Here is a 141,416-nt window from a genome sequence, read left to right as displayed (position 1 = left end):
CTGGAGATCAGGGATGTGGAGTGTGTAAAGATATTCCCTCCAAGGTGAAAGATAGGTTGTGCCTTGTACAACCTACTCCCCTCAAGAGAGGCACAATGCTTGGTAGGCCTATTTGGAGGCACCATATCTCATGAAGAGAGAGAGTCATCTGTGTGGTGCCAGTTATGAACAGGGACCGGAGCAAGAGAAGGCTCTGCAGCAAGTTCAGGCCGCAATACATGCTGCCCCACCACTTGGTACTTATGATCCAGCACAGCCAGTGATACCCAAAGTGCCCATGACAAATGGATGCCATATGGAACCTCTAGTAAGCACTGACAGCAGAATCAAAGCACAGACTCACAGAGTTTTTGATAAATGTAGTCCCTTTGTCTACAGTCAACCATTCTACTTTTTAGAAACAGTTGTGGCTTGCTATTGGAACTTGGTAGGGACTGAACAGCTAAACAAATGACATTGGGTGACCATGCAACCTGAGCTTGTCCTTATACATGGGATGTTGTCTGAGCAACCCAACCATAAGATTGGGCATGCACAGCAGCAGTCTACCATCACTTGATGTAAAGAGATCAGGCTTGGGAAGGTCCAGGGGTACAAGCCATTTACATAAGAAGATGACTCCTGTTGCATTGTTTTTTTCTCAGTCAATGCCTATGACTTCCTGGGGTGTCCCTTATGCCCAGCTGACTGAGGAAGAAAAAACGGAAGTCTGTTCATAGATGAGTCTATCTGAAGTGCTGGTATGACATGACAGTGGACAGCTGGAGCACCAAAACCCCATTTGAGTGAATCTGAAGGACAGTAGTGAAGAAAAATCCTCACAGTGGATAAACTGAGCAGTGGGTGTTCACTATGTTACACAGGCAGTTGCTAATGGTTTGGCTAGATGGTTAAGGACTTGGAAGGAAGAGTTGGAAGATTGAGGATAAGGGAGTTTGAGCTCTTACAACCTTTTTTTAAACAGCCCTCAAGCAATTTTACTTTGGTTGGAACCATTACACTCAGGGGCCTGGCTTGGTCTTCTCTCCTCTGGTTTCTGAGTCCCCTTAGATGGGCTGCTAGTTTTTCTTTAACTATTCACTATTTTATTTAGCCTTAAGAATCAGAACAGAATATTATGTTCTCTCAAATAGAGGCAAATGGTTTAAGAACTGCAGTTTCCTCATGAGTGGGTCAGAGTATTAATTTGCGAGGGCCACCATAACAAAGTGCCACAGACTGGGTGGCTGAAACAACACATATTTATTTTCTCAGTTCTGGAGGTTAGAAATCCAAGATCGAGGTGTCAGCAAGCTTGGTTTCTTCTGGGACCTCTCTTCTTGGCTCATAGATACCCATGTTCTCCCTGTGTCTTCCGTGTGTGTGTGTGTGTGTGTGTGTGTGTGTGTGTGTGTGTGTGTGAATCTCTCTCTCTCTTTTTTTAATGAATCTCTTCTCATAAGGACTGTAGTCCTATTGGATTAGGGTCCACTATAATGACCTTACTTAAACTTAATTGCCTCTTTAAAGACCCTCTTCTTTGAAATACAGTCACTCTCTGAGATTCTAAGGGTTAGGACTTCAGCATATGAATTTTAGGGGAGTAGGTGAGGGGATACAATTCAGCCAATAACAGCCATTACTGAACAAAGTTAAAGAACAATATCCTTCTGCTAAGGCTTAGAGGAAGCCTCACTTATAGGGCTCCTCAAGTGCCGGTAGCAGTTTTTTCAAGTCATTCTACCTGTACAGATTGCTTCTAAGTCCTCAGAGGTGAGCAGATGAGGTAGGCTTTGCTAGAGCCGCACGTCAGGGGAGGAGGAGGAAGCCCTCTACTTGAGTTCTCAGCCATGTTTCTTAATTTCAGAATTAATGATCCTTCCATGGTCATTGGCAGCACTGAACCATGACAGTCCTCCCCTTGTAAAATTTGGAATGTGGAGGAGTAGAGCAGAACCCAAGTTCTAGCCAGCAGGCACATTCTCAAAGGGGGACAATGTCTTTCCTAAGTATGTCAGGAGGTGGAGAAAGAAGGGAGTGTATACCAGTGGTCCTCCCTCCACATAAAAGGAAACATTAAGAGTGGAGAAATGTGTTCTTCCCATCAACATTGTGCAAGAGGGCTGGCATAGCCCTTTCTTGAAATAATTTTCATGTTCTCTCCAGTTGAGCTCTTTCATGAAACCAAGTGTGTTTGTTTTTTTCTGCTGTATAACAAGTGATCACAAGCTTAGCAGCTTAAAAAAAAAACACTCATTATCTTCAAGTTGTATTGGTCACATCCTATGGGCTTGGTTGGGTTCTCAGCTTAGGGTCTCATAGGGCCAAAGTCAAGGTGTTGGTTGGGCTGGACTCCTATCTAGAAGCTCTGGGGAAGAATCCACTTCCACTTGAGTTCAGGTTGTTGGCCAAATTCAGTTCCTTGCAGTATATTACAGTGTTGGGTGTTTTCTTGCAGACTGTCATCAGGGGGCAACTCTTTAGAGGCCTCTCTATTTCTCATCATGTGGGTCCCTTCATCTTCAAGCCAACAAAGGCTTGAGTACCCCTCATGCTTCACATCTCTAACTTCTACTACCAGCTGGAGAAAACTCTGCCTTTAAATGGCTACCTATCTTAATATTAATATCTCCCTATCTTAATATTAACTGACTTGGAATTTACATCTGCAAAATTCCTTCACAGCAGTACATAGATTAGTGTTTGACTGAATAACCAAAAGGTGGGAATTTTAGGAAGTTGTCTTTGGAATTCTGCTTACTGCACAAAGAATTCCTGTCTTTGCTCCAGACCTTGAGAGAAAGCAGGCCCTCTCTGCCACGGGGTTCTTAGATCCTATCCTGGCACAAAAGGCAAGAAAGTGTGGTGCATGCTCTCTCCTCTAGAGAGACCATGGTCAGCTCCTCAGCTGGTTCATAAATTCTTAGCAATTTTGTGTGAATTAGAAAAAGGGGCTCTTTTCTTGAAACAATTTACTGCCATCTGTTGGAAATTTGTTGTAATAACTATACAGATCTCTACCAGCAATTGAATGGTACCTCCAAGAGTTGTGAGTGCATAACTTGCACAGCTATGAGCAGTAGCCCTGACCCCAGTAGGATCAGATACACCCTCTGCATTCCAACCACTTGCCCACACTAATTGTTGTCTATGGAGGGATTTCCCCCCATCTATTGATGATTTGGGAAAAATGTGAAATAAAATTGCCATCAGTTGGCCTGAATCAGGTGACAGATTAGTACTCAGGAAAAAAAAAAAAAACTTTTGTCACTGGTCTAATCTAATCTGTTTAGTTATATCCATAAGCAAATATCCAAGTCCTTCCCAAGGAGCAAACCCCAAAGAAACAGCAATATTAATAAGTTCAATTTACAAGCAGAGACCACAGCAACAGTAGAGGTAGCAGCAGACCAGGACACCTGTACCCTAATATGAGACAAAGACAAAAGAATAACTTTTGTGATTCCCCCCTAGGACATGAACTATGATGATAACCACCATGATTATCATTGGGGAGAAAGAAAGTTTGGGGTTTAACAGTTACTTCCTGATGATCAGGGACTTAGATCAGGGTTTGAAGAATGAAACTGCTTTGCTCCTAGCTGTAAGAGTTCCCTAACATTAGGATTATGTTTTAAAAGAAGTTGTTTCAATCTCATGCTGGGAAAAAGGCATTTTGAACAGCAGAGCATAAACATTATCCCTACAATGCACATTAGAAAAAGGATGAGCAGAAAAATTTGTAATCTGAACTGGAAGAAGAACCTTGGGGAAGCCAACTGAAAGGATCATGGAGTAGGTCAAACTTTAGTTCTTTGTCAAAGACTTGTTGGAGCCTAATTTTATCTAAGTGAGTTTCGATTTCTGAAGAAGTGTTTATATAAACTCAACTGATGAGTGGACCACTGCATAAGCACCTCCTTGTTCAGCTAACAAGCAATCTAAAGCAATCCTATTGTTTAAGGCAATGGTCCCCGACCTTTTTGGCACCAGGGACTGATTTCGTGGAAGAGTTTTCCCACAGACTGGAGTGTGTGTGTGGGGGGGGGTGGGTTATTTTGGGATGATTCAAGCACATTACATTTGTTATGTACTTTATTTCCATTATTATTACATTGTACTATATAATAAAATAATTATACAACTCACTATAATTCAGTATCAGTAGAAGCTTTAAGCTTGTTTTCCTGCAACTAGACAGTCTTATCTGGGTGCGATGGGAGACAGCGACACCTGAAGTGTGTTGCTTATGTCCAGTCTACTCCATAATCTCGTTTTGGTTGCTATCACTGCAGAGAACCCTGCTTCATAAAGATAGGATGCTAGAAATGGAAGCAGGCTTTTCAGTGCTTTTGTGGCAATGTCAGGATAGTCCACCTTGACTTTAATCCAGAACACGTGGAGGTGCGAAGTTGTCTCAAACATATTTCTAAGGCCACCATCATTATCTCAAGCAGTTGATACTTTTATAGCATGGACAGAGTTGATCCACCTGGCTTATTCACAAATGAGTGGCAGATCCATTCCTTCCCAGGCAGGCATCTTTTGTGGTTAGGAAGTAATGCTCAGACTCTTGAAAGCTGAGATAGGTGATCATGCACCAGCTGGAAGAAAGAAGGTTCTGGCTCAGTCTCTTTCAAAATCTCCGCTAATGTTTGAAACATGTCAAAAATTCCAATGTTCACTCATCACTTCCATAATTCCAGTTTGGCCTTCAGTGCACCCACTTTATCTGCTGACTTGAACACAGTTGTCATTCTCCCCTGAAATGACAGGTTGAGTTGGTTAAGCAGGTTGAATACATCACATAATAAGCAAGTTTTGCAACCCATTCTGTGTCACTGAAATGTGCTAACAGTGGTGACTGTTCTCGAAAAGAAGCCTCTGGAGCAGCTTGTAACTCAAAAACTCTGGCCAGTGATCTGCCTTTAGAAAGCCACCTCACTTCTGTGTGTGGGAGAGGACATGTGTGCTCTGTGTCCATCTCACAGAGCTGTGCGAACAGACACGAGTTAAGGGCATGTTCTTTAATGCGGTTTATTTTAATCACATCCTGCAAAACGTTAAGTTCTGGTGACATTTTTCGGCCAGCTAGCATTTCTTTGTAGATGACACAGTGTGTAGATTCACATTCAGAAGTGACCTCTTTGACCCGAGAAGTAAAATCAGAAAGCTGTCCAGTCACGGTAGCCGCTCGGTCCATGCATATACTAACACAAAATGACCAATGCAAGTTTTCCTGATATGTGATCATTGAGAGACTTGGATAGTGCTACCACTATGGCTGGTAACAAAAGTACACATAACATATCCTCATGCATATCCTCCTGAAAAGTGTATCACATAAAAACAAGCATTGTTGCCTTGTCAACTTCGGTAGACTTTTAAACCTGGATTGCATACTGCAGCGACTCATTAATCTTCTCTAATAATTGTGCCTCAATTGCCTCTGCTATTTCATCATTTCATATAGTTATGGTGCTAGCCAAAAGAGGAACACATGCCACCTTTGGAACTGCAGCCTCTCCTAAAAGTTCACGACAAATGTCCTTAGCAGCAGGCAGGATCAACTTATCACCAATAGTAAAGGGCTTCCTAGCTTTAGCAATGTGGTCAGCCACTAAGAATGATGCTTTCAGTGCAGACACATTTAGTGAAGTGCTGGTCTTCAATAATTGCTTCTGTTCTTCATGTTCATGTTTTTTTTCTTTTGAAAAACTCCAAAGATTTGTCTTTTAATGCAGGGTGCTTGGTCTCCATGTGGTGAAGCAGTTTTGAAGGTTTCATGGCTTCATTAGATAGCCAGCCGCCACATATTATACAAAGTGGGCTTGGAGAATCTGAATCACCTATTGCAGTGAATTCATAACTTAAGTAGGATCTTTCTTTTTTGTTAACAGTCTTAGAGTCTTCTGCTGTCTCACCATTGGGTCTTTTCCCCTTTTCAAAGAAGCTCTCCAGTGACATTTGTTTTTACTCATTTTGGCTAGGGGTAGCTTGCAGGCTTACCAAAACTGTGACTGAGACAAGTACACAGTGTGGGAAAGAGGCACGGATGGAAGTGGTAAATAAAATAATGGGCGGGCCACACGTGGACTAAAATAAGTGTTGGATTCTGACTTAAACCCTACCACTAGATGCAGCTTAACTGTCATTTGCCACTCACTGATAAGGTTTTGATGTGAGTGTGCAAGCAATTGATTTATTTTGGTCTCTGTGCAGTCAAACCTCTCTGCTAGCGTTAATCTGTATTTGCAGCTGCTTCCCAGCGCTAGCATCACTGCCTCAGCTCCATCTCAGATCATCATGCATTAGATTCTCATAAGGAGCACTGAAACTAGATTCCTCCATGTGCAGCTCACAATAGGGTTCGTGCTTCTATGAGAATCTAATGATGAGGCAGTGATGCTAGCACTGGGGAGCAGCTGCTTTGTTCGCTTGCCCGCCACTCACTTCCTGCGGTGTGGCCCAGTTCCTAACAGGCCACGGACCAATAGAGGTTGGGATCCACATGCCAAAGACTCTAAGGTGGTCTGGTGGAGTCTTAGGACTTGATGAGTAGAATGGCCAAACATCTGACTCTATGGGTTAAATTCTCTAACATCAGGTATTTAATAAGAGGTATGTCTATGAAAACAAAAAAGTTAATAATCAGAGCAAATTATAAACCAGTTCCTAAGTTTGTAAGAGCTCTTTTATAAAGTAATACTACCATCCAGAGGTAGAAAATACCATATTATACATAAAACATACAAACACAAACATTTCACAAACAGATCAAAACACAAACAGAATTACTAATAATTGTAGAGAAGACACAATATTTTTTATTTGTTCTTGATAATTTTTAAGGAGGCTGGGGAAAAGAGTAGGGTGTCAGGCATGAAATTTTGAAGAATACATCCCAAGGAATTTCAATTGGAGCTATTACTTATATTTCCCATGATTGAAAGAGAATTTTTATTTAACGTGACAAAATCAGTGAATTTCCACTTTATTCTTTTTTAAGAAAAAATATTTTTTGTTACACAAAAAATCAGGTTTTCTTGCTTAAAACCTTTCAACAGTTTTCGGTTGCATTTTGAATTAAATCTAAACTCATGTCCCACAATTCAAGCTAGTTAGGGAGAGGAAACATATTTTTAGCATCTAGTTCCATGAAAAATTCTCTAGAAGTAGTAATAATTCTCTAGAAATAATTTCATTATTAACTTAATTTTTATCTCAGTGTAATTTCCATACCCCAAAGAGGAGTCAGTTAACCCAAATGAGTGTCCCCCAGTAAAAACTCCTTTATCTCCACTTAAACTTTGCTGTAGTCTTTCAGAAAAAAACACTCCATTACCTAGCCACATAGAATTTTTGTTGGAGAATATGACCTCTTGGATCTGTGATCAATACTCTTACATTTGTCTTGTGTTCTTAGCAAGGTGGTGTGAAAATGTAGAGATTTTCTGCTAGTTACTTGCTCTTGTTTTTTCATTTTTTACCATTTTATTTTTAAAATGTATTTTAAAACCTTTTCAATTAAAGTTGACATACAAAATTAGATTAACTTCATGGCGTACGACATAGTGATTAGACATTTGTATAACTTATGAAATGATCACCCTGATAAATCAAGTACTCATATGACAGCATACATAGTTATTACATATAATTGACTATATTCCCTATATTGTACTTTACGTCCCTGTGACTGCTTTTATATTTCACAATTTGCACACCTTAATCCCTTCCTCTTTTTCACCCATTCCCCCAACCTGGCAGTCATCAATATGTTTTCTGTATCTATGAGTTTTTTCTGTTTTGTTTATTTATTTTGTTTTTTAGGTTCCACATATAAACGATATCATATAGTATTTATCTTTCTCTGTCTAATTAATTTTATTTAGCATAATACCCTCTAGGTCCATCCTTGTTATGACTTTCTATTGTATATATGTATCACTTCTTTATTTGTCTATCGATGGACACTTAGGTTGCTTCCATAGCTTGGCTATTGTAAATAATGCTGCAGTGAACATAGGGGTGCATGTATCTTCTTAAGTTAGTGTTTTGGATTTCTTTGGCTAAATACCCGGGAGTAAAATTTCTGGGTCATATGGTAGTTCTATTCTTAATAGTGGCTGAGTCAGTTTGGAATCCTACCAAAAGTGCACAAAGTTTCTTTTTCTCTACATCCTCACCAACACTTGTTGTTTGTTATTGATGATAGCCATTCTGACAGGTGTGAGGTGATATCTCATTGTGGTGTTAATTTTCATTTCTCTGATGATTAGTGCTGTGGATAATCTTTTTCATATGTCTGCTGGCCTCTGGAGAAATGTCTATTCAGGTCCTCTGTCCATTTTTAAATCATAAACTTTTTCTGGTGTTAAGGTGTATGAGCTACTTATATAGTTTGAATATTAACCCCCTACTGGATGTATCATTGGCAAATATCTTCTCCCATTCAGTACGTTGTCTTTTCATTTTGTTGATGAATTCCTTCACTATGCAAAAACTATTTAGTTTGATGTAGTCCCATATGTTTTTTGTTGTCTCCCTTGTCCAAGGATACATATCCCAAAAAAATATATTACTAAGAGCAATGTCAGAGAGTTTAGTGCCTATGTTTTTTTCTAGGAGTTTTATGGTTCCAGGTCTTACATTTAATCCATTTGAGTTTATCCTTGTATGTGGTGTAAGAAAGTTATCCAATACTTTGTTGAATAAAAGTAATGACAGTGGACATCCTTATCTTGTTCCTGATCTTAAAGGAAAATCCTTATCTTATTCCTGATCTTAAAGGAAAAGCTTTTAGCTTTTCACTGTTGAATATGATGTTAGCTTTGAGCTTGTCATATATGGCCTTTATTATGTTGAGATATATTCCCTCAGTCTTCACTTCTGACAGTTTTTATTATCCATGGATATTGAATTTTGTCAAATGCTTTTTCTGCATCTATTGAGATGATCATATGATTTTTACCCTTCATTTTATGTTCTGTGTCATGTTAATAGATTTGCAGATATTGAACCAGCTTTGGATTCTAGGAATAAATCCTGCTTGATCATGATGTAGGATCTTTTTAATGTATTGCTAAATTCAGTTTGCTAATATTTCACTGAGGATTCTTTCATTCATGTTCTTTAGAGATATGATGTATAATTTTCTTCGTTTGTAGTGTCTTTGTCTCGTTTTAGTACCAGGGTAATGCTGGCCTTGTAAAATGAGTTTGGAAAATTTCCCTCCTCTTCAATTTTTAAAATAGTTTGAGAAGGATAGGTATTAATTCTTTGAATGTTTGGCAAAATTTACCTGTGAAGCCATCTGGTCCAGGGCTTTTGTTTGTTGTGAGTGTTTTTTTAAGTACTTATTTGATTTTGTTAGCAGTTATTGGTCTGTTCAGATTTACTGTTTCTTCCTGATTCAGCCTTGGAAGATTGTCTGTTTCTAGGAATTTGTTCATTTCTTCCAGGTTGTCTTATCTGTTGGCATATAATGGTTCATAGTACTTTCTTATACTTCTTCGTATTTCTGTGGTGTTGGTTGTCACTTCTTTCTTTTCATTTCTGATTATTTATTTGGGCCCTCTCTCTTTTCTTCTTGATGAGTCTGGCTAAAGGTTTATCAATTTTGTTTATCTTTACAAAGAATCAGCTCTTGTTTTCATGGATTTTTTTCTATTGTGTTTTCATTTTCATTCATCTCATGGTATCTTTTGATTTCTTCCTTGATCTTATTGTTAATACTTTCATGGTATTTAGCCTCCATGTGTTTGTGTGTTTTTCAGTTTTCTTCTTGTGAATAATTTCTAGTTTCATACTATTATGGTCAGAGAAGATGCTTGATAAGATTTCAGTCTTCTTAAATTTACTGAGACTTGTTTTATGGCATAACATGTGGTCCATCCTGCAAAATGGTCCATGCAGTTGAGGAAAATGTATATTCTGTTGCTTTTGGGTGAAATGTCTCAAAAATATCAATCCATCTGGTATAATGTGTCATTTCAGGCCCCTGTTTCCTTGTTGATTTTCTGTCTGGATAATCTATCCGTTGATGTAAATGTGGTGTTAAAGTCCCTTACAGTGAGTGTATTTTGTTTATCTTTCCCTTTATATCCGTCAATATTTGCTTTTTATATTTAGGTGCTCCTCCGTTGGATGTGTAGATGTTTATGAGAGTTATGTCTCTTGTTGGATTGATCCTTTTATCATTATGAAATGCCTTTCTTTGTCTCTTGTTATGGCCGTTGTTTTAAAGTCTACTCTGTCTGCTATAAGTATTGCTACCTCAGTTTTCTTTTTGTTTCCATTTGCAAAAACTATATTTTTCTGTCTCTTTACTTTCAGTGTATGTCTTTTGATCTGAAGTGGGTCTCTTGTAAGCAGCATGTTTGGGTCTTTTTTTAAAATCCATTCAGCCACTCTATGTCTTTTGATTGGAGCATTTAATCCATTTACATTTAAAGTAACTATTGATAGATTTGAGTTATTGGCATTTTATTGTTTACTGATTGTTTTTATAGTTTTTCTGTGTTCCTTTCTTATTCTCTCTTCTCGTGTGTTGATGACTTCCTACAGTGTTGTGTTTGGATTTTTTTCTATTTCTTGTACATCTCATGTAGATTTTGGCTTGTGGTTACCATCTACTTTTTAAATACCAAGCTATGTTTTATAGAAGTTTATTTTAAGCTGATGGTTGCTTAAGTTTGAATACATTCTAAAGTCACTACAATTTTTACTCAGCTCCTCCACATTTATGTTTTTGAATGACTTTCCACTTTCAAGCTAATTATTGTGGAACTTCGGTATCTAAACTTGAAAAACTCTCAGGCCCTGAGTTTGATCCCAGTGGGGACGAGCTGACAACCCAGGCTCATCCTTGCTAGCGCCAGACACCTTTTACCCACTCAAGGTGGGGAGGGCTGACCTCTGGTCTGTAATCAAGCAAGCATTTGCTCAGTACAGTCGAAATGAAATGAACAGCTACCCTGAGTCAGGCCTGCTTGACTGCTGCAAGTAACTCCTTCAGGGTTTGCTGAAGAATGGCAAATTATAGAGCCTTTAATTTAAAAAAAAACTCATGCAAAATAAGATTGACATACATAAATACAGTAGATTGCTCTTCCACATAAAGAAATCCAAGACCCTGGGACTTGAATCTGACCTTTGAGGACCTTAGTGGTTTTAACCTTTCTTCCAATTGTCTCCCTGGGATGGGACCAAACCCACAATCCTAGCCTTGGGACTCTAATTCAAGTCTCTGAGGTTGAGGGGTCAGGGGGACTCAAACACACAGTCCCCAAAAGATTTTTAGACAATTTAAGTTGTCTAAATACAAGCTTGTATTAGCAAGGTCAGCCACCTGAAAGATGTGTGATCCAGGGGCTGTTTCATCTCTGAAAAGCAAAAGTGACACTGAGGAGCCTGGAGTGCCGGAACCCAGCAGTTGAGCCTCTAGACAATGTGGTCTAGGTGTCTGTTCAGGGTTGATTTCGAGTACCCTTTCCCTGACCCCACCGGGGGCTGCACTGCCTTGGGCAGGCGGTCACAAGAGAACACTAAAGTCCCTTTGTGTTGCCAAAATTGTTACCAAGCAAGGACCTGCTTCCTGATACACACATAGGAGCCAGTACTATGGCACCTGCTTTCTTTTTTTTTTTTTCAGGAGGACTCAGAACAGTTTTTATTTTTGTTTTTATATTTTCTTTCTTAATCACAAACATTTTTGTTTTATTGTTGTAAATGTTTTTTAGCTTTCTCTTCTATCTAAAATGTTTCTCCTGTGTGACTTAGTTGTAGAGTTCTGTCCTCCTTTTTTTCCTACTGTATCGACATATAATAGACAGTTAGTTGCTTATATTTACATTGTACAATTCAGTGAGTTTTTTTTTCAATTATAGTTGGCATACAATAATATATTAGTTTCAGTTGTACAACATGCTGATTATATATATATATAACTCACAAAGTGATCATGCCACTAAATCTAGTACCCCTCTTCCCCTTGAATATTTATTACATTATTAACTCTTTTCCTTATGTTACACTTTATATCTCCATGTCTATTTTGTAACTATCTACTTGTACTTCTTAATCCCTTTGCCATTTTTCACTGTCCCCCGAACCTCCCTCCCATCTAGTAGCCCTTAAAATATTCTTCGTACCTATGAGTTTGTTTACATTTTTGTTTTTTTTGTTCTTTAGATTTCTTATATACATGATATCATATGATATTTGTCTTTCTCTATCTGACTAACTTCATTCAGCTTAATACCCTCTAGGTCCATCAAGGCAATATATTTCTCCATCTCCTTCCTTTTGTTCTGTTTGTGTCTTTTAATCTGAAGTGAGACTCTTATAGGCAACATATGTAGGAGTCTTATTTTCTTATCCATTGACCTACTCTATCTTTTGGTTGGAGCACTTAATTCTTTTCCATCTGAGGTACATATTGATAGGAATGTCATTATTACCATTCCTTATTCATGCTTTTGATACGTGTTTTTTTCTTTTTAAAGAAGTTCCTCCAATATTTCCTGTAATACTGGCTTGGTGTTGATAAATTCCTATAGCTTATTTTTGTCTGGGAAGCTCTTTATCTGCCTGTCCTTTGACTCTAAATGATAGCTTTGCTGAATAAAGAATTCTTGGTTGTAGATTCTGGGTTTTTATCACTTTGAATATTTTGTGCCAAGGCTTCTCTCCTGCCTGGTTTGTTTTTTTTTTTTTTTTTTGAGAAATCAGCTGCCAGTCTTATGGGTGTTCCCTTGTAGATAACTGTTTTTCTCTTACTGCTTTTAAGATTCTCTCTTTGTATTTAAGCTTTAGCATTTTAATTATAGTGTGTTTTGATGTGGGCCTCTTTGAATTCATCTTTTTTGGGACTCTCTGAGCTTCCTTCATTAAGTTTTCTATCGTTTCTTCAAATAGCTCTTCAACTTTTTGTTCCCCTTCAGGTACCCTTATGATCCAGATGTTTTTACATTTACTTTTGTCTCATAGGCTCCTTAAATTATTATTTAAGTCTTGGCTTCTTTTTTCTTGCCATTCTGATTGAGTGTCCTTGGCTTCCCCATCCTCTATATCAGTGGCTCGACCCTCTTCTTTATCCACTCTGTTGATTCCCTCTAATATATTCTTCATCTCAGATAATGTCTCCTTCATTTCTGACTGGTTCCCTTTTATAATTTCCATTTCCATTTTTATGTTTTTTTCCTCTCTTTGTTAAAATTCTCAGTGAATTCATCTACACTTCCCATAAGTTCATCGAGCATCATTATAACCAGTGTTTTGAACTCTGTATATTACATTGCTTGACCCCATTATTCCTGGATCTCTGTTCTGTTCTCTCATATGGTTTCTGCTTCTTTTTCTTCCCATTTGGTTGCCTTTCTGTGTCTGTTTCTATGTACTAAGCAAAGCTTCTAAGTCTCCCTGTCTTATTAGTGCGGCTTTGTGTAGTAAGTGTCCAGTAGCACAGTCCTGAGAGGGGTTCAGCTACAGATCAAGTTTAGTCCTAGCCTGTGCCCTTCCGGGGCCACCCGTTAAGAATCAGCAAGCAACCCACAGATGCTGTGCTTATAGTTGCCTCAAAAGGCCATACCAGAAACTAAGGCCAGCTGCCACCAGTGTGAGTCTAGGCGCTGCTCAGCAAGGAGAACCTGACTCGTGGAGGGTACACCTGGATGTGACAGGGGGTGCAGTCGTGAATTGGGAGAGGTGGATTTTCAGGGAATCCTCTGAGCAGAATGATCTCTATTATCCAGTCTGACCATGTCTCAGCTATGGCAGTGTTGTATCTGCTGCACACTGGGAAGGGGGAGGGCTCAACAGAGGAACAATGGATACCACAGGAACTTTTGTCCAAGAGGGTCTTCGGAGTCTTGGATAGGGTAAGGAGGAGAGAAAACATTGCCTAGATTCTTTTCTCTCTGCAGGATTCGGGAGTGAGAGTGACAAGGAGAACCCTCCATGAGAAAGGTCTGAAGACAGAGCCTCTCAGGAGGCTCCTTCCCAGGAGAGGCCTGCGAACAAATGCTCGACCCAGCACCGCGCTGCCGCCGGACACCAAGGCTCCTGGGGCAGGAGGCAAGGCCCCTAGGGCGCCCAGAACTATCCCGCAGGGGAAGGGGAGGTGAGCCAGCTCCCCCGGCAAGGTGAGGCCCCCAGGTCTCCCTTGACCATCCCAAGATCTAGCCACCCACTGGCGCCCTGAGGGTGGTGAGAGCTTCCTTGCTAGACGGCCACCGGCCACTGCAGGAACATTGGAAGCCAGTGGCCCTAGCTTGCCCCAAATCTAGGATCACAGCACCAATCTTGCTCACCACTGCTCGTGCACTGTGAGCAGCACCACCTGCACTCCATGTGTTCGGGAAGGGCTTCGGACATAACTCGGGACCACACCCAGCGCCTGAGGACGCAGCACGGCCAGAGGCCCTGGCAGTGCTGGAGTGCAGAGAGGGCTCTGGGCTGCTACGCCCACCTCCTCCAGCCCCAGCGCTCCCACTCGGGCTCTGGTAGGGCCCAGCACCTCTTCCACGGGAGAGGGTAGCACCCATGCGGCCTCCCAGGCTCCTGCTGGCCTCCCACAACCCTGGGCCTCGCCTGACAGCCTGGTCACGCAGAGGCCCCCGCTTGCGTGGAGACCCTATGGGGTGCTGTCCTATTCCGCATCCTACCCCACCTCAACCCCCACCCACTACCTAAGCCCTTTCCAGAAAACCCATGGATGCCAGGCCTGCGGGCAGGGTTACCGCCGTTGCCAGAGGAGGATCAGCAAGAGCTTCCACCGGTGCCAACCTCACCAGTCCCCTGGGAATACATATGGGCAAGAGGCTTTTCGTCCAGGGCACCTGCCTGGCTGCCCTGTGCTGTGGGACCCGCGTGGAGACAGGGAAGATGGCCTGGGCTAGCCAGGAGGCCCAGAGGCTTCAGGCATAGTAAAATCCCCACGTGGAAAAGCTCTTGAGTGATTCCAAGAGCTTTCCCCAAGTCCTCCTAACTGACTTTAGTGCTGGGCCTGTCATACTAGGAAATAATAACACCTCCCATTTTTTCAGGGCTTACTCTGTGCCAGGCTTTGTAATTTATGGGATCATCTCATTTGATCCTCACAATATCTCTGTGATGTTGGTATTCTTATAAGCATTTTACAGATGCCAAAACTAAGTCTTGAGGGACTTGCCTAAGGTCACACATCCAGTATATGGCAGAACCAGCCTCATTCAGACCCAGGTCTGCCTGCCTGACTCCACAGCCTGCCCTATTACATGGCTTCTCCTGCTGGTACCTTCTGGTTTGACGGGGCATCCATTTACAAAGCATCCATTTTTCTCATGGTAATTATATAACACACTTTTTTATACTGGGGTGAGCAGATACTCCCTACAATGAAAGTTATCTTTTGTACCAGTGACTGAGATGCCACCTGAGAGGTCATAGAAGTTTCATGCTAAGGCCAATGCTTTTCAGGCTCAGCCCATGGAACCCTGCAGTGACTGAACTCTTCCCAGACTTTTCCCTTTAGAGGGATGTTGGCAGAAGAAGCTGCATCCCAGGACCAGCTCCTCTGTGGAACTCTCCCGGGGGCCAGGGAAGGTTAAGATTGCCTCTCCGCAGTGCCGCCCCACGCGGTTGCTTGGGGAGTTCATCCGGTTCCTCTGGGCTAAGGTTTCTAAATTCCCAAGCTTCAAGATTTGGGAATGAAAAAGTGGAATTCTTGGGAATTCCTGAAGTCATCTTATTCTGTATTTTTCATAACTTTATGTATTTTTTCATAAGTAAGAAATACACATTTAGTAGTAGTTACGAAGAACTGTAGGCTATAACAAATATTCTAAAACCAGAAAACACTGTAGAACATTATTGGATAGTATTTGACTAACAAAATCTTTAAATTTTCAACAAGATTACCTGCACTACACAGAATCATGTATTGAAATTGCCAATTTAAGGACTTAATTGTTTACAAAACTTGTAATTTCTTAGAACATTCGTAGGATTTTCAGAAGATACATGATGTATGTAAACTGATTTTTATTTGTGAGAATGACTCACTGTTATCAGCAGACTGAGCCACAAATACACTTTTAATATGGCAACGGCTAAAAAAAAAAAGGCCAGATTATGAATGCTTCTCTCTTATATGCTCACATCCCAAGTTCCAGAAATGTCTACCTTCACCTTAGACTCTGTGTGTGTTTCTTTCTCTTGGTTTCTACTTGATGTCAGCAGATTCCTTCAAACCATGAATGCCTCTTTGTTTTTTGTTAAGCATTAATTCTCACAGGAGAATTATAATGTATTTTTCCATTTTCTCAATTTCTTTTTTTTTCTTTCTTTTTTTTTTTTTAGAGTCAAAGAAAAAGTTTTTTAAAAACAGGGGTGAGTTTCCACAGAGTGCAGTCGGTCTCCTTTCAGAGGCAGAGAGAGGCCCAATTTCTTGACTGATTGTTCTTGGGGCTCCAAAAATGTATTTCTGGAAAACATCAGGAAGGACTTCCTGTGTATAAATATTCTGCACTGAGCAGGATTGGCAAGGCAAGTCTGCTGCAGAAATAATTACCTATCATTGTTGTCAAGCCCAGTCACTGAAGCTTCATGGTTTCGGGGGCTCAGAGCCACAAGATCCAGTTATGGATCCTAGCCACACCATTTCCTGGTTGTGAGACCTTGAGCAAGTCACTTTACTTCTCTGAGCTTCAACTTAATGGGTAGAATGATGTTTTGGAAATAGTATACTTGCTTTGTGAAGCAATAGTATAAAAGGTTAAAAGCATGGTTTTGGAGTCAGAAAGTCTGAGGTTTGAATCCGTTATTTACCACTTCTTTGATTTGGGGCAAGTTTTAACCACTCAGAGCCCCATTTTTCTCTTCTATAAAATGGAAAAAAGTCCATTTCATAGGACTTAAGTGAGTTTAAATGAGATGACATATGAAAATGCTTAACATAGAGCACAGTACATTGTAAATACTTGATAAATGGACCAGTGTAGTTATCTGCTGTATCTACCTCACTGGGCAGTTGTGAGGATGAAAGAGAGGTTAAGTTGTGGAAGTGCTTTCTAAGCTATGAAATGGTATTCACACACTTCTCTTTTCTTCAGAGATGTGACTGTCAGAAGCTACTGGCAGACATTAGTACTATCTCCAAGTAAGGGATCTGAGAATGCGTACTCATATCTGTAGCAGGTAGCTGTGTTGAGGAGGCAGTGTCACCATAATTACCTGGAAAACAGGATTTAGTTGCATTCGAGTAGGCAAACTGGCATTGTCTGACTTGGGAGACAAGGGAAAGCCAATTTTCAGGAACAGGCTTTGGAGAAAGGACAATGTTATATGGAACCTGCTTATTGTAGATTTGTTTAATAGGGATTGAACAGAGGAAGGGAGCATGTAATAGAAGGTGGTAAAGGAGCTCTGACTGTTGGCTGAAGCCTATTACTGGCTGAACTTAGGAAACAATCCTATTAGCTAGAGCCAGTGCATCTTGGTTCTGTGCATGCATCTCTGATGCTCATTCATTCCTAGACTATAGACCACACATGGATCACAGGGCTTCCTAAGATGATCTCTGTAATCCTGACAGCAGCGTCAAAAAGTAACTATTAGCATTAGTCCTGTTTTGCAAATGGGGGCTTGGAGTTGGGAAAGTTAAGTCCATTTCCCAGGGTCACCCAGCCTATATATTATGGAGTCAGGATTCAGATAGAGTCCAAGCCCTTAAACACCCCCACAGGCTGCCTCAACTCACCAGGAACCAGATGCTGAGCTTGACCAGGAAGAAGGAAACACCAGCTTATGAGATTTAGAGCCTCGGTGGCCTCTTCTCTTGCCTTTGGTGACAGCTCTCTCTTTCAATATCTCCTACTTTTCTGGACACTTTCTTTGCTTCCAGGAATGTTTTTCTCTGCTTATCTCTTAAGTCCAGGTCCTCTGGGCCCCATTCTTGGACTCTCTTCTCTTTCTTTTGCATTGGTTTGTGAGGGATCTTCATGCCCACAGCTACAGCTACTCATTCTAATCCAGACTGTTCTTCTGAGCACCAGTCTGGTCCAGTCAACTGCCTCCTGACATCCCCTCTTAATCCAGCCTCCCGATTGAATTTATCATCTTTCCTTTAACATCACTCTCCACCCCCCCAAATTCCCCTTCCTCTTTACCATGGCCTCATCATTTCAAATACTGGCATAGTGGTGGGGATCCAAACAGCCTTCTTAGGTGAAGGCTCTGGCATCAGTTCTTGGAGCTAGTGATGGACTATTGGGTGTGTGCTCTGAGAGCTGCCAGCAGTTTCGGGGTGAATTGGAGGGTGGCATTCACCATTTAATCAGCTGTCCACTAAGTGCCTGGTAGTGTACCAGGTCTAGGAGCAGGGGTGGAGGACACATTCATGGATGAAACAGATGGGATCTCTGGCTTCAGGGACCTTTCAGGCTACTAGAGAAAAATGGACATTAAGCAATCCTCCCAAAATATAGACTCTTACATCTGTGATAAGATTCATGAAGAAAAAGTTCAAGGTGCTATGAAAAAATATACTAGATCTATATCAGGTTTGGGGTCAAAGGCCATTTTGAGAAAGTGCCAACTACTATAGTCCTGAGAACTGAGTTGAGTGAGAATAGAATTTTGTATAGAGGCAACAATAGGTACATGCAAAAAGCCTCAGAAGTGGAAAAGAACTTGGTATGTTGGGAAAACTGAAAGCCAACCTGTGTCAACAGAGCCATGTGTGCTAGGGCATGTGGTCAAGGTAAGATTGGGCAGGCTGGCTGGGGATAGTGGCAGGTGCCTCGTGGGCCATGGTAAGAAGCCTGGATTTCTTGGTTTAACTTTTAATTTAGAAATAATATCAAAGTTACAGAAAAGTGAAATAATAGAAAGGATATCTCTAGAGTACAATACAGTTCTCCACTGCACTAAATTTGACACTGATGCAATACGATATCTAATTAACCACCCATTTTGTCAATTGTCTAAACAATATCCTTTATATAGCATTTTTATCTTTAGTATACAGTCTAGAAATGGTGTATTGCATTAAATTGTCTTTTCCTTTTAGTCTCCTTTAATCTGGAATGGTTAGCCTTTCTTTGTCTTTTATGACATTGACCTTATGGAAGAATGCAATCTTCCCCTTTAATAGAATGCTCCTCATTTTGGGTTTGTCTGCTGTTTCCTCATTATTAGATATGGGTTTTGTATTCCTGGCTGGAAGACTGCATAAATGTTCTTGTGTCCTTCTCAGTGTGACACAAGAGGCAAACAATGTACATCTGCTCCTCCTTGCTGATTTTGTCTGATTTCTCCAATCTATAGTTATTACTTTTCTCTTGTAACTGATGAGCATTCAGGAAGATGTGTTAGAACTACGCCTATATCCTATTCCACAGATTAGTAAATAGGTAAAATTAACATCTCTTGATGATCCTTGCCTAAATGAAATTAATCTTTTTCATGATGGTTACAAAATGATGACTTCAACTCTAGTACTCCCACCACTTGACATTATTCTGCCCATTTATTTATATATTATTAATAGGGACTTCGGATTTCTATGATTTTATAGCTATCAACCTTAATTATTTTGGAGCTCAAGTTTTCTCAAATTTGCCCAGTGGGAGCCGCTTAATACTAGAAGCCTGTATCGTGTCTCATCTTTGATGGAGTGGCATGATTAATTTACATATAAGACCACCCTGACTGCTGTGTGAGAACGCATTGTAGGGGTACAGACAAGGAAGCAAGAAGACACATTAGAAGGCTCTTATACAGTCTAGGTGGGAGATGTGGCTTAGACTAAGGCAATGTCATATAGGATAGAAGGAAAATAGATGATGTTCGAGAAACTTTGGCAGGAAATTTGCCTGGACTTGGTGGTAGAGTGACTGTGTGAGCAGTCAGAGAGGGAGGAGTCAAAAATGACTGGAGAGGCTGGGTGGATGGTGGGAGTGATTGCTGCCCTGGGGAAGATAAGCAACATAAGGCGGTCAGTGGGATGGGTTTCTGTTTTAGACAGTTGAGTTTGAGATATCTTTGACGTCCAAGTGAAGATATCATGTGTCTAGATAATTGGAGATGTTGTTTTGGAGCTGGAGATAGAAGTCCAGACCAGAAAAAAAGAGTTCTCACATATAGATGATTTTTGAATCCATGGTCCTGGATAAAATGCTCTAAGTGGAGAATTCTTCGAGGAGAGAGAGGGGCGAGACTGGGAATCCTGAGGGAGTTCACTGTTTGGGGACATGGGAGTGCATGGCAGAAGATGCCAATGGAGAAGTCTGTGAGGGCCAGACCATGTGGAGCCTGGAAAGTAGGACCAAATCCTAATGGCTGTGAGGAACCATTGAAGGGCTCTGAGTATGGGAGTGACAGTATGATTTGAATTTTAGAAAGATTGTTCTGACAACCAAGTAAAGATGATTGGGGGGTCATAGAAGTAGCTAATGCTATGGTTCTTTCTAAAGTAAGTTCACTTGCCTCTTGCTCCTGGAAATTGCTTAGAGGATTCCCTGTGCTGGAAATACCCTCTCCTTGTTCATCTGGGTACAAAAGAGGTGATCAAAACATCTACCTCAATCGCATTTATCAGCCCCAGATAATGTGAGAGCAGACCCCCATCTCCTTGCCTCTTTTTGGCTGAAGCCACACAATTTGCATCTGGGAACTTTTCCCAGCCAGGAAGTAATGTAGATGTATGTTGGTCCCTGAGGATTTTAGGGGTCTTTTTGGGGACTGTGATCTTCTTCCCTGTGCGCTTTGAGTTCCATGTGATATCTGTCACTCAGGCAACTATATATTGAAATCAGTTTGTTGTCCCCTCCCGACCCCTGTACGTACAGAGGAAGATGGGTTCAAGTCTGGATGAACAAACATCCTAGTGCATCTTCCACTTATCAGGAGTGGCACTGTGCAGGACATCTGCAATCTGCCTAGAGGGTGTCCACAGCCCATTTGGAGACACAAATAACCAAAGGCAGAAATTTTAAGATACCAGAGGGAGGGACAGATGCTCTGGAAGCCCAGGAAAGGGACAATTATTTCCAGTTGGAGAAATCAGGGAAGATACACAGAGAAGGTGGCATTTGAACCAGCCTTGAAGGTAGGGATGGCTATTTTCTATTTCACAAGAGAAATATTTGATTATTCAGTGGAAAAGGAGAAATAAGAAAGAAATCAAAGCCCTACTACCTCATATTTTATTGACATTGTCAATACAATCATTACCAGTTGCATAATAAATATCCCTTTTGACAGATACTCTGTAGTTAGTCTTCTTACTGTTGGAATAATTAATTCCAGGCTTGGATGCTATAGCTGGGCAGTGAGGACAGAAGCAACTAGGGACCAAATGCAACTTAGGATCAGTGCTTGAGCCCATATAACTCATTCTTTCATTCAGCAAATGTTTATTAAGGACCCACCACATCCCAGACCCTGAGGATACGGTGATGATCAGGACATGCTTCCTGTCATGAAGACCTTAAGTCTAATAGAGAGAGTGTCACAGGTGGAAAGAATTTATTGCAGAGCACATGTGCCACCATAGAGGCACAGTATGTATATGATGCTGACATAGAGAAAGGAGCTGAAGGTAGCTAAAACCTGAGTAGATGAGCACACTAGGCAGAGCACGAGCAGTGAGAAAGGGGAGGACTAAGGATACATGTGAGAGGCCAATTTCACATGGAGCATGGCTACATACCTCCATAGGCTGGAAGGTACACCTTTCCTACTCTTAGGCTTCTAGGTGTTTGTTCTTTTCTATTTCAAATTTTTTCTTTCTCTCATTTTTTTTTTTGGGGGGGCGACTGTATACTTTTCTAAAATCTCATCTTGCATGCTTAATTTGTTTTATTTTTCTCTTTTTGACACTAAAAGCATTGAATGCTATTAATTTTACTTCTACAGATAGCTTTGACTGTATCCTATTTTTAAATTATTTTCTTAGTAGTTTTTTAATTCTTGATTTACTTCTTGTCCTAAGGGTAATTTGAGATGCTATTTATGTGTTTCAATTTCTAAGTGTGTGTTTTATATTATTGTTAGTTGAATTGTGTTTTGATCAGAGACTGACTTCTAGAATTTCCACTTTTGAAAATTTACCAAAAATTCTCTGTAGCTTAGTATTTGTTGAATTTTGTCACTGTCCATGAAACTTGAAAGGAAGGTATACTATTTGTTTTCAGGGTAAAATTGTATATGTTTATATCTTCTATGTCCCTATTTATTTTTGATTATTTGTTCAGAAAATGTATTAGAATATTTCCAATAAACCTGTTTCATGTTTCTCCTTGTGTTACTAAATATTTTATTTCCTGGATCTTTGGTGTTATTTAACAAATAAGAGATTTAAATCCCTTCATTATCAATTACACCTTTTTTGAAAATGTGGTTAAGTGCTCACATTCTATAGTCAAAAAAAAAAAAAAAAAAGGCCTGGATTCAAACCCTAGCTACACCACTTATTAGCTTAGATTCTTTATCCATAAAATGGAGACGATAATGGTATTTCCCTTGTACAATTGTTGGATTAAATGAGATAGTTAATGTAAAGCATTTAAAATGCTACTTGGTACATGATAAGTGTTCAGTAAAGACAGAATCTGCTATTATGACCATTATGTTGCCTGGCTGACCATTACCGGCATTTGAGTACTCAGTTGTGGAAGGAGAAAAGGTCTTTAGGAACCTCTTGCTTTTTCTCTATCCAGTACACATTTGGTAAACAGGATGCTTCATGTAGAAAATTAGAAGTTATTGTGAAAAATAGGAAGGGAAAAAAAGCTGACAGCTCTGCAGAATGCACACAAGTGACATACTTTAGTTTTGATGGTGGGATCATTGAGTCAGCCCATTGGCATGTAGTGGCATGCTCCAACTTTGCCTGGGGAGTAGGGCAAATGGGATGGAAGGAAGAGAGAGGCCTAAGCTTTCCATAGATGTTGTATCAAATCCTGTGGCCACTGCCACCCTCCCCGATCCTCAGATTGCTTTTACTAGTGCTGGATTCTGTATGTTTTCCTGTGAATACCTACACCCACAACCTTCAGAGGTTTGCCCATGGATACTGGAGCCACTCATCTTATGGGAACCTTTATGTCCCCATGTTCCCCCTTCCCCAGAGGGACTTATAGCCGTAATTGGTATGTAAGTACAAAGGCCCAGCTCCTTCTCCTGAAGTGGGATAAACTCCAGAGCTGCTCACACATTTGCTAGGCTTCTTTGCACTCTTGCTAAACTACCTACCTCATTCCCTTATTGGTTTTTTTCTGGGGACACTTTTTTCATCAATAACTTGCACCTTAATCCTTGGCCCAAGTTAAGTTTCTGAGAGAATGTGACCTAAGACAAACTGCTGTATTCCTTCCTGACAGGAGGAATTCTGATATGGTTGCAAGGGACATAAACCCAAATGGTAGTAGCTGAGACAAAAAAAGGGGGAGTGGTTAGAGTGGTGGGGCATCTCAAGTAGTGACAAGAAGGAAAGGAGTACGCCTGGACCACAGAGGTAGCTGGAAGCAGGGCATTCTCTCCCTGACTTTCTCTTTGGCCTACTCATATCTGTTTTATTCCCTGACAGTGGTATTTCCAAATACCACTGGAAACAGGATGAAAATAGTGTCCATATCTCACTTTCTTCAGCTCTGCCCTGGTTTGTCCAGGTGGGGACCAAATAGCCACAACTAGGGCAAAGGAGAATGATTAATCATTTGAAAGTGACCCAGAACTGAGAGAGAATTTAGAATTAACAGAGAATGACATTAAAATAGTAATTATGACTGAATTACATATGTTCTAAAAGTCAAGTAAAGACATGAAAAATTAAAAAACATCAAACTTCTGAGGAAAACTACAAAATCTGAGATGAAAAATAACTGCATGGTTTTAATACCAGAAGAAAATATTCGTGAATTTGAAGGCATAGCAATAGAAACTACTCAAAATTAAACGCACAGAGAGGAAAAAAAATCAAAACAAAAATGTCAAGAGCATCAGGGAGCTATGGGACAACTTCAAGTGGTTTAATATATGGGTAATTAAAGTCCCTGAAGGACGGTTGGAAACAGAAAAAATATATATAAAAATATAGTGACTGAAAACTTTCCAACTTCATTAAAACTACAAGCCCTTAGATTCAAGAAACTCGAGAACCCTAAGCACAAGAAACATGAACAAAACTACACCCAGACATATAACTAAATTGCTCAAAACAAAAAAGACAAAATCTTAAAAGCAGCCAGAAAGGGGTGGGGAGACATATTATATAAAAAGAAACAAAGATGAGAATGACAGTAGAATTCTCATCAGAAACGTTCAAGTGAGAAGATAGTGGAGTGACATCTTGAAAGTACTAAAAGAAAGAAATTATCAACCTAGAATTCTATACCAGGCAAAAATGACTTTCAAATGAATATGAGAGACAAAAATTGATAGATCTGAAAGAGGAAATATATGAATCCCCTATTATAGTGGGAAACTTTAACACCCCTCTATCAGTAACGAATAGATTTAGAAGGCAGAAAACTAGTAAGTACACAGTTGAACTTAACAACATTATCAATAAATCAGATATAATGGACATCTATTAATACTTCATTTACAGCAAAATACACATTTTTCTAAAACTCACATGAAACAGTCATCAATATAGAAATATTCTGAGCTAAAATACATACCATAACAAATTTAAAAGAATAGAAATTATATAATGTATGCTCTCAGATCACAGTGAATTAAACTAGAAATAACAAAGATAGCTGGAAAATCCCCAAATACTTAGAGACTAAATGGTATATATCTAAATAACACATAAGTCAAAGGAGAAATGTGAAAAAAATAGAAATTTACAAAATTTGAATCCAATGAAAAAGAAAATACAATATCAAAATTTGTGGGATGCAGCAAGAGCAGTGCTTAGAGGAAAATTTATAGCATTTAATGCGTATAATAGAACAAAAGAAAGTTCTTAAATCAATAATTTAAACTTTCACATTACAAAACTAAAAGAAGCAGAGTAAATTAAACTTAAGGTAAGCAGAAGAAAAAAATAATAAAAATTAGAGCAGAAATCAATGAAATTGGAAACAAGAAATCAATAGAGAAAATCAACAAATGTAAAAGCTCTTTCTTTTAAAAGATCTATAAAAGCTATAGACTTCTAACTGGGCTACCTAAGAAAAAAGAGAGAAGATACACATTATTAATATCAGAAATGAAAAAAGAAGATATCACTGTAGATCCTGTGGACATTAAAAGGATAATAAAGAATATTATAAACAACTCTATGCCCACAAATTTGATAACCAAATGTAATAGACCATCTACACAAGAATAAACAATGTGAATAGGCCTATATCTATTAAAGAAATTTATTAATAATTACTAACTACCCGAAAAAGAAAGCACCAGTTCCAGATAGGTTCTCTGATGAATTCTACCAAACATTTAAAGAGGAATTTGTATAAATTCTAGAAGATAGAAGTAGTGGAACTACTTTCTAACTCATTCTATGTATGCTCTTTAAGCTAAGTTAGTGTCCTTTCTAACTAGATTGCTATTAATTTAGGATGTTAATTGTAACCAGCAAGGTAACCACTAAGAAAATAACTAAAAGTATATACAGAAGAGAAACAGGAATAAAAGTGGTACACTAGAAAAAAATCAAACACAAAAGAAGGCAGTATTGGAAGAATTTAGGAACAAAAACTATATGGAAATTACAGAAAACAAACAAATGGCAGAATGCTTGCTTATCAACAATCACTTTAAATATAAATGAATTAAATTTACCAATTAAAAGAGATTGGAAGAATAGATTAAAAACATGATTCATCTACATGCCGTCTACAAGAGACTATTTTGTATTCAATGATGCAAATAGGTTAAAAGGAAAAGGAAAACTATTCCATGCTGACAAGGAATCAAAAGAGATCTGAGATAGCTATACCAATACCAGATAAAACAGACTAAATAAAATTTTTTTTAAATAATTTTTTTCCTCTAAAGGATATTATATATTGATAAAAGAGATTATTCAAGAAAATATAACAATTGTAAACATATATGCACCAAACAGCAGAGCCCCAAAATATGTGAAGCAAACATTGACAGAATTGAAGGGAAAAATAGATAGTCCTACAATAATAGTTGGAGACTTCAACACCCCACTTTCAATAATGGATAGAACATCTAGACAAAAGATCAATAAGGAAATAGAAGTCTTGAAAAACACTATAAATTAACACTCTATAGAACACTCCATCCCAAAACAACAGAATATACATTCTGAAGAACACATGGAATATTCTCTAGGATAGATCATATGTTGGGTCACGAAATAAGTCTCAGCAAACTTTGAAAGATTGAAATCATACACAATATCCTCTCCAACCCAATAGAATAAAACTAAGAACTCAATAACAGAAGGAAAAACTGGAAAGTTCACAAATAATTTTGAAATTAAACAACACAGTCTTAAAAAACCAATGGGTCGAAGAATAAATCAAAGAGAAATTAGAAAATACATCAAGGCTACTGAAAGCGAAAATATAACATACCAAAATAGATGGGATGCAGTGAAAGAAGTGCTCAGAGGGAAATTTATAGCTATAAATGCCTACATGTTAAAAGAATGATCTCAAGTCAGTAACACAACTCTATCCTTTAAGGAACTAGGAGAAAAAAAAAAAAAAGAGCAAATCAAGCCAAAGGCTAGTAGAAGGAAGGAAATAAAGATTAGAGCAGAGATATATGCAATAAAGAACAGTAAAATAATAGAATCAACAAAACCAAAAGTTGATTCCTTGTAAAGATTTAAAAAATTGACAATTCTTTAGCTCCAATGGCTAAGAAAAAAGAAACAAGTCATAAATAACTAAAATCAGAAATAAAAGTGGAGGTATTACTATCAACTTTACAGAAATGAAAAGCACTATATGGTAACACTATGAACAACCATATACCAATAAGCTATTTAATCAAGATGAGATGGACAATTTGCTAAAAATATACAAACTAACAAAACTGACTCAATAAGTGATAGAAAATTTGAACAGATCTATAACAAGCAAAGAGATTAATTTGTAACAAAAATCCTCATGACAAGGAAAATTTCAAACCCAGATGTCTTCACTGGTTAATTCTACCAAACATTTAAAGAAGAATTAACACCAATCCTTTACAAACTCTTTCAAAATATAGAAGAGGAGGAAATACTTCTTAACTTATTCTATGAGGCCAGGATTACTCGAAAACTAAAGTCAGACCAGGACATGACAAGAAAAGAAAACTACAGACCAATATTTCTTATAAACATAGATACAAAAGTCCTCAACAAAATGTAAATCCCAAGTCCTCTGGGATTTACTCCAGAAATACAAGGGTGCTTCAACATACAAAAATCAATCAATGTACTACGTCCCATTAACAGAATGAAGGGAAAAAACATATGATCCTCCCAATTGATTCTGTAAGACATTTGACAAAATTCAACACCCTTTCATGACAAACATTCAGTACATTAGGAATAGAAGGGATCCTTCCTAACACGATAAAGCTAACATTAAACTCGATGGTGAAACTCTGAAAGCTTTCACTCTAAGATTAAGAGCAAGACAAAGATTCCCATTTTGCCACTGCTCTTCAAAAATTTTATGGGAAATTCTAGCTAGAGAAATTAGGCAAGGAAAAAAAGTAAAGGCACCTAAATTGGAGAAGAAGAAGTAAAACTATCCCTATCCATAGGTGACATGATCTTATATATAGGAAACTTCAAAGATTCCACATAAAAACTAACAGAGCTAATAAACAAATTCAGCAAAATGGCAGGATATAATGCAATATTAACACATAAAGTATATAGCTAGAAATAGACCCATTTTATTATTTTAAAAAATGTTTTAGCTATTCTAGTTCTTTTGACTTTTGATATAAGTTTTAGAGTGATCTGTCTATATCTATAAATAAAAAAAAAACTTGCTGGGATTTTGATAGGAATGCCATTAAACCTGTACATCGATTTAGGGAGAAGTGATATTTTTGTTATATTGAGCCTTCCAATCCATAAACACAGTACATCTCTCCATTTATTTTCATCTTCATTGATCTCCTTAATCAGTATTGTATTGTTTTCAGCATATAAGTCTGATATTTTATTAGATTTACACCTAAGTATTTCTTTTTTGTTGTTTTGAGAGATTATAAATGGTATTATATTTTTAATTTCAGTGTCCACATGTTCATTGCTAGTATATGGAGATACGAGATACAATTGACTTTTTAAATGTTAACCTTGTATACTGAGACCTTGCTGAACTGACTTATTAGTTCTAGGAATTTTTTGGTAGATTCCTTGGTATTTTTTCCACAGTCAATTATGTTCTCTGCAAGGAATAACTGTTTATTTCTTCCTTTACAATCTGCCTGCCTTTTATTTTCTGTTTCTGCCCTATTGCACGAGTTAGAACTTCCAACATTTTGTTGAATAAGAGTTAATAAGAATGGACATCCTTTAACTTTTATTTTCCAATTGTTGCTAATGATATACAAAAATTACAACTTAAAAAACTGATTTTTGTAATTTTGACCTGGTATCCTAGACAAAGCTAAATTTATTTATCAGTTCTGACTATTTTGCAGGTTCCTAGTAAATAATGTCACCTGCAAATAAAGACAGGTTTACTTCTTTTTTACTACTAATGCCTTTCTTTTTCCTTGCCTTATTGCACCGGCTAGGGCTTATAGTACAATATTGAATAGATGTGATGAAAGTAGACATCTTTGGCTTGTTCACAATCTTAGAATGAAAGTATGCAGTATTCACCTTTATGATCATGGCTGTATATTTTTTGTATTTATCATTTATGAGATGAGGAAGTTCCCTACTTTTGAGTTAATTTCAGTTATTGTGTTTTTAATTTCTAAAAGTTCTTTTTGGCTTTTTTTTCAAATCTGCTAGGTCATTTGGTAATGGTGGTGTTTCCTGCTCCTTGCAAATATTTTTCAAATTTATGTTTTATTTCTTTATAATAATCAGATGTTTTCTAATTTTGTTGTGATAATTCCAATCTATGAAATGTTTACAGGTTGGTTTCTGCTTTCTGCTGTTTCTCTGTGCGCTTTGATATTCCAGACTATATTCTCCTTGAAAATTTGTTTGAGGATATTTGTCATTGCTTCCACCAGTTGCCTAAACACTGTCAATCTGCAGCCACTTTGAACTAAATTTACAGCTTGAGGATTTTTTTTTTTTCCAACCATACAAGTGATGTGATTTGGAGGTACATATCCAACCCAAGGCTGACTTGTAGTCACAACTTCTTAGAAGCAGTTTCTTCTTTCTGCTCTGCTGAGCACCGAACAATCCCCTGGGGCAAGGAGCCTGGGCCAGTTTATCCGCAGTTTACTCTTTTTCTATCCCAGCAGGGGGCATCTGTCCTTAATCACTGGTCAGATCCAGGGCTTGGATTTCTGTTCTTGGAAGCCTGCTCAAGTTCACCTGGTTCGGCAAATGCTTTTAGGTAGAGGCAGTTTCAGTGCTCGGGTTCCACTCTGGGTTCACAGTTTCACCTAGATTTTAGCCTGGTAATTCCCTCATTGTTCTTCAGCACTGTTAAGGAGCTTTAAAATTATTATATATTTTATCTCACATTTTTATTGTTTTTAGTGAGCAGACTGGTCTGAATAACCTGCATACTTATCATAAAGAGTTCTCTGCTTTCAAGCTTCAAAAAATGTTATTTATCTCTTATCTGCTTTCATCTCCTCCCTAGTTCTTTGTCTTTGTGTACTTAAACCTGTTAAAAATTCCTTTACTCTCATTTAAAAAGAGTTTCAGGAAAAGTCAGAGAAAAGTTACTGCAGACCACCATATTTAAGCAGAAGTATCCCTTTAATGTCACTGTTATATCATTTTTACAAGTAAAAATGTGATTAAAAGAATAAAAGTCTAGAGGCTGTACACGAGGATTCTCTCTGATTCTGTCAATTGATAACTAATTTCCAACTTGGGGGAAACAGCTGTTCCATGAGATGAGCCCTTTACTAGAGAGTAGACACCCTTCCCTCCTTGCTCTTCATCATCCTCAGTCTTTATTGCTACACTGATGGCACACACTGTGGCAGCCACTGCTCTTGCCGCCACTTCTCCCACCAGCTACCATAATCAAGATTTGGGGGAGTAAAGGTTGCCTTGGTGGTAAAGATTGAAAAAATTTCCCAAGTGATTCTGATATGACCCCACATCACTCATGAGAGAATAACTGGGGTAGCTCTTCACCTTCATGGAGGTGAGAAGAAGCCTCTTGACCCCTGACTAAGTTGCCAAACGCTGTTTATGTGCTCTCTTCACATCTGTGTTTCTCTAAGTGAAATGCCCCACTTAGGACTACTGGTTTTCCTAGGACTTCATGCCTGCTCCACCCCCCATCTTTTCTACCTCAATTGATGGCAATTCCTCCTTCAGTTGCTCAGGTCAAAAACTAGAGTGATTCTTAACTCTTGCTTTTAAATCATACCCAATTTCCAATCTTTTGAGTAATTCTGTAAGCTCTATCTTCAAAACATATCCAGAATCTGACCACTTTTCACCATTTCCATCACTACCACCCTAGTACAAACCACCATCAATTTCTACACACTGTAGTAGGCATTACTGCAATTAACCCAGCAGGCCTCCCTACTTCTATCCTTGACAACTCTGCTGTGGTTCTCAACAAAGCAGCCAGCATGGTTATTTTAAAATATTGGTCAGATGATGTCACTCTTCTACTGAAAACTCTGCAATGGCTCCTTATCTTAGAATAAACAACCAAACATACAAGACCTTACAAGACCTGCACTCCCTCTCCCTGTACTTGTTTCCTACGACTCTCCCCTCTCCCACGATGCTCCAGCCCTGCTCTTCCCTTCTTGCTGTTGTTCTTCAGCAACACCAGTCAGTTGTTCCCTCTGCCTGAAACGCTCTGCTTCCAGGTAGCTCATTGGCTAGCCATCTTGCCTCCTTCAATCTTTTGTTCAGATCTCACTTTCTCACTGGTGTCTAACCTAGCCACCTATTTAATGATGTACTCTGCACCCTCTGACCTTGCTCTACTTCCCTGCCCCATACCCTTGTCCCATCTTCTAATCCACCGCGTAATATATTGTCCCCTCTCTTGTTAGAATACAAGCTTCCAAGAAGGCCGAAATCTTTGTTCAAGCACTTAGAACCATGTTTGGCACAGAGCAGGTGCTCAAAAAATGTTAAATGTAAACATTAAACATCTATATTCCCTGCAATACTACTATCGACAAAGTATAACTCACGAGATCAGGTGGTAGGACCCAGGGGTTCTTGGATTCCCACTACCTTCACCCACACCTAGGAGAGCTGTTAGTCTGAATTGGAAACACCGACTTTTCAGTCTACGAAAGCCCTTTCTCTGCTCAGCTTCTCCAAAGTGTGCGTCCCAACCTCATGGTGTCCAACCTGGGAGAGGTCGCATTTTCCTCAGCGTCAGGGTCACTACTTCAGTGATTGTTCTGACTCATCCAGCCAACCAATCGAAACCTCCGTCCTTTTTGCCCCTTAAAGGACTTCGCTTTCTGTCTGGTTGTGCCAAGAGGGGCGGGACGTAGCAAATTTAGCAAGTGGACTTTACTAGGCCGGTTGCCTAGGTCACCGCACAGCTTTTTTGCAGCCGAGAGGAAAATGGGCAGGGTGAGGAAGAGGACATCCCGCCCCCATCACGGCGCGGCCTAGGATTGGCTCGCTGCTGTCGGGCCACGCCCCCAAGCCGCGCCCAAGCGCTTCGCTGCTACCTCCAGGTTTCCAGGAGGACCTGGAGCCCCCTTTCTGCGCAGGGGCCCTCAAAGGCCGGGACCCCTGAGCCCTGTCCCCAGTAATTGCTCTGGTCAGGCGCAGGGAGAGATACCTCTGACCCCGGGAATCCTTGAGACCACGGATAGCCCAGGTATTCATGCAGGCTGCGGTGCGAGCCTGGAAATCTAGAAGCAGGTCCAGTAAATTCCGAGAAACTTGAGCCCAGGGCCGGCACTCGTCTAAGCCCTTGCTATAAGAGGATTGGACTCCATAGATGACCTCCAAGAAGCCTGCTGTCTCTGACCGGCCGTACTCTTCATGAAAGTCCCTGGGCGTCTATGGGCTTTGGCTTCCTCAAGTGTAAATGATTACTTATGGGGAAGACCAGAACAGGCTCCGGCTCTGGCACTCACTTGCTGTGTGGGCCTGGGCAAGTCACATCGTATTTTTAGGCTTGGTTCCTCATCTCAGTGTGAAGGGATTGGACTAGAAGTCCTCCAAGGTCCCTTCTAGTTCTTTCTAGCTATGAAACAGCCTTGATAACATGCGTAAAGGTTCTTTGTAAATGTTTGACATGGTATATAAATTGTAAGCAATTCACGGTGCTTTCTTCTCATCCTCACTTTCTGTACCCAGAAGATCCAGGAATGGCAGGAAAAGTTTAGAATGACACCTAAAAATAAAATAGGGACTGTCAACAGATACTGAAAAGGCTGACTGCCTGCAACTCAGGAGATGATGCTGGAGAGGAGAGCAGACTAATTCTCTATCCTTTGACCCCCTCATTTTACAGAAAATTTTGAAGGCAGCTAAGGCAAGCTGCTTATATGAGGAAAAACCCAGGTTTTCTGATGTGACTCCATGATCAGTCCTTTTACACATAGTGTTGGCAAACAGAAGGCATAAATATGTAAACACAGGTAAAGAAATTGTCCACAGAGATAAAAATCAGACAATTTAATTTGCAGCACTTCCTACTTACATTTACTTAAGATTTCTATCCTACTGACATTTGGTGTAACTTACAAAGAGAAACAAACTGAAGCACTTCAGTTTTTAGTTATTTCCCCCTTCCCCTTTACCTGTCACCCTTCTCTCTCCAGAAGGGCTTCTCAACTTTTCATGTTCCGAACCATCTTTTGTAATATTCTTCAGTGGACACCCGCCCACCTTCCAAAAAAAAGTCAAGCAAAGACAAAAACAAAATGCTGTTTATATGAAATGTCCAGACTAGGCAATTCTACAGGGACAGAAAGTACATTAAATGGTTACATAGAATTAGGGCGGGAGTGTGTGTGGAGTGTGGAGATAGGAAACCAGAAGTGACTCCTAATGGATATGAAGTTTATTCTGGGGTGATTAAAATGTTCTAAATTATAGTGATAATCGTACAACTGTGAATAGACTAATAATCATTGAATTGTACACTTTAAGTCTGTGAAAGTGTATAGTATGTGAATTTTATCTCAACGAGGCTTTTGTTATCACAAAAGCCTGGAAATCTAGGCCCCAAACTAAAACAAATTCTATGTGTTTACATCTCACTTTTAGGAGATCTGGGTGGAGATCTGAGCTATGTGCCCTGTAGACACTTACTAAATCTCCAAGTGTTTCACCCTAAGGTTGCCCACCTCCTTCTCCAGCCATGACTTTACATTCTGGCTGGATCCATGTAATTGAAGGAAGCATGCTAGTTCCCCTGCTAACCTGCTCCCTTGCTTCAGTTGCCACCTCATTTCTTGGCTACCCTGGATGGAATTGGGATACAGATAGGAAGGATAGACATGGTAGAATAAAATGAGTCTTGCAAGTGATTGGAGAAGTGAGAAAATTACTGGTGCAAAATCAGAAAGAACAAAAAGGACTGTTGAGAAGGAAAAGAACTGACTTCAATCTTTTGTGACTTGTTTCTCTCCTGCACTACCTCCAGGATGACAGGCAGTGTTTGAGTAGCTTTCCTCACGACCTATGTTGTCTTCTTTCTGGAGGGGTTCTTGGAGGGAGTAGCCCACAGTTAGCTGTTATATATCTACTTCAAGTATTTAGTAAAAGTTCACCTTCTCAGAGTCTCCCCTGGCCTTCTTGTTCAAAACTTGTTCAAAACTTCAGCACCCTCTCTGACTCCAACACGTCCTAGCCCCCTTGCCACTTTTGCCTTATTATGCCTTTCCTAGAATTTAACTTCTGTAAAGGCAGGAATTTTGTTTGTTTTAATTTTTATCTGCCTTGTTCACAACCATATCTTCAGTGCATAGAAGAGTCCAGAGTAAGCACTCATATAAATTTATCGAAGGAAGGAAGGGAGGGAGGGAGGGAGGGAAGGAAGAAGGAACCTACTACGTGTGGGGCATTTTGTGATAAAAAGGGAAAGTCTTAAAAGAGTAGTTCGTAAACCTGATAGATTCATAGCTAGGAGGCAAGGAGGATAAAGAGGCTTTTTTTTTTTTTTAATTCATTTAGACCTACCTAAAAATTCTAGAATACCTAGAATATAGAGAAAGAGAAGTCTAGAATGACATCTGGATAGTGAGTGATTAAGTTAACATAAGTTAACAGTTTCTTTGGACCATTCTGTACAGAGACACAGCAGAGGAGATGAATGTCAGACATTTCTGACTGCCAGAACTGGCTTCTGATCCAAGCTCTAGAGCCCTCGGTATAACTTTTGCAAAATTACATAACATTTTAAAGTTTCACTTTCCTCTTCGGCACAACAGAATATTTATAAGGATAAAGTGAGATAAAATATGAAAGCATCTGTCATTTTCCAGCAAGTAGGTGTTCAACTCACTATTACTTTTGCTCTCTGCCCTTTTTTTGGGAAGCTACTTCTTGTGATTTCCTCCTGTGAACACAGTCTTGTTACTCCAGAGTTTGAAGCTACATTTTCAGTCTGACTTTTTTAAATCTGAAGTTTTCTCTTTGGACTTTTAAAGAGTTCTGAAGATACATATTTTAATTCCTTAGGTTAAAGAAGAATATGAGAAAAAATAAGTGAAAAAGAATTGAGGGTTGGCATTTACATTAGATTTACTACTTGGCACATAACCCAGAACCCAAATTAGCTGACAGCCGAGTCTCTGGGTCCTGCCTAACGTTCCTCTTCAGCCTCCAGTGTTTGGAAGGAGCACAGTACTAAGCACAGGGGACCTGGAATTAGTCCCCATGGACTTGAACTCCTGGTTCAGCCTGATAACTATGTGGCCTTAGGCAAGTTACTCAGGTATCAGAGCCTCAGCCTTCTAATTTGCAAAGAGATACAATATTGATTCTAAGGCAGTTGTAAGACTGGAAGGAGGCCATAGATAGGAAGCACTTGGCAGTGCTTGGCTGAGTGCCTCAGTACATGGGAACTATTGTTATTCTAGAGCTTGGAATTCAGAATCAGAATTAGGTTGGGTTTCACTTACAAGGTCACATGGATACAGCTAGGTTCTAGACATAGCTTCGGCTGAATCCTGAACAGAGCCTCCAGGTCAAGAGGTCTGTGAAGTACTCCCACTTCTAGGACTAAGTAAGGCCTCTTTTGTTTTCTGGGGCTGCCTCTCCCTTTCCCTGCACCACTAAGGCTTAGGGGACAGGGTGGTGTGGGGTGGGGGTGTATGTGATGCTTCCGGCGGTGGGATGGGACCGCAACTCAGTATCTATTGCTTGTCTGAGGCACCTCTTGATGACACTTATTTCCTCAGACATTACCAAATGTCAGCTGTGTGCCAGGTACTGTGCTAGTTGCCAGGGCAGTGCATAGGTACAATTTGGACCTCGCCCTCAAAGATCTTAAAATCTAACCAGGTTAAGGCATGGGTGACTGTGCCATTTACCTAGCTGATAATTAGTTATTGGTCTACCGTGTGTAAGACACTGATTCAGGCACAGCCATAGAAATGCAGGAGGGAGAGATGGTGGTGGTTTGGTCATACTCATCTAACCCAGTGCCTGGCCTCCAGAAATGCTGAGATGGATGGATAGAGTAGGTTGGATGCTTGGTTGTCAGGGAAGGTTTCACAGAGTAGAACTAGCTGTGGACCTTGTTGAATAGAATTTACTCTATTGGTGCAAAGATATAGTCCTCGGGTTCATTTGAGAGGCTGTGAGGCAATTAACCTACTGTGAGGTTTTCAGTAGGGCCTGAGTGGAAAATTCAAATGCCTATGTGGTCCAGAAAGGAAAGCAAATGTCACAGAGGCTGGCTACTTACTCTGTTTTCTTCACACATGCATCCCTCTTGGTCTACTTTCCACTTGTGCACTTTTAATAGAGATACCCCAAATCTATTTCTCTATTTTATGAGAAACATCAATGCAAACACAACAGCTGATCCTCAGGCTTAGAGACAAGAACTACCTGGGAGGAGAGGGGACCAAGGTGAACTGGGGGACACAGCCCTAATTAAGGAGGCAGTCATTTCTCAGTTCAAACCAGTTGCTGAATGCAAGAAAATGGGCCAACTGTTTCCATTTTTACTGATGTTTCAAACGAAGCTGGAAATTTAGGCTTTTTAAATGAAATCTCCCAATTTAAAAATAAATACCAACTCTAATTTTAAGAAGACACTCTGAACCAGTTGAAACATTTTCTGGTTGTAGCTACCAACTCTACTTAGGGAACAAAAGAGAACTCAGGTTGGGAAGATGGGTTGAAGCCCCATGTTTCAAATAGTCTTAAATTTCATGCTATGGTTTTGACATGAGCTTACAGTGTGTTTTAAAGAATTGAGGGTTTTTTGATCAGCAGAGTGGCTTGTTGTAAGGGTAGTGGAGTGGCATATGAAATAAAGGAGGCAGTCAGGATTGTAGGTACTGCAATAACAGGTTTGTAAAGTGAGGTTGAAAGATGGTGGCAGTGGACTGTAAAAATGGGTTGGACCAAAAAAGATGAAGACTAAAAATATGGTAAGGAGAGGGTGAGGGAAGGGAAAGGCAGAAGAAAAGAGGTTCTAATTTGATTATGAACGAAGTCTGTTGCCAAAGAGAATGGCCAGCCAGGTTGGTGTTAGGCCTGCTGAGTTTAGAGCTGTCAGCCCGACAACCACGTAAGTCATCACCGCAATACCCGCGATACCCGCAGTACGGAAGAGGTATGAGCCCGAGAGTCTAACCAGCGCCGCGCAGCTCTGGGACAGGCGTCTCGAACAAGCCCGTTTATTAAATAGACTTTATAAGCAAGTAGCCTATAAAATGCCACCAACTTCTCAAGGCAGCTGTGGAAAATGAGTAAGCGGACGCGCCAGCACTGGGGAGGAGGTGATCAGCGCGTGCCTTCTTACCCGGGGCTCTGGAAGGCTCGAGGTCTCAGGGAGGGGCCGGCAGAGGGCCTTGCTAGGCAAGGATTAAGCTGCCGGCCCTCCCCAGAGAACCGCCCGCCACCTTGAGCCTCCTGGGACTGGCCTGGCCGAGAGAGGACCAGAGGGCACTGCGACGTCCAAGTTCAGAGACGTCCTCTCCCGCACCCCAGCGCGCCCCTCGTCCGAGCCGGCCGGCCGGGCCTCCCCTCAGGGTCCTCCCTTTCTGGAACTCAGGGGAGGCAGGGATACCTTTACGCGAAACCCTGGCCCTCCCCTCTTCCCCTGCATAGGACGAGGACCGGAGCCGGGAGCGAGCGCGTCGAATTCCCGGAGTCCCCACACAGGCCGGAAGTGCACTTGCCTCCCGCCCACAGCTGCGCCTCTCTAGGAGCGGTCGGTGCTGGCATCTCAGTGGGAATAACCCCTTCGGCCCCAGTAAACCAAATCTACGGCTGGAGGAATTCTTTCATTTTTCTCCTTGAGCGGGGCTGAGTTATCTTTCACTCTGAGGAACGTTTTGATCAGTGTGGTGCCTATATCCTGTGGGCAGAGTCCTGCCGCCTGGGTTTACGTCCTAGCTCAGCTAACATGCTGAGCAGCCTCAGACAGGTTATTTAACCTCTCTGAGCCTCTGTTTTCATATCTGTAAACTAACTTTACCTACCTCAAAGGCTTGTTCTAAGGGTTTAATGAATTAATCTATGTGAAGTGCTCAATAAATGCTAGTTGTTATTATTTTTATTGCTACCTTTTAAAAAAGGACTGTTGGTAGAGGTTCGGTTTTTTTATATGAAAACAAGGAACGTGACAGAAATGACAGTACAAGCTGCTATCTGTTGAGGTCCTTCTTTGTGCTAAGTTCCTTACATGCCTTATCTTTATGGCCTTAGGGCAATTCTCTGACAGGAATATTGTTATTCCCATTTTATGAAAAAAATGGAGGTTAATAACTGAGTACATGTGAGAGTCTGATTTGAACACAAGGCCCTCTGATTCTAGGGCATGTGTCTTTTGCTCTCCTCTACACTGCATCTCTGCTTTTGGAAACTTTTCCTGGGAATTCCAAACTAAAGCTTCAAAACCCATGGCGATGTCACAGATATGGCCATCCAGTTAGTCCAGAGCTGAGGAGGCTGTGCAAAATCACCTAATTCCTACAACAAGATAAAAATCAATAATGAATAGTGCTGCCCCAGAATGAACACCAGATTTCCTTAAAGAATAGGATCTTGTAACCTTAAAAAGAAGTAAGTTGCAGACATCTAAAGAGAGAAAGGCACTGAGTATGTTTTAAGGATAAAAAGAAAACCAGGTTTTTATGTGCAGAAACAATTACCACCCAACCCACCCTTTCACACAACCTGCGGAAACCTTGGAGGCCAGTCCTACCTGTAGCCATTTCTTCCTGCTTCCATCCTCAGGGTCCCTCCAGGAAATTTCCACATGGCTCCTACTAAAAATCTTTGATTAGAGTTTGTGGAGGTCTGGAGAACATGGCCAGGCTGTCCTTTCTTCCTTTCATACCCACACTCTCCTTGGGCTGACCTCTTCATAACTAGACAGTCATGAAGAGGTCAGCCCAAGGAGAGTGTGGGTATGGGAGCATGAGCGAAAGGGGTGAGATGATGAGAGATGGGGAACTGGAGATGGTGGGCACAGACTTTCTCACCTCTGTGCCTTTAGCCACACAGCTCCCTCTGCCAACTCTTAGCTTTGAGAGGGCAAGAATGTTGTCTATCTTGTCATTTCTGCACCCTAATGCCAGGAAAGGTAGGCTTTCCCAGGATCGCTCCATAAGTTTGTGGTTTAGTCAGGACCGTTTGGTCAGAAAGGGTTATTGAGTGTCTCAATAATGTTCCCAACGCAGGAAGAAGACCACACACACTTTCTCCAGGAAGGAAATCATGCCTATATAACACAGGGTATATGTTTTCTAATAAGATTTGCTTTACATTTTTCTTTTTCACTTCTTTTTATATTTTGAAAAAATATTCAAACTGTATAAAAAGATAAAAGTGAAAGGCAAGCCGTCCTCCTGCCTCCACCTGCCTCTGTGCACTATCGTCATCTCCTGAGGCGAGCACCATTGCTGGTTTCCTATGTATCTTTCTAGAGATAGTCTGTGAATGCGCAAGCATCACCTTTTAGAAAAAATGATAGCACACTGTAGTTACTTGCTTTCCTCTTTGCTTTTTTCACATAACATCATATTTCGGAGAATGTCTCATGTCAGTTTGTACATGTCTGCTTTATTTGTTTTCACAGCTGCTGAGTGTTCCATTATATGGATATGCCGTAATTTAATAATTTATTTAAATCTATAGGTGGATATAGAGAACATTTAATGCAATCACTATGCACACATCTTTGTGTGCGTGTTCTTTTATGCCTGTAGGATCTAGAAGTGGACTCGTGGGTCAAAGGGTGTAAGTATTTTGAATTTTGAACAGTGTAGCCCAATTCTCCTTTCTCCACAGAGGCAGTGTAGATATACACTCTTACTAATGATGTTTGAGAGTGCTTGTTTCTCCATGTAGTATATAACCAAATCTTTATATTTGATAACCTCAGGTTAAAAAATAATATTTCATGGTTGTTTTTATTTGCATTATGAGATTAGTTTTATAACAAACACTGGTAAGAGGAACTTGAAACCTAACATTGGAGGTGTGAAATTTTAAGAAAGCATTGTGCTGTTCTTTAATTAGTCCACATCTCCTGATCTGACTTGGACAAATAAAATGAGAAAATTAACCAATGAGCCCTGTGAGCCACCTGACTTCTTGGAGAAGAGATATACAGACTGGAGACAGACAAATGATACCCCAATTTTTTTTTTTAAAAAAAGGGGGGAGAGATATTAATAATACAGGAAACTTAATGCTTAACTCAATTGAAGTTCTAAATCAGACCATCAAATGAATGGTTTGTGAGTAGGGTGGTACAATGTAGGAAAGAGTAAGGGCCTTGAGCCCCGCAGGACTGCATTAAATTGCAGCTCTTATTATCAGGGTGACCTTGTCAAGACACATTCTACATCTCTGAACTGCTATTTGGTACAAAAGAAGTTAGTTAAAATGGAAGGAAGATCCAAGTCCTCTGGGGCTACGGCCCTAAAAAGGGAAGGAGGCTGAACCAATGACCTGGAGAGAGAACAGCTGGAAGCCAGTACAGCTTGATTGCCGCTGTAAAAGCAGGCTTGCTCCAGATCTAGTGGTCAGATCTCAAGGGTGAAAAACCAGAGAAATGACCCAACCTCCAAATAATATTCCCCTTTATGTGTGAAACAAAGCTATCTTCTTACCAGTTGGGTATTGCTAAGGCCAGTAAGTTTCATTCTTTGTGAATGGCCTCTGGTGCTGGCAAGGAGAAGATAGCAGAAAGATACATGCTGTATTGTAGTTCATCCCCTTATTGGGATTGTAGATGGCTGGCATGTGTGATTTGTAACAGTGGCTTTAAAAGCATGACTGGTAGAATTTTTCTAGCCATGATCCATATCATACACCACTGGGGCTTTGTCTGCCCATCTGTCTCTGTGTTGGATTGGATCCAGAACTAGGGGATGGAGTTGAAAACAGGGACCTCTGCATCACAAAATGTCATCATCTTGATGAGGACTCTCAGGAGAACTTTCCCCCAAGCCTCACATGAATTACGTACAAATATTTGCTTGGGCCTCTAGAAAGCTCAGCAAATCTGTAACCCACTTTCGGCAATTGTATAAACAGAGCTTTGTACTGTATGTTTTGTGTACCAACCCTAGATTCATGTTATCATTTTGCACCCTATTTTCCCTTTACCATTTTATTTTTTATCTTGTTAATGATACTCTAATACTCCTGCTACTATTGATAATGATGGCCAGCATTTAGCATCTGTGATTCTTACTAGATGCCAGGAAACTGTTATATAATATGTGGCTTTATAAATGCCACATATTAAAACAAAGTAAGGTATAAACAAAGAAAGAAAGAAATGCAACTGTCAAATTCCCTTTTCTCCTTTCTGCTACCCACCTAAAGTTGTCTTTTTAATATCTGAGCTCATATATGTTAGAGAAAATCTCCCTACCTTTGACTTCATAGTTGGGCATGTGAAACTGTATTTGAAAATAAACAAACCTACAAAACAACCTCTTAGCAGTCATATGCCACGGGTCAAGTGATGATAACCTAACAAAACTCAACCCCTAAAACCTCAATAAGGAAAGTAGTGATTACTAGGAGCCCAAAAAGTAACACAGTGCCAGATGATGCTTGTGTCATTTATACAGTGAAAACAAGAACAGGGACTGACAGTGACAGAGTGCTTGCTCACACCAGACCTGGGTCTAAGCTGTCGCATTTTAATATGTTTAATCCTCGCATCTACTTTATGAAATGGGAAATATTTTCTATGGTGATAAGGTTACTAGGTTCATAAACCAAGGAACCTAGATCTAGCTTATATGGATTTTAGTGAGGCATATAATAAAATCTCTCCTCACATCCTTTAGACAAGATGGACAGTTATAGGCTGAATATCCTGCATTTAGAATCACAAGTAATTATAAGATTGTGTGCCACAAAAGCCAGGTAAATGCTCATAGATTTGACCCCATGTGTCTCTTTCTGGGGTTGTATTTTAAGAAAATAGTCAAAATTTGGGAGACCCAAATATTGTGCCAATATTAGATTATATAATAATATACATATATTTTATTTATATTTATTTATATTTAATGTATACTTAATATATAAATATATTTATTTACCCAATTATATATGGTTTTCCGTAGCTTAATTAAAGTTATTTTGATTTTTTAAAAATATAAAAATTACGTAATTTCCAAAAATTAAAAAAAAAAAAAACCCTCTCTATCGACAGTGAGGACCATGGAGTTATTCTGATTGTGAACACAGAAATGTGGGGAGAAGTGATGGGGTTGGAAGCAGGAAGGTCACTGCAGTAATTCAAGAATAAGAACCAGGGGGTTAGAGTGGACTAGAGCAGGGGTACAAAAAAGGTAGGCAGATTCAGCTGGGTCACCATAGGCCTGAGAACTTATTGGCTAAGGAAGTGCAGAGGAGGGCACCCCTCACCCAGGACTTGGGGAGCAGGATGATCAGGTACCATGTAGGGAGATAGAGCTGGGGAATCCAGGTTGAGTACAAAGTGGACATGGCTATTAGGCAAAGGGAGAGAAAGAACAAGATCTCAAGGACAGAGTCAGGGTGAGCAGCTAACTAAGGATTTTGGAGTTGACCACATCCAGCAGGAGATTTTTGAGGAAGGAAATGTAAAAGAAGGCCTTGGTTCTGAGCCTTAGAGAACATGGTAGTTAGGAGGCGCCAGGTGGGTGAACCTTGATCTGAAAAACTGTAGGGAGCCATTGCAGATTCTTGAGCAGAGGAGTGACTGACCCTGGAATCCCAGTCTCTCAGAGGCAGAAGGGAACTCCCAGGTTCTTGGACCCAGCTCTTGTCCTATATTTGAGGATCACATTCCTGAAAGGCAGCCCAACACACCTTGTGGGCAGGGACATCTCCAGGAAAGGAGGACCCATTCTTTCCTGATGGCAGTGTCTGACAGCCTCCCATGCCTGTGGTTAGACAGCTGATCCTGTGAGAAGGCTCTTTAGGTGATGAGGTGAGTGGCTTCCTTCAGCTTCACCTTCTTGGCCTTTGCATCCAGCCCTGAGAGCATCCCCATCTGTACAACAGAGAATCAGAGCATCTGGTCGTAGTCCCGAGTCCTCCTGGGTTATTGAGGACATGGTTTCCAGACTCCTGGCTCTTCTGCCCACCAGCGCAAGGGCTGTGCACTCTGACAAAGAAGAGTGAGGCAGACCTGGCTAGGGTTGGTCAGCTCTGAATTCCTACATCATTTCATTTAACCTTCCTGTCCCTTGGGAAGTAAGGCTCATCCCCCTTTGCAAAGAAGAGGAAGCTGAATCTCCAAGATCACACCAGCAGTGAGGCTAGAGCAGGGTTTGGACAGGGTTTACCTCCAGGACCTCATTCTCTCACAGCAGCCTGGGCCTGTGAAGGGGCCATGTGGGAGGCTGGTGACCTGTGACGAGAAGAGCATAATGGTGGGTTTTACATGAAATACATGGAGCGGGGCGGTCTTTCTCATCTTTCCAGGAGTTCCCCTGCCAGGAGGGTCTCCTTCATAGCCACCATGCTGGCTTACTGTAGACAACAGGACAGCACACTGCCGCCTACAGTCAGAGCACCCTTTGCCTCCTTATGAGCAGGACACACAAACTCTTCCGTGGCTTGGCCTCAATGGCTGCTTTTCCAGACTCCCCTCTCCAGCTCCTGGAGCAGGATGAGGGAAAGCGTGTCAGGGCTGAGAGGCTTACCACTAATCCCAGACACAAATGAGCCTATCTGAGAGTGGTTAGGAGCCATCGGGGCTCTGAAGTCAGCATGTCTGGGTTTGAATCGAGCTCTGTCACTAGTAAATTGTGTACAAGTGACTTACTCTATCAGGTAATAATAATATTGGAGTCATGAATTGTCATGAAGTTTCAAGGAACTACTACAGTCACTCACCACTTAATGATGTTAATATGTTCTGAGAAATGTGTCATTAGGCCATTGTGGGACTATCAGAGAGCACTGACACAGACGTGGATGGTATAGCCTAGTACACACCCGGGTTACATGGTACAGCCTACTGCTCCTAGGCTACAGCATGTACAGCATGTCGCTGTGCAAAACAGCACGATTAAGTCAGGTATGAGAAAATGTTGCAATCAAGAGACGCAGTAGACTCAAGACATAGGAGTGCTGCCAGCGAAACACGACATACTATTTTACAGCCAACTTTTTTATAAGTAGAAATACTCTAAAATAATGATTAATAATGTAGTAATACATAACCTGTAACATAGTTGTTTATTATCATTATTAAATATTATGCATTGTACATAATGGTATATGCTACACTTTTATACTACTGGCAGCGCAGTTCTTCCCCTCGCAGCTGACTGGATGCTTGTTTGTTTAAACCAGCATCGCCACAAACACATGAGTAATGTGTTGCACTACAATGTTAGGATGGCTATGATGTCACTAGGTGACAGGAATTTTTCAGCTCTATTACAGTCTTATGGAACCACTGTTGTATATGTGGTTCATCACTGATTGAAACGTTATGAGGTGCATGCCTATATATGTAAACCCTTGGAACATTGCCTGGCACATGGTAAATACTCACAAAATGTAACTATATCAAAAGACATCGTCCTTTTTTATTACTCTTAAACTGGGGAACACAGACCAAGCAGTGCGGAATCCATACCTACAGTTAAACAGGTGTTGGAGCACCAACAGTGAAAGATCACTGATATACTGAAACCACCTCTTAGCTTCACAGCTGGGGACACAAGAGGAGTGATAGAGCCTGTGACAAACTGGAAAGCCAGTACCCCTCCAAAGAAGGAAGCTTCTGTTCACCAGTTGTTGCCATGTGATAATTTGGGTTATGTTGCCACATCCTTGGATTTTCCAAAGAAGCAGGAAATTTGTGTTTTTATATGCAATGTACTGATTTTTAAATGTGGCCATTAATTCAGTTTAAAACAAGACAAAACCATGTATGCCAAATTAAACTCTTCTGTGAGCCTCTACGGTGCAGCTTTCCTAGACTCACTGTCCCAGGGTCAGCTCAGGCTTTTACAACTCTTGAAGGGCCAGAGAAACTAGTGAGCGTGGATCTACCCCCTGAGCCTCTCTCATCCCGAGTTGTCCTGCTTTTCACCTGTTTCTCAAAGTGAGGGGTGGGAGAGTGAGGGTGCCTGTGAGCAGAGATTCTGCAGCACGTACCAGCAGTGGAGACTTTCCCCAACTCTGCCCCATCTGTCCTACCTGGGGACTGATCCCGAGACAAGTGGGACAATGCATGACTTCACTCCATGCATTGAGCGAACTTAGTACCTGCTACATGCCAGTCACTGTTCTAGGTGCTGGGAAGACAGCAATGAGTACAAGGGGCCGAGCCTCTGCCCTGATGGAGCCAACATTAATATGATGCACGGGAGGGGTGGCCAGAGGCAGATATTCTGTCAGAAGTGAGAAACAGAGTGGGGTAAAGAGGGACCAGGAAGGGCAAAGCCCCTGAGGTCAGTGAGGTATCTAAGGTAACAGAAGCCAGAGATAAGATGGAGACGTGCTCAGATAGGAAGGAGGGTGGTGATGACAGCACTGAGATATGAACAGAGGGAGGCCCGGCAGGGTCCTCTTCTCTGGTAGGCACTCTGAATCTCAAATGTAGGCCCAGAAGAGCTGCATTCTCTTTAGTAATTTCTGATGTGTGGTTTGTTCTTCCCGCTCAACTCCCTCACACCTCTGGACAGACAGGCTGTGCACATTCTCCTGTACTTCTTTTGTGTCTATCACACACACACACACACATACACACACACACACGATCAAACTTCTTGAAGGCAGAAAGCCCAATTCTTGTCCGACGCTGAGGTCTTCCTACCTCCGTTCCTCACAGTGCTCAGGAATAACAGGATTCCATATAAAAATGTGTTAAATTGAAATAATGACGTGGCCTTAAGTACCTTACCTCGCTTCTCACATCTTGGTTTCCTCCTGTAAAGAGGGGATAATATACTGTCCTGCCTCAACAGACTGTTGTGAGGAGGAAATGAGACAAAGGCCGTAAAAATTGGGAATCCAGATAACCTGGGCCTTGGGAGGCCACCAGTGTTCCCGGGTTTTAAAGGTTTCTCTTGCTATGAGCTAGTGCCTCCCAAGCTGCTGGGAAAGGCTCTTGCCCTATTCGATCAGAGAAGCCCCACTGACTTCCCTCCCACCACTTGTGGGGCCTTAGTTTCCTCCTCTGAGGGGAGCAAATGAAGAGGGGCCAGTACACACTTCTCAGGGAGGCTGAGGCCAGGAACATAGGCAGTCACAAATTCCCCCTCAGCTTGTCCCCTCAGCTCAAACTCTTTTGCCATGACTATTTCATTTTGGCCATTTTTAGTCCATAGGACGTTCCCTCTCAGATCCGCCCTGCCAGCCCCTGTTTCTCCCCCACAACCAAGGCATCCGAGCCCCATCTCTAGGTCTAAGTCCCAATAAAGGCAGACCCCAGGGGACCAGTATCCACCGATATGGCTTTTCTGGAGCTGCTGGCAGAGCCCCTGAGAGATGGCGAGTGGCCAGAAATCCGGAGACCCTCACTGGCGTCTGGGTTCCCCGGAGAATCTGCTTCCACTGGAGACAGGCAGAGGGGCATCGTCTCAGCCACCTCCCTGCTCCCGTCCTCTTTTTTTTTTTCCAGGCTGTGGGAGACAAAGGGTTAAATCCCATAGAGCTGATGCTCTGACTCCAGGCTAGAGGGGCCCGGGAAGCTGGGGTCACTTCCTGCTCCGTCCCAGTCACCCTGAACTGGTCCCCGGGTCCTCAGCCTGGGATCACCCCTTGAGAAGGACCCCAGAGTCCTCGGCATCTAGCCCGTGGCCCCCTCCCCAGAGGCAGGGCATTCAAGGGGTTAAGTCCCCTGGGGCTGGATTCTGCCTTCCGCCTTTCCCAGACCCCAAAGCCGTGAGTTGGGGACGCCTGGGTTCCTGAGGGGTGGCCTGAAGGGCCTGGGACAGCGGCCGGGGAACAATGGGGCGTGCGGAGGCGGGCGGCCCCAGGTCTGAGCCCCCTCCCCCGCCCCTGGTTGCTGGGGTAGGGCTGGGGGCCGGGCAGGGGCGCCGAGGGCCGAGGATTCTGGGAAGAGCGCGAGGGTCTGGTTGTGGGGGAGGGGAGGCGTGAGCATTCTGGGAAGAGGGAATTCTACCGCCAGGCCGGGGCTGGGGGCTGCAGCAGCTGGGAATCTTGGGGGACCGGGATGGGGAGGATGCCCAGCTTTGCACTGGGAGCTGAAAGAGGTTGGCGGGGGCCAGCTGGAACAGAAATTCAGGGTCTGGACTGGTGCGGCCATCGTGGGGGCCGGGGGCCAGGATGGCTGCGTGCCCGCTGCTGCCTCCACGTCAGGGTCACTCTGGGCCACTCTCCACACCTGAGAGGCAGCCTTCTTTCTTCCCTCCCTCCGCAGTGGGGCTAGCCAAGTCCGAGGTCTGAGCCTGGGTCGCTCCAAGCACTTCTTGTCTCCCCGTCTTACCACCCTCATGCCCCAGGGCAGCCTTGTCATTAACCCTTTCCCTCTACTCTGGACCTCTGAGTTTGAATTTCTGGAAATAATCAAGGTACATAAGGTCTTACCTGTCCTCAGTAAACAGCAGGGCACCCTTCCAGGCCTACTCAGAACATTCAGGCAACCCCAGCTTGGCAGAGGTCCCCGCTTCCACCTCCCCGGAGACACCGGTGGGGGAGGGGCAATTCTCATAGCCTAAGAAGCTTCAGAGATGAAGAAATTAATTTACTTCCTAAAATCTAACTCCTGTCTCCCCTACTGCTACTTGACAGGGTTAAGCTAGCTCCTCCTTCACTTGGGTTACCTCCCAGCTGCCTCTCATGACCCTTGTCATGTCTCTTGCACCACTGCCCCTTTACACACAGTGCCCATCTCACAAAGCCACCCAAAACCAAGGCTTTCCTCAGGCTCTCTTAAGGGTCTAAACATTGTGTGGAAAATTCTCCTAGCACTTAGTTCCTGTGGCCCTGTTCCCTCATCCTGGAGTCATATCACCTTTTTTTTTGGAGTAACAGCTCGCTATATTTTACCAGGAAGCCATTCTGAACGGCTCTTTTGCTGCTGTCCCCTTGCAAACTGCCCTTTAAAGGCATTGGACAAACAGGTTTTCCAGGAGCAAAATGTATTTTTTGTTCATTTTTCATCCATTCAACAAAGTGTATTGAGTACCTATTATGTATTAGGCACTGTCCTAGGCATGTCATAGGGCAGCAACAAAACAAAACAAAGGGTATAGAAGAAGAGATACCTGAATGAGACAGATATGGATAATATGATTCAGTAGGCAGGTCTCTGTCTTGCTTATAGATGTAGATTGTTAGGCTAGTCACTAGATCCAGCCCCTCCTTTTACAACCAAGGACCTCTTGGTCCCAGGAATTTCTTCATCCCATTCTCATGGTCAGCAGGCTCCCTCTGAGCTTGCTTCATCACTCATCCCTGCCAGCAGCCCACATTTATGAGTTTCACATGACTCCCAAGGTCATCTCCCTTGCAGAAGCTAGGGCAAGCCAGACACAGAATGCTGCATTTCTGGTCTGTGCCACTTCCCAGCCTGTGACCTTGGAGAAATCTCCCTGAGGGTTGATTTCCTAATCTGTAAAATGGACAGCCTGACTCCTGGATCTCCTCATGAGATTGTGGGGAGGACTGGGTGAGATAATGAGGACACTACAGTAGGCATTGTGTCAACTGCTGAGCGGTTTCCCACGCTTGTCCTTTTAACATTTTCCTCATGAGGTATTTCCTGCAGAAGCCCCTGATGACTTTAAAACGCCCCTCCTCCTACCTCTAGCTTAACCTTTTTTCTCTGCTTGGATAATGGAAAAGTGCTCCAGTCTTTTTGGAAGGCCCCTGTCCCTCAGGGAAATTAGGATGGTTTCTTTTTTCCTTTCTTTCTTTTTTCTTTCTCTCTTTCTCTCTTTCTCTCTTTCTTTCTTTTGTTCTTTCTTTCTTTCTTTCTTTCTTTCTTTCTTTCTTTCTTTCTTTCTTTCTTTCTTCCTTTCTTTCTTTTCTTTCTTTTCTTTCTTTCTTTTTCTTTCTTTCAACTCTTTAAGTGTTCTAGGCAGCCTCAGGTCTCTGTGAGGCTCTTAAGGAAAGTTTATTGGTCCCAATTAGCAGCCCCATTAAGGAGAAAAATTAGAGACTTAATAAGCTTCCTCTGATTAGCAAACTAACAGGTTTCCCAGCCTCTGGGCATCAGAAGGGTAGAGTGAGAGCCTACTTACCCTGTGGGTGTTAGATACTTCTCCAGCCCCCACCCCCAGTCAAGGTTCTAAGGGTTATGACTGATGAGCTTTTAATTACACTCTTAAACTCACCTACTTGCTTAGTTGTGATCTTAAGATTTAGAACAGGATTCAGGCCTGCGGGGGTGGGGGTGGGGGAACATGGTAAGAATCGATTCCCAGAAAAATGGATTGGTAGGAAACAAAAGAAGAACAAGGGCTGAGGGGTGTGCAGGTGCGCGGTAAAAAGCAGGAGATCAGCTCCCATTGTGTACCCCTTTCTTTCCTTCCCCAGGGTCCCTGGAACTCGGGGAGGTCCTGAGCTCTGGGATGGAGCCTGAGGCAGCACTGTGGGGCCCAGATCTGCGGGGTCCTGAACAGAGCCCCAACGATGCTCACAGAGGTGAGGGGCACCAGAAGGGACTGCGGTCCTGACAAGACAGTGGCCCCAGTTCAGGGAGGGGCCCAGACTCTGGGAAACCCAGGGGAGGGAAGAGAGACCAACCCCGTATTCTGAAAGGAGATGGGGGCTGGAGACTCCCTTTCTCTCTGTAGGTGCCGAGAGTGGGAACGAAGAAGAGAGCCCTCAGCAGGAAGGTTCTGGGGAGGAGATCATCTTGGGAGATCCAGCTCAGAGTCCAGAATTCAAGGACCCACCAGAGATGCCCCTGGAGAGACCCTCCCAGGATCCCTCAGTCCCCCAGGATTCCCCAACTCCACTGGGTCACTCCAGCCCCTTAGACCACCAGACCCCTCTGGACCCCTCCACCCCCGAGGTAGTCCCTACCCCATCTGACTGGACCAAGGCCTGTGAGGCCAGTTGGCAGTGGGGGACCTTGACCACATGGAACAGTCCCCCGGTGGTCCCTGCCAATGAGTCCAGCCTGCGGGAGCTGGTGCAAGGCCGCCCCTCCGGGGCCGAGAAGCCCTATATCTGCAATGAGTGCGGCAAGAGCTTCAGCCAGTGGTCCAAGCTGCTGCGGCACCAGCGCATCCACACGGGTGAGCGGCCCAACACCTGCTCTGAGTGTGGCAAGAGCTTCACGCAGAGTTCGCACCTTGTGCAGCACCAGCGCACGCACACCGGCGAGAAGCCCTACAAGTGCCCAGACTGTGGTAAATGCTTCAGCTGGAGCTCCAACCTGGTGCAGCACCAGCGCACGCACACCGGTGAGAAGCCCTACAAGTGTACCGAGTGCGAGAAGGCCTTCACGCAGAGCACCAACCTCATCAAGCACCAGCGCTCGCACACGGGCGAGAAGCCGTACAAGTGCGGAGAGTGCCGGCGCGCCTTCTACCGCAGCTCCGACCTCATCCAGCACCAAGCCACACACACGGGAGAGAAACCCTATAAGTGCCCCGAGTGCGGCAAGCGTTTCGGCCAGAACCACAACCTCCTCAAGCACCAGAAGATCCACGCCGGGGAGAAGCCATACCGCTGCACCGAGTGCGGCAAGAGCTTCATCCAGAGCTCAGAGCTGACCCAGCACCAGCGCACGCACACGGGCGAGAAGCCCTACGAGTGCCTCGAGTGCGGCAAGAGCTTCGGCCACAGCTCCACCCTCATCAAGCACCAGCGGACCCACCTGCGCGAGGACCCCTTCAAGTGCCCTGTGTGTGGCAAAACCTTCACACTGAGCGCCACACTGCTGCGACATCAGCGCACGCACACGGGCGAGCGGCCCTACAAGTGCCCCGAGTGCGGCAAGAGCTTTAGCGTCAGCTCCAACCTCATCAACCACCAGCGCATTCACCGCGGTGAGCGGCCGTACATCTGCGCTGACTGTGGCAAGAGCTTCATCATGAGCTCCACGCTGATCCGCCACCAGCGCATCCACACCGGCGAGAAGCCCTACAAGTGCTCCGACTGCGGCAAGAGCTTCATCCGCAGCTCCCATCTCATTCAGCACCGACGCACACACACGGGCGAGAAGCCCTACAAGTGCCCCGAGTGCGGCAAGAGCTTCAGCCAAAGCTCGAATCTCATCACCCACGTGCGCACCCACATGGATGAGAACCTTTTCGTGTGCTCTGACTGTGGAAAGGCCTTCCTGGAGGCACACGAGCTGGAGCAGCATCGGGTGATCCATGAAAGAGGGAAGACCCCAGCCCGGAGGGCTCAGGGTGACACTCTGCTAGGGCTTGGGGACCCCACGCTGCTGACTCCGCCCCCCGGAGCCAAACCACACAAGTGTCTCGTTTGCGGAAAGGGGTTCAACGACGAGGGCATTTTCATGCAGCATCAGAGAATCCACATTGGAGAAAACCCCTACAAAAATTCAGATGGCCTCATCGCGCACCAAGCTCCCAAACCACCTCAGTTCCGACCCCCCAGGCTCCCTTTTGGAGGGAATTCCTATCCAGGTGCTGCGGAGGGCAGAGCCGAACCCCCAGGACAGCCCTTTAAAATGCCTGAGGGGCAGGAGAGCTTCAGCCAAAGGCTGGGCCTGCTCTCCTCCAAGTCCTATATTTGTTCCCACTGTGGAGAAAGCTTCCTGGATCGCACCGTGCTCCTCCAACACCAGCTTACCCATGGCAACGAGAAGCCCTTTCTCTTTCCTGATTATAGGATTGGCTTAGCAGAAGGGGCAGGGCCCAGTCCCTTCCTAAGTGGAAAGCCCTTCAAATGCCCTGAATGCAAAAAAAGCTTTGGCCTCAGCTCAGAGCTGCTGCTGCACCAGAAAGTCCACGCAGGTGGGAAACGCCAGAAGAGTCCAGAGCTGGGGAAGAGTTCCTCTGTCCTCCTGGAGCACCTCAGGAGCCCCCTCGGGGCCAGACCCTACAGCTGTTCAGATTGTGGGGCCTCCTTCCTTGATCGCCTGGCCCTCATCCGGCACCAGGAAACTCATACCCAAGAAAAGTCCCCCAGACCCGAGGAACCTCTTCCAGACCCAGCCACCCTGTCCACAAGCCAGGAAGGTGAGAGAGAGACACCCACTCCCACAGGGAGCAGCAGCCACAGGGAAGGGGACACACCCAAAACCATCTTGGAAGAAAAGCCCTATTTGTGCCCTGAGTGTGGAGATGGCTTCACAGAAGTCGCAGCCCTCCTCCTCCATAGGAGCTGCCACCCTGGGGTTGCCCTGTGAAATGGTCTAGAAACCAGGGGCCTCTCTCCTGAGAGGAACACTGGATTTCCCCAAAAATTATGTGGGGAAAAGAAGAAAACCCTATCAGATTGTAGAGATGCAGAGGATAAAGGACCCTGGGTAAAAATAGTGCTTTTACATCGGTGATGAGAAAACCTATAAAATTGTTGGTAGGAACCACTTATAATGCCGTAGAGAAAAACTGTTGGGTTAGAAACCCTATAAATATGTAGGAAAAAAAGCCCTTTAAGTCTGTAGCAGAGAAACCCTATAAACTATAGTGGATAAAAGCCCTATTAATTGTAGGAAGAGGTCCCAAAATGTCTCTAGACAACCCTAAAAAAGTGTATCGAAATCCTTGTAAAACAATAGGGTCGGGGAAGTGCAGGGAATATAACAATGGCATTGACTTGGGAGGAATGACCCTCAGAACATGTAGAAGAACCTCCCATGAACTTGTTCCACAGTGTTCTCTCCTACTGGAGGGAGGTTTATCCTCAGAAGCCTTGGACAATTACACTGAGGAAGATACTCAGTGGGAAGTAGTGTGGGAATTGGGTGAAACTGGAAAAGGATGAAAACAAAGACAGGAGAAAATTAAGTGATGAGGAGCCCTCAAACCCACAGAAGAGAAATGACCCAAGAGCTAGGAAGAGAAAGTCCAGCTCATTGTACTGTGGGTACCTCAGGGTATAAGGCCAATCTTACATGCATGTCAGAGAAAGAGCCCCATGGAATTCCTTACAAAAAGCCAAGAATGGGGGAAGAAAAAAAAGATGATGTCAAGCCTTTTTAAAAGCTGAAGTTTGGGGTGCTTAAAAACCTTAAGAATACTGGGAAACCACCACAAAAATTAGGGGGAAGTTGTGGGGGGATTCTGTTAGAGTGCTTTCAGGGAAGGAGACTAAGCTGAGAAACTGTTCAGATGAAACCCAGCAAACTCCAGGCTGCCCAGTCCTCCCTGTTTCTGGTAGCTTGTTTAAACTGCAAGTGCAAGCGGGTCCCAGCTCAGGCCACCAGTGTCCTCCCCAAGCCAAGCAGGATGACCCTTTTCCAGCCCAGCTGGGGACATTATACTCTGAGAGGCCTCCAGGGATGGAGGGTCCCTTCTGCTACATTCTCAGGTCTCACTGTCAGGAGGTTTCTCCTGAAATCTAACTGCGACCAGTCTTGCTGCAGTGGCGGCCCGTTCCCTCAAATTCTGTCCTCAGTGGAAAGGGAGAACCGCTGCTAGTCGACCTCCAAAGAATAAAGCCCTCAGAGACTCAAGGCCTATGTGTGCTCAAATCCTCCCTAGACTGCTCTTCCCCAAGTCAGTAAGACCCTCATGTAGGTTCTGTGTGGCAATGAGAGAGAGCAACTAGATAAAATAGCCAGCAACCTGCTTCGAAACTTCACTTTTTCCTCTGAGCTGATAGCGAGGCTGCTGGCAGGATGAGCCAGCCTGCATGTAGTGACGGATATCCAAACACCCTGCAGATGGGACCATGGGTCCTGGAAGAGTATATTGAAGCCAGACCACCTTCCTCACCCCAGTACCTGGAAGCCTCTGTGGTTGTGACAGCCCAACCCGATTGTGGTCTTGGGACGAGCGGATTCCACCCACTCGGCTCCTCTCCTTAGCCAGAAACCTTTGGAGGGAAATGGAAAGACGAGAACCACTCTCTCCTGCCAGGCCCATCTCCTGTCCTCACGCACCACGCACAGTTACACACTTTTTATTAACGCAGCCAAACCCACTAACATGACTGGGTATGAGTGGCAGGGGAAAGAGACTGTTGCCCTCCAAAGTGGTTGGAGAAAACTCTTGAAACACGTATAATAAGAACCCTATCCCCTAACCGGGAGACTCCATCCAGTGCTGGGTCCAAAGGAAATGCCCACTGATCCTATGCTGTCATCAGTAATACACTGTGGTCCTGGAGTAAGAAAACTGAGATGCCAGGTGAGATGGCCCTTCAGCAGTCACATCCCTGGAAGAAGGGGACCTGGATTTCAGCGGAGCTATGGAAGAGACCTCTAATTTTATTACCTAGAGTTCAAAAGATGAAACTCCTTCACCCTTGATCTACCCTACCCCCAAAGGGATGACCCTCAAATTTGAAGGATCACAATCTAGAACACTGTAGGAGGAAAAACCCAGGTCTGCTGGAGAGAAGGAAAAGGCAGGCCTTGTATGATTGTGGGGAGACCCTTAATTAACATCTGCATTAAAGCCCCACCCGACCCAAGTGCCAGGTCGGAAAACACTACTGAGGGGAGAAGGACCCTGCCTGCCGAATCTCTACTGACGGAAGCATCCACAATGGAGGTATCCCTATGAGACTGAGGAAGAGGAGACAATCCTCCAGGTCAAAGCAGATTTTTTCCCCTCTAAGATGGTAGCAGAAAAAAACTCCAGTTGTAGACAAACCCTTGTAAAGCCAGAAGGAGATCCCCTCAGAAACAGGTCTGAGGAATCTGTCTCTAGAAGAGTCCTGGGGAGCATACTTCGGGGCTTTGGAGCCAGTTGGGGGTGGGGGAATGTGGTAAGTGTGGTTGAAGGCCGACTGCAGGTCTATTGAGGACTGGAGTGTAGCATATGTAGTAGGGTGCTTGCATGTTGTAGGAAAGGGTGAGGGCCAGGGGTTTCAGCTCCGGCACTGAATGGATGATGAGTTGGGGTCTTGGGTTTTGTAGCAGGAAAGGGGCAGAATTGGAGACTTTTGGGGTGTGACCTATTCTCTGTTGCCCACTTCCCCGAATTCCTTTAGCCAGATGCTTCCCTCTCCGGGTGAGCTACATCTTGGTAGGAACTAAGCAGGGAACCAGCAGGGGGGAGGAAGAAGTGTCCAGAGTCCCACTGATCAGCTCAGGCAAAGGCCCACCTCAGTCTAGAAGGTCTCTTGTCCAACTCCACACAGGCCTGACTCTTCAGAAGTGCTCTGGTTGAGAAGCCAAACAAATAGGGTAACAGAGTCATTGGTAAAAGCAGAGAGAAGAGTGGAAACTGATCTGAACTTAGGGTGAAACGAAACTGCTATGGATATGGAGATCAAATGGGATCTGGGAATGAAACTTGAAACTATCACAACCAACAGGTGGGGTTCCATGACACCTGCTCCTGAGGTCAGCAGCCCCCAGACTCCTTTGCTCCCATTAGGGAAGCCCCACTCACCTGACTTGTCCCCCTAGAGTGAAGAGAGGCCCCACTTTTGAGTGTTGTGTGTCAAAAAGTGTTGTGTCACCGGTGGTCATGTTGATTAGAATAAAGGGAATAAGATTTCCTAGGTGTTTTGTCTGCTCTTTCAAGCCTAGAGCAAGCTGAAAGAGCTTATCCTCTCCCAGAGCCAGTGTCCGTTCATAACCTCAAAAGCTCAGCCCTGTTCCAGACTGCCTTTGAACCCTTTTCCCAGAGGCCCTAAAATCCCCACCCATGTATGCTGGTGGGAGCCTGAAGGTTTATGGAGTTTTAAAATGCATATCTTTAGGAGAGAGGGAGAAATGTTCTCAGGTAGCAGCAGCAGAGCCAAGCAGCTCCTGACGTCTGACTTTGGCACCAGCACGTGTTGACTGATGGCTGCCTCAGGTCCAGCTGTGCGGCCCCAGGGAGGCCTCTCTGGTCACAACACCTGCACCCTTCCCAGACTGACACATGGAAAAGCTCCTACAGTCTAGTTCCAGAAGCTGGAGGCCACCCCCTCTGGTTCACCTGGGGCCTGGACCTGGCCCAGTCCTTTCTTTGAATCAGAGCCCCACAGACCCTGAAAGGTGGGTAGAGACCTGGCTTGTCTTCTCTCTGTCAGGATATAACCCATAACCCTCACTGCGTGGAGATGCTGTCTCAGAAGGGTAGCCACTTGCCCAAAGTCCAAGGCAGTGAGTAAAACTAGAACAGCCAGGAGCTGACTCTACTCAATCAAGCCTCTCCCCATCCCTGGGCCTGCCTGGGCCTGCCTGGGCCTGGCCTGGGCTCCACACTGGGGCAGGCAGGGCTTCTCCAAGGAATCCTCAATGCCAGGCCTGCCTCAGTATTATCTCCTTGGCCTAGGCCTGGCCATGACTTCCAAGCCTGAGGTCAACACTTGCTCGAATCTATCTCTTGCCTCTGCCCCAGTCTGCTGGGGACCTCCTGCCCCAGCCAGGAAGCTATCTCCTCACCTTCCCTATGCTGCTCTGACCCAGACTCCCAGGGTGGGCTCATTGCTTCTTCCTTTTGCCTATTTGGTAAGCAAGGGGTGGAGTAGGGGGCAGGGTGGAGGAATTTGCCTTTCACTAACAGGCGAGCAATGAAGGCTATCCCACATCCCTTGTGCTCTCAGCCTTGAGGACATTGAGGTACATTAGAACTGGTCCAAGCACAGGACAAGTCCTCAGTAAAGTAAGGAGACTACAGGAAAAGAACAAGCACTGGAGCACAGTGGTTTGTTCAGACACCTAGGAGGAGCTGTGCACCCAGCCCTGGTGCCTGCCACAGCATAAGGACAAGAAACAGGCTGGAAGAAGTGACCTAAGGAATAAGGGTTGCAAGTACAGCAAATATTATGTGTAAGGGCCAGGTGTGGGGCGGGGGATACAGGGTGTATAACAACTAGGTTTGGGTTTAGAGCATAGAGGGGTGAGGATTGAAAGAAGGTAGAGAGCAGAGTATAGAGCATTTTGTTTGAGGAACATAGGGATAGGGCCCCATTGGGGGATTTTTGAGAGTGACATGATCTTACCCCCAAGCCTCATCCCAACAGTGTGATTTTTCTAGGTATGGACCTCAGGAAAGAACTGGGCTGGAGAAGTTGGGCCTTAGCAGCTTAGCTGTAGCCATGGCCATGGATGAACACACCCAGGAAGACTGGCAGAGTAGAAATCAGTCTAGCTTATGAATGGAAGAAGAGGACCAGCAGAAGATAGTAAATAGAAAACCAGAAGAGTAGCACCACAGGGCCCAAGGGATGTTCTGAAGAGAATGGCCAGTGTTGAATGCTCCACTGGACCGTGTGACCAATCACAGACTGCAGCCCCAGTTCTGGGTCAAGGTTGGTCCGGGAAGTTTTGGCCTGCCCATCCCAGGGACCCAAGGCATCATAGCCACTGAGGCCAATGGGGATACTGGGGGGGTTTTAAGAGGTCAAACCTCCTGGCTGGAGGGGCCTGACAAGTCCCTAAGGTAGGTTTTCCCAACACTGGGTAGGCTCATTGCATACAAACACTTATGGAGTTTACTGTTTTTCCTGTGGCATCCATGCTTGCTCCTGCCACTGGAATTCTGACCTTGTTATTCCTCTCCCTTAAGCTTGAGAAAGTGGTTTGATGCCTACTTTACAAAGTACGAGGACTCAAAAGGAGTTCAAAGCTCCTCTGGATATGGAGACTGGCCTAGGGGAGACATTTGGGGAGATGATGTGTCGTAACTTGCATTTATTTAAGGAGCCCAAGTGTAGGTGATTGCCAGGAAAGAGTAGCGCTCACACAGATTGGCTGACCTGAAGCAGCTCCCAGGCTCCATGCTCCTCCTTTCAGAGCCCGGCCGCCTCTCTATGATGTAATATGCTGCGTTCCCCCCACCCCCTACCCTTACCACCGCTGTCCCCCAGGCCCCACACACTTATAGAGCGGCAAGATGCCATCTCCAGCTGCGGCCCGTGCTTCGGTAAGCGTGCCCACCGCTGCCGGCCTGGGTCAGGAAGTCACTGCAGCCCGCGTCTCTGTCTCCAGTCCGACCCGGTCGAACCCCTCCGAAACCCCGGGCGCCACGTGGGGCCCGAAGACAGATACGGTTGCCAGCCCTTGTGAAGGTGCGACTGCCAAGTCTGCACGGCCGCACGATTGTGCAATTGCTGCCATGGCCCCGCCACCAGCTCCAGCACAAAACCGGGTCCGTACCGGTTCTAGTGCGAGCCCCAGTGGAGTCTCAGTGGTGGCTCTCCCCCAGGACCCGACACCGCGCTGAACCTGGAAACGCCTGTCCACACTTGAAACATGGTTCCTGAGAGAACACAGCCAGCGGCTGGTGTAAGCTGCAATGAAGGTGGTCACTCGATGAGGCGTCCCATTCTGTGCCTGAGGTGTAGGGACGGGTAAAGCCATAAAGCCGTTGGGGAGGGGATGGCCCGCGGGTCGGGTCCACGCCAAACTCTGAGCTGCACTACCGGGAAATCGACTCCCCCTCCAGGTACCGCCAGGTACCAATAAGGGACTACATTTCCCAGGATGCAGCTCGAAGCTTCCCAGCAGCCAATGACTACTGGGAACGTGGCGAAGGGACCGGATCGCCTCAGCTCTTTCCGGTGGGAGGGGTGGCCTGCTGGCTCCAAGTGACCACGATGCTTTCTTCCCGTAGGCACGCTCCTCCCCAGTACTGGACCCCTGACAGCCGTGACATCTAAAAATGTTACTAAATGTTGGGGGTGGATATGCAGGGTCTCATTTGCACAGGCCCTCCAAATTCACACGCCAGCCAGGGAAGTCTTGGGGCAGATATAGCAGCTAAACCAGGGACCACGTTTAGGGCAGGAAACCTGGCTACTCAGACCACAGGCTGAGGACTGGCCGTTTATTCATAACATACAGCCTATACAAGTCATCTCTAGAGCAGGGTCTGTATGGGCCCTTGCACCTGTCAGTGGCTCCACCTTCCAGGCCCAGCCTGCTGCCTTCATAGCCCAGAGTTTGCTTGGGCAGGTAGCACAGGAAGCATCATGCATACAGGCTCAGTCACAGGGTTAGATGAAGCTCTTCTACTGGAATGATTGGAAGTTGGCCCAGCAGCTAATCTGTCCCTTCCCCTCTTGGGAAGTTCTATTTCCACTGAAGTTAAGGCCACCAGGATGAAAGCAAGGTCAAGGGGCCCATTGGATCTTGGGAAGCATGAGGTGGGGTAAGGGGGCTTGGGAGAGTAGAGACTGGGAAGGCCGGATTAGAATAGAAACTGATGCTTTTGATTCAGCACTCCCAACATGAGGGCAAGGTAACTGTAGCAACCACTGAGCTTCCCAGAGGAAGAGAATAGTACCCCGCCCCACCTTGATAAAGGGTATCTCCTTCAGCTCTTATCACAAGAGCCAGACCAAAGAGCTCACAGAACTCCACAAGACAGAAGCCCTGCCCAGGCCCAGGGTGGGGGGAGGGGGGCCAAATGTAAAGAAAAAGAAAGTCTCCCTGGGCTCGAGGGCCCAGTCTCAGAGCAAGGGGCTGGCCCATCTCTGGTCCTAACTTGTGGGTATATTAAGTAGGCAGTGAGCCCCCTCTTTCATAAGAGGTCACAGCCTGGGAAAATGTCCCCCTTAAGGTTGGGATGGGCCCGTGGAGACAGTTGGAGAAGAGCTGGGGTCAGCTTCCAGGGAGCCCAGTTGGATGCTCTGGGCCTCTGAGGTGTCTCATAGCAGACCTTCTTGCAGGGCAGGTGCCCCCTGAGCCGCAGCTCTACTGTGGGGCAAAGGCAGAATGGAGCTTGGCTGACATCACTCCCACTAGCGTGCACTGGGTCCTACAAACCAACCAGGTGCAGAGGGACTGGCCCCACAGAGTCCACGGATGTTCCAAAGTCCCCTGAGTTATGGGTTCAGCTGATGTAGACACGGTGGAAGTCGTGAGCACCAAAGGCTGAGTTGCACTTGGGACACTTCCTCTGGCGGGCCTCATAGCGGCCCCGCACACACTCGAAGCAGAAAACGTGGAAGCACTTGGTAAGGACTGCATCCTTCTTGCGGGTGTTACAGCAGGGGCAGGTCAACCGCGCCTGGGCCAGGCAAAGGCATCAGCTCGGGAACAATCCTGATGATACCCAGACCCCACGCTAACAGCAGGTGGTGGTCCAGGCTAACCACCACACAGCAGACTACATCTAACTATTACCATAACCCTGGAAGGGAGGCATGAGCACCTTCCACATGAGAAAACAGACTCAGAAGCAGGGGTAGCCAGTGGTCATGTGTTCCCTCTCACCCCCAAGGGCCCACGGGCTTAGCCTAGGCATCTCTGCCCCAGTGCTTCATCTCTTTCCCCTCTGGCCTTCTCTGGGAAAACCCTAATCCTAGCTTAAGCCCACTGTCTACTGTGCCTGCTACAGTTGCAGCTGGGCATTGCAGTGCCACTAGAAATATGCTATCTTCACTCTTAAATGGGTCCATCTCTGGTGCTGTCCACAGATCCTTCTGTGGGTCCCTGGAGGTTTCATAAATCTCTCTATGGAGGTTACACTAATCTCTCCTATCCTGAAACCTGCCACCAGGTCACACCTCAAATTCCAGACAGGAATTCCCTCAATTCTGCATTCCCCAACACACCTCTCCTCTGCCTGACATCTCGTCCAGCCTGCCGCCCTTTATTCCCTAGCTCTCAGGACCCTACCAATCAGCATTTGACAGGCTCCAAAGTTTGTCTTTTCTTTAGAAATTCTGCCCTTCCCATGGCTATCTCCAGCCACCTCTGCCTCTTCAAGACCAAACTGCTTCAAAAGGTTTATTATTTACTGACCTACCCTCTGCCCTCTCTTTGCTTGTTAGTGAGTGTGTAGGCGATCTGACCTCCACCTCTACCCCTGCACAAGAACCATTCCCACCCAAGACTGCCAAATCCAAGCGACATCTCTCATCACCCACTTCATATCTTCTTGAAGTTCTTACTCAGCTCATCTCCACCTCCTTGAAATTCTTCCCCCATCAACTCCCTCTGCATCACTTTTCTTCCTCCCAAACCACCAGCTTCTCTCTTTCAGCCCATCATTTAAGCTTTGAGGTTCCTGAGGGAGAATGACCTCTGTCCCTTCCCATACCATAGACCTCTCCTTCCACCTCTGTCTCTGCTAACAATCCCACAAGCCCGACCTTCAAAGCAGCCCTTCTGCTTTGAGTACCGTCCCAGATAGCCTTCCAAGAGGCTGTCTTGTTCTCAACATCTTTGAACACTGTCTCCAATCCCTACTCCTGTTCTCAACATCTTTGAACGCTGTCTCCAATCCCTACTCCTCCACAGTCTTCCTAATCCCCCCGTCACTTGTCATACACCCAGCTTCTTAAATCAGGAACCCAGGAGTTCTCCTTGGTACCTCCCTCTCCCTCCATACATTCGATCCATCCCTGAGTCTAAGCACTTCTGTTTCCTGAACTCCTCTACTTGTTTCTCATATCTTGGATGAGCTCAGTATCAGGTTCTACTTCAATGACTGCAGTAGCTTAAATTTCCTTGCCTCTGGTCTTTACCTGCTCTAGCTCACATCTAACAGCAAATCAGATCATGTCACTCTCTGGTTTAAAACTCTTTCAAATCTCCAAGCTACCTACAGGATAAGCCCAGTGTCTTAACCTGGTTACTGCATCCTTCAGCATGTGACACTGCCCAACACCCGTAAGCCTGCCACTCACCACAAAATCTGTCCTCCAGCGACAATTTCCAGCTCTGTTTTCCAGCACATTTCTCTCGACTAAGGGCCTCACCTCTGCCTCCCCCTTTTCCAGAATCTTCTTGTCCCATTCCTCACAGCTGACTCATTCTTCATGCTTCCTTTGGATGATATTTCCCCTCTGGCCTCTGCCATCATTGCTCATCACTCTCATGGGAGACCTACTTGGCTGTCTCCTCCAACATACTGCCAGTTTTAAGAGATCTGAAACTAGATCTAGTTCCCAGCCCTCCTAACCTAGCCAAGCGCTCTTGCCTGGTATGCAGTATGTGTGACACTTGGTCAGTTGTTTGATTCTCCACAATGGGTTCTGCCCACTTTTTGCTACCCTATCTTATTTCTAGGGTCCCCAGACTGCCCACTATATCTCTCACCAACCTCCCCCTCCATCTAAGATTCCTAGATTGATGGGGAACAACAACCCCACCTTGTACTCCTTGATCTCCTCCTGGAGAATTTCGTCGGCATCTGCATAAACCTCTACCTTCCTTTGTTTCTCTAGCTTGCGCCGCAGCCGTGAGATGTCCTCCTGAAGCAGGAGAGGGGCTACATTAAGTGCAAGGGTCCTCATTCTGACTCACCCACCTCCCCAGGCCTCACCATTGACCCTGGACCACCCTGCCCCCACCATGCACACACCTGAGCCCTCTTGAGGTTGAAGCTCTCTTTCTCTCTCGCAGCCCGGCTCTCTGCCAGGCAAGGCTGGATCTCTCGCAGTCGTGTCTGCACATGCTCCAGCTGTACCTTCAGATCTTCGGCCAACTGGGCCGCTTCCACAGCCTGAAGTAGGTAAGACAAGGAGAAAGGGAAATCATTTTCCTGAGCCTAGGGAGAGCCATGGTCCATGGATGCTTGCGTAAAACATTCCAATGATTCTTGCTCTTGGGATTAAGTCCAATATCTTCATTAGCTGGTGTTGCCTCCTGACCTCTAGACCCTCACCACCTCCTCTTTTACTATATTCTAATACTTTCAGTTCCCCACCTGCATAATGCTCTTTTCCGTCTTTGAGCTTTCACAGGGATATTCTCTTTACTATCAACTCCCCCCAAACATACTGTTTTCCTGCAGCTCTCTCTGCCTTCAGCTCAAATATTACTTCCTATTTTCTTTCACAGCACCTTAGTTTCCTTCATGAATCTTACTGTGATCAATAACAGCATTATTTTATCTTGAGATTATTGGCTGGCTTACCTGTCCCTCAAGACTAGACATTCCCGATTCCAATAGGAGGTTCTTGTTTCCATAGTCTCCCCAGCACTTAGTGCGGGGCCTGATATATACAACAATGACATGTACGATACTGCTTAATGAATTAGATAGGAGAAAAAAGCCCAGTAAAAGAAAGATGAAAATCAATGTCAACCTTAAGCCTTTACCACCAGCCAGACATTTCTTAGATTTAATACAACTACATGACAGGAAACACCATCCCCATTTTACAGCTAACCAATGCAGTGGTTAGGATGTGGGTCCTGGAGCCAAAGAGACTCAGGCCCAAAAACCGTCATAGGATTACTCTGTGACTAAAATCTGAACAAGTACAGAAACTCCTCAGCATAGGGTCTGAAATGTAGAAAATGTTCAAGATGTTGAGCCAGACTTCAGCTGTGAGCCAATATCCTAGGCTGCTTTCCCCTCAGGCGTGGCCTTACCTTCCTCTTATTGAGCTCCAGGGCCTGGCTGCGCAACGTCAGCTCCTTCTCCACACCCCCAAGGCTGCCCTGCAGGGCCCGCTCTTTCTCCTCCAGCTTCTGTACAGTCAGCAGCTGGGCATCCACCTAAGAACAGAGGCAGGGATTCAGGGCTGGGGAGCACCTGCCTCTCCAGCACCACCCTATAAGACCTGGGTGGCCATACCTGGGACTTGAGACCAAGAACCTGCTCGCCCAGCTCATCCTTCTCCTCCCGCAGCAACTTGTGAATCTGGTTGGCCTTGATCCGCTCTGACATCAGCTTAAAGTTGGCATCATCCTTTTCCCTTAACTGTTGTAGCAACCGCCCATTCTGTTCCTGCATGTCTTCAAAAGCCTGACCTGTCACATCCATCTCTGAGAGCAAGGCCTCCTCCTCCTGCAGTGGGCAGGGACAAAGTAGAATGTGGTAGATGAATAGGGAAACCACAGGAAAACATGGCTGAGCAAAGAACCACACAGTGGAACCAGGCCATGTGCCAGAGGAACCTAATAGGGGTTTAATGGGATCCCAACATTCAGAAGAGGACCACAAGTGGCTCGCACCTGCTTGGTGGCACCCAACTTGCGTTGCAGGTGTTCTATCTGCTCCTCTGCCTGCCGAATGCGCCGAAGGGCATCCTCATCTGCGATCTTCTTGCTCTCCCTTCGATCCCTCTCCTCCAAGTCCCGGATGCGACTCCGTAGCTCATCAACCTACAGCCACCATAAGGAGGGAGCTAGCCTGTCATGGCTTCCTGCTGACCTAGGTCTCTGCTCTGGTCAGACCTCCTGGGGCAGCTTCTTACATGGTCCACTGGCCCCACCTGCCCTCACCTCGGCCTTGGCCTTGCGTTCAGCTGCCATGAGCTGCACCTTATCCCGCTGTTCTTTGGGCGCTGACTTGTACATGTCCAGCAACAGCTTCATCTCCTTCTGGCTTTCCTGGGCTTTCCTGAGGGAGGAAGGCTTGATGGGTAGGGCTGGAGGCCACTTGGCGGGGGTGAGGAGATGAGAATAGTGACTCACTTGAGCTCTGCCCGAAGACCTTTAAGGAGTTCTGACTCCTTTCTCTTGGCCTCTTCCACCTTGGCCTTCTCACGATCAGCCCTCGAGAGGGCTGAGGCTATAGATGGGGGTCCCAGGCCAGGCCCTTCCCGCTCCCGAAGTTCCCGCTTGGGTCTGGCCTCAGGTTCTCGGCCCCGGGAGGAGCAGCCCTGGGACCCAGGAGTTAGGGCCTGGGCATCTTCCTCAGAGGGGACCGGTTCCTCCTTCTTCACAGAGGAAGTAATCATGGTGGCACCAGGCACTGAAGCCATCTCCTTTCTGCCATCGGGAACAATGACAGGGCCTGGTGCACCCTCTTCTTTCCCTGGGGCTGGGGCACTAAGGCCAGAGTCATCTGGGTGGCCCAGATTAGGGACAGAATGAGTAGAGCCGCTGGGCTGGGCCCGGAGCTGCAAAGAATAAGAGAAAACAGGGCTGAGGTGACACAGTACTCACTGGGGTCTAGCCAATGCTCCTCCTACACAGTCCCCTCCTCACCTTTCCAATCTCAGCCTGCACTTCCCGCAGCTTCCGCTTGTATCGCTGGGCATCACCCTTTAGCTGGTGGTTGTGATTTTGGAGACTGCTGATGAGATGGCGCATCTCACGATTGATGGGCCCTAGGGGAAGGTTGAGAATTAAAGTCAAACTGGCCCCTGGGTTAGGGGCCTGACCCCTCAAGAGAAGAGGCCGAGCCAGAGCCATTACTCCTATTACAAAAAGAAAAACTGAGGGAGCCCTTAGATAAAATGTGATCTTATCAAAGTAAATAATGTAGAAATGAAAAAAATTTATCTCAAAGTAACATGAAATAATACTGTCTATGTGTTATTTCTGTTACTGTACATTTTAATACTTCCAAATTTCCTTCAAAGGAACACATAATTGTAACATTCAAAGTAAATTAATCTATTTTTAGATTCTTCTTAAACAAATGTCACTTTCTTGGTTATACATTTCTCTAACCTCCCCATCCAAAATAGAACCCTTTTTCCTAACACTTCCTATCTTCTCTCCCTGCTTTATTTTTCTTGGTATATTTGTCAATATCTAACATACATGTTCATTTTTCTCTATTGTCTGTCTTCTCCCACTACAATACTGCTCCATACTAGCAAGAATTCTTTGTGTTTTGTTTGCTGGTATTATCCCAAAGCCTAGAACAGAGGGTGCCTCATAGGTGGTATTCAATAAATCTTTGTAAAATGAATATCTGAGAGAGACACAAGAAGGCCAGAGAACCACAGATGGGGCACGGGGCTGCAAGCTCATGTTCTGACTAAGCCTGCTGCATTATCCACCTCAGCTAGTTGTGACTCTCACTATGCCTTTGAGCCAGGTGGTGTGGTACCTGTTTTCCACAGGGAGATGAAGCTCTATGAAAGGAAAGGGCTTAACTTCTGGTATCTGGACAAGCAAAAGCCCCACACTATGGCACAGTAATCCCAGATAAGGCCCTACCTCCACTTCTTCTCACCACATACCCGCCTGCTCGTTGGCCGCCAGATTCTGTTCAAACTCGATGCGCAGCATTTCGTACTCCTTGCGTACCTGGGCCAGCGTGTCCTCCAGCTGGATAACCTCTGTGCGCAGCTTCTTCTGTAGCCCGAGCTCATCGCTCTGTGAGTTGAAGCATTGAAGTTCCACACAACCTCTCAGTCCTGTGGCAAGCCCCCCACCTCAAGCCTCAGTGGCTTAAGAATTTATTCTCAAGGAATCCCTGACCTTCATCTAGGAATGCTATGACCCTAAGGATCTGATCCTTATCCGCGGTCCCCACCCATTCCAGGGCCATACCTCCATATGCTCAATGTGTCTCAGATGGGAGTTCTTGGTGGCCAGCAGCAGCCCCCGGGCCTCATCTAATTGGGTCTTCACTTGTAGAGACTCATTGTAGAGAAGTGAGAACTGGGCCTGCAGCATTCGGTACTCCCCTGTTTCTCGTACCACCTCCTCAGGAAGGCTACGCAGGGCCACCTAAGAGAAGGGATGCTCAGGAGTAATCAGCAAGAAGATTCGGGACTCAGCCCCTACCCTGCAGGCTTAGACCCTCCCAACCCGAAACACAGCCCACCTTGAGGCGCTCATTGGTCCGCACAGCACCCTGAAGTTCAGCCTGTAGCTTCTCCAGCTCTGCCATGCGGCTGTTGGCCAATTCCTGGTTTTCCTCTAACTCTGCATTCAGCATCTCAAACTGCAGAGTGGGAAGGGCTGTGGGAGCCAGGGCCAGGCCAGGAGGCACGCTTCCCTCACGTCACCACCAGAAGCCCCACCAAAGCTCCCCTATGTGTAGCAATGATGTACTCTGAAGCCACAAGACACAACCCAGGCCCAAACACTTTCCTAAGAGTTCCTGGGCAAGTGGGAGAAAATTCAATACTGCATGGTCAGTGCTGGGTACCAAGGCTTGTAACCGACAGGAAGTCAGGGAAGCCTTCCTGGAAGCCCTGAAGAGTAAGCTGAAGGAAAAAGAGACAGGGCACAATGACCTCCAAGGCACCAAGACAAATGTGCAACAGCCAAGCAGTGAGAAAACAAAGGCAGGACGAGGAATGAGATACTGATTCAATACACCTGAAGTGAGACTCTCCTTCAGCCACCTAAGAATTCCAACTGCCTCCAATATACTTCCATTTATCTCTATTCTATATTTTTCTTGTGGTATTTACAACCAAAGTTTTACTATTCATCAGTTGCCTCAACTAGAACCTAAGCTCCATGAAAGCTTTAAGTTTTACCTATTTTGTTCTCCAACATACCTGCTTCCTAGCATGATACCTAACACTTAACATTTGGCAATTCCTGAATATGTTCATGTATGAACAAAACAAAGAGCAATACGAGTGACAGAAAAGGGCCTCAGAGATCACAGTTGGATGTCTGTCTTTAATTCTGTGGGGGTATTTCAAGAGTAGAAAATAGGAGAAACTGGAAGAATGATATCTACTCACCTTCTGCATGCTGAGTGTGATCTGGCCCCCCTGGAAACCTGAGGAGCTCCCAGACACATAGTAGCCAGAGTTGAGCTGTGGAGAGGAGACAGATGAACATGTAGGGGAGAACTAGGCCCTTAAGTACCTAGCTACGGCTCCATCCGACACAGCACCCCACCTGCTCCAAGGCTTCTGCCAGATGCTTATTGAGCTTTTGCTCACGCTTGCGCAGCTTCTCAATGTCCCATTGCAGGTCCTCTACTGTTGTCTCCATCTCTAGTACTTTGGTCTCTGCTGATGTCACTTTATCCTGAAGCTCAGAGTACTGGAAAAATAAAAAAGATAGATGCTTAGATGAAGGGACTTGGCTCCCTAAGATCCTTGAGTGCTCACCCTGGTTCTAATCCCGCCCCACGAAAACCCAACTCCCACCTCCAACGAGATTCGGTGGTGTTTCTCCTGCAGCTGGGTGGCCAAGTCCTGTAGTCGCCGGTTCTCACGGCCCAGCTCCCGGGTCTGTGCCCGAGCCACCTCACCAGGGGGCTCACTGTCCCCTGGGAAGGCAGGGCTCAGGTAAGAGTCAAGTCCAGGGCAATGGGGATGTGTACTAACTCACTCTGGAGTCTGCTATGTGCCCAGTGGGATCCACCAGCTGTCTTGCAAATTTCTCATGACAAAGCCAAGAGTCTTTATCCCCACTCTACAGAGGAAACCAGCTCAGAGAGGAGAGATATTTGCCCAGAATGCCTAGGCTAGAATAACAGAATTAAGGCTGGGTGAAGCCCCCCTGCCTACAAAGCCTGGGCACTTGCTATTCTGCCTTGTAGACCAGTAACTGCTATCAAGATTTGTGCAAAGTGCTCCAAAGAGATATCCAGCCAGAAGGAGGTGGCCCCACTAGAATCAACAACTCCTCCCACCCAACTCTTCAGAATTCAACTTCCGGAATCAAACCTGGAGACCCCATCTACAATCTAACCCTTCCCCTGAGAACATGGCTGACATTCCTTGGGGAATTCTGGCTGCCTTTGGGCTAGGGGCATTAAGGGGATATAATAAAGATACAAACTGGGATGGACACCTCTGGAATTGGGGCACAAAGAACTAACCTCGGCTGTACATTCGCTGACAGAGCTCCTCCACCCGGCGCTGCAGGCGGTCTGAGGCTTCTACAACACGGGATACTGCTGCCTTGGAGAACTCCATACGGTCCTGCAGCTGCAGCTCCACCTCCTCATTACTGCTAGCACCCAGTGCCACCACAAAAGCTAAGGCTGGCTCACTGAGTGGGGGCCGCAGCTTCATTGGCAAGGTCTCTGGGAGGGATGGACAGACCCCTCATGAGGATAACAGCAGCAGTTACCACCACTCTGCACCAAGTTTTAGACTAAGCCCTTCAAAACTCTGTGGCTCACTGAATGAACGCAACCAGTGCCTTTAGTACACTGTTATTCCCATCTCAAAACAGAGATTCAAGGCCACAGAGCTCACATATCATTCCCTCAGAGAAGCCGTCTTTGCCTTCCCAATCTAAATAGAACCACATACATGTACACACATACTAATTCCCATTCGGTAGTCCCTATACTTTTTACTTGTTGGTTTATAATCATTTCCTCCCTGAAAGCAGGAATAGTACTATTTTTTGCTTATCTACGTCTCTTCCAAGTCTAGATCTCTGCCAAACACAGTCAATATTAAAACATTTTGGAATGTGTCAAAACACAAATTGTACTATAAACCAAGTCAGATCCCAAAGCTTGTGTTCTTACCCACTGCACCTTGCTGCCCAAACATGAAATCGATTTTGTGTGCATGTGTGGGAGGGTAGGCAGGGAATTAAGGAGCCTAATATCAAAGTTCCCTCCTCCAGGATCTTTCCCCAAACTTAAAAGCTCCCCAGATCCTAAGGTTTTGGCCCTACCCCTCAGTTCCGATGTTCCTGGCTCTGAGAGAGGGGTCTCATCACGTGTCGGCCCCTCCTGGGTCCCAGGCACCTCTGTCCCTGAAGACAGCTCCTCCTGGTTCTCGTGGTGTCGGAGAAGAGCTTCCACAGTTTCATCCAGCTGAAGGGAGAAAGCACCGAAAATGTAATGAATCTCTCAGGTGCTTCCCAGCACGATACTCCTTTCCCAGCAGAGGAGTCTGAGGATTGGTAGCTGGATCAAGACCAGATCTTGGAAAGCAGAGGGGCATCCACCTGGGCCCAGTAGCGATTGACAATGAGGAGTGTGGCGTCATCCGTGGCCTGCCGCTTTTCCAGCTTCTCAATTCGTTCTCGGAGTTCATCTTCACAAGCCTGTCGCTGTTCCAACCGCTCTGCTAGTTTCTTGTTCTTGAACTGCAGAACCTTCAGGTCCATCTCCTCCTACCAAGGAAACAAAGGGACCGAGGAGAAAGTCAAACAGGGCCCAAGAAACCAATCAGAGAGGGACAAAGGAAAGGAAATGGAATGGGCAGAGAAAAAGAGTATCCTCAGACTAATGGCTAACAGGATTTAAAGAGGCTCAAACATCCACGGAAAGCGTCTGTCTTAGCTGTGCTTCTGCTTCTTCCTAACTCTGAAGTCTCTGACAAGGCACACGCCCTTCAGGAGCCTGTTTTTCTATCTGTAGACATCGCGTCCTTGGTTTCTTTCAGCAGAGTATTGTATAAAGTGGATCCTGCTAAACTTGGAGAACTGGGAATAAAGTTGTGAATGATGTGGGCTGAGAAGTTGTGAGGGCTGGGGCAGGAGCCCACGAACCGTAGAAGAGATGCCCCCAAGACGAATGGGCTCTATAAGGGTGGTTGTGGTCTTCTCTTCACGGCTCAACTTCTTTTCTGGGGGCCCGGAGCCCCCATCGCCAGCAGTGCGTTTGTTGCCGGGCCCAGACATGGCCGCGGCGGCCAGGAGCAGCGCAGGGTCTCTGAGGGACGTCAGGGAGGCGGAGGTGGCACTTCTGTCACCTGAAGACAGACAGCAGTGATGTGGACGCGACCGGTGCACCTCAGCCGGAACCATCCCCCGCACACACCTGCTGAATCCCGCAGCCGCCGGCCCCGGGCCCCTCACCTGCAGCAGGATCAGCTTGGCGCCGCCATCTTGGACCTCACCGGACATCACCAGGCACAGAGCGCAGGCGCAGGGGCAGTGCCGGATGTGGCGGCACTCCTTCATTTCCTGTTTCTATTGGTCACGCTTTGCACCGCCTCTCGGGTTGGTTTGGTTTCTTCCAGAACGCCTCCTTTCTCTTGGTGATTGGCCAGTAGTCAGTTCCCATGGTAACTGACAACCACACGCCCAGTGCCCACCCCTAATGACATCGCCTGCCCCCTATTAGCAACTTTGAAGACAGGCACAGGGGCGCGGTTTACAATTTACTAGGCATGCGCATTCTCTTCTCACTTATTGGCGAGAGTGTTACACTTTCTCTTTCCTTCCCCGAGCCTTAGCAACTGTCACGGTTGAGACCTAAGGAGACAGCCCCAGCGGATTGGCTGCGCCCGGCCTCTCAGCTGCGTAGGTTGGCTGAAGCGTGGATAGAGGGTCAGGCTTTGGAAATTCTGCCTGAGAACCGGTTGTCCCAGAACAGAAGCGGGATAGAGGCCGCAGTACGGAGGAGTGGAGATGAGCCACCATAAGTCCAGCCAGAGACTGAGGACGCCGTCGGAGCTTGAACAGCTCTGCGAACTGCGGCGGGAACCCGAGGAGGACCTCAGCTCAATGGATGAATCGGCTACATGTATGAGAACAGGTTTGCGGACCCATTCGGAGACTGCGGTCTCAGTGGAAGTAGATGAAGATCCTGCAGCCAACTTGTTCCCGGTGAGGGCGGGACAGAGTGGTCCGCTCATGAATGTTTATAAAAGGGTTCTCCGGCAGGGCGCCATTCGTCGTTATGTTTACTAATGTTTAAGATGTCTTCTGGGCTGCCTTGGTGAAGAGGCGGGTTTGTGACCCCGATTGTTAATATGCTCATTAATAGTATAGTACTTAGGGCCTGATGAAGCCCAACCCGCCGGCGTTCCTCGTTCATAGTCCTTAAGATGAGAAGGCAAGTTAGCGAGTTCTCAGACCCGCTGGAGATTTGTGACGGGCCAGGGACTAGGGCCCTGGTCCAATACGCTTTCTCTCTGCAGCCTCCGCTGCCCCAGCCTCGGATCTGCATGTGGTGAGTGTGAAAAGCCTTGGGGAAAAGTTATACTTCACTCTTGCCATTACTCCTTTAGTGCCTCCCTAACTGTCCTGTCAAAGAGCCAGAGCATCCCCACTTCATAAATGAGACTGAGGCCGAGATGCAGTTACCCAAGGTGACTAGAAGGCTGCACTCCTGCCTCCCCAGTCCAAAGAGAGAGTGTGGGAAGAAGGGTGCCAAAGACTGAAGATGCAAATGGAATATCACAGCTGCTGTGGAGCATTGTACAAACTGGGACAATGAGGCCCATGAGAGGACTTAATGAAGGTCAGACAGCAAGGGAGTGACAGCAGAGACAAGAGCTCAAGTTCCCTAACCCTGGGCTTTGTAACGAACAAGAGTTCATTTAGGTCATATCATACCTGGTGTTTACAGATGGAAAAAGTGATGCTCAGAGAAGGAAGTATTAGTGAAGGGGCTGCACCTCAATCTCAGGTCTCCTGGTTCCCAGTTAAGTGCCCTAGCCCTAGCCCTGCCATGTGACTAATGCATAAGGGATACCAACACCTTTTCTCCTTTTCCTATGACAGGAAGTACCTGGACATCCATTCCATGCACAGGCTGGAGAAGACGGCCAACGTTGAGGAGATGAGGGAGTATGGGGCGTGGGGAGCAGGGAAGGGAAGAGTTAGCTTATAAGAGAGGTTGAGGGTGGGCTGAGAAGACATGAGGAATGCTTGGCTCCAAAGCATGTCCTGTACTAGTGCAGAGTAGTGAAGGGAGGCGCCCATTGTCACTCACTCCATCCTCTCTCCTTCCCAAGGGTGCTGGCCGAGCTGTTGGGGCTAGGCTGTCCTGAGCTGAGCCTGCGGGATGCCATTACCCTGGACCTCTTCTCCCATGCACTCATCTTTTGCCGTCAGCAGGGCTTCTCACTGGAGCAGACATCAGCGGCTTGTGCCCTGCTCCAAGATCTTCACAAGGCCTGTGTTGGTGAGAGGAGGAGGCTAATGGAAGGTTTGAGCCCAAGGGAGGAGGAGGCTAGATAGCACAAGTGACTATGGAAGTAGAAGTAAGGGTTCTGTCCTGTCATTTTGAGCAGTATTAATACAAGTTATTTCATCTTTGAAATCATCCATTTCTTTATCTATAAAAAGCATACACTAACTTTATGAGACTTTTCTGAGAAGTATATGTAACTTATGTAAACATGCAGTGCTCAATAAAATAGCTCATGCTGTTCCTCCTTTGTTCTTAGAACTGGTTTTCTTCAGAATGTTTACAAGAGATGAAATTATGTATTTCTTGGTTTACTGTATGTCATTTCCACTAGAATATAAACCTCTTATAGGCAGGATTATACCTTTCTTGTTTAGTGCCCCAAACAGTCATAGTAGGTACTCCATATTTGTTGAGTGAATTAATGGTAAGAAGCCAATACATAAACCTACATCTGGCCACTTCTAAAGCTCATGCTAAATAAGTAGCTGTTGAGTGAAATGAATGATTATCAGAGGTTACTCACTGTCACATCTTGCTTTTCTTCCCAGCAACCCCCTTGGGCAACGTGGAGGAATGTTACCGCTACTTCACCAGTGTTCTTTTTTGCCATGGAGTCAGGGTCAGTTCCCCTGAACTAGATCTTCACTCTCCTCAGATTAAGGCTAGCCCAATCTTCTGCCCTCTCTCACACTCATCACCCTCATCTTCCTCTGAAGGCCCTCCCTTACCCTGAACTGCTGGACACTTGGAGAAAAGGCCAGGGCTTCAGGAGGTGGTGTCTTCTAACTTCCAATCACTCCCACAGCGGCCCCCCTTTAGTATCGACCTCTTTAAGGAAGAACAGCTGCTGGCTCTGGCAGATTATGTGGTCAACACTTACTTCCGCCACTTCAAACTCTACAAATATGTCTTCACACCCCAGGTACTGCACCATGGACTATAAGAGACCATCTTTCATCTCCCTCATCCCCTCAATGTAGGTGCCCTCCTTTCAGCTGCCCTCTTCCTCTTCCCAGGTCCGGCTGGATCTATCTTTGACTTATATAGGGCTACAGCAACACAAGCTCTGGCCAGAGGATGAGACAGGTAAGGGAGAAAGCCAGGGCTGGGCCTGGGCCTGGGCCTGGGGCTGAAGTTTCTTCCTGCTTCTGGCTTGCAGAGAAAGAAGGCAGCAAGGAGGTGGAAGAGCAGGCAGTCACACCACAGGAGGAGGAACTGGAAACAGTGGTCGAGGCAGAACAAGAGCCAAGTGAGGACTTGGAGGGGTCAGCGTCCGGGTTCCCTGTGACTTTAGGCAGGTGTAAACTGAAGGGTTTAGGTCACATTAGAATGTAAGACTTCTTGTTTCAGTCATGGTGTCCTTTCTTCAAATGATTCCTTATGCAGAAGTCCAAGATGACAAAGACATAAAAGCAGAGCTGCTCAGCATGAAGCAAGAACTCCAGAAAAGGATGATTATAAAATAGTAATAGGATTATTATATGACAGTAATAACTAGCACATTATTTGGCAATACTATGTGCCAGGCAAAATTTGTTTTAAGTATTTTATATATATTAATCCATTTAATCCTCCCTCAATCCTAGATGCTAGCTGCCATCACTATCCATATCTTACACAGGAGGAAACTAAGGCACAGAAAGGTTAAATCACCAGCCTAAGGTCACAGAGCTACTAGGCAGTAATCCAGAAAGTCTGGCATAGCCATTCTGCTCACAGAAGGGCTGGCTGACATTTCCTGAATTGAAGCAACACTGTCACCTGTGTAATCCCCAGGGGTACCTTGAAAGTTATATTTGCTCAGCTAGGGGCAATTCTTCAGCACCAGGTAGCATCTCTCCTGACCTACCCTTTCTTTCCTGCCCCTGCAGGCCAGGTCTCCATCCTTCGAGCCTATATCAAGACCCAGCTGAACAAGGAGCTGGGGCAGCTCCAACAGCTGGTGGAGGAGCGATTCAAGGCTAGTGAGGAGAGGCTCAACAGCAAATTGACCTCACTAGAGCAACCCTTCCAGCTACCTCCAGGCAAAGGCAAGAACAAGACCAAGTGACCCCCAGCATTTTTTCCAATAAAGGCCTGGGCTAGAGTGGCCCCGTCCCCGCCCCCTCACCCCCTGCCCTTCCGAGCACCTTTCTGGGTTTCCCTGCCAAAGCCAGACACCAGACATAGGGCACTGGCTCCCCCTGACATGTAACAGATTTTATTGCATACATAGCACAGGCAGCACTAACAAGGCCAGGTATGGCATTCTGAGTGGCTCCCTTCCACCTCAGCTCTGCTCTCAAAGTCCTGGCCAGTGGGGGCAGGTGTACAGGGCTGGTCTTCATGATAGTATGATCAATGGTGGGCCTGACCAGGCAGGTGGGCCTGAGGCCAGAGCCCAGAGTGGCTGGAATGATAAAAATCGTCCTTTTGGAGAGTCCTGCTTTCTGAGATTCCCCAGGCCTGAGGTGCTATCCCAGCACCAGCATGGCCTCATCCTCGATGATAGCAGCCGAGTCCCCCTCCTCTTCAGGGCCCATGATGGGAAAAGGCCCAGGAGGCCGGTGCTGGAAGAGAGCTGCCCGGTTCTGCTGCTCACCCTTCTTCACCCAGTGCCCATAGAGCCGGAAGGCACAGTTGTCAATGAGGCGCCGCACTGGCCGCAATGCATAAGGGTCCCTCAACAGTGCACTCTTGGTCAGTGGCCGTACACGGTGGGTACTTAAGGCCACTCGTCCAGCAGCCAACACTGTCCACACTGCCACCTGGGAAGGGGAGAAGTGTGAACTCCAGTGTAGCATCTGCCATAGGAGAAAGATCATGGGACAGAAGATCAGGCCCAGACCCTGACACTCTCAGGCTTACCCGGAACCGCTGTCGGGGGGTGAGCTTCCAGGACTGGCTGCCTTCACAACGCTCAAAGAAGGGGTGCTGTAGGGCTTGCTCAGCTGTCAGGCGCTCCTCAGGGTCCACCTGCAGCAGTCTCGAGATCTAGGGTAACCCCAGAACATGAGGGGAAGCTCCTGGTTCTCCCTCCTTGCTCCCTCATGGCCCCAACTCACCAGGTCTTTGACAGTGTTTGAACGATCATCCCACTCAGGTGAACTAAACTGGTACTGGCCCTCCATGATCATGCGTAACATCAGGATCTGGCGCCGATGCCAGAATGGTGGTGAGCCAGCCAGGAGTGTGAACAAGATGACCCCACAGGCCCAGCTGGGAAAGAGACCAAAGTCAGGCAGGACTAGGTACTGGGCAAATGACACTACACAGAGGAAGGCAGGGGAGACCAGAAACTCACAGATCGACCTCCTTGCTGTAGCCTGGGTGGGTTTCATCCATGGAGCATTTAAGGATCTCTGGTGCTAGATACCCTGGGGTCCCACACAACTCTGGAGAGAGAGGGCTGAGATTGACGGGATGCCAACCAGTCCACTGCCGAGTCTCAATACTAGATCCTGACCGTACTGAACAACTCAAAATATCTGCTAAGGCTCCTGATGGCCTTCTTGGGAAAACCTGATTTTTGGATTGACTTCAAGGTCCTCCCCAACTGTATCACTTGCCGCCTCCAACCCTCTAGCCAAGCCAACCTACCCACTCCTCACAAAACATGTTACCACATTTTTACATATATAACACATGGAAAACAAATCTTTTCTGCATTCCTTCCTACTCCTAAAATTTCTAAACTGGTTAGCAGAAACACCATTCAAACCAAGGGGAATGAGTAGGAGTATGGGATTTCTTCCGAAACATACTAGGTAAGTCCCTTGTTTAAAACTCTTCCTTGGTTCCCCATTATGCCCTCAGGGTCAAGTCTACTACAGCACAGAGGCCTCCATGACTTGATTGAAGCCTATATTGTTCATTTCTTCTACCACCTCAGGCACCAATTCCCAGAAATTTCCAAACTATTCCATGGCACAGTTTCAGGAGATCTTACTAGGCCTAAACTGAAAATGACTCTCTTGGGAAATTCATTCCTACACCAAATATTTGTTGCCTACTATGTACCAAGCACCATATAAGACAGTGATAAATTAGATAAATTAGCCCTTACCAGACTGTGCCAGAAAGCAAAAGAGAAACTAATGGAGTAAGATCTGTGAATGAAGGGAGTAAAGAACTAAAAAAAGGAGCTCTAACCTGACCTAGAGCTTTAAAGTGAAGCCTGAATTACCGAAGCTAAGGGAGAGGGTAGAATGGGCAGGGACAAAGGTAATTCCAAATGGGGAAAAGTGTATGTAGAAGCCCAAAGGAAACAAAGCGCAGTATCTGTAAGATGTGTTAAGTCCACAGATCTTAATCAGTATGAGCTCTGGAGTCAGACTGCCCAAGTTCAAGTCTCAGCTACATGATCTTGGGCAAGTTACAACACATCTATAAAATGTAGATACAAATACTATCACACAGAGTTGAGAGGATCTAGAAAAATAAACCCTGTGAAGACTCAGCGTGGTGCCTAGCTCACAGTAAGTGTCCAATAAATACTATTAAATCTGGTGCAAAGCCACTGAGAGAAAATAGCGTATTAAAAGCTCTGAGGAATCCCACAGATGAACTTGGTTTAGTTTTCCATTTGCACCAGAAATATTTGTCACAACAAATGAATTAACATTTAGTTCTTTACTCCCTGAGTCCCGGTGCACCAGGTGAGTAGTACTGTCTGGCCACATCAGACTCCTCGTAGAACCTAGACCACACACTGTGGTGCTGTGTGTGCAGACCCCAGGTGTGCATCTGAGCCCTGCTATTCCCCTCTCCCTCTTTCCTCCTGGAGTAAACCCAGCCTCCCAAGGCACAGCTCTGGAGCCCCCTGCTCTGGGGGTCCCTCCAGCTAAATCAGGTGTTCCCCAGCATGGCCCCTAGCCCCTGCTGGGTGTCACTAATCTGCTCACTTATCTGTCTCCATCCCCCCCAGGTCAGGAAACCCACTCTGAGTTGCACACAGGCTTTGTACCCAGAGGGTGCTTAGCAAGTGCTGACTTCTCTTTCCTTGGTACCTGGGACTCAGTTCTCAGATCTAGCCAACCAGCCTCAGGTCTGGGTCTCCTTCCCTTTTAAACCTCTTAGGGCACCAGGTCCCCTCACCTCGAAGCTTCTTGCCAGGTTCCAAGTGGCAGGAGAACCCAAAATCTGAAAGTCGGATCTGCATATTGTCATCTAGGAGAATATTCTCAGGCTTCAGGTCTCGGTGTACAATGTTGTTGGCATGGAGAAAGCTCACCGCTTCCAGCAGAGACCTCATGATGGACCTGGGGGAGGTGCAGTCTTCTCTGCTTCTCCCTGCCCCACCCCATTCCCTGCTCACCCTAGGGGCTGCAGGCTCAGCCTTTACCTGGTTTCCTTTTCTGAGAGGGCCACCTTCTCTGTGAGATAGTCAAACAGCTCTCCCTTCCGCATCCTAAGGGATAGGAATGGTTGGCAGGTAGGTGCCCCTCACAGTGGAAATTGAGAAAATAAGCCGGTGCGCACAGAAAATACTACAGAAGAGGCCAGTAAAGAGAGATTCTTCTGTAGACAAACTAAAGGGTCTCAAGACGGAACACTTCAAGAATGAGTTGAATGCCGGGGACAGTTTGGCCCAGGGGTTGGCAGTTGAAATATCTTCACTGTGTCATGAGGGGGCTTTTTTAGCAAGAATAAGTGCCTTGTGCCAATAATTTAAAGGAGGCCCTTGTTATCTGATACCCAGAAAAGGCCTTGTAAAGTGAATCTATAACACCGACCAAAATTTCACAGTTAATAGTGGCAAAAACATTGAATAGGACCTCATTTTGAATTTTGTCTTCTCTTTAAAAATTGAGATAATTGCAACTCTGCATCAATCCTTAAATATGAAGAACACATCAGGTATTTGGGGGAGTATCATTGTTCTGCAAAATTACATGATGGTAAAAGACACTTTCTATCTCCCTTCAGACTTTTGCAGAGGGTCATTTCTGTATGAAGGCTGTGAGATTTTTCCAAGGGCCCCTCTTAAATATTTGGTAGTCAAATCATTCTTTTGAAGTAACTTTGTAACTGGTTTGTATTATATTGTATAACATTTGACATTCAGATTCAGGCTGACCAGAAAAAAAATTGATGGGCAGAGATAGACACTATTATAGGGTATTAAACAATGAGAATAGTGAGTGAGAATCTGTTTTATAAGTGGTTAGCTGCTACATGACACTCCTCTAAATCAGCCCTTTCTTCCCTGCTAACCCTCTGCCATGAAGGACCAGGATAGGACCCCTTGGGTCATAAAGACCCTTTGTATTTGACTGATCACTATTACTCTTGAAGAACTTGCCTCAATCAAGGCACCCAGGAAAGGGCATGTAGGCCCTAGCTGGAGCAGAGGAAAATGTGAACAGGGTAGGCTTCAGCCCACTGTGCTATAAGGCTGAGGCCATGCATGGAGGGGAAGAGGAGGCTTCTCAGATCGGGGAAGGGAGATACTCACAGGTCAAACACCAGGAACATGAAGCTAGAAGACTCGTAGGAATCGATGAGAGTGACTGGGGAAAGAGGCAGAAAGGCAGAGAGACAGAGATGCAAAGGAGCAGATACATATTAAAGGGGCTTTCCACCCTGAGGCAGCAGTGGGCTGTTACTGGGAAGGAAGGAGAACCAAAGGAGGCAGTAGGGACCCAAAGGCTAGCCACACTTTGAGGTGGAGCAGAGCCAGGAGGAAGGGAACAGAGGGGTAGAGAGGCATTGTTGGGGGTGTGTGTGGGGGGGGGAGTGGGTGGTGGGCTGGGCCAGCAGGAGTTGATTGTCAGCTAACAGGAGCAAGGAATGCAGCCTCACTGATGTGGGGGTGGCCAGCGACCTGGCGAAGGATGTGAGTCTCTCGCCGCGTGGCTTCTCGCACCTCCTCCAGCTGCTCAGGACTTAGTCGCTCAGTTGTCACCTCCATGATCTTTACCGCAAACTCATGGCCAGTAGCTCGATGAACACAACGGCGGACCACAGAGCTCACTCCTCTGCCAGAGTCAGACAATGCATGGGTCAGGGCCTCCTGTTCTCTCATTTCCACGCAGAGTGGAGCCTCAGTATCCTCAAATACACTGCGCTAGACTCTGAAGACCCACCTGGACAAGGCAATCTGCTAAGGAGCTCATCCTGGCCTACAGCAGCTTCACAGTAGCTTCAGCAACCAACCTGAGTACCCAGTACAAAGCTCACAGGGAAGACGGGCAGGGGTCCTAAACTCTGCCACAACCTCCATCATTAAACTTCAACAAGCCCTTTTCACACTGAGCCACAGAAGTTGCTCTTTGCCCCGAAACCCCACAAGAAGAAAGTAGGAAGAAATGATCTATGCCTCCCTCCAAATTTTACTCACACTTCCCTGATTACCTCATCCAAATCCCAAAGTTCCCCTACATTACCTCAAGCATAGGAGGCTCCAAATAAATACTGGGCTTCTGCTTAGCCATCTCTGAAATGTAGCCAACAACATTTTGAAAGGATTAATGAGGTAGAGACAGGAAAGCCCATTGTAAAGAGAAAGTCGTAGATAAATTTTCTTGCTTGGGTTCTGTCACCAACTCCATATATCCCTACGAGTACCTCAGGCTAAGATACAAATCTTTCCAGGATCTTACCTCACACTACATTTCGCATGCTGGTTCCCTAGCTGCCCTTCACATAACTTTACTACTGTGCTCTCATGGCCTCCTTGCCCTTACACAGCTTCCTTTGCTTACAATGCCTATCACCTATATCTCTAGTTCAACCAAGAGATTCAAACTATTGACCCTATGACCAAACACAACCCACGGATAGATTATATTTTGGTCAGTGCAATGTTCTTTTCAAAGCTGAATTCACAAGGACAAGAACCCTCTAGCTGCCACAATGTTCACCACTTCCTACTGTCTTACTCTTAGCCACTTCACAGTTTTAATTTCCTCCCCAACCACTAACGTTATGAGTTTGAGGCCCTAGTCTAATTATTACTCATCTTTTAATGAACCTGAGAATCTGTTGCAAGCTTGAGACCTCTGCCACATACATACATTTTCACAATTTCAGGGGATTCAAAGACCACCTGAAGCCATCCAGCTAAGAATCTCTGCTTTAAGGCCTGAAGTAAATGCTACTTCTTCCGATTCTTTGGTAAGTCTCCAGCAGGAAGGGACCACTCCCTTCTCTGGCATCAGACAGCATTTTACCTGAAAAAGCATTCACTCTTAAGCCTTCTTATCACAACTGTTTATATGGAAAATCCAGGTCTTCAGACTCAAAGTCCAAATTCCTTCTACTGTTACACCCCAGTACCTTGTTCTCAACCACCCTCCACCTTCAAACGTTAAGATTTCTCCAAGATCCCATCCTTCCCCCTGTTCTCAGGCTATATATAATATACTCTTCCTCAGTTATCTTATTGACCTCCATGACTTCAACCTTCATGCCCAGATGTTACGCCAACATGTCTTACTGAAGACCACTTCCTGATGGTCCTAGGCATCTCACACTCATTGGCACTACTGAACACCTCATCCTCCCCTGAAACTAGCTCCTCAACCCACATTCCTGATCTCAATTAATGGCAATGCCATTCAAACAGACTTCCAAACCAGAAATCTTGAAACCATTCTTGGCTTCTTCCTCTCCTTATAATCTATCACATTCAACAAGTCCAGTCCACTCTATGGATCTCTCGAATCTGTTCCCTAGTATTCCACCTCCACAACCACAGCAGCCTTCTAACTGATCTCCCTGCTGCTTATCACAGCCACTGCAAACCATCTGCTACACTGGTTTTAGAATTAGCTTCTTGAAACAGTGCCAATCATGTCATTCACTGCTTAAATACTTCCCAGCTTAAATTCTCTAAGTGTTCCCTCATTCCTCAGCAGAACGCCTAGAGCAACCATCCTTTTTTAAAATGATAACTACTAATACTTTCACCCCTATAGTCAACTGTGGAATGCATTCATAATTTTTTTTTTCCATATTGCCTCCCTAATAACCTACAAGATCAAAAATCGAATCCCAATTCCTTCACCTTTCATTCAGGGCCTTCACCAAACAGTCTGTCGTTTCAGCCTCATCTTTATAGCTATAACTCTGCTATTCAATCCTTGTTTTAGTGATTTATAACTTATCACCACTTTCCAGGAAGTGCCAAACTCTTCAAAAGCTTCTGGCCTTTATACAAGAAGAGACTGGTACTCTGGGAAAAGTAAATTAGTGAGTGTGCAGGTAATTTACTATGCAGAAAAAAAACAAAAAAGAAAAGATAGACCAAGGAGACAAGGGATACTGCTATCACAGTAATCTTGGAATGAGATGATAAGGACCCTACCCTCTGATCTGCCTTTTCCAAAACTGGTCTTTCTGTGTCCCTTGGCAGTAGAACCACTGCCCTTCCCTAAGGATTTATCCTAGCTTCTGTGAATCCTACCTTACCTGGTACTAAAACCCTGCTGCTCAGCACTTGAACCCTAGCTCTCCCCAATACTCTCCCCTGGTGACCTCCATGAAGTCCCAGGAGCTTTAAATACCAACTATGTGTAAATGACTCCTGCTACACTGTCTCAAGCCTACATTTCTCTCCAGAATTCCGATTCCAATGGCCTTTTTGACGTTTCCATGTGATATCTAAAAGGTGTGTAAACAAATCTGACGGACACATCTCTGTCCATCATGCCAACCTTCCAGAAGCACATTCTTCCTGTGTTCTTTCTAACTCACGGATGGCATCTCATTCATTCATTCATTCATTGGGGGGAGGGGTCAGGTTTATACATTTTTTTACTGTTTTGTTTTCTAAATTAGAGCAGGTAGTGATCCTGGAGCAGAAGATCCCTGAACGAAGGTGATGGTGGTGGGCTGATACGCCATTTAGTAGAGAGTAAAGAAGTGAGAGGAGGAGCAATTCCTGCGAGTAGAGGTTGCGGTGGGGATGGCCCTCTATCTGTCTATGGATGTGGTGGAGGTCCTGGGTTTTATGAGCAACCTGCTCCTTGGTTTGATGTTGCTGGAATTCTTTTCCAAGTCTTTAAATTTTTGTTTCTGTTTTTTGTAGCTCATCTTGAGCTTATAGTTGGTTTCTGAATTCTTCATTTTTCTGTAGTGATCATCACTAACAGGTGTAAAATCAGTGTCTGATCTTCATCTATGCTTGAACTCTGGGTCCACCCACTGCAGCACCCCATGCTCTTTGGTTTTCTTACAAAACTGTGAACTGGCTGAGGCAGTGCCAGAGAGAAAGGCCTTGGGAGAGGGGCCGGCAGGACTCACTGGTCTCAGGCCAAGTCCTGCCCTAAAACAGCAGCCGCCACCCCTCCCCCATGTTGGTGTGTCCTCCAGCTCCTTGGGGGTGGGGACTGCCACAGATGACACCTCTTTAGTCTGCCTTGCTGGTTTCTCCTTCTCTAACCCCTAATGAAGACATGCCCCAGAGCCTGAGCCTAGACTTTTTCATTTCTCCATTTATATTGTCTCACCTGCTACATACATACTGATACTTCCCAAATTTACAGCTCTAGCTCAGCTCTCTCCCTTGAGTTCCAGACTCACAAACCCACCTGACAACTCCAGTTGTATATCTCAAATTTAACATTTCCAAAAGAGAACTAACTCTTGATTTGCTTGGCCCTCCCCACAATCTGATCCTCCTCAGTCTTCTCCATTTCAATAAATGGTACTCAAGTGCTCAAACTCAAACCTTAGAAGTTATTTGGTTTTCTTCTCTTTCCCTCATGGTTCATATCCAATCCTTCAGGAAACTGTATCAAGTCTCCTTCAAACCATCATTTAAATCTATCCACTTCTCTCCTTCTCTACCACCACCACTCTGGTCTTAAATCATCACTATCACTCGCCTGAATGAATCAGTAGCTTCCTAACTGGTCTCTATGCTTCCATTCTTGCCCTGCTCCTATCCATTCTATATGTAAGAGCCAGAATGATCTTTTTTTAATGGTAATGACACACCTATATTGAGCGCTTACCATGTGCCAGGAAGTATTCTATGAATATCATATTAGCTCTTTCCACCCTCACAGCAACCTACAAAGTAGGATCTATTTTATTACCAATTACAATAGAGAGAGAAACTGCGGCACAGAAAGGTTAACTTCCTAGTCCACAAATCACAGAAATGTAGTTCAGATCATGTTACTATTTTGTTTGAAACAATCAATTTCACTAACATTTAAATTCCTTATCATGGCTTATGGCCTTACATAATTTAACCTTTATTTACCTTCTCCAATTTCCTCCTCCTTTCTCAACTTCCAGACATTATATATACTCTTAGTGCTTGAATAGGCCCTTTCCTACCATGACCCTTTGTACTTGCTATTTCCTCTGCTCAGAATAGATCTTGCCTCAGCTCATGCCCTGTTCATTCGCATCCTCAAGTCTCAGCTTCATTAATTACTGTTGTTCCTTCATCCTATTTATTTTCTCTATAGCACTTACATTGATCTTTATCTTGTTTCCGTGTTGATTGTCTGACTCACTAGAATATAATTTCCAGAAGGGAAACCTTGTGGGTCTTGTATTCCCAGTGCCCAGCACAGTGCACTCAGCACATTGCACACGTTTAAGAAACCTTTGATGAATAAATGTATCTGCCACTGCCTCTATAGGTGAGAACTTCCTTCTATTCTCTGCATGCTGAACTCCTTCCTACTCATCTTTCAAGACCCACCTAACACCTCTTCTGGGAAGCTGTGGTTTTCTGAGACCCCCACACCACTTTTTACACAGCTTGATACTTTTGAATGTTCACGTGTCTCTTTAAGTTACTTCACTTGGAGTACCTCCAGGGCATAAGCATCTCTCCTACGCTCCGCTGTTTAGCTTTCTGTCTGGCCCATAGTAGGTACTTCGACTATGTTTGAACATATAAATGAATACATTCGTGAATGAATGGGGGTTGCTAACCCAGAATAACAGCCTAGACACCAAATGTTCCCCCACTACCCACTAACCTTTCCCGATTAGGAATATCCAGCCTTAGCAAGAACTGTGTATACCGACTTCTCCCTAGCCGTGGCCTTACCTCCCAATGATGTCCTTAGGGTCGTACTTCTGGTAAAACTCCTTGGCCGCGGCCCAGTCGGGCAGCTCATCCTCCGGTCCCACATCCAGCGTCATTCTGAAAGAGGTGGGGGCCTGTGTGGACGGAACGGAGGGCAGTGAGGGCAGGGAGGCCCACAGACTCTGAGAGGACGCACATAGCGGCTGGCGGAGGCACAGGCCTTGAGGCTGAGGCGCCAGGATCCTGGGGGTTGGGGACGGGGTGGGGGAAGGAGCGGGACTAGGGAGACCCCGGCAAAGGGCCTAAGGGGCGAACGGGTTGGCAGGACAGGAAAGGGGACGGGGAAGGGGGAGGGAAAAGGCTGGAGAATAAGGGAAGGGGTATACGGGCAAGCGGCTGTTGCTGCGCAAGCGCACTTGGGCGAACGCTGGGAGGGGGCCCGGGGTCTCGCGCAGGCTCACCCACAGGGGCGGGGAGATAAGCCGGGGTTGACGCTAGGCCGCTAGGTCGCCGGATTCTCCAGTCCCTTACCTTACCCTGGGGAGGTGCCGGCAATCCCTCAGGCCCCGCCCCCATCTTGCCTGCCAATAGCCAGCGCCACCCGAAGACTGCGGTTCAAAAACCCTTCCAATTGGAAACTTATAGTCCAATAGGAAGCCGAGAGTCCCTAGGCTGGCGCGAGCGTTGGAACTCCGAGTTACCTAAGCCTTCGACGCTAGGGCGGGCTTCAAATATGGCCAATCAGCGCACGGCATCTGCAGGGGCCAACAGAGGGCGGAATCTGTTGACCAGTGAAGTTGGAGGCCTGGAACCGAACCCGGAAGTTAGATTTACCGAGAAGCATGACCCCTGGTAGTCGGGATGCAGGACTCGCTCGCTGCGCCTCCGCTTTCCGGACTTGAGCATGGCCCGCTCGGTCTCCTCCCAGCATCCCTATCTGAATTCAGCCCTATAATAGCAGCCAGGTCCAAAGCGCCTGCCTTGAGGGGCCGACTCCAGCTGTTAAAATGTTCAGAGCACAGAGCTTGGACCCCAACTTGGCCACTTAGTGGACTTGGATATGCCACAGTCCGTCAGCCTGAAGAGGCTGCCTCGTCCTGTGGCTGCTCCGACTCCTCTTGAATACCTCCAAAGCTGTAGCGCTCATCATCTGAGGTTATACGTTTTCCCAATCTTCCACCACCCCCTTCACAAAAACCTTGGGGAATGTCACACTCTGTTCTAAACCTACCAGGTTGTGAGATTCTGCCAGCAGCGACTTGATTCATAAGCCTTCTCAGTGTACAGCTCAACCCTGGCATTCACTTACTCATTCAACAAATATTTGTTGAGCTTCTAAGCGCTAGACTAACAGCAATGAAGAAAAGAAATCCCTACCCTTGTGGAAGTTATGTTCCAGCGAAAAAGGAACAGAATGAATTCATTTAATCTTCTACCAACTATCTTAGAAATGTCACTTTGGGATCGCAACCATGTTAAGAGGCGAAAAACAAATCCAAATTAACTTTATAACGGAGTATTTTGACTTCATAGCATCGATATAAACACAAAATAATTACAAAGAAATCTTGAACTTAGCAGTCTTGTCATTTGGTAGTATTAATGGGATAAATATTCTGAAATTTTTTTGAGCAAATGAATAAACATTGATGTAGGCAGCAGCCAAGGTTCTTACTGTGGGAGTATGGAATTTGGAATGGGGAGAGAAAGAACTTTGATTTAAATTGCAGGTGTGATTTTATAAATAGATTTAAAACAGATATGTTCTAGCTCTAACCTCTGAAAGGGCCTGCAAGCAATAACGTTTCAGTAGAATGAGCATAGCTTGTGTCTATATTCTGAATTCAAAGTACCAGTCCTCAGTAAAAGGAACCAGGGCTCGTTGGGAAAAATGGCCAATTCCCAGGCTGGGGTAGAAAAAGTGCAAGATAAGCCTGGAATAATTTGTGCCAGAAAGTAAGTGAAGAAAGATGGGGACTTATCAGGACACAAGAACCAGGTTGAAGGGGTTTCCACTGGCCAAAATCAAGGACAAAAATAATAAGACCCAGAGGGCCATGAGGGAGTCTTCTGATGTACTAGAAATGTCCTATTTACCTAGGTGGTATTACACAGTTGTGTTCACATGAACACATTTACCAAACTGTACACTTAAGATCTGTGCACTTTATGTAAATTATACCTCAACAGAAACATTTTAAGGATGATAGTAATGAATATAACAAATTTAACTAAAAAACAATCTGAGACAATATGGACAACTAAAAATTGTAAATAATGGAGAAAAAGACCTTATTCATAGAATGCCAACTGATAAATGTAGAATGATAAACTTAAAACATCAACATTTTGTGAGCCTCATAATTGACTCGGGCAAATGGCATTAAAATTATTGGTGAAAATTTGCTGAGGAACAAGGTATTTGTACAGATTATTTTTTAATTATGAAAGAAAAAAGGTATCATTACCTTGCAGAAATCTGATAGATACTACCTTAACCAAGTTGTCAATGTTACTACTACCAATAAGAGGGCAAATTGACATCATAGACATCATATACCTCTTGATGTGATGTACTGAGGACATACAACCCAAATTGAGGACATTCTACAAACTGGCCTGCCCTTAAAAAATGGCATGAAAGACAAACAAACAAACAAGGATGAGGACATACTAAAAATTGAAGACTGAAGAGAGATGACAACTCAGTGCAATGAATGTTCCCACGATGAACCTTAAAAAGCAGAAATTGTTAAAGGACGTTATTGGGACAACTGGAAAATTTGAACATGGACTATATATGACATATCGATGTTAACTTCTCTGAATCATAATTGTACTGTAGTTATGTGAGGGAATATCTTTGTTCTTAGGAGATCAAGAAGTATTTAGGAATAAAGGGCCTTCAATTTACTAATGGTTCAGCAAGAACAATATGTGTATTTAGAAAGGTAGAAAGCAAATGTGGGGAAATAGTAAAAATTATAAATCTAAATAAAGAGTACACAAGTTCTTTGTACTATTATTATTCTGTTGGCTTGAAACTTTTTTCAAAATAGTTAAGAATTAACAAGACCTCATTTAATCAGTTTGGGGCAATGGGATATATTCTCTTCTAGTAAGCTGAAGTTACTGATTCATCAAATACTAGCTTTAAAAAAGTTTTTGTAAATATCTCGCTAGAATGTGTTCTCCTGTTGACCAGGCAGCACCTCACACCAATTAAATTAGAATCTCCAGATATAAAAAGCCCAAGCATAAATATGTTTTAGGGCTCCCCAGGTGGCTCCACTGTTGAAACCAAGGTTGAGAACCATTGCTCTATATATGGCTTCCACCTTTTGTCATCATTTTAAACTCTAGGACCAACAATGGATTCTTTTCATTTTTCCTTCTGGGAGCACTTTGAAACACTGAGACAACTATCATATGCCTCTCCTTCCCTTTAATCTTCTCTTCAGTGTGCCATATCTCTAATTCTTCTAGGTGCTCTGCTTGTCTCTGAATTATGGTGAAATAACTCCAAAATTCCATTCTCAGGGCACATGTACTCCAAGAGAAATGTACAAGAATGTCCATAGTAGGATTCATAATATCCCCCACATGGAAACATCTAAAAAATCCACCAATATAAAATGGATAAATTGCAATATATTCATACAATGAAACACTATATAGTAATGAAAACTACAGCTACATCAGATATTGATGAATCTCACAATGTTAGGTTAAAAAAAAGCCAGACATAAAAAGAATACATATGAATCCATTTATATAATGTTCAAATGCGGACAAAACTAAACTACACTGTTAGAAGTCAGAATGGTAGTTACCTGTGGGGAAAAAGGAAGTAGTGATTAGAAGGGATACAAAAGAGGCTTTGGAGTGCTAGTAATGTTGAATTTCCTGTCTGAATGGTGGTTTTTTCATATGTTTGCTTTGTGTTAAATTACTAAACTGTGAATTTGTTTTGGCTATTTTCCTGTATGTGTGATATACATCATTATAAAAATCTTTAAAATATTATCATGAGGCCGAAGATAAAGGATATGAAAATTCATTATAATCATAGAAATCTCCATACATAGGCTGATGGTTGTTATATCCACCTCTTTTGCTCCTCAAATCTGAAACTAAACTGGGACTTAACTAGCTGTATAACCTTAGATAATCTGTGCCCATTTCCTCAACTATAAAATGAGAACAATGGTACCTATTATTGAATGGTTGTGAGGACTGAAGGAGTTAAGAAATATAAGGTGTTTAGGACACAGCCTGGAATACAGCAAGCACTCAATAGATAATAGCTGCTGCTGCTCTTTGGCCTGAGGGTCTCTGTTCATGTGTAAGGGAGAACCTAGGGTCTTTCCAAGAAGAGACACTTCTAGAAGAAGGAAAAAAAAATCTGCCCTTCACGTGGAGCAACTAGTTAAGGGGAGATGCCAACTTTTGCCATCAGTCAGATGTCCATTCTGGCTCTCACCAATGTCCCAGGGAAAGCAGGGGGAAAACAATTAGACAGGAACAATGTTTCACCACTAAAAAAGCTTTTTATTATAAAACAAATTATGGTAAAATCAGGCCTGGTCTTCAATCCCACATCTGGGTAGAGGTCCCTAGGATGGGGTAGGTTGCAGAGAACAGGGAATGGTGGGCACTGAAAGAACAGAGCAGACAAATCTCATCAGTCTCAGCTGCTGCCTCCTTTCGTAAATGACTAGAAGAGCTCTTCCAAAGCCTTTTGAGAGGGAACCATCCTTCCAGCCAGGAAGGACCACTGCTGGCACCAAGACCCTAGCAATGTTGCATTGCAAGATCCAGGATGTCTTAGCTGACTCTCAGCAGAGGCCACCTGGGGTCACTCAGCCTGGGCGATGGCGTAAGAGAGCAGCCACAGAAGCAGGGGGCCCAGAATGAGGACAGCAAACCAGACAGCAAAGCTGGCCAGGATGAACCTCTGGGCCCGGGCCCCCCAGTGCACTGCCTCCTCGGATCGGCCTGCCTTATGCCGCTCTTCCGCCTGTGGGGGCAGGTTTTTGGTTAGGTTTTCCCCCTGCTTTGGTCCCAAAGTGCCCATTACCCAACTCCAATCCTCTACCCTTGTCACGGCTCAAAACCTCCCACCCAAATCCTCTACCTCCCTTTCTAGTTTCTAATTCTCATGCCTCATCTGCAAAGTTATCCACTCTGCTCTACTTTTCAAGGCGGACATTGTTAGCTCACAAGATCATACATGGGAAAGTACTTTCAATCCTTTTATTCCCTATCCTTTTCTACTCACCTGATTCATTCCAAATTTGGAATTCTTGGCAAGAAACAGTGGGCAGTCTCAGGGTATTTCACTCGTATTTAGTCAAATAACATCCCATTCTCATTAACCTAATAGGTCCCATCTTTTTCATTATTAAGGATTCTTTTTATGATTTTGCCCTAATGAAACCCAGAAGTTTATGATGATAGGAATAGTTTCTGATTGTAAAATACAACTATGGCTGATAAAATTCCAGCATGATATTTAAGTTAGCCTGGGTAGCTTTTCAAAAGGTACATGTACAGTTTCTGTTGGGTATTTTAAATGTGAAACCCTCTCAAAAAATCTTATAGCTCTGTCTGGACTCCTAGGGATTGCTCTCATTATTGCTCAGCTGACTCCAATCTCTCCTCTACTAATTCATTCTCCATGTAGGCCTTGAGAGGGGATCTTACTGAAACACAGATCTAACCATGTCACTCTCCTCTACAAAAAACCTTAAATGACTCCCTAGTATTTTCAAAATAAAGTTGAAACTCCTAAGCACAGCATGGGAGGTCCTTGGAAATCTGGATTCTCTGGCTTCATTTCTCACTATTCCTCACTGGTCTAATCATGCTGACTTCATAGTCCAGGTCACCGTACACACTGATCCCTATTTGGAATGCCTTACCACCATCTTTTAAGGTTATTTTCCTATCACCTCACCAACTTTCCTTTCCTGTCACTTACTCTACCATACACAAGTTATCACACACATATATCCTCCCTAGCTCCCAGAATACCCTGTATCTATCATAGTACTGATAAGCTGCATTCTATTAATAATTATCCATTTCACAGCCATCTTTCATTAGACTGTGGGCCCTCGGATGGCAGAAAGCATGTCTTATTCTCATTTCTCACACTGGGCTCAATGCCGAGCTCTGACAGGTACTTCGTAACTGTTTGTTTGATCAATGTAGATAGATCAGACATACAAAACAATTGCCTTACTACACCCAACACCCCCTGCTCCCATAGGAACTGCATTCCTCACCTTGATGGCAAACACAAGGGCCATGACTCCCAGGCAAGAGCAGCCACAGATAATGCTAGTAGCTGCCAAGTAGCAGAGGCGGAGCCTGCAGCAGCGAATAGGGGATGGAGAATGAGCTGCTTCTGTATTGCTCACCAAGATCTCCACTGCCTTCTCCTTGTCCTCCATCACCTGTGGGCGATACAGTCAAGGTACTTTTAAGCCCAACACTAAGCCCTTGGCCTGGGTGCTCAGACTCCACCCCTCTCTCTGATGATGTCTTCATGGCCTAGCTGACTCTCAAGAATGCTGCCTTACTGGGAAATTCTTCTAGTGACTCATAGACCAAGAAAGGAAATGTGTGGTTGGAATCCTTTTTCCTCAGCCTTTCCAAGTCTTTAATGGCAAGCCAGTGTCAACACAACATTATCTGTATTACTATTTTGACAAGTGGGGAGAAATGAAACAACAGGTGAACATTGAACATAACACAGAATCTCAACAGCTGTAAGGAATCTAAGACTATCCCGAGTCTAATTTTAAATTGTATTTCAAACAGCGCTAAATTCCCTGAAGTTCCTCAGACTGCCCTTGAATATTAAAGAGGGATCAGAGGATAGCACCCTATGCCCTGTACTCGACTTCAAGCAAAGAGGCAGTTTCATGTGGAAAGTTCTGGTGATGGGAGCAAAGAAAAAAATACCCATCTAAGCTCTCTTTATAGTTGAAGAAACTGAACACCAGAGACCTTACCTCCACAAATTGGGGTCTCTCTCCTTCACTATCCTGACTCCCTGCCACCTCCTCTTTCCGTTTTCACCCAGGCCAAATGGCATAATCAGATTAACAGTCTGTATGACCTCATAACCCACACAGAAATCTGCATAAATGATGCCCCATTTAATCATTTATCTCCCTATTTCTCAGGACTTCTGAGCCCTGGCACCCAACCACCTTTCCTCTATCATCTCTAACCATTCCCCTATATCTTAGAAAAAATGAAACCATTTGCAATTCTCTGAACACAAGCAACAAGGGATAGGGAGTGAAAAAGGCAAGATAAGCAAAGAATGGTATGTGCCACAAAGCTGCAGAAGTGGGTATGAAAAAAGAACTCAGATGAGGTAAACAGATATGAATATCGGGCAAGAATACAAGGAGAGGATCCGGGTAGTTGAGATCAGAGGAAATATAAAAATGAAAAGGGGCTCTTACCTGGCTATAGGTCTTGAGAGACTGAGTTTCGGCTTCTGACTCAGGTTTGATTTGGCTTGGGTAGAGATGGAGCTGACTCAGTGCTCCAAGCCAAGCCCAAGGGTGGGGTTGGGTGGCCAGTCACCACCTGAAGAACCCCAGCTCAGATGGAGGTGTGGCTGACTCAAACCAGTTTGGCTAGATAGAGGGAAGCAAGGGAGGGAAAAAGGATGGGAGCAACTCAAGGTAACTAGCATGCCTGCCTTATGGAAAAGTAGTGGAAGCACCTGAGCAAAAAAAACAAAAGCAGGGAAAAGCCTAAGGCATCAGAGAGCTCTGAGGAACTAAGGGAATAAAGTGAGTCTGAGTGAGTGAAAACTAAAACTTTGGGGAAAAGAATCCTACCAGATCAGATTTGCCAAATCTTCTCTCTTCTTGGGTGGAGATCTCTGCCTCAAAGATATACAGCACTGCGTTAGAGAGGAGGTACTAGGGCCTTGTCAAGAGCTAGAGAATGATGCCCAAGTTCCCACCCAACCCTCCACCAGACCAGAAAATCAGAAACCTCCTTACGCAGATGCTCATACAGAAACTAAGTTTATTATTTTTTCTTCTTAAAAAAAGAAAAAGAAAAAAAAACTCATTGTAGAGAACCCCTCCTCCTTCCCCTAAGGATGGGGGGCTTTGATAGCTGGGGAATCAAGTACAAGGGGGTGGGGACAGAGACTATCTTGCCACCCTTAACACTGCCCAGCCACATGGGGTGGAAGGGAAGGGAATATGTGAAATGCCCCATTTCCATGAAACCAGTTGCCTACCCCCTACTTTGGTGGGAAGAAGGGAGAAGGCCCCTATGTCTTCCTGGAGGCTTTCCCCCTCAAAGACTTCAAGTAGTGGTTAACAGAGTCAGGCCTGGTCGTGGAAAGAGGGGCCATGGCAGGAAGCCTTGGTAAGGGGGCAGCCCACTCACGTCTTGGCCTTGCGGCCTCTGTGACTAATAGTGGGGCCAGCTAGGTGGGGAGGGGCACTGCTGCGAAGGATGCGCTGGTCCCCTTGGTTGATAGTTGCACCAAGCCGGTGAGGGCCAGGCCGGCGGCGTGGGGTCCCATCCCCTTCCTCTTCCTCACCTGAGGCTTCAGCCTCAGACTCCTCTACTGAACCCTCAGGCCCCAAGGGACTTGGGGACTGTAGGCGGCCCCGCTTTGCTGACCCAGAACCCCTGCCAACTGGGATCCCTGCCCGTTTGCGAGGCACCTTTTCAGTCTCTAGTGGGGGGACTAGAGACCCTGGACGCAGCCGGGTCGAGCGCAATTTTGGAGCTAACGTAACCAAAGGAGGTGTCAATTCTAAGCTGCCTGGCCCACCATCTGCTAAATCTAGGTCATCCTGAATTACAGCCACCACCATGGACCCTTCACTCTTCCGTCCCCGTATTCCCTCTGTTTCAAGGCGCAAGCGGGCCAGGCGGGTGAGGGGGCGGCTTCCATCTTCATCAGAGGAACTACCCTCACTCTCCCCCTGGCCCTGGGGTAGCCGCCGCCTCCCCAATCCACAGCTCTCAAGGACGGAGGAGATGTCGCGGTCCAAGACAGGGAGCTGGCTGGGCCGAGGTGATGGTGGATTCTTGGGAGGTCGGCCCCGCTTCCGCTTGGGTGGGGAAGTTGAAATGGTGAGAGTGGTGACAGTGTCGGCGACAGTAGCAGTGGGACAGGCTGTGAGTGGTGGCAGGGGTGGTGGGATTGGGAGTGGCTGTGTCCGGCTCTCTAAGTTGCCATCCCCTGGAGAGGAAATGGTCCCAGGAGTGGGCAAATCTCTTGCTTTAGGAGGCCGCCCACGCCTTCTTTTCTCCACAGGTGATAGGATGGACTCGGGTCTATGAATTGGCTGGGGTCCAAGAGGCTGGGGCCCAGGAATAAGCTGGGCGCCCAAGACAGGCTCTGCAACAATAAGGGTCTCAGCCCCAGAGACTGAGTCAGCCCCATTGGTCTTTCCCTTAGAAGTGGATGAAGGTGCCTCATCCACCCCTTGCCCAGCATCTGCTGGAGACCTGTTCTTCTTGGGGGGCCTTCCCCTCCGACGTTTCACAGCAGGAGGAGTGATGGAAAGCAGTGCCCCTTCTCCATTTTCTGGGCTGCCCTCTCTAGTCACCCCCAGCTCAATACGACGGCGAGCTATGAAGGACTGCTGGGATGGGGTGGGCAGTGTGGATGGGGAAGCAGCTTCACAGGGCCCACTGGAGGGAGGTGAGGATTCTGGCCCCAACATGCTGCGGGCAGATGGGCTTCCTGGGCTGGCACCAGTATCAGAGACCCCAGGCACTAGGGCGCTGGCAGTTCCCCGCTGCTGTCGCCGCCGCCTCACCAGTTCCTTTTCCTCTACCACAGTCACTAGCCGTCCTGGCAGCTTGCGAAGCACTTTGGGGCCTGGAGGCTGTCCTGGCCGACCAGCCCCCTGACCTCTAATTTCTACATCGGCACTGGTGCGACGCCGAGGGGGCCGGGCAGGTGAAGGACCCTCAGGTGAGGAAGTGGCTGAAGATGAGGTTGATGGAGCTATGACCTCAGCTGAAACAAGTTCCTGTAGCTTCTCGGGGCTGGATGACGGGGTCTGAGCCTCCACTAGCTCTTCTGAGTTCTTGTCAGCCTCCAATGGCTCTGGAAGTAATTCATCAGACGCTGCTGAGGGTGGGAGCTCCAGCTCATTGTTCTCACTCAGACACGGGGGCACCTCCTCGCCATCAGGCAGCACTGTGAGGATGGTCCCCTCAGCAGGCTCTGGTACTTCCTGCTCTCGATCACTAGGGAAACTGTCAGCCTCCAGGATTGGGCTAGATGCAGAAGAGGTGAGAGAAAGGTTCTTCTCTGACACAGGCAGGATCTCAACAGTAACTGGCAAGAGATCCTTAGGGGGCACAAGAATAAGTGGGGAAGTCTCGGAACTGGCCGTATCAGCCAACTCCAGCGGCTCGGTGGACGTCAATGCTTGTGTACACAGCTCTGCCTCAGGCCCCAAGCCCAAGGAAAGGTTGGTAACGGGTGGAGAGACGGGCACAGAAGGTATACCAAGCAGGAGAGGGGAGGTAGGAGTTAAGAGAGACGTTTGGGCTGGAGGTGGGGTATGAGTCGGTGGAGGGGTACAGGCAGGAGGAGGTGTGCAGGCAGAAGAACAAGATGATGGAATCTGTGGAGGAAGTGGGGGAGAAGGCAAGATATGGACAGGAAGTATGGTTATTGGATTTGGGGCCGAATAGGGAATGGGGACAGGAATTACAGCAGGAGGTGAAGCTGGAGTGGGTCGAGGCCTAGGCGCTGGCCTGGGAACTCGCTCCCTGGCAGGGCTACAGCGGGGGGTAGTGGAGGTGCTATGGGTATGAGGGTTGGATGCGACAGGAGTGTGGTTTGCCCCTTGAATCTCAGCCCGGGCTCCACGAAGACGCTCACTGACACGAGTCCCTGGCCTTTCAGGGGCCTTGGCCTTCTTACTGCGCCGGTGGCTGCCTCCAGCAGTCCCACAGGAAACCTCATCCCCAGCCCCTGGCCCCTCCTCCTCCTCTTGGGGTAGACGGAACACCTCTTCCTTGGCTTGGTCCAGGTCCTTGCGGGCAGCCTCCACTTGCTCCTATTAACAACAGAGCCCGCGGGATGGTCAGAGAGAGGCAAGCAGGGCAGTGAGTGAATAGAAAGCAGCCTTCCGTTTCCATTCTCACCCCACTCCCTCAAATTACTCACTTCTGCCTGCTTGAGCTCTTCTCGGCTCACCTCCTCCAGTGAGGCTTCCAAGAATTTCATGGCATAGCGCTCAATAGGAGTCAGCTGTGGGGAGGATCAGTGGTGATAAACATAGGGGCCTGGTGTCCAGGGCCGATGACCCCTGATTATTTTTACCAGGGAAAACAGGGTCACAATGTTCAGAGGAGTTATAGAGGGTAAAGTTATGAACTAGTGAGTCCGACACTGACCTGTTCTACAAGGGCAGCAATTTCCTGCTCAGCCCGGGACATTTCCTCATCCTCAGCTCCAGTCCGACTAGCCTCCTCTCCTTCACCAGCAGGAAACCCATCATTCTCATTGAATTCTGCAAGCTCAGCCACCTGTTCAGCCTTCGCCTGGGTGGCTGCACGGATATCTTCTTCATCCTCTGCGCGACACAATGCCTGCAAAGGTGTGAGGAAGAAAATCCACAAGAATTAACAAAGTTTACACCAAATCTGGTTTGTATCAGAACTCAACTCTTTTCTGGGCCCCCAAAGTTACCAAGGCAATGCAGCGGTCCACATAGAAGGAAATGAATTTGACCAGGACTCCCACTAGGAACAAAGTGACCATTTCAGAGACCTCTTGCTCTATTTCCTTTTGTTAGAGTCAACCTTAGATCTCTTAAAAAGCAGAAAATGTCAAATACAAAAAAATCCATAGTTATTTTTTGCTCTGAGATGCCCCATGACAACAAACTAACCACAGCTATTCTTCTGTTGGATATGCAGAGAGCTTATACCAAAGTGACTGAGGTAAGTAGCCTAGAAAGGGCTCAGCAATCAAGAGAAGGCACTTAGTAGAGAAAAATACCTCAATATTACTCTTCACCTGTAGTTCCTAAACATCTGTCTACTTCTGAAGAGGTTCAAAAAATTACAAACGCCCAGACCTCGCCTCCAAAAATCATTTAGTATATTTTGAGAGGGGGCTCAGGAACCAATCCTTTTAAAAGCTTTCCAAATGAGTCCATCAATGTTTGGGAAATAAGAGTACAAAGCACTTCTTAATCCACTATGTCATTTAACCCTCAGTTACTTCCTTCTCATTAGCATTTCAGGAAAGTGGAAAATAAGGCTCAGAAGATTAAGCAAACTTGGCTTAACAAACACAATTAGTAAGAAGCAGTGTTGAGATTCAAAGTCAGAAATGAAAACCTCAAATCTGTCTTTTTTCTATGAAATCATGTGAACCAATAAGCAATCTAGTCACAACTATCAAAGGCCAACTGTAATCTGGGAAGCAGCAGAAACACTTCTTTCCCCCTTGACAAGCTCAATAGGCTGAGAGATAACACTGTAACCCTTAGGGATTGTCCACTTTTTTCACCTGTTCCAGGATGTGGGTCTGCTTGCTGGCCACAGTCTCTTCCTCCTCTTCAGGGGCAGAGGGTATAGATGAACCAGATGGCTCCTCCAGGGGCATGTCAAATAGCTCTCGGATGGTCTGCTTTGGAGAGAACAGCAGAAAGTGTCAAAAATCAATGGAATGCTGACCCCAGGTCTACAGTTATGGGACTGATGGCTCTTAGAAGTATCAGAGGTACCACTAGTTGAAGAGGCAGGTCTGGCAAGGCTAAAGCATCCTCTTTAATAAGCAGGAGTAATTCCTACAGACAAAACAATTCTCTTCTGAATAGGCTGGAAGATATTAGTACCTGTTTAAAATAGGCTGTAGTAAAGTTGCCTCCCTCAATGGCCATGTCTCCCAACATTCTCTTCTGATTTGCCTTTTTTAGAATGTTCTCCTCCACTGTTCGTTCACTGATAAGTCTGGGGGTGATGAAAACTTCATGTAAACAGCCGAATACATCAATAAAACCCTATCGGCAAAGGGGAAGCAAAGTGAGGGGAGACTAGGCAATACCTATAGATATGAACATCTCGGGTCTGGCCAATTCGGTGACAGCGATCCTGGGCCTGAGCATCCATGGTGGGATTCCAATCACTGTCGTAAAAAACAACAGTGTCTGCTCCTGTCAGGTTCACACCCACACCCCCACTCCGAGTTGAAAGGATGAAGCAGAATATGCGTTTGTCTGCATTGAATCGTTCCATCAAGGCCTAGAGGGAAAGAAAAAAAGAGCATTGGGAGATGTTCCCAAAAAAGACCGAGGCTTAGTGAGGCCCCTTCTAAGAGGCCCCAAAGCCTAGAAAAAGGAGACGGAAGTTGAGGTGAGCCTCTAAGGGCTGCAGATGCCTGAATTACCTGTCTCTGTTCAACTCTAGTAGATCCATCCAGACGCAAGTAGAGGTGACCGTGGTAGGTGAGAAACTGCTCCAATACATCCAGCATTCGGGTCATCTGAGTGAATATGAGCACCCGGTGGCCTTCTGCCTTGAGCTGTCGCAACAGCACTGCCAATGTTTGCAACTTTCCTGAAGAGATAATGAAGGGGTACAGGGAGCTAGCTAAAGCTGGAATGTGGGGAACTCTTAGTACTGGAAGGGTGTAGCTGAAAGACAATCAAAGGTTTAGACCTGAATTTCAATTAGCCTAGGATATCAAAAATATCTGTATACATTTTCTTCCCTTAAGGGTTCCCCTCTTCAGTCTGCTCCTGCTTTGGCTTTACCTTCTCTAACTAGGGGTAGGGTAACACAGACCCTCGACAAGAAAAAAGAAATCCTCATGTGTATGAGCAAGAGGTCCTTCCTTAAGTACCACACTAAGTTATACCAGCTGAAAGACAGAACAGACTCACAGGATAGACATCGACAAGTCTACTGATGTCGTGGTTTACAGACAAGAATTGAAGGTCACTTAGATCAGAACCATAGGGACAGGAACTTAAGTTATCTAGTTTAACCACTCATCAAACACAGAATTAATTTCTATAATATTTTTGATGTCAGTCTGAAACACTTAAAAAAAAAAACTTTCATTCCATCTACTCTGAATGATATTGAATATTATAAAATTATTTCTTTACTAAAATACGTATTGAGAATATATTAATAAAAATTCTAATGACTTCCTTATATTCTAAGACATTCAGGAAATCTCCAAAAACAAGTTACTACAGAAAATCTGCAGAGTTGTGGCAGAAACCAGTCACTACTGTCCAAAAGATATTCTTGGTTAACAGAACCCAATTAACATTGTGGACATCTGGTAAAGATCCCTTGATCACAGGGAAGGGCAAGCCCCAACCCAAGCCCTGAAGATGAATCATGATTGGTCTAAACAAGCCATTTCTCTTCGTTGAAGATTGCTCTAGGGATGGGCATATGGCCCAATCAGAGCCAAAGAGTTGTGAAGCAAAGTAACTGGGCAACTTTCTTTCCCAGAAAAGAAGACTTGCTACAAGCGTTCTGTCTCAACCCCTTGCTTCCTGCTTAGAGCATGTGGTGTACTCCCTGGAATTATGGCAGCCATCTCAAGACCATGAATAAATAAGCAGGAGAATAAAAAGATAAAAGCTAATAAGAATGGTCAAAACCAAAATAGAAAGACTGGAAGGTCCTGGGTCCATGAATACACCACTAATCTAACCAGTCATACACACCACTATTCTCAGAACTACTTATTAAGTAAATAATAAAGACTCTTGTGGTTTAAGTCACTGTTGATAGGTTTTACTTGCAGACAAATGCATTCTAACAGGATTCTAACCAAAAGGATTATCTTTTCCCAAAACAAAACTTGCTATTTACTGTACAATCTTGTACCACCACACATTTACCCATAAATCTGAAACTCCACTGTGCTATCTTGCTTGCCACCGTATCCCAACTGATCAGCAAAGTGATGTTCACAAAATAATCACTGAATGAATGAGGTAGCACACATTTTCAACTTTCATCAGTCAAATTAATGAATGCCAAGAATCCATCATAAGGCGTACAATTCTCCGTCTTATCCATATGCATAATCTAAAAAACTGTTTAATAAAACCCACAAAGACCTTATGTACAGTCTTGCTATTAAGACAGAAAAGAGGTCAAGGGACCCTCTTTGGCAAATGAACTCACCACAATCATACTGGATGAGTCTCAAGTCAGGGAACTGGGTGCGCATGTTACACACGATACGGTGCAAAGGACGAGCCCGAGGCCAGAGCTCACAGGCCAATTGCTCCTGGAAGGCTGCCTGACGTGGGGCCAGCCAAGGAGGTGGGTGGCAGGCATGTAGGGAAGGGGGAGGTGCCTCCACAGGAGGCATGACAAAGATGAACCTGCAAAAGGAAGAAGGCAAGCAGTATAAAAGATGGAACTCTGAAAGGTCCCAGATGTTAGAACCTTCACCAGCCCTAACCACTACATTCACTCAGAGTCCCAAGACCCTCTTTTCCCATTTGCACTTAGCCCTGCCAACCTCTCAATGATTTCAGACAGCTGGTCTAGTCGTTGCTGAGAAAACAGTACAGCCTGGCGGGCAGCCTCAGTATAAGTCCAAAAGGTGGGGTGGCTGGGACGAGGAGAACGAGGGCCGATGGGGCTGGCAACAGGTTGGGGCAGGGTACAGAAATCCAGGACTTCGGTCCCATATACGGGTGCCAGGGCCCCATGAGCCTCACTAAGTTGAAAAATCCGTTCCAGGCGTTCAGACCGCTGTTGCTTCCGTTTTTCCTCTAGAGAGTCCTGGGAATAACAGGGGGAAAAAATTGAAAAAGTAATCGGTGTCTGTATAGAAAACCTGACCGTTTCTCTCAGAATTAAACATAATCTATGGCAACTATAAGATTGAAAAATATAGTATGCATTTAGTAGTTTTCTAAGTTTTTCGATAATGGGAGTTATTCCTTTCAATGTTAAGGGAGATAACGTCTCTGCAGGAGAACACTAATCTTCCCATGTATGCTACCAAAGCAAAACCTGACTATTCAAAATTAAGATCCACACATCTAACAAGTTTATAGAATGGATGATCTCTGAGAATTTTCTTATGTAACACTTAACTCCAGAATATCCAAGTTAAATTATCTTCTTGAGTAGATTCAAAACAATTATTAAAAGCCTTCTTCAAATTACTGATCAGGATAGAGGGGTTTATTAAATCTACAGCAGATTTCTGCCCAGGACTAGACTGGAATGGAGTGGGATGGGAACACTACCATCGTCCTGTGAGAGAGAGGATTCCCCTCACAGACAGGAAATCTGTATGAGTTTGACCCAATCCTTTCCCATCTCTGTGCTTCCAGTTTCACAGGCTATAAAAAAACTATATATATATATATATATATATTTTTAGCACTTAGCACACTTATAGGTCTACATTTGTATATTTGATTAATGTCTTCTACTCACCAAACTGTAAGCCCCATATAGTATGAACCATACCTTATCTTGTTCACTATAATCACCCAGTTAACTAGTTCAGTAACTGGCACAAAGTAGGCTCTCAATATTTATTAGAATGGACAAATAATAGAGACTGGACCCCAGGAGATGGTCCTAAAAAAAGCAGTGTTCTAAATCTCTCTTTTTGACTGCTACTTTAAGCTTGACCTCTTGGCTCCTTGTGATCTAAGGGAGAAAGGAAAGCATACTAACAGAGGGAGAAATCAATACAGGCCAACTCTCAAAACGTAGCAGCAAAAGAAATATTTGCAAATCATGTATCTGAAAAGGGACTTGTGTCCAGAATACATAAAAAACTCTTATAATTCAATAATAAAAATAAAATAACCCAATTAAAAAGGGCCAAGGATCCAAAGAAACATTTCTTTAAAGAGACAAATGGCCAAAAAGCACTGAAAAGATGCTCAAAAATATCATTAGGCATCAGAAAAATGCAAATCGAAATAAGATATCACTTTACACACACCAGAATGGTTACAATCAAAAAGACAAATAACAAGTGTTGGCAAAGATGTGAAGATCCTGGAACCCCTTACAGGCTCCTGGTGGGAATGTAAAATGGTACAGCCACTTTGGAAACCAGTTTGGCAGTTCCTCAAATGGTTAGACATAGTTACCAGATGGCCCAGCAATTCCATTCCTAGGTATATATCCAATATAACTGAAAACATGAAAAGACAAAGTCTTATGTTCATAACTGCATTATTCATAACAGCCAGGAAGCAGAAATAATCCAACTGTCCCCATCAACTGATGGATATATAAAATGTGACATATCCATACAATGGATTATTTGACAATAAAAAAGAAATGAAGTATTGATATGCACCATACCACGAATGAACCTCAAAAATATTTAGCTAAGTAAAAAGGGCCCATATATTATATGACTTTACAGGCAAATCTATAAAAAACTAGATTAGTAGTTGCCAAAAGTTATGAGGAATGGAGGGTTACAAGATGATGGCTAAAGGGTGAGATTTCTTTTTAGGGCCATAAAAATGTTCTAAAGTTTGGCTATGGTAATGATTGTAAATGTGTGAATACACTAAAAGCCACTGAATTGTATACTTTAAATGGGTCAATTGTATGGTATGTGATTTAAATTTCGAACTGTTTAAAGAAAAAAAGTATTAAAGAAGCTGTTACCTACTTGCAGAACAACCAAAATCTAGTGGACCATGGGCTGCCACCCTTTGTTCTAGGATCTAGGCTCTCTTCTACTCTCAATAAGCCAGACCAGCCTGGCAGCATTAGAAAAAGACAAAAATCTGAGTCAGGGGCACTGATGGAGGGTGAGAGGCTAAGGCTGAGGCAAAGAATAAGAAGCAGCTCTGTAATAAAATGAGAAAAAGACAAGAGAGCCTGGAGGAACTCACGAGATCTTTCTTTTAATTAGTTCCCGGGTTCTTTTCTTGAAACTAAGTAGTAAGTTTAATGTAACCAAATATATATAGGACTACATTTATGATAGAAAAAAAAATGGCTACCAGAAAACTAATAAAGGGACAGGGAATAGAATTCTTTATATTTCCCACTTCATCACCACAGAGGTAAAAAACAAAAAACAAAAAACAAACAAAAAAAAACACCTATAAGAGGTGACCATCAAAGGCAGAAGCATGATCTTTAAGGAACTGTATTCCATGGTGTCATCCCTTCTTTATAAGTTCAAATATTTGATGATGGTAATGGTTTTAGCAACTGTCTCTGAGTACTGCCTCTTGTAGGGAAGAGGAGAAAGCAATGGAGTCAGCACATTTCTGTTCTCACAAGTTGTATAACCCTTATAACATAATGGGCTAGTTTCTTCATCTGTAAAATGGGACAATTAGATGCCAACGCTAATTCAAAAGAGAAAAGAATAAGGAGACTGATAGTAACAAGAAGGCCTTAAATACATCAGTAATAGTTTTAAAAGCACATTAGATCTCCAATTACCTGAGAAAAGTAGAACATGATTTATTATTCCCATTTTACAAATAAGAGTACAGGCCCAGAAAAGAAAAAGAACTTGTCTTGTCCAATAGCACTTAAGTAGTAGGTCCACAAAACTAGGATTTGTAATTTACCAAGATAAAAGTGACATCATTCTGTTCCATACACTCTATCAACACTCCTAAGAAACTCAACTTCCCGTTTCCTCTCCTTTGAGGAAGTACAACTTACCAGATAGAAAGGGGAACGAGGTGGTGGTGGGGGCTGGCGTCGAGGCCGGGGACCACTGAACGAGGTAGCAGTGGAGGGAGGGCTGGGGGGACCAGAGCGCAATGTCAGTGTCTCAGGCTCATCCTTGGAAACAGGCAGCCGGGATACCATGGTAATGGGCAAAGGAGCGGCACCAGATGTGGAAACCACAAGGGAGGATGCCTGGGAAGCTGGGACCTGTGTTGAGGCTGGGGCCAGTGCCAGAGTCTGAGCTGCAGCTGGGCCCAAGGTGGGCACTGGAACTGGGGCAGGGCTCAAGGTCAGTGTTTGCACTGAAGCTGAGGCCAGGAGTGAAGCAGATGACGACACCGGAGCCAAAGTTAGAGTGTGAGCTGGGGTTGGGCCCATCGAAGAAGCAGGAGCCAGAGGGGGTGCTGGAGCCAGAGACAGCGTCTGAGTTGGACCCAGTGGTGGTCCTGGTGCCAAAGACAGTGTTTGGGCTGGAGCTGGTACTAGGGATGATGCTGGAGTCAATGACAATGTCTGAGCTGGAAAGGGCCCCTGGGGGTTCCCTGTTCCCAAAGAAAGTGTCTGAGATGGAGATGAGGCGCCAAGAGTGGATGCTAAAGCTGGGGCTAAGGCCAGTGCCTGTGTAGAAGCTGAGCTCGGGAGAGGTGATGGAACCGGGGCTGGTACCATAGTTTGAGTTGATGATGGAGCCAACACAGGAGTTGGGACTGGCACCAGTGAAGAAGCTGAGGCTAAAGGAGTTCCAGGGGTAGATGATGAAGGCAGAACTGGAACTGGAGTCTGCGATGGAGCCAGGACAGGAGCAGGACCTGGCGACGGAGCCAGAACTGGAAGAGGAGCCAGAGAAGGAGCTGGAGGAGCCAGGATTGCTGTCTGTGGAGCCGCCATGGGAGCCAGAGAGGTGGCTAGAGCCTGAGATGCAGAAGGTACTGAAGCCAGAAGGGAAGCCTGAGCTGGAGCTGGATTTGGTGCTGCCGGAAAAGAATTGGCCAGAGCGGAAGCTGGCACCAGGACAGGTGAACATGCTGGGGCCATGGCTGAGTTCAACCCTGGAACATGTGAAGAGGCTGGAGCCAGTAACAGAGGGTGACCAGGTGCCTGAGATGGGGAGAGGGATGGAGCTGTGGCCAAACCTAGAGTCAAGGCTGACGCTGATGGGGAAGCCCCAGCTGGTGCCAAAGAGGGAAGTCCAGGAGCCGCTGAGACAACAGGTGCCAGTGTTGGAGTCACATTGGTCAACAGAGTTGGGCCTGATGCCGAAACAGGTAAGGGGGCTGAAATAGGGATGGTGAGTGGAGCTGAGGCTGCGGGGGTAAGTGTGGTGGAAACAGAGATGGGGAGTGAAGATGACACTGTAACTGAGACTGTAGAGGGCACAGGGCTAGCAAGGGGAGAGGAGTTGGGAACTGGCATTGGAGAAGAGGCTGGCCCAGGGAGTGAGGATGGCACAGGAAGAGAAGAAGAGATGGTCAAGGGTGCAGCTCCGGGTGCTGAAGCTGTGGAGACAGAGGATGAGTTAGCCCCAGAATTCTTTCTTGCTCCTTCGGTTTCCCTGTCCCACCCCTTCCCTTACCCCCAAGCTTTACCTGATCCCCAAAAAACCTTCATTCCCAAACCATGGGGTCAAAGAGTCAAAGAATCTGACAACTTAACATTTCCTTTCCCTCCAAAGTTTCAACAAATGTATCTTGGAATTAGGTAAAGATTTGGCAGCCCAGTTCTGGGGTCCCACTGCATAATGAGTCAGTAATTAAAGGATCTGCTGTGACTAAGAAACTCTTGGGGCCATTCTATTTCCATTCTTAGCAAAAATTTCTGGCCTCAGCCACCTGGACTCACCACTGACTTCGGGCGAAGGACTGTGAACCAGCTTGAGCAGGGGCCTCACCACAGTGGACGTGGGTATAGGGGCCCTGGCAGTACCCAGAGTAGGTGTGGGTAGCCGGCCAGGGGTTAATGTGGGGCGTGGAGTCAACACAGCTGGAAGCCCAGAGCTTGGAGGCCGGGGTGCTGGGGCCAACGGAGGAACAGGAGTCAGTCCATCCCGAGGGGCCTGTCTCACTACAATCTTCACCACGCCTGTATTATTCACCATGGTAGGTGGCACTGCAAGAGGAAGCTACATTGAGGGGAAGGTAGAAAAGAAACAAGAGACCCAAAGGATGGAAGAAGTCCAAGGGGAGGAGAGGGTAGCAGACAGACATTGGAGATGCTGGCAAGGGAAAACAATACTGAGGGAAGGCTGGACAGACAGTCAGTACATAGCCCAGGGCATGCCTGGAAGGACCAATGCCAGCAAGAGCTAAGTAAGTAGAAAGGCCAGGAGCCTCACCCTGATTAGCAGCAAGCGGAAGGCTGAGGCCAGTGGGGGCAGGGGTGGTGCTGGGGGTCGAAGAAGGCAGCACAGAGACAGGGGTGGGGCCAGGGGTCGGGGCCACTGCCTGGATGAGAGCCACATGGGCAGGCTGGCTGATGAGGTGGTGCTGCCCCCCAGCTGACACCAGGTGCACCACATTCCCTGGGTTAAGGGAAGAGAGAAAGAAAGAGAGAAGCGGCTATCAGCAGGAGGAAGGCAGAGGCAAGGGAAAGAGGAAAGGGAAAGAACAGAAGAGAGAACTTCTCTAGAATTACCTCATCCTTATCTTTATCAAAAACTCCCTCCAAACATTCCCCTTGGCTCCACCCACCAAAAGCTAGGAAAAGAAACATAAAAGCCACAAAAACAAGACAAAGTAGAGAAAAAAGGCAGGACAGGGGGTGGGTTTTACCTACTTTGCAGCGGGCGGGGCTGCCCCATGGCAAGCTGGCGCACCTGGGCACCAGTCAAAGTCAGCTTGTTGCCCTGGATTTGGAAGGTGAGAGGTTTGCTTCCCCCTGCACTAGCCACTGGACGTTGTGCCAGTGAGGCTAACTGCCCGATGCTGACCACTTCGCCTGCTATGAACAAAGGAAGGACTTAATGTATACAAGGCTCTCACTCTGCTCAATGCCATTTTGCGGACCCTCATGAGGGTCTGCAGTTCCTCCAACCCTTCCCCCACTCAATTTACCATGTTCCAATAAGCTTAACCTTCCTCTACAGTCTTTGAGCTTTCAACATGCTACGCCTTCCAATCCCACCCACTTGCTTTACATCCTAATGGCCTGCCACCACACTAAGCACATTTCCTCCCACTCCTCTACACTCCTTTTATCTCAAATGATTTTCTATCCCTGGGCTTGCCACTACTTACTCATCTATATGTCATCTCTCCCACTAGATTGTGAACTCCTTGAGGGCTCTTACTTCATTATGAATTACCAACATTTGGCAAAATACCTAATATGTGTTAACTATCTAGAATTTGATACATTCATGTTCATGTGCGGTTCTTCTCTAGCTCCAAGGCATATAAGCCTTCCTCCCAAGTCCCCCACCCTCAAAGTGCCCCAGGAACTTACAGGGCAGGCGAGCTTGCATATCAGGAGATAGGATGAGGCGCTGTGGTGCAGGAGTAGGAGTTGGTAATGCTGTGGTAGGAGCAGTGGCTGTGGTAGTAGAAGTGGTAGTAGCAGCAGAAGGGAAGGTGTAGCCTGGTGGCACTGTCAGGGGCTTCAACAGGCTAGAGGAGCCTGGGGGTGGGGCAGGGCTCAGGCGAACAGGGGCAGGTGGGGCCGGCTTCAGAGACAGGGTTGGCGTGGGCGGCCTTGAGTTTCCACTCAGGACCCCCAGGGGGGAAGGCAACACTAGACACAAAGCAAACATGTCAGAGATATACTGTAACCAGAGCCTTAGCTGGCTCCCAGAAGCCTTCATACATATTCCCTTCCAGCCCATCAGACACCATACCCGTCTCTAACCCAACTCCTCACTCTAATTTGATTACTTCTTCCCCAGTCTGACTAATCAAATGGAAGTACCCTCCAGTGCCCTGGCTCCCTTGCAACTCACCCTGAGGGAGTGGTCCACTGTTTGGTTGCAGTGGGGGCAACAGAACAGGGCCAGAAGGCCGAGATGCTGGAATAAGTGGGGGTCCAGCAGGCGTTGCTGATACCATCAGTGGTGCTGGCAACACTGGAGGGATTGGGCCAGGGATAGGCTGGGCTGAGAGCTCAGGGCCTGGAGGGGGTCGGACTGGGACAGGACCCAAGAGGGTCCGTGGGCTGTTCACCACCACGACTGTCCGTCCTTCTTGCTTGGGCACTGGCTGCAACATCCTATGAGGAAAATACAAGGGGGTAGGTAGATAGGGAGAGAGGATAAGGAATAAGAAAAGAAAGGAATGAGGAAAATGAGGCAGAAAAGATTGAGATTACAAAAGCAAAGGGGGGGAAAAAAAGACCCAAAGGAGAAAGATGGAAAAAAATCCAAGATAAACAAAAGCATCAAGGGAGGAAGGGTCAATGACAAACACAAGGGCCCCCCAGGCCAGGACCCACTTCTAGTTGTTTTCTCCCTTAATCCCTCCATAGTATTTTGCATCTATCCCGCATAAACATCCTAGCCTAGCCTCCCAACTCTTTCATGTCCACCCCAAACCCTCCCAGGTAGCTGTAACCACTAAGAATCCATCCCCTTATTCCCTCATTCCTTAGCTCTGGTACCTGTTGACCTTCATCTTGACTGGCTTGGGCCGGGGTGGGGGGTCAGGAGCAGTAGCCACCTCCAGCAGTACCCGGCGGGACAGGCGGTGCCGGGGTAGAAATGTGTCAGCCTCATATCTAGAGACTCGACCTTCCAGGCCAATAAGATCAAAACGACCCATGTCTATTCGCTGGCACAAGAGGGAACACAAAAGCATGGTGTCAAAAAGTTCAATGTGGCACTAATTTCTTGAATATGACACCAAAAGCAGAGACAACAAAAAAAAAAATTGATAAAATGAACTGTATCAAAGGACATTATAAACAGAGTGAAAGGTAAGCCACAGAATGGCACAAAATATTTGCAAATCACATATCTGAAAGGCGTTATATCCAAAACAGATAAAGAACTCCTACACCTCAACAACAAAAATACAAACAACCCAATTAAAAAAATCAACAAAGGTCTTTAATAGATATTTCTCCAAAGAAAATATACAATAAACACGTAAAAAATGCTCAAGATCACTAATCATTAGGGAAATACAATGAGATACCACCTCACACCCATTTAAACATTATCAAAAAATAAAAAATAACAGGACTTGGCAATGATGTGGAGAAATTAGAACCCTTGTGAAGTGCTGGCAAGAACATAAAATAGAACAGTCACTATGGAAAACAGTATGGCCATTCTCAGAAAATTAAAAATAGAATTACCATGTGATCCAGCAATTCCACTTCTGGATATACAATCATGCAGCACATAACATTTTGGTCAATGACAGAACACATATACAACAGTGGTCCCGTAAGATTATAATGGAGCTGAAAAATTCCTATTGCCCAGGGATGTCATAGCTGTCCTAACATCTTGGTGTGACATATTACTCACGTGTTTGTGGTGATGCTGGTTTAAACAAACCTAATGCAATACCAGTCACATAAAAGTATAACACATATAATTAAATACAAGGCGTAATATTCAATAATGACAACTATATTACGAGTGAACGTATTTACTATTTTTTGTAATTTCAAAGTGTATTCCAGCTATTAAAAAAGTTTGCTGTAAAACAGTATGCTGTGTTCAGCCAGCAGCCTCATATGCACCATGTTTACTGAGTCTCTTGATTATGTTTTTTTCTCTTGTACTTCATTTAACTTTGTGTTGTTTTATAAATGCTTATAAATTCTATAGTAGTATACAGTAACACTCTACACTTTCACGTTCACTCACCCAGAACAACTTCCAGTCCTACAAAGATCCATTCATGGTAAGTGCCCTAGACAGGTGTACCATTTTTTATACTTTTTTTCCCCTGTACTTTTCTGTTTTTAATATTTACCATTGTGTTACAGCAACCATACAGGTTTATGACGTAAGAGAAACACGTTATACCATATAACCTAAGTGTGTAATAGGCTATACCATCTAGGTTTATGTAAGTGCACTCTATGATGTTCATACAACAATGAAATCACCTAAAGACACATTTCTCAAAACTTATCCCCATCATTAAGTGGAGCATGACTGTATACCCAAGAGAGAATTGAAAGCAGGCACTTAAACAGGTATTTGTACATCTATGTTCACAGCAGCATTATTCACAATAGCCAAAGGGTGAAAGCAACTGAAGTGTCCACTGATAGATGAATAAACAAAATATAATGTTTACATACATAAGTATGTATATACATATATATACACATATATACAAATATTAAACCTTGAAAATGGAAATTCTGACACATGCTACAGCATAATGAACGTTGAAGACATTCTGATACATAAGCCACTATCATTCCATTTATATGAATTATCTAGAGTTCTCAAATTTATATAGAGAGAAAGTAAAATGGTGGCTGCCAAGGGCTGGGGGACAGGGGAATGAGTTATTTAATGAATACAGAGTTTCAACTTGGAAAGATGAGAAAAGTTCTGAAAATGGATGGTGGCGATTGGTGTACAACAATGTGAATATACTTAATGCCACTGAACCATACAATTAAAATGGTTAAAATAGTAAAATTTGTCATGTGTGTTTTATCACAATAAATACAAAAATTTGAGGGCGGGGACAGTGACCAAAAGGGGGAAGGATTAGCAAACAAAATTATAGGTAAGTATTTTTAACACGCCAAGCACTTCCAAAAGTATTAACATAAGTTAATTAACACAAACATGCTGCACAATAGGCCATATAACCCCTATTTTGAAAGGCAAACAAGCTTAGAGTTAGAGGTTAATAATTAGCTTGCCCAAAGTCACACAGCTAGAAAACAATGAAACTAAGGGAATAATGCTGGGAAAAGTTAGGATGCAAAAGGTCAAACTCTAGCCTAAAGAAAAAAAGTACAGGGTTGGGTAGAACCAACAACCTTGGGGGTAACCACTTACCTGGAGGGGATGGACATCAGTGGCCCTTAGCACCAGAGAGGCGGTGCTGAAGCAGATGCCTGGGGTGATGAAGGGAGAGGTAACAGGTCGAGGGTCAAATAAGTTTGGATGATTACAGACTTTTCGCAGCTGCATCAAAATGTTGATGACGCTCATGAAATGGCCAGTGGCTAGTGTCTCCTTAGTTCTGAGAGAGAAAAAAAATAAATGGGGTATCCTGACTCCCACAGCTGTGCTTCATACTAGGGCCTACCCTCAGCTCTTTCTTACGTGGTCTGTGCCATGAAGTCATCATAGAGACAGCGTTGGCGCTTGGAGAGCCGGCAGCGAATAACATGCTCGTACTTTTTGGGCATCTGCTTCTCAACATCCACCTTAACTCGGCGCAGCAAAAAAGGCCGCAAAACCTAAAAGTAAATAAACAAGAGGCTGACAGGAGAACAGCAGGCACTGACCCCGGCCTAGCCCCTCTAGCTAGGTCTTGGCTTGATAATTATCTGGGCGCTGACTAACTCATCAGTAAATACTCATGGAGCTGTACAGCATGCCAGGAACCAAATACACAAAGGTGAGTCAGAGGCAAGCACTCCTCCCAAGGAATCTACTGACATAAAAGATGATAACACAACATAAGAAGTGATAAAGAAAGCACCGAGGGCAGAACAACTAATTATACAGGAGGGATGACTCAAATTACATTTCGGTAAGTAAATGTAAATTTACAACATTATGGAAGAAAATCTAGGAGGGAAGCTGAGAATAAAACTTGTGGCAGTGACCGAGTGTAGAAAACAAAAGGCAAATCTGAGATCTCAGGAGATAAAATCTAATAGGACATAGTCATCAAATTAACATGGAAAAAGTAAAGAAAAGGAAGAAATAAAGGAAGAGGTATAAAGAAGACTTCTTGATTTCCATTTTACCAAAAGGATAGTGTAATTGACCAAAACAGAATAATAGCCTATAAGGCTTGAGATGTGTGGGTTAGAACAGAGCTCTAGAGGTACTTTCATAAAGACACCAAGTCAAATTTAAATACAGGTAGAGTAGTTTAGAGCAGCAGTCCCCAACCTTTTTGGCACAAGGGACCAGTGCTCCTAGGGCTGGGGAGTGGCTACAAATAAAAATAAAGCTTTGCTCACTGGCCCGCCCCTCACCTCCTACCGTGTGGCCTGATTCCTAAAAGGTCATGGACTGGTAGTGGCCCAGGGGTTGAGGACCCCTGGTCTAGAGAGTCAAGGAATTAAAAACACAAATTGGATCTTTTATGCCTATGAAATATATAAAACAAAAAAATAAAGATCAGAATATTGAAATGTTAAAAGCTGTACAAAAAAGAAGAGCCTGAAAAGACAAAAAAGAGAAAGAGAAAGAAAGGAAAGAAAGCAGACAGACAAAGGGGTAGAGATAGAGGAGGAAGGGAAGGGGAAGAGGGTGGGGGAGGAAGCACACGACAAAAATACAAAGTTAAGGAAAGCAAGTAAAGAGAAATCCAAGCAGGGAATGATCGGCATTACCATTCTACTCAGAAAATAAAGACAAAAATGTCATCATTAAAGACAACAAGTAGAATGATGAGCTACGATGAGGTCACTCATTTGGCAATGGGTTAGTCACTAGAACACTAACAGCTTGACATCTGGGTGAATTCAGCCTAGCTCTGACTTCCCTCTCCCTAAGGGTTTTCTGGGTATTGCCCTTAGTTCTTCACCGTTCCAAATACTCCTGACCAACTGTTACAGTCCCTACCTTGTGGAGGCGTTTGACCAGACCTTCATTATATTCTTGGCTGCCCTCAATCATGCCAGTTAGGGGATTAGAGAACCATTCTTTGAACTCGCGATGAGACTGGAAGACATGGGGCATCAAAAAGTGCATCAAGGACCACAGCTCCATGAGGCTGTTCTGCAAGGGAGTTCCTGTCAGGAGCAGGCGCCTCTGGCTGCAAAGAGACAGAGGAAATTAGAGGGAGGATGGTCATCAAGTTTTCAACCTTCAGAGCATCCCACCCTTCAGACAAAGTCAACCCTCTCACAAATCCCCATCTCCATCTCTACCTGTTGAAGTTGAGCAGTGACTGCCAGCGCTGTGACTTGAAGTTCTTGATGTTCTGAGCCTCATCCAGAATGAGATAGCGCCAGTTCTTGCGGCGGAAGGCTTGGTGGTCCTGCAGCACCAGCTTGTAAGATGTGATACACACATGGAAGGCATTGGGCTTGGTCCAGCCCTGAGGTATCAGGAGAAAGTAGCATATGTTGGGGTGAAAAGAAAAGAAAGGACAAAAGGAAAACATGCTAAAATATTCATGGGACAGAAATCAGGTTGGAAAAAGAGAAAATCCCAGGAGCAGCATGGAGTGACAGAAGAGGGAGGGAAAGAAATACATTTGAGAAAAGGGCCCAAAATAAGAAGAGGTATTAATTGGGGGTGAGGAGGTGGGAGGCGTCAAATGGAGGAGCGAACCTGCCGCTTGAGCTTTCTCTCTTTCTGGGCTCCATAGTAAGTGAGGATTTTAAAGCTGGGGCACCAACGCTTCAGCTCCATTTCCCAGTTCAACATCACACTGGTGGGGACAATTATCAAATGGGGACCCCAGTTACCTGTTTAGCAAAAGAATGAGATGTATAGCATGGTAACTATAATTAATAATACTGTATTGTACACGTGAAAGTTGCTAAGATAGATCTTAAGAGTTCTCATCAGAAAAAAATTTTTGTAACATTAACTAGACATTAACTAGACTAATTGTGGTTATTTCTCAATGCATGCAAATACTAAATCATAATGTTACATACCTGAGATATATGTCAATTATATCTTGATTTAAAAAAAATAAGATTCAGAAAGATTTTAAACAGAAGCATTGAAAAAAAAGAATGAGAAATAATGAAATATACACTTTGGGGTTCTTGTTCTTCAGGCATTAACCCTAAGCTAATGGTCCCTTCCTAAGAATCCTAGCACCTACACTGGCCTCTCCATACACTTAACAACCAGAGTCAATGAAGTTACCAAGACAACCAGCAAAAGAGTGGATGTTTCACAACCCTGCAGCTGGAGTTACCATTAAACAAGCTTCCCAGGGAGTTGGTCAAGGAGACCCAAGAGGAAGTGCCCTGTATAGTTACCTTTCTCACAAGCCAAGTGGGCAAGTAGGGAGATGGTCTGGATTGTCTTGCCTAGCCCCATCTCATCAGCAAGAATGCCATTAAGCTTCTTTTCATACATAGTAACCAGCCAGTCCAATCCAATGTGTTGGTACTCCCGGAGCTGGCCCCGCAACAGCAGGGGGATGGGCGTCTTCACCTGATAGAGAGAAAGAACGCGGTATCATGGTGGAACTGAGGTGTCCGTCACTAATAAACAAGAAAGTCAAAATATAAGAAAGCAAAAGGTAGAGACTAGGGATACCTGGGTAGTGGCCAAGGTGTAACCCTTGGGCTGGAGACTTTCAGCTGCTGCGGCAATGTCGGTAATCTCTTTCTTAGGGCCTAGAGTAGTGGTGGGCCCTGGGGTAGGAGGCCCACTGCCTCCATCTGCCTCACTCTGCTCTTCATCTCGGGCAAGCAAGTACTCCACACCAACGTCATCCTCCTCCTCCTCCTCCTCCTCATCTGCTTGGCTCTGTGATTGGGACTCCTCAGACTCCGCAGACTCAGATTCCTCTGATTCGGAACTCCTGCTGGTTTCCTCCTCCTCTGAATGCTCATCTTCCTCATCCTCGCTCTGCTCCTCAGCAGAGTCTAAAGCATAAGATCAAGGCTTAGTGCTCATCATACCCACTTCCTCCAGTGCCTGCTCTCCCCAGCTCCTGCCTCATGACCACACATTCACCTGATTGACTACTACTATCCTCTTGAGCCTCGTCAGCTTCTGTGGCCCCCTCTGGTTCAGAGTCAGAGCTATCAGCCTCAACTTCATCTTCATTGTCCTCTTCACTATTCTCAGAACCTGGGGCAGAGGCATCAGAGGCAAAGGCTCCCGCATACTGCCGCAATAATTCCTCCATAGATAGCTCACCTGGAGAAAAAATGAAAGGTAAGCTTTTGGGTGGTTCGAAAGAAAGGGAGCAGGTCTCAGTGGTGCCAGTTTGTTTTACATAGGTCTCTGTAGACGATGTTAGGTTCAGATCAAGAGAAGGCGAGTTTATTTTCAGCACCAACTACTAAAGCCAAGCCCCACAACCTGGGCTAGAACCACAGATGATGCTGTCTTCTGCCAGGAAGAACAATATCAATTTGATGACTCTCCCTTTGAAAGTTCAGGTCAAACATAACCAACATCCTTTCAACAGCTCTTCCTCCATGAGTTCTCACATCACTTTGTTTAAAATTCTATCATGACCAGTCTTCTTATTCTACTTATAATTATTTGTTTATAAATCTGTCTTTGTCATTAGACCTGGAGTTCCTCCAGAGGGAATAAAAAGCGTCTCATTCATCTTTTTATCCCTGGCACCTGACAGAGGGGACACCAAAGTGGATGCTCAGTCAAATGTCTAGGGAATGTCACCTTCTCGAGCCAACTCGCTCAGCTCCATGGCATGATCCACCTCCCCTTCCAATTGCTCCTCAGCTGCTATGGTATCCTCTTCATCCTCCGCTAAGAAAGAGAATGATGTAAAGATCAATGACAACAATGGCATAGTCCAATTGGCAGAGGTGAGAAAGCCTCAAACATTAGATCCAAACTATTCAAGAGATAAGAGACAACAGGATACAGAGAATAGGCCTGACCTTCATCCTCATTGGCAGTAAACTCTTTATCGTCCTCATCTGGATGCCAAGGCTGCTTATTTCGCTGTGTAACGGAGTGGGGTGGGGGCTTTACCTGTATGGCAAAAGATAAAAGGGAGAGGGCCCAAGGTTAGAGTTGTAGGAAAAAGGCACAATGTTGAATAAGATGTCAGAGAACAGTCTGTCCCATTGAGTGACAGATGCCACTGGCACAGTTCCTAAGCAAAGACACAATCAAGCGTTTTCCTTAAGCACCAGCTACCAAATCCTGACCCCACTGCCTGGGGAGGACCTGTGAAAGTGCTAGATGAGAAATAGAGGCCCCTAACACCATCCCCATGCACCTGGACATAGAGAAACAAACGGCTTAGGTCCAAAAAGACTTCAAGGTTACCATCCCAACTCCAAATCTATACGCTCTGTAAAGGAATATCAGGGCCATTTCACAGGAGTGGCACAGGCCAGAATAAACATTTTTTCAAGGTCACACAGCAATTTAAAGGGTACAATAGCGTATGCTCCTCCACAACAAATCAGAAACTCTGCCCAACTCAGATTGCAACTTGCCCCAAATCCAGATTCTTCTCAATCCATCCTCAAATGAGAGCCCCAAAATTGCCCTTAACCAGGGAGGACTCCTGAAAACCACAGCCAACCTTAAAGATCAGAACTCAGGCTTTAAACCTCTTTCTCCTTCTACTCTCATCTGGGCCCTCCCTCCACCCTCTGTCCATACCTTCAATACTTGCGGGGTCTCTTCTTCTCCACCTTCTTCAGGTCCATCTTGGGTGTCACTATCACGAGATGATGGGGTTCCCGAGGGACTGGAAGGCCCTCCTAGCAGCTGAGGGGGGAGGGAACGGAGCAGCTCTTCCAATGGCAGTTCTCCTTCACGTCTAAGCAGCTCAATCTCACGCCTCTGGGTCTCTGCATCATTGCCTTCCTGTTGTTCCTCAACCTCAATAGTCTCCTCATCATCCTCTTCCTCCTCCTCTTGGGGTTGGAAGTCCCCATCTATAGCAGGAGAACAAGGTCACAAAGTCCACGGGCCCTGCAAGCCACAGGGTGGGTTTTCAGCTCTGGAAGGGGTAAATCAGGAAGAGTAACAGAGCCAAAGAGGACACACACCTTCATCATCCAGCTGGGAAATTTGGGGTGGAGGACTAGAGGCAGCTGAGGAAGAGCCAAGGCAAGGGGAGGAGCCAGCTTTGCTGGAGGTTAGCGGTTGGTTGAGGCTCTGAGACAGAAGGTCTGAGTATTTTTCAGTTTGCCCCACAATGAAGTCCAGGTGCAGGTCCAGAGCTTTCTTGCGCTTTTCCTCCAGCCTTGACTGTTGCTTGAATTGCACCACCTGTCATAAGCATGATAGGGATGGGCAGCCCTGATAATCTTTTGTTTACATACTCTTTACTCAACATTTAGGGACCCTGATAATCTTTTGTTTACATACTCTTTACTCAACATTTAGGGAAGCCTCCTCTAGGCTAAGCCCGGGGCTGCCTTTTCAGGAGGAAGAGCTAAATGACCTTAAGGGTGCTTTTGAGGAAAACACAAAGGGAGTACAGGGGAGAAAAGAGACAGCTTAGCTTTGAACAAGAAAGTAAGATTTACAAGTGTATCTGAAGTTGAATCTTAAAGCCTAAGTAAGAGTCCCTTAAGTAGAAATGAGGAGAAAGGCATTCGGAGTAGCAATAGCGAAATGTGTTAATGGCCAAGGATAAGCAAAAGAAGGAACTTTTTAAGTGAAAGAGGAAGGAAAGGAACTGGCAGGACATAATAAAAACTGAAAATACAGACAAAAGCCAGGTAGTACTTGAGAAATCATTAAAACTTAATAGATGAAAACAATTTAATGAGAACTTTGATAGTATTTAAGCAGGTTAATGAGCACAGACAGGTTTTAAAAAAAGCATGCTGAATGCTCTACAAAAGACAGATGGACTAGAGGAGTCAAAAAGTCCTATTAACAATCCCCAAAGGCAGGGCCCATATTTTCCATTCGTCTTCATAACACTTAGTGCAAGAAAGGTCCAAAGCACAACAGAAATGTTGTTAAAGTTGCTTGAAATTATATTATTCACTCTGTCACAAAGTTTTGATCATTCCTGCAACCATCTACCTACCAACCAAACCCAAGGCATCTCTCTTTCCCAATCCCTGTTGCCTACCTTCTCCACATTGCTCCAGAACTGCCTGACATCCTTGGCCATGGTGGAGGCGATTCTGCGCAACTTGGCCTGCTCCTCCCTCCGAGCCCGTTCCTCTTTCTGCCGCTGCTCCTCGTGGTGCCGGATCACCATGCGTACTACCTATGGGAATAAGGAACCAGCATGCAAACACCCCAAGTCAAAAGAAAATAATCAAGGCCAAGAAACCTAGAAAGTCAGAATAGTTTGCCTCTTGAGACTACAGGCATCACTACATATCCTATACTATTCTATTTGGTTTCCTTCCAAACAACCCACCCATCAAGGAAAAGGCAAACCTGAAAAACAAATGGAAAGTAGGCCCAATTGAAGACATACCTTACGGGCCACACCCCGTTTCCAACGGCGCTCCTGAGCAAAGTCTGCAGAGAGCCACTGCATCTCCTCACACAAATAGTCCCAGTGGCCTTTGGGGCGGGGAGGCTCGGGCACTTTAGGCAGCCTCTTCAGTGACCAGAAACCCTCCTTCCGCAGCTCAGCAATCCGAGTCTCGATCTCAGCCTCCTATTGAAGTAGAGCTAGGTCAGTCAAGTTATTGGACATTTACTCTACCTTATAACCATGGCTGAACTCCTGAGCACTATGTATAGGCACTAGTTGGACTGAATATGTTATGCTTAAGTCTACATACCAATTCTACAAGTAGGTATTATACTCCTTCAGGTGAGTTTAAAAAAAAAGAAAAAAGGTTAGGGAGATTAAGTAATTTACTTGAGATCATAGAGACAGAAAGTATTAATAGAATTAAAAATAGGTATAATGACTCCAAACTTCATGCTCTTTTCCATTATTTCAAACAATCTCCACTCACAATGAATACAGGTGGGACTTGGGAAAATATATCCCAAGGGAACATCCCAAAGAAGCAGGGAGGGCCTGTTTCTTTATTGACTCTATATACAAGGGTTCTTTGCTACCGTAGAATTCGACTTAGGAAGGAGCATGTTCATGCTTAGGAATATGCTATAAAGCCCAATTTATACAATCCTGTTTGTTTTTAAAAAAATATTATTTTTATAAAAATGTTTTTTATGGAAATACTGAAGCTATACACAAAAAGATTAACAGTGGTTAGTATGACAAAAAGATAACATTGTGTCTACGCTAATCATGTGGTGCATAAATAAAAAAATAAAAGCATTTGAAATTCTTTAATAGAAATGATGTAAAAACTTAGGACAATTGCCTTTATTATTGTCCTCTCTTGATAAAAACTAAATCAGAGGAAATAACAGCCAGAGATGAATCAGGGTACTAAATGGCCTGATGGTAAAGAAAACATCAAGAAAGATATTAACATTAGACCAATGGGCTCTCCAATTTGAGCTTGCAACAGAATCATCTGAAGTGCTTTTTAAGACAAACCTGCTGGGCCCCATCCTTTAGTTTTAAGAGTAGGTGGAAGAGGGGTACCAAGAATCTGCATTTCTAACAAGTTCCCAAGTAATGCTGACGCTACAGGCCCAGGAACCACGCTTATCAATGGATAAGTGTTAACAAAGGCTACAGGACAGAAATGAGAAGCAGAAAAAGAGCCTCACAGTTTACAAAGCACTTTTCTATCTTTAATTTATATCTTCTAACACCTACAGACTATTTCACCATCCCTGTTTCATAGAAAAGGACATGAGGCTCAGAATTCAAGCAACTTGCTCAAGAGCACTAAGTTAAGACAGAACCTACACTGTAAATTCGTGATGAGGAAAGAAATACAAAATATTCATGGAACATAAAAATTCAGGGAAGAAGAGTCCCAAGAATCCTCATGAGCCCTCCTAATACATACATGCTTGGCTTGCTCTGCAATCTCAGCATGGCTCTTCTCCCACTTTGGGCCCCTGTTAGCCAGGTCAGTAGCCTGGGGTAAGCTGAGCCCCTCCAGAGGCACTGTGGCACCATCTGGGGGCCCTGGAGGTCCATCCAGAGAAGAATCTTGAGCTATATGCTGGGGGGAGATGCCACCTGCCCCACTAGAGGCTGGGGAACTGGACGAGGCAGGGGACACAGGATTGCTGCCTGTCATGCCGTCCGACACCATCTACAAAAGGGGAATATGAAAGATAAAATGAATGCTTAACACAGTACCAAGAGTTTAAAGTATATTATTTCATTCTATCTTCACAGAAAAACATTCTAGAGTAAGGCATCAACCTCATTTTCATCTGGATATAGAGTTTTATTAAGATACCCAAGAAGACAAAACCAAGTTTATAGTAGATGCTTGGCAAGCGAGAGAAGTTAAAGCCTGAAATTCAAAAATACCACTCTAGTGTATGATTTAAAATATTAATGAACTTTTCAGAACCTCAATGATTTCACTCACATAAACAAATCCCTATTTTTCCCTTCTTTTCACAGCAAATATGGTAGCTTCGCCCATCTAAATCCAATCCGAGATCACCTAAATCTCTTTATATTCATTACCAGTCTTGGTAGTTTCCTCTACTGGAGAGGTATGAGGGGAAGGGGAAGGAAGGTTGGTCACTGTCCTCAACCAACCACCTATTCCTTTACAAGAGCCTGCACAAGCAATAGAAAACAAAGTCCCACTTAAATGTGGACAGTAAGGGAACCCATGAAATTTACTCTAGCACACAAGCTTCAGTGTGCCACTCAAATTCTTACTTAGCTAAATGACAAAAGACTATACATCACAAAATTTCCCAGCTGCTCGGGAAAACTGTATACATCAATTTCATAACCATCAAAAGCCTACTGTAGCTTCTAGTCAAAATGGTGGAGCAAGTAAACACCATGTTCACCTCCTCCCAGGACCACATCAAATTTATAATTACAGAACCACCATCATTGAGAATTGCCTAAAGTCTAGCTGAACAACAGTCCTGTAACCGAGTATGTAAAAAAAGCAGCAATGTTGAGACTGGGCAACTGTAATTGAAAAATAAAAATTTATTTTAAAAAAGCCTACTGTACACACACCTAGGTCTGCCTGGTGTCAAAACCCATGATTTCCCCGACCCCCTGCACTTCCTTGATTTGAAAAAAGAATGAATACACATCATCCATAACACTTAACATGTTCCAGTTCCACAAGAAACTGAGCTATTCTCAAAGCACAGTCTTAGAAGCAAACCAGCCTAATTCAACCTTTTTCAGGTAATGAGGAACTTCCACTCTCAGAGATCAACATTACACTAAGATCAAGTACAATGCGAGCATCCAACAAGCTTAAGAGTCCATCCAAACACCATAGATTCTCTAAACTCAGCTACCCACCTACCTAGGATCATAGAAATATGGCTAAGACCTGGCACATTTCTTCTGCCTTAGAGCCAGTGGCCTACAAAGCAGAAGTAGGGAAGGAACCACCCCATCATTTTTAAACCTGTGTCTGCAGGATTGGGAGCTGAGGGTGAGCAGGGGAGGGGCTGCTCTGCATGGTCCCACTCCCAGGCTCCTCTTTGGATGCCTGAAGAATGACTGGGTTGTTGTCACCACTGCTGCTGGCCGAGGGGCTGGCGTCCGGCTGCAGGGCATGCTGGGAGCTGGCCTCATTCTGGGCCACCGGCCACCGGGACCCGCCTTCCAGGGCCCGGGGCCCACTAGGGCGTCCCAGCCTCCGCTCAGGTCCACCGGCCTCTGGAGCACCTAAAGCAGGGTAAAAAAAGTCGAAATGAAATTTTAAAAGATTAAAGAATCTTTTAAATAACCAGAAATAACATTAAAAATAAAAGTAAATGAACTCAGTGGTTACAACCTACATTTCTTGAGCATTTATTATGTCAGATACTCAGTACTCACTTGATGTATTCTATAATACATCTATGTGAACTAAGTACTTTTCAAACCATAATGTTCACTTAGTTACTTCTACATACTAAGGACAGAGTCATGCAGAAAAATTCCTGATCTAAATGGAACCTACATTTTAATATTTCTTCTATTTTAAAAGTTAGCAAATCAGGACACAAAGAGACCAAATGACTTGCATATGGTCACACGGTAAGGAAGTGGTAAGAGGAAGACTTTAACCTAGGTAGTCTGATGCCAAAACCATGGAGGACATGCTATTCTCCTTGGTAGAGCCACAGTGATCAAATCTTTATTCACGGTTCCAGTTCTATTGTTACAATGCTATCATCAACCTAGAAAGTATAAACCTATAATTTCTCACTAATTACCTTAAACATCTAGCCCATCAGTATCAGTACATAAAATGATATCTGAACCCTCACCTGTGTGAGCTGAGACCACACCCCCTGTGAAAGTCTGTACTTCCACGGTGCTGCCGTACTGAGGGAAATCACAACTGAAACAGACAAAAGGGGAGGAAAAACAGCAGAAAGAAATCAATTGACGTTTACCAACATCCAAGAAAGCCTTCTTTAAACCAACTTGAGACTTTTAAATATACCAAAATCAGTTCAAAAGCTGAAAAAAAAATTACTATAGGAAAAGCTCGTATTTCTAAAAATAAAAGCAAATCAAATTTGTGAAAGCAGAATTCCTTAAAGACATAAAATTCTGGCTGGTGGGAAGAGCAACAAAGTGAAGCAATAAAAAAGTTTAAAAAGCCTAAGCATAAAAATCTCCAACTAAATGGAGTGCAAATAATGAAGAAAAAAAGGCTGTCACATCCAGAAGCTCAAAAAGGTGCTGGCTCCCAGGCTGCCTGCTCTCCCTGCCAGTGAGGGCAGAACCCACCCTTCCTCAGGGCAGGGCCCTGTGACTCCCATACCTGTGCCAGGAGACAATTCCCCAAACACAAGAACTACAGCTGGAAACGTGAGGAGCAGTAGGATGTGAGGAAGGCCACACACAGCGAAGAACCATGGCCCGGAAACAGGCAGTGTAAACTCACACAAGGCCCGGAAGTGTTCCCCCAGTGTTAAAGGAAATTCCTTAACCATGGTGCTGCCTTTGATCCACTCCCTCCTCCAAAACAGATTCACAGGACCCAAGCTAACTACAATCCAAGAAACTTGAACTGTTAACCCCAGGAGTCATTACCGTCTCCCAACACTTCCCAACAGACTGACCCAGTGTGACCCCTGACCTCTGCCCCAAGTTGCCACTAGCCCTAAGATAGTCCCGCCCCCTCCTAGACTCCCACCCAACGTGCACGACAAACTGGGGGAGGGGCCCGCGCGTGCGCGGCTGGAGGCGGAGTGAGCCCGCTGCGCGCATCGCCCGGGGGCTCCCGCCAGAACCCAAACCCACGCACACCAGAGTCGCAGGGCTAGGCAGCCTCTCAGCCTAGCCCGTCAGGGAGGCCTCCCCCCAACACCACCAGACCGCGAAGGCCGAGATACGGAAGGGTTCGAGGAGCCACAAGGTCCTGATCCCTGTCTGGATATGGTGGGCGCGCGCCCCGACTACTCATCCCACGCCCCCCTTCCTCACCCCGCGCGCCCCTGGGGGGAGCTGGGGTTGGTGGGCGGGCAGGAGCGCACCTGGGTCCGTCCTCTCAGGGCTCGCTCGCTCGCTCAGGCACGCGTGCGCAGACGGGCGGGAGGGGAGAGTAGACGCGCCCAGGCCCAGTGCCAGCCGGCCTGGCCCCCCTCGACCTGTCTCTATGGGCGCGCGCCGACAGCTTCGCGCAGCGGCCCCGGGGCCCCGGCCGAAGGTGCGCGCGCAGCACCCCGGGAAGGTGGGAGGGGAGGTGGTGGCGGAAAGATGCGCGCGCAACCACCCGTCAGGGGAGGGGTGACTGTGGAGCGTCCGCCATCTTGTCTCCTTCTCCTTACCTGCGTCCTCGGGGGCGTGCGCACCACCCCCCTCCCGCCAAAGAGCGGGAGGGCCTTCTCTTGTTCGCCGCCTTTGCGGCCTTTAAATTCCCCTGGTGCCCGCAGCTACTGCCACCGCCTTGCTTCTGCTACCTCCTCACGCCACAGGGGTGCGGACGGTGGGTGGGAAAAATGAGACTCTATAGTCTCAGCGAACTGCCGCCGCCGCTTCCGAGGCCTCACCAAAATGGCCGCCGCCTTCTCGGCCGCCACCACCACCAACACCACCACCACTACAGCTCACTATCGCTACTGTCGCCGCGGCCCGTCCTCTCGCGAGAGACAGTAACCGAAGGTTGGAAGAGCAGAGAGTTCGCGTGCTGGCGTAGGGCGCTGTCTGCAGCGCGAGGCAGGCTGGGAGTTGTAGTCCGCCGGGAGAGTCAGCGCTTCTTGCTGGGCGGTAGAGCGTCCTTACCCTTCTCCTTAGGAGCTGCCGCTGGAGCTGCATTGCGGCTGCCAACTTGGACCAGTTCCTTGTTATTTTACAGTTTACCCAGATAACTGAAGTAGTTTGATGCGTACTTTCAGCAACTTAGCAGTGGAGCCTGGGTCTCTGGAATACCACTGCAGTCCACTCATGGAACTGCTTTGTTTTACGCAAGGGTGGTATTCCCAATAGCTCCCATGTCACCTATGTCACCTATTCACCAACTTCTAGGTTAAGAACCCCTTTGAGAATCTGATACCCTTACCCCAGAATAATAATAGCAGGTTTCTACTGAGGCTTCTTCGTGCACTAATTATCTTAGTCTCAAAGTGCTCCATTTTACAAATGAATTAAGGCTCATAGATCAACCAGTGACAGAGCCCAAAGCCAGGATTCTCAAAATGTTGATCATTCTATATGTCATTGATTTGAAGTCCTTTTTTTAAGTGTCCTTAAAATTTAGCTCAACGACCCACAACACCCAAGTGATCTCTCTTGGCCACCCACAGGCTGGTGTAACCCCTTCTGGCTCCCATAGCTTTCTGGGCTTCTTAAAGCCCTGAATGCATTGTATGTGAATTCATGGTCTATCCATATCCACCCCCCCAAAGTATTTCTGCCGCTTTCAGAGCTCTTAAGGGTAGAGACGTGGTTTATACATGAAAATTCACTATGCCAGCCTAAGATTATTCAGGAAATGTATTAGTGTGAGCTACTTGCCTTATAATACTTAGTTAAAAACAAAAATAACTGGTATTGGATACATGAGCTCAAACTCAAGTCCAAAATCACCCAGGTCCAACCACTATCACTTTTTGCTTGGATTTTTCCTAACTGGGCTTCTATCTTCTACTCAAGTTTCCTTTTACTCCATTCTTCATACAGCAACCAGAGTGTCTTTTTCATATAAGTCAGATCATGTTGCTCTCAAATTAAGACCTCCAAATGCCATCTTAGTCCACTTAGATGAAAACTCAAATTATGTATCATGGTTTTAAATCCCCACAGGACAGACATGTTAAGCTGAAGAAACCAAACATAAGAGTACATATAATTCTATTTGTATAAAGTTTATGAGCAGGCCAAATTAATTGATGGTGATAAAAATCAGAGCAATAACTATTGGGGGAGAAGGATTTTAACTGGGAAAGGCACAAAGGGATACTAAAAACGTATTATATCAGAGGTTGGTAAGCTTAACCCAAAGGGCAGGTGCCATCCATCACCTTTTTTTGTATAGCCCACAGCTAAGAATGGTTTTTACATTTTTAAATGGTTGAGGAAAAAATCAAAATAATAGTATTTTGTGATACAAAGAAATTAAATGTAATTAAATTTCAGGATCCGTAACTAAAAGTTTGTTGAAACCCAATTGTGTCCACCTATTTACATAGAATCTGTGGCTTCTTTCCTGCTACTATAGCAGAGCTGAGTAGTTGCAATTGAAACCATAGGCTCACAAAGCCTAAACTATTTTCTGTCTGGCACTTTCCCAAAAAAGTTTCTTGACCTCTGTTCTGTTTCTTGATCTAGATGAGGCCATGTCCATGGGTGTATACAGATGTAAACATTCACTGAACTGTGTACTTAAAATTTATATATTCTATGTACCTCACAGTGTGTATTACATACTTAAATTTTAAAAATAAAATAACCCTTCAATTTATGACCCCTGTCTACATTTTTTTTATTATTTTTTATTTTTTTGGCGAGGCAACCCTGGGTTGACATCAGATTGCAAGGACCTTGTCAATTTACAATCCCTTATTTTTTATTTTTTTTTATGCCTACAGCACCTGGTCTTCCTAGGTGGTCTCCCATCCAAGTACCAATCAGGCCCGACCCTGCTTAGCTTCTGAGATCAGATGGGATCACGCTCATTCAGGGTAGCATGGCCATAGACTTTTTTTTTTTTTTTTTTACTGCATTTATTCCATAGCCACTATGCCTATCTCAAAACCATTTCTGCTGCTTTAAGAGCCTTCATCTTTCTTTTTCATCTGAACTCTTTTCTCATGGCTAGGTCTCCCTTTTCATGAAGATCATAGTTCATATATTGCCTCCTCAGAGAAGTTTCTTGACATTAAATAACCTTTTCACTGCCAGTTACTCTATTATATGCTTTCTTACTTGAAATTATTATTTGTGTGTTTGTTTATTGTCTACACCTCTCCCCAATAAAAGATAAGCTCCCTAAGAGCAGGGGCATTGTCACAGAGTTCATTGTGCTCTCTAGATAACTGATGAATAAATGAAAAACATTACTAACAACCTTGTGAAGAAGAGAGTGTTGGTTCAATTTTACAATTGAAATTTGGGTTAAATGAAAAATGAATGATGAAAACTCAATACTGTCAAGATGTTAGCTCTTCCCAACTATAGATTCAATGCAATCCAAATCAAATTCCCATCACGTTGTTTTCTGGATATCAATGAACTTATTCTAAAGTTTATATGGAGGGGCAAAAGACCTGCAATAGCCAACACGATATTGAAGGAGAACAGAGTTGAAAGACTGACTCAACCTAATATCAACTTACTTTAAACTGCAGTAATCAAGACAGTGCGATATTGGTGAAAGACAAGATAAATAGATCAGTGTAACAGAACAGAGCATGCAGAAATAGACTTAATAAATATAGTTAGCTGTTATTTGACAAAGGAGCAAAGGCAAGAAAAATGGAGCAAAGATGATCTTTATAACAAATGGTGCTGGAGCAGTTCAACATCCACATGCAAAAAAATTACTCCAGACACAGACCTTACACCTTTCACAAAAATTAACTCAAAATGGATCACAAACCTAAATGTGAAGTGCAAAGCTAAAACTTTTAGAATATAACAGAAAAACTAAATGACCTTGGATATGGTGATGATAACTTTAGATACAATGCCAAAGGCATGACCTAGGAAAGAAATTGACAAGCTGGACTTCATTAAAGTTTGAAACCTGCTCCGCCAAAAACAATGTCTAGACAATGAGAAGATAAGGCACAGACTAGAAAACAATATTTGCAGAAGACACATCTGATAAAGGACATCCAAAATATACAAAGAGCTCTTAAAACTGAACAATCTGATTAAAAACCAGGCCAAAGACCTTAACAGACACAACATCAAAGAAGATGTACAGATGGCAGATAAGCATATAAAAATGTTCCACATCATGTGTCATCAGAAAAAGGCAAAATAAAACAATAATGAGATACCACTACACAGCTATTAGAATGGCCAAAATCTGGAATACTAACAACATCAAATACTGATGTAGAGCAATGAGAACTCTCATTCTTAGCTGTGGGAATGGAAAATGGTACAGATATTTTGAAGATAGTTTGGTGGTTTCTTACAAGAGTAGACATAGCCTACCATAGGAACCAGCAATTACACTCCTTTCAACTCCTAACAGAGTTGAAAACTTATGTCCACATGAAAACTTGCACATAGATGTTTATAGCAGTTTTATTCGTAATTGCCAAAAGTTGGAAACAACCAAGATGTCCTTCAGTATATGGATGGAAATAAGCTGTGGCATATATCCATTAAAGGGTTAATATCCAAACTATATAAAAAACTCATACAACTCAATAGCAAAATAATAATAATAATAATTTAACAATAGGCGAAGGACCTGAAAAGACATTTTTCCAAAGAAAATGTATCACTAGTAATTGAGGAAATGCAAATTAACCCAAAACGAGATATCACCTCACACCGGTTAAAATGGCCATTATAGAAAAGACAAGAGATGCAAATGACATAATACTATATACAGAGGACCCCAAAGATTCCACCAAGAAAAACTAGTAGAATAAATGAATTCGGTAAAGTAACAGGATACAAAATTAATATTCAGAAATTGGTTGCCTTTTTATATGCCAATAACAAACTGTCAGGAAGAAATTAAGAAAACAATTCTATTTACAATTGCATCAAAAGAATAAAACACCTAGGATTAAATTTAACCAACAAGGTAAAAGATCTGTACTAGGAAAACCATAAGTCACTGAAGAAAGAAATTGAAGAAGATAAAAATAAATGGAAGGCTATACCATGCTCATGGATAGGAAGAATTAACATCATTAAAATGTGCATACTACCAAAACAATTTACAAATTCAGTGCAATCCCCAATGATATTTTTCACAGAACTAGAAAAACTAATCCTTAAGTTTATACGACCTACAGAAGACGCTCAAATAGCCAAAGCAATCTTGAGAAAGAAGAACAAAATTAGATGTATCATGCAACCTGATTTTAAACTATACCACAAGGCTATAGTAATCAAAGCAGCATGGTACTGGCATAGAAACAGACACATAGGTCAATGGAACAGAATAGCCCAGGAATAAACCCACACCTCTATGGTCAATTAATCTATGACAAAGAAGGCAAGAATATACAATGGGGTAAAGACAGTCTCACAATAAATGGTGTTGGAAATAAATTTAAAAAAAATAAATAAATGGTGTTAAGAAAACTGGACAGCTATGCAAAAGAATCAAACTTTCTTATACCATGTATAAGAATAAACACAAATTGATTAAAGACTTATATGTAAGTGAAGCCATAAAACTCCTAGAAGAAAATTTAGGTACTAGACTCTGACATCATTCTTAGTAATATTTTTTTAGATATGTCTCCTTAAGCAAGAGAGATAAAGTAAACAAATGGGACTACATCAAACTAAAAGTTGTTGTACAGCAAAGGAAACCATCAACAAAATGAAAAGACAACCTACTGAATGGAAGAAGATCTTCACCAATGATACATTTGATATATATCCAAAATATATGAGGAACTCATACAGCTTAACATGGAAAAAATAAACACTCTAATTTAAAAAAGGGCAGAGGACCTGAACAGACATTTCTCCAAAGAAGACGTATATACAGTTGGCAACAGATATATGAAAAGATGCTCAACATCACTATCATCAGGGAAATACAAATTAAAATTACAATGAGATATAACCTCACACCTGTCAGGATGGCTATCATCAATAAATCAACAAACAACAAGTGTTGGTGAGGATGTGGAAAAAAGGAAACCTTTGTGCACTGTTGGTGGGATTGTAAATTGGTGCAGCCTCTATGGAAAACAATGTACAGGTTTCTCAAAAAATTAAAAATAGAACTATCATATGACCCAGCAATTCCATTTCTTAGTATTTATCTGAAGAAATCCAAAACGCCAATTTGAAAAGATATATGCACCCTATGCTCATTGCAGCATTATCGACAATAGCCAAGATGTGGAAGCAACATGTTTAATGATAGACAAATGGCTAAAGAAGTGGTACTTATATACAATGGAATATTACTCAACCATAAAAAGAATGAAATCTTGCCATTTGCGACAACATGGATGGACCTAGAAGGTGTTATGCTAAGCAAAATAAGTCAGACAAAATAATTCAAAATAAGAGAAAGACAAATACTGTAGATCTCACTTATATGTGAGATCTAAAAAATAAAACAGCAACAAACTTATGGAGAACATATTGATGGTTGTCAGGTGGGAGTGGGGCTGAGTGAGAAAGATGAGGAAATTAAGAAGTACAAATTAACAGTTATTAAAATAGTCACGGGGATGTGAAGATAAGGATTATAGTCAACAATATTGTAATGGCTATATACGGTGTCACATAGGTACCAAACTTATTGGGGTGATCACTATAAGTTATATAAATAATCACTACGTTGTACACCTAAACTAATATTATATTTCAACTGTAACTGAAAAAAGAAAAAAAAATTTTTAAAAAAGACGTGATAAATGCTGGAATGGATGTGGAGAAAAGGGAACTCCTGTGCACTACTGGTAGAATTGTAAATTGGAATAGCCACCATGGAAAACAGTATGAAGGAACCTCAAAAAAGTAAAAATACAACTACCACATGATCCAGTAATTCTGCTTCTGAGAATATATTGAAAGGAAATGAAAACACTAACTTGGAAAAATATCTGCATCCCCATGTTCATTGCAGCATTATTTGCAATAGCCAAGACATGGAAACAGTCTAGTGTTAATTGATGGATGAATGGATAAAAAAAGTTGTGGTATAAATATATAATGGAATATTATTCAGATGTAAAAAATGAGGAAATCCCACCATTTGTGATAACATGGATAGACCTCGAAGGTGTTATGTTAAATGAAATAAGTAAGACAGAGAAAGGCAAATACTATCTGTATTATTTCACGTACATGTGGAATATAAAAACAAACTAATAGAAATAGAGTTCCAACTAATGGTTACCAGAGTGAAGGGTAGGAGAAGGAAAAATTAGAGGAAGATGATTTAAAGATACAAACTTCCGAATTATAAGACAAGTACTAGGGATGTAATGTACAACATGATGACTGTGCTTAACACTGCTGTATAATATGTAGAAAAGTTAAGAGAGTAAATCCTAGGATTTCTCTTCACAAGGAGAAAAGATTTTTCCTTTTTTCTTTTATTCTTTTTTTCCTTTTTATTCTATTTATATGAGATAATGGATGTTAGCTATTGTGATAATCATTTCACAGTATATGTAAACCAAGCCATTATGCTATATATCTTAAACTTATACAGTGATATATGTCCATTATTTCTTAATAAAACTGGGAAAAATAAACTGTGGTACAAACAGACAATGCAACATTATTCATTGCTAAAAAGAAATAAGCTACAAAGCCATGAAAGACATAAAGGGACCTTAAAGGCCTATTACTAAGTGAAAGCGGCCAATCTGAAAAGGGTACAAAAGTATGATTTCAGCTACACAGAGTTCTGAAAGAGGCAAAGCTATAGAGACAAAAAAAAAAAAAATTCAGTGGTTGCCAGAGGAGTGTCGGGGAGGAATGAATAGATGAAGCACGGGAGATTTTTAGAGCAGAAAATACTCTGATACTATAATGGTGGCTACATATCATTATATATTTCTATTTGCCTCTATACATAAACCATAAATTGTACAACACAGAGTGAACCATAGCTATGGACTTTGGGTGATTATGTTTCAGTGCAGATTCATCAGTTGTAACAAATACACCTTTTTCATGAGGGATGTTGACAATGGTCCTTCATTATCAAGGAAGAATGTAGGATATCTCTGCACCTTCCCCTCAATGTTATGAACCTAAAACTGCTCTAAAAGAGTCTTAATTTGAAAAAAATTAATAATGCTCATCTCTTTAGGTCCTCCTCCCACCACCCTCAGAAGACAGGAAGCCAGGCCAGAACCCGAATGAGTTGGACCTAGCCTTGTGCTAATATTTCCTTGCTGTGACCTTGAGCAATTCACTTCTCTGAACTTTTCTCTCCTCATCCTGTAAAGTGAGTATAGAGTTGCAGATGTATAATTGTTCTGAAAGTTCTAAAGAACCACCTAAATGCAGGGTATTATAAACCTATATTTCAGCCTCAAATTCATGGTTTTCAGCTCAAATTTATCCCTCAGATGTGCTTCACGAGTGTTTTAATGTTCTGAGTAATATTAATACTTTAGGCAGGAGAATTAAGGCTCCAACTTGCCATAGGTCCCACCATTCTTAGTTGCTTCCACTTGGCAATTTCACACATTTATCACATCTGTCTGGCTCCTGAAGGCAGATGAATTTGCAACCTCTTTTTCTTACATGAGTGGTAGTGGCTGCACTCTCCTGACCAGCATTTCCTCTGCCCACTGAGTGTCAGATCCTGTGTTGGGTGAAGTGAGAGAGATGTGGAGGAAGAATACACAGCTCCTGATCTCAAGAATTTAGTCTTATTGGGGGATGATCTGTGAACTTGGTAAAAATCAAGGCAGAGTATATTAGTGCCACAGGAGAAGGTGGACAGATAAGGGAGGGGGTGTTGTTTGAGCCTGACCTTGAAAAATTTAGGCATAAGAGTAGGCATTTCAGCAAGATGACGAACCCTCAACAAGGTTGAGGGTTTGGGGGTACAGTGAATAGATCAGTTTATCTTTTTTATGAAGGAGCGGATTAAGGCAGATCGGTCACCGAGACAAGCGGCCAGAAGCCCAGCATTCCAGGCTAGGTAGGGGGACATTCATTTGGAGAATATAGGGAGCTATTAAAAGTTTTTGAGCAAGGATTGGCATAGTCCAGGATCCACTTTTCAAGGGAAGACCTAACAGGATGCATAGGATGGCTGCAAAGATAGCAGTAAGGCTGGAGAAAGGCCAGAGCAATTAGCTGTAGTGGGAGCTATTGGCCAGGCGGTGGCAGTGGGGTTGGAGGGAGAGACTGCAGAGGAAGAATGAGCAGAACTCGGCAAGACAGTTGATTGCTTGTGAATACAAGCTTCTAAATAGCCTTCCTCTTGCCTTCTATGAAGCCAGGCTTTCCCAGTCTCTTCCTACCTCTTGGCTGCTCTTTCTCGGTCTCCCTTATGGACTACTTCTTCTGGACCCCTCCATCGGTTGTCGGAGTACCTCAGAATACTTCCCTGAATTGATACCCTCAGGCTAATGAAGCTTAAGTTTCAAGACATCTTCCTTACAGAGACCTTTCATTACTCGAAGTATCTTGGGGTTATAGGACAGTCTAGATGAGGTGGGGAAGCTATGTTGCTACCAGAAAGCATTTACATGTAAACCTTTCTGGTAATTTGCCTAAAGAGATCTCAGAAGAAAAAGGCATTATCACTATTAGTTGTCATGATTTCATTGCGCATTCTGTTGTGAGAAAGATATAAACCTGTAGAGAATTTTTATAAGAGCTTATTTGAGCCAAACTGATAACAGTGCTGGAAAGCAAGATCTCAAATGCTCCAGATAATGAGTTTTGCAGTTTCTTTTATACATTTGGAATTGATTAAACTTAAGAAAGATTACGTGAAAGTGAGAGAAAGCAAGATGCAGGATAATTAACAAGATTCTGTGCTCCCTTGAGGGTGGTTATTCTTTTGAGGAGTCTGAAAAAGAGGATTGCTTTTGTCGTTTCAAAGGTGTTGTTAACCTAGATACACAAAAACAATGGACAGGGCTTGTTTTAAAACCTTTTACTAAAGAAGTTACAGGCCTGGCTGAGACTACCCACCATGACCTGCTCAGTTAGAAATTTATGATCAGATCACCCTGTGAGATTACTTTGGGTCACAAAACTTGTACATACCTCCTTTTTTGTTCACAATTCCAATTATCACCTCGTTAAGTCAAGGACTCCCAGGAACTATCCCCAGCTTTGAATTTGGGTTCTCATCTAACCCCTGGATTACTCCCCTGCAGGCATCCCAGGTATCTTGGACTCATACATCCCAAACCAAGATCATGATCTGAATCATAAAATCTGCTTTGAGGCAATGGCACCACCATTCACCCAGTTGTCCAAACTATAAATATAGGCATCACTTTAACCTTGTCCTCACACCCCACATCTAGCCACCAAATCTTATCTATTATATCTTAAATATTTCTCAATTCTCTCCATTTCCCTCCAATCACACATCCAAACCTTAGCCCTTGATCACTTGTCATCACTGACAATGCCAAGAACTGGCTTGTTGAGATGGCTGGGACTTTAGTCCCTCCTCCCCACTACTATTATTTCCAACTGGCCTCCCCACCTCATTCCTTAATATGGACAATTTCTGTTTTCTCAGTTTTATGTAAAGTGCTATGCAAATGAAGCTTCAAGTTGAGTCAAGGCCTCTAGCCTCCTGCTTTAAAAGCCAGAAAGCTGCTTCTAACTGTCCTAGTAAGTAAAATTTCCAGACCTTGAGCCATCTGCACCAGCCTCCTAATGGGTCTCTCCGTGGCCAGTCTCTCCCCATCTCCAAAGTCCTCGCTCTTGCAAGGGTTCCATTCCAATGAAGGTAAACAGAGAGCAAGCATGAGAGAATGTAATGTAATGTCAGGGACTAATGAGGGCCTGGTCCTCTCATCAGAGGTAGAGAGAAGCAGAGATGAGGGGCAGGGAAGATGCCGTTTTAGGCAAGGTGGTCTCTGGTGAGGTGGCAGTTGAACAGAGACCTAAGAAGGTTTTTCTACCCAGCAGCCAGGGAAAACTTTTCTAATTGCAAAGCTGACTGATAGAGTCACTCTACTTCAAGTCCTTTTATGGCGCCTTGCATGGCAGGCCCCTACCAAGTTCTCCAGCCTCATCTCTCCTAGCTCTCTACACTCCAGCCACGCTGGTCTTACCACTGGTATCTCTTTAGAGAATCTTTATCCACTCTGGGCTTTCTCACACATGGTTGGTTGTCTCTTTCCTTTCCACCCAGTCAAAACCTACAGGGTAGCATCATTACCTCCAAAATCCTCCCCAGCCTTCAGACTATATTATATCTCCTATAATATTCTGTGCTTTTTTTTTTTTTTTTTTTTTTTTTTTTTTCTCTCAGCATTTTAACACTAGGAATAATTATTGGAGTTCCTGAAGGCTCGTGGTAACAGAGGGGTCACATCTATCTTTTTCACCTCTGTGCATATGTCTATACCCATTGTCTGGGGGAATGCTAGGCACATACTAAATATCAGTTGATGTGATTGGTTGATGTTTGCATGTATGCATGATAGCAATAACCCATATCTGTTAAATTCGCTCAAAAATTATAATAGTGATGAATACTAAGCACCAACTTGTGTTTTCACATGAATTAATTCACTTAATTCTCACGGCAACACTGTTAGGTAGACTATCATCCCCATTTTACAGATAGTGAAAAGACGGTTAAGTAACTTTTCCCAAGTGATATAACTGGAAAGCAGCAGAGCAGGGACTTGAATCCAGAGACTGACTCAAGTATGTTCCCTTAACTGCTGTGCAGAACAGCCTATCAAATCCAGGTCTTTGGAGTGCCAGGGTACCAGGAAGACAATATTGGAGAAACAAACAAGGAAAAAACTCACAAAGTTCCTGCTTTTATTAAGCTTACTTTCTGGTAGGGGAAGACAAAAAACAAAAACATTAACAAGTAAAAAAAAAAAAAACATAAACAAGTAAAAGTATAAATGAATGATGTGTAATACATGTTATGAAAAAAATAAAGTGAGGGTGGAGAGAAGGAGTAAGGGGCATGGTGGTGTTTTAGACAAGGTGGTCTGATAAGGCCTTTCTGGTGTGGTGACATTTGAACAGAGGCACAAATCCCTTCTGGGAAGAGTGTCCTAAAGCAGAGGTATGTAAGTACAAAGACCCTGAGGCTGACCCAGCTAACTCCAACAGGAAACAACCAGGAGGCCCAGGAGGCCCAGGAGTCTGCAGGGGACAGGGAACAAACAGTAGGGGACAAGGTCTGAGAGGAGGCCTGGTTATGGCAGGGCTTTGAAGGCCCAGCTAAGAAGTTTAGATAAAATTCTATAGAATTCTAAGTATAGTGGAAGGACTCTGATCAGAGGCCAGTGTTGAGACTGGGCTGTAGGAATGAGATTAGTAGGAATGGAGACTGAAAATTTTAATTTGAATAGGAACCTGAGAATAGGGTTGCCAGATTTAGCAAATAACTCTTCCAGGGAACCTCTGGGAGGAGCCTCAGGAAGGCAGCTAGCTGTAGAGTGGCTGAGATCCAAGGAAGCTAGGAGGTGGGGAGCTGCTAGAATACTTCTCTCTTCTCTGGGAGGACTGGGAACTTCTGAGAAGACAGCCAAGCACAGCAGAGCCCAGAATCTAGCACATCTTAAGCAAACACATCAATGAAAAACATCCCAACCCCAAAAGAAGGAAACTAAATGCATGACACCCAGTTCTAGGAAGGGTGTGGGAAGACAGACACTCCACACGCTATACTACTGAGAGGAGTGTAAATGTGAACAATCATTTTTTACTTGGATTTATTAAGATATTTTTTAAATCTGTTTTGCCCCCAGAAATTCCAGTTTTAGAAATTTATTTCAAGGAATGAACAAAACTGAGCAAATATGCATGTACAAAGATATTTATCACAGTGTAGTTTATAAAAAGCAAAAAAATAAAATAAAATAAAAGGACATGACATAAGGTTCAACAAAAGGAAAATGGACAAAGATATAAAGAAATAGTTGGGAAACAAGGAAACTCAAATGGCTAATAATAAATACCCATCCTCATGAATAATCAGGGAAATGTGAAAGTGATGACATAAGCATTTCACAGAACAAAGAGGATATTGCCCTTATCTGTAAAGTTGTATTTTATTTAACAATTCTTCACACCTAAGATGCAACTTAGTGCTCAGATTATGGTTTCTAAAAGGAACTAGGGATGGTTGCAGAAAAAGTGGAGTCTGTTTCTAAGGCTGAAAAGTACAAGGTGAGCATGGAACATTTTGCTGAGCCAGGAAGGAAAGAAGTTTTCATAGACTAGCAAAGTCTTGGAAAGACACAAGAACCATCCCAAGGGCTCCCATTAGTCAATGCTAAGAGCATTGAAACCTCAAAATGAGAATATTGGGTTAAGGTCAGTATTGGCTCAATTCATTAAATGATTCACAGAAGAGTAAACATAGAGTACTGCATTCTAAAACGGGTAAAGAGAATAAGATGTGTACTAAATGAGCAAAAAAAAAGGGGGAGGAGGAAAAAAAAACCCAGAATGTGTGTTTATTAATTCTGAGAGAGGTACACATGTATTTGTTATAATCTCCTTATTTTTTTAACTTAAAAATAATGTAAATTGTTTCTAGAGTAGAGGTAACACTTTGCTTTATAATTACTCTTTTAAAAGTACATATATTTTATACATTCTGAAGTGTATTATATTTCATAACAACAAGGGATTGCTTGATTAAATTATGGTATAGTTGTATAATAGCAAATGGGCAATTATTAAAATGATGTACTGACATGGAATATATTGAAAACAGCAGGATACGGAGTAGTATATTTTGTATGATTTCAATTATGTTGGTATAGTCAGAGAGAGAGAGAAATATGAAAGCATGTTCATCAATATGTTGTTAACTGGAGTTACTTCTGGGTAGTAAGATTTGGGAATAATTTTAAGTTTTTGTATGCTTGTCTGAATTTTTTTATTTTATTTATTTATTTTTTTTAGGCGAGTCAAACCTTGGTTGACCTCACAGATTGCAAGGACCTTGCAATGTGAAAAAACATAACGACATATATAGTATGATTGCATTTTGTAAAAATAAATATCTCTAAATGAGCAAACAAAAAAAAACCACCAAAAGTTTAGAAGAATATACCCTACCCTATTAAATGTGATCATCTTGTTGAGGATGACAAGGCAAAACTATGATCTTTTCTTTTTTGTGTTCTTCTATACTTTTTTTAAAAACATTTTTTTTTTTTTTGCAGTGAGCGAACATTGCTTCTTTTTAATTTATGGAAAACTTCCCCAGCTTTATTGGTGTATAATTGACATATAAAATTGTGTTTTGAACTTCTAAAATAGGTTTTTTATTATGGAGACACTGTGTTTGCTCTTTGCAAAAAATGAAATCCAGTATTATGAAGTATAAACCAAAAAGTATATCTTTCCCTTCGCCTTCTCAATTTCGCTCTGCAGTGTTAACAGATGCTTGTATTTCCTCAGAAATTTTCCATGCATATGTGTGTCTTTTGTGCCTACTAATGATATTATACTATATATATTGTTTTACATCTTCCCTTTTTACATTTAATATATGTGTAACATATTTCCAGGTCAATACATATAGATTTATCTCTCAAGTTTAAATAGCTGCCAAATAGTCCATTGCGTGGGTATGCCATGATGTATAGCTAACTTTGTACCATGCTGTGATAAACGACTTTGAACATTTATATCTTGAGTTGTGCAAGTAAATCTATAAGGTAAGTTCTGAAAGTGGAAGAGAATTGCTGGGTAAATGAGTGTGCATTTAAGATTTGGAGGACTACTAAATATTGCACTCCAAAGGGGCTGCACCAATTTCTAGTGCCATCTACAGAATATGGAGGGTGCCTGTTTGCCCCTCCCTCATCAATATCACTAATTGATCATCCATCAATGTAAAATATCGATTGTATTAAATAAAAGCTTTGTTTTTATTTTAATTTTTTATCTTGACACAAACTTGTATTGAAAAGATATGCTATGCGCAAGTTCAAACGGAAAAAAACGAAAAATTCAAAACAGTAAACAAAGTGTGCAGTAAAAAGAATGTCTCCCTATATGTGACTTCCCACCCCACCCAGCCTCTAGTTACTCTGTAAAAGGCTGTTTTATGAATATAGAATTTTATATGTATGGATAAGGGATATTTCCTCCAATAAAGTTTTTTACACAAATAGTAGCATATGGTACATGCTCATTTATTTTATTTTATTTTTGTAGAAAGGACCTCAGGTGCAAAAAACTAGATTAATTAAAATCCTTAATCTGTGACATATTGTTATTATATGTTCACGGCCCTCTTTTATTTATTTACTTGTTGTCTTATGTTTTACTTATTTATATATTTAGTTATAATATGGCCATACTGTTGACAACTGGCATCTTCAGATTGGCTCTGCATCTATTCGTTCAAACTGCTTCCCCACTCCTCAAAACGTGAACCCGCTATCTTCAACTTTGTGTTTATTATTTTCTTGCCTTTAGTTTTGTAGTTGTATTCTCCATGTGATGATTAAGCAATATATTCTTTAGTTTTAGTTGTTTCTGAATTTTCAAAAAGGGGTATCATGTTGTAGGTAGTCCTCAGACTCTTGCTTTCTTTTTTTACACTCAATATTATGTTAATAAAATGCACCCATTCTGTTATGTGTGGCTATAGTTCATTCAGATTTCCTGTGTAATATTTCATTTTGCCAAGATACCTAGTGTATTTATTCATTCTCCTGTTGAAAGGCATTTGGGGTTCCGTCTGGTTTTTTTGCCATTTGTTCACCGTTATGAATATTCACGTTCATGTCTCCTGGAGCACTTGTGCAAGAGTTGTTTATGGATATTTGCCCAAAAGCGGAACAGCTGAGTTTTAACATATGTAACTATTCAATTTTATAAGAAAATGATAAATCGTTTTCAATTTATCATGATCTAAAGTGACTATATAGATATATATGTATATATAGATATACATTCCACCAGGAGTGTATAGAAGACCTATTATTCTTCTCCAATACTTGGTGTTTTTTGACTTCTTAATTTTTGCAGTAGACTGAATATAAATCTCATTATGACCTTGATTTCTATTTCCTTGATTATTAATGATGTTGAACATCTCTTCAGGAGCTTTTTAGCCATGCTTCCTCTTTTTCGAAATGCATGTTCAAGTCTTTTGCCCATTTTTCTACTGGTTTATTATCTTTATTGGATTTGTAGGTGGTCTTTAGATTATCTCGATATATATCCTTGAATGGTTTTATGTGTTTGCACATATCTTCAAATTTGTAAATTATAATCGAATCTTCTTTAATTTTAATATAGTTTCATTCATTAATATTTTATTTTATAATTAACCTTTTGTGTTTTGTTTAAGAGATTTTTTATTATCCAAAGGTCAGAAAGAAATTTCCTTATATTTTCTTTTAAAACTTTTGAAGTTTTGCTTTTGATAATTAAGTCCTCATATCTGGAGTTAATTTGTGTATAATGTAAAGCAATGATCTAATTTCATTTTTCCCATATGGATGATCTCTTCTTCTCAACTTCATTTCTAGAACAGCCACCCCCCCCCATTGATCTGCCATGCCACTCCTGTCATTTATCAAAGTTTCATACATTTATGAGTTGATTTTGGTGAATTCTTATCACTAAGAACACCACCTTGTCTTTGTTACTACAGCTTTTTAAACAATTCTAGTAGAGCAAATCTCCTCTCTTTATTTTTCTTCAGAAGTATCTTTCTGTTCTTAGCCCTTTATTTCTCCCTATTTATTTAATGGGCTTGTTGAGTTTCATGAAAAACCCTGTTGGTAAGTTTTATTAGTATTGCATTGACTCTTACAGATCAATTTGGAGAGATTTGTATCTTTATAATATTGAGTCTTTTCTATATCCATGAATATGAGATATGCCCAGTTATTTATCAATAATAAATCTTGACGATTATTCCAGATCTGTACATTAGTATCTACCTCATATTTTTAAAGGCCATAGTATTCTATTGTGTGAATGTCAAATGATTTAATCAATCTTCTATTGTGGATACTTGAGTTGTTTTCATTCTCTGGCTTTAGAAAACAATATTTTAGTAGATATACAAGCATTGAATATGAAAAACAGGGGTTTTTGCTTGTTTGTTTAAGTATCTTTCTATTGCTTGTTAACTAGCTTGTTCTGCACCAAGCAGAATGGCCCGAGGTATCTTCAGGCAGATTCCTCACCTTATTCCTCCCCCCTGTCTTCCCCAAGAGACTAGCAGTGGCCCTGTGATCCCCAATGTTCGGGTCAGAGTCCCCTAGGGAGTCTACAGTCGCTTCTCCTGAAGTAGGTGTGGGGCAAGGTGGGGAGGTTTGGGATAAAATAAACTGATTTCCTTAGATAAGAAAAATTGCTTTGGTTCTAGGGGTGCCAAGATCTTCACACACATTTCATCAAAGCCGCCCACCTGCCCTGAGAGGTTAGCATTTTTACCTCATTGTTATTCCTACTTTAGCCTGCAGCACTGCTCACACAGTATTTTAGAGACCTCGACTGGATTCCAACCTGGAATTGTCCCAGCGGGCCTAAGGAAATGTTTATTGACAAGTAAAGTAAAGCGAGGTGTGAGTATATCAACTAACACTTGTTAACGGATTTTCTTCCTTTCAAAGTTCTAAACAGGTTCATTGTTTTATTAATGAAAAGTCAACATTCATTTGCATCACTGAGGGCCTCACCTCCTTTTTCACAGTTGGGCTGGGTAGGGCGCAGAAGCTGGTATTACAGAAAGAGTGAAACAGCCAGGAGACCAGGAGATAGAATCTCTTCTTGTTCATCTGATCTCTGCAGCTAACATAGGGTCTGACGCCTAGTTCTATAAATGGTATTATCTTCAGAACTTTTACAGAATAACTACCCCAATAGCGCTATTTCCTGGACATCTACTGTGCTCCAAGCACTGTGGGAGGCTTTTTTCTTTTGCAGCAGTTTTTAATTCTCAAAGTCCTGTGAGGTCCAAGACCTTGTCCCTTTTTGATAGGTGTGGTTGACTCTCAGGCTCACAGGTAATTAGCTTAAAATCAGATAGCTGACAAAGCATGAATTTAAACCCATATTTGTCTTGACTTTTTCACTTAAGTTTGGATGATCCCTTTTTATCTTTGTGCCTTGGTGTACTTATCTATAAAATCAGGATAGTCCTACCAGTCTTGCCTGTCTCACCAAATAATTGGGAGCACTATATTTCTATTATCAGTGCTATAGGCAAACTAATACTAGTAATAATTCTGACTACTTTTAGCACACCAATAATTCTCACAACTCCATTGAGATAGGTTTAATTATTATGCCATTTTGCAGATGAGGGATGCGAGGTTCAGAAAAGTGAAATCATTTGCTTAAGGTTCATTGCTTACTCGGGGTTCGATGGGTCCCGGAGATAAGCTAGGAGAGGGTGAACGAAGGCAAGAGAGGACTCCCTCCAAGACCCAGGGCAGGGCTTCCCACCAACTCTGGGAGGAGTTATGAGAAACTGGAAGCTCCGTGAAGGCATCTGTCAGTTTTATCTGCCACTGCTCACCACACCATGGCCTACCAAAATGTCTGGCATGTGGAAAGCACTCCATAAACATTCCTCATAACCTGTTCTCTACTCAGTAGCCAGCGACAGCCACACTGACCTCCTAGTTGGTCCTCTTTCAGCTAGCACATTCCCACCTCAGGGACTGTGTGCACTGCTGCTCCTTCTGCCTACAGCATATTTCTCCCCAAGTTTTTATTTTGGTGTTTTCATTTTGTGTTGTGATAATTTAAAATTATGTTTTAACAAAATTATACATATAAACATTTGTTTTTTAAAAACTAGAGATGGTAGAACATTATCAGTAAAGGCGACACCCAATCTCTACTCCCTGGAAGTTCCTGTTAAGAAATTCTCAGATATCTTTCTAGAAATATTCTATGTGCAAGTATATATACTCTTCTAATACAAATGATAGCACTATACACACAGTTCTTCACCCTAATTTTCTTTAACTTAACAGTATATCACAGAGAGCTTTCCCTACCTTCCATATCTGCAAATGTAGGCAGACCTCATTCTTTTAATTGCCTCATGGTGTTTACCCATTGATGATTGTACAAGTTTATTTAATAGATCTCTGTGGATAGACATTTTTTTCCAGTTTTTGTGCTATGACAAACAGGGTTACTGGATTATTATTATTATTATTAATTGCATTATTGCATTAAGATTCATATACCATTAATTCATCTTTTTAAAACATATAATTCAGGGATTTTTAGTATGTTCACAAAGTTGTATACTTATTACCACTATCTAATTCTGGGAACATTCTTGAACACACATTTTTAGGGCCTTGTAAGGGTGTGTCAGCAAGAGACACTTCTAGAGGTATGATTGATGAGCTTCGGGGAGACGATTCCTTCCAATGGGAAAAAAGGTGGGGTTTTTTCATCACCCACAAGCAAAAGCCCTGGTCTAGAGGCTTGGGATCACC

General features: G+C 44.1%; 6 protein-coding genes and 2 non-coding genes across 19 annotated transcripts; 2 read left to right on the top strand and 6 right to left on the bottom strand.

Moving 5' to 3' along the window:
- Positions 1-46,415: 46,415 nt before the first annotated feature.
- ZNF629 (zinc finger protein 629) lies at positions 46,416-55,288 on the top strand. The gene is made up of 3 exons (XM_016132838.2): positions 46,416-46,606; positions 49,226-49,333; positions 49,486-55,288. The coding sequence occupies exons 2-3, from the start codon at positions 49,261-49,263 to the stop codon at positions 52,017-52,019; spliced, it is 2,607 nt and encodes an 868-aa protein (XP_015988324.1). The 5' UTR covers positions 46,416-46,606; positions 49,226-49,260; the 3' UTR covers positions 52,020-55,288.
- Positions 55,289-58,530: 3,242 nt separating this feature from the next.
- On the bottom strand, positions 58,531-70,228 carry RNF40 (ring finger protein 40). Of its 2 annotated transcripts, XM_016132836.2 has the most exons (20): positions 70,101-70,228; positions 69,792-69,994; positions 69,246-69,413; positions 68,970-69,111; positions 68,155-68,361; positions 67,478-67,599; positions 67,224-67,370; positions 67,064-67,138; positions 66,187-66,306; positions 65,910-66,089; positions 65,597-65,732; positions 64,611-64,732; positions 64,095-64,522; positions 63,903-64,020; positions 63,633-63,782; positions 63,253-63,465; positions 63,048-63,173; positions 62,032-62,172; positions 61,820-61,921; positions 58,531-59,730 (listed from the first exon to the last, which is right to left on the bottom strand). In XM_016132836.2, exons 2-20 carry the CDS (start codon positions 69,921-69,923, stop codon positions 59,554-59,556), a joined length of 3,006 nt encoding a protein of 1,001 aa, XP_015988322.1. In that variant the 5' UTR covers positions 69,924-69,994; positions 70,101-70,228; the 3' UTR covers positions 58,531-59,553. The 2 variants fall into 2 exon arrangements, with proteins under 2 accessions (XP_015988322.1, XP_015988323.1); XM_016132837.2 differs by lacking the exon at positions 70,101-70,228 and having other exon boundaries at positions 59,589-59,765; positions 69,792-70,046.
- A 226-nt stretch (positions 70,229-70,454) lies between these two features.
- CCDC189 (coiled-coil domain containing 189) lies at positions 70,455-74,274 on the top strand. Of its 5 annotated transcripts, none has more exons than XM_036225963.1 (9): positions 70,465-70,770; positions 71,168-71,199; positions 71,754-71,819; positions 71,987-72,156; positions 72,714-72,784; positions 72,971-73,087; positions 73,182-73,251; positions 73,325-73,414; positions 74,037-74,274. In XM_036225963.1, exons 1-9 carry the CDS (start codon positions 70,756-70,758, stop codon positions 74,213-74,215), a joined length of 810 nt encoding a protein of 269 aa, XP_036081856.1. In that variant the 5' UTR covers positions 70,465-70,755; the 3' UTR covers positions 74,216-74,274. The 5 variants fall into 5 exon arrangements, 4 of the variants coding, with proteins under 4 accessions (XP_015988332.2, XP_036081856.1, XP_015988330.1 ...); XM_016132844.2 differs by having other exon boundaries at positions 70,468-70,853; XM_016132845.2 differs by having other exon boundaries at positions 70,668-70,782; positions 71,168-71,819.
- Positions 74,275-74,343: 69 nt separating this feature from the next.
- Positions 74,344-84,862, bottom strand: PHKG2 (phosphorylase kinase catalytic subunit gamma 2). 4 transcript variants are annotated; one of them, XM_016132842.2, is made up of 10 exons: positions 84,844-84,862; positions 84,164-84,276; positions 78,949-79,124; positions 78,602-78,656; positions 77,489-77,554; positions 77,242-77,405; positions 75,449-75,539; positions 75,210-75,363; positions 75,013-75,138; positions 74,344-74,912 (listed from the first exon to the last, which is right to left on the bottom strand). In XM_016132842.2, the coding sequence occupies exons 2-10, from the start codon at positions 84,256-84,258 to the stop codon at positions 74,619-74,621; spliced, it is 1,221 nt and encodes a 406-aa protein (XP_015988328.1). In that variant the 5' UTR covers positions 84,259-84,276; positions 84,844-84,862; the 3' UTR covers positions 74,344-74,618. The 4 variants fall into 4 exon arrangements, with proteins under 4 accessions (XP_015988328.1, XP_015988326.1, XP_015988327.1 ...); XM_016132840.2 differs by lacking the exon at positions 84,844-84,862 and adding an exon at positions 84,674-84,782; XM_016132841.2 differs by lacking the exon at positions 84,844-84,862 and adding an exon at positions 84,604-84,703.
- Positions 84,863-88,672: 3,810 nt separating this feature from the next.
- Positions 88,673-91,756, bottom strand: TMEM265 (transmembrane protein 265). The gene is made up of 3 exons (XM_036225964.1): positions 91,627-91,756; positions 90,433-90,603; positions 88,673-89,162 (listed from the first exon to the last, which is right to left on the bottom strand). The coding sequence occupies exons 2-3, from the start codon at positions 90,598-90,600 to the stop codon at positions 89,001-89,003; spliced, it is 330 nt and encodes a 109-aa protein (XP_036081857.1). The 5' UTR covers positions 90,601-90,603; positions 91,627-91,756; the 3' UTR covers positions 88,673-89,000.
- On the bottom strand, positions 88,673-122,767 carry LOC107503969 (Snf2 related CREBBP activator protein). Of its 4 annotated transcripts, XM_036225962.1 has the most exons (35): positions 121,445-121,464; positions 120,942-121,015; positions 120,092-120,354; positions 118,532-118,783; positions 117,064-117,249; positions 116,707-116,847; positions 115,667-115,889; positions 115,275-115,552; positions 114,539-114,632; positions 114,315-114,404; positions 113,637-113,822; positions 113,214-113,545; positions 112,931-113,108; positions 112,266-112,402; positions 111,860-112,029; positions 111,552-111,744; positions 110,073-110,209; positions 109,803-109,989; positions 107,423-107,592; positions 106,770-107,035; positions 106,280-106,564; positions 105,611-105,775; positions 105,171-105,356; positions 104,678-104,944; positions 102,830-104,334; positions 99,675-99,940; positions 99,332-99,534; positions 97,566-97,735; positions 97,224-97,420; positions 97,015-97,129; positions 96,687-96,806; positions 95,564-95,758; positions 95,334-95,417; positions 90,433-95,223; positions 88,673-88,799 (listed from the first exon to the last, which is right to left on the bottom strand). In XM_036225962.1, the coding sequence occupies exons 3-34, from the start codon at positions 120,143-120,145 to the stop codon at positions 92,572-92,574; spliced, it is 9,684 nt and encodes a 3,227-aa protein (XP_036081855.1). In that variant the 5' UTR covers positions 120,146-120,354; positions 120,942-121,015; positions 121,445-121,464; the 3' UTR covers positions 88,673-88,799; positions 90,433-92,571. The 4 variants fall into 4 exon arrangements, with proteins under 4 accessions (XP_036081855.1, XP_015988321.2, XP_015988320.2 ...); XM_016132835.2 differs by lacking the exons at positions 88,673-88,799; positions 121,445-121,464 and adding an exon at positions 122,454-122,767 and having other exon boundaries at positions 92,184-95,223; XM_016132834.2 differs by lacking the exons at positions 88,673-88,799; positions 121,445-121,464 and adding an exon at positions 122,160-122,335 and having other exon boundaries at positions 92,184-95,223.
- LOC118607192 lies at positions 114,718-114,845 on the bottom strand. The gene has a single exon (XR_004952730.1). It is a non-coding gene; the product is annotated as a small nucleolar RNA SNORA30/SNORA37 family (small nucleolar RNA).
- Positions 122,768-124,703: 1,936 nt separating the features above from the next.
- LOC118607324 lies at positions 124,704-124,822 on the bottom strand. Its single transcript, XR_004952751.1, has one exon. It is a non-coding gene; the product is annotated as a 5S ribosomal RNA (ribosomal RNA).
- Between the last annotated feature and the right edge of the window lie 16,594 nt (positions 124,823-141,416).

This window comes from Rousettus aegyptiacus, unplaced genomic scaffold, assembly GCF_014176215.1.
Source record: "Rousettus aegyptiacus isolate mRouAeg1 unplaced genomic scaffold, mRouAeg1.p scaffold_m13_p_8, whole genome shotgun sequence".
NCBI lineage: Eukaryota > Metazoa > Chordata > Mammalia > Chiroptera > Pteropodidae > Rousettus > Rousettus aegyptiacus.
Note: the sequence above shows the minus strand (reverse complement) of the source record. Positions and strands in the feature narration are given on the sequence as shown.

Coding starts and splice junctions, on each gene's coding strand:
- ZNF629 (XM_016132838.2), top strand. CDS start 49,261: ATGGAGCCTGAGGCAGCACTGTGGGGCCCAGATCTGCGGGGTCCTGAA. Junction 49,334..49,485: donor CCCCAACGATGCTCACAGAG/GTGAGGGGCACC, acceptor TTCTCTCTGTAG/GTGCCGAGAGTGGGAACGAA.
- RNF40 (XM_016132836.2), bottom strand. CDS start 69,923: ATGTCTGGGCCCGGCAACAAACGCACTGCTGGCGATGGGGGCTCCGGG. Junction 67,371..67,477: donor ACCACCGAATCTCGTTGGAG/GTGGGAGTTGGG, acceptor TTATTTTTCCAG/TACTCTGAGCTTCAGGATAA. Junction 63,783..63,902: donor AACGCAAGGCCAAGGCCGAG/GTGAGGGCAGGT, acceptor TGGTGGCTGTAG/GTTGATGAGCTACGGAGTCG.
- CCDC189 (XM_016132844.2), top strand. CDS start 70,656: ATGAGCCACCATAAGTCCAGCCAGAGACTGAGGACGCCGTCGGAGCTT. Junction 71,820..71,986: donor AACGTTGAGGAGATGAGGGA/GTATGGGGCGTG, acceptor CTCCTTCCCAAG/GGTGCTGGCCGAGCTGTTGG. Junction 73,252..73,324: donor CTGGCCAGAGGATGAGACAG/GTAAGGGAGAAA, acceptor TCTGGCTTGCAG/AGAAAGAAGGCAGCAAGGAG.
- PHKG2 (XM_016132840.2), bottom strand. CDS start 84,718: ATGGGGGCGGGGCCTGAGGGATTGCCGGCACCTCCCCAGGGTAAG. Junction 75,540..77,241: donor ACCTGGCAAGAAGCTTCGAG/GTGAGGGGACCT, acceptor CTCTCTCTCCAG/AGTTGTGTGGGACCCCAGGG. Junction 75,364..75,448: donor TACAGCAAGGAGGTCGATCT/GTGAGTTTCTGG, acceptor TCTCTTTCCCAG/CTGGGCCTGTGGGGTCATCT.
- TMEM265 (XM_036225964.1), bottom strand. CDS start 90,600: ATGGAGGACAAGGAGAAGGCAGTGGAGATCTTGGTGAGCAATACAGAA. Junction 89,163..90,432: donor CCCTTGTGTTTGCCATCAAG/GTGAGGAATGCA, acceptor CTGCCCCCACAG/GCGGAAGAGCGGCATAAGGC.
- LOC107503969 (XM_016132829.2), bottom strand. CDS start 121,539: ATGGTTCTTCGCTGTGTGTGGCCTTCCTCACATCCTACTGCTCCTCAC. Junction 114,633..115,274: donor AGACCCCGCAAGTATTGAAG/GTATGGACAGAG, acceptor TTTGCCATACAG/GTAAAGCCCCCACCCCACTC. Junction 112,403..112,930: donor CCACTTGGCTTGTGAGAAAG/GTAACTATACAG, acceptor TTTGCTAAACAG/GTAACTGGGGTCCCCATTTG.